General features: G+C 39.6%; 5 protein-coding genes, 1 non-coding gene and 1 pseudogene across 19 annotated transcripts; 5 read left to right on the top strand and 2 right to left on the bottom strand.

Annotated features, from left to right (window-relative positions):
- The first annotated feature begins 22,785 nt into the window (after positions 1–22,785).
- TRNAS-CGA (transfer RNA serine (anticodon CGA)) lies at positions 22,786–22,867 on the top strand. Its single transcript has one exon. It is a non-coding gene; the product is annotated as a tRNA-Ser (tRNA).
- Positions 22,868–24,197: 1,330 nt separating this feature from the next.
- LOC148863380 (UBQ, helicase-c and DEAD-like helicase domain-containing protein) lies at positions 24,198–42,942 on the bottom strand. Of its 8 annotated transcripts, none has more exons than XR_016109736.1 (27): positions 42,784–42,942; positions 41,728–42,462; positions 39,023–39,131; positions 38,815–38,909; positions 37,946–38,110; positions 37,570–37,638; positions 37,361–37,483; positions 37,121–37,270; positions 36,859–36,990; positions 36,685–36,764; positions 36,360–36,454; positions 36,206–36,273; positions 35,547–35,648; positions 35,376–35,446; positions 34,741–34,848; positions 34,470–34,545; positions 30,520–30,659; positions 30,241–30,400; positions 29,971–30,150; positions 29,758–29,874; positions 29,265–29,437; positions 27,193–27,360; positions 26,958–27,070; positions 26,514–26,637; positions 24,622–24,717; positions 24,484–24,546; positions 24,198–24,391 (listed from the first exon to the last, which is right to left on the bottom strand). XR_016109736.1 is itself a non-coding variant. In XM_088977144.1 (27 exons), exons 1-27 carry the CDS (start codon positions 42,940–42,942, stop codon positions 24,347–24,349), a joined length of 3,666 nt encoding a protein of 1,221 aa, XP_088833270.1. In that variant the 3' UTR covers positions 24,198–24,346. The 8 variants fall into 8 exon arrangements, 6 of the variants coding, with proteins under 6 accessions (XP_088833270.1, XP_088833268.1, XP_088833269.1 ...); XM_088977144.1 differs by having other exon boundaries at positions 27,193–27,330; positions 29,265–29,420; positions 30,520–30,656; XM_088977142.1 differs by having other exon boundaries at positions 29,265–29,420; positions 30,520–30,656.
- A 224-nt stretch (positions 42,943–43,166) lies between these two features.
- On the top strand, positions 43,167–48,394 carry LOC148863381 (large ribosomal subunit protein eL8y). The gene is made up of 7 exons (XM_088977147.1): positions 43,167–43,401; positions 44,444–44,491; positions 45,558–45,759; positions 45,883–46,052; positions 46,612–46,740; positions 46,852–46,944; positions 48,069–48,394. The coding sequence occupies exons 1-7, from the start codon at positions 43,399–43,401 to the stop codon at positions 48,198–48,200; spliced, it is 777 nt and encodes a 258-aa protein (XP_088833273.1). The 5' UTR covers positions 43,167–43,398; the 3' UTR covers positions 48,201–48,394.
- A 4,766-nt stretch (positions 48,395–53,160) lies between these two features.
- LOC148863382 (D-aminoacyl-tRNA deacylase-like) lies at positions 53,161–75,101 on the top strand. Of its 4 annotated transcripts, none has more exons than XM_088977148.1 (9): positions 53,161–53,403; positions 53,824–54,004; positions 54,177–54,319; positions 55,141–55,204; positions 70,351–70,403; positions 70,860–70,915; positions 71,603–71,680; positions 72,432–72,620; positions 74,772–75,101. In XM_088977148.1, the coding sequence occupies exons 1-9, from the start codon at positions 53,302–53,304 to the stop codon at positions 74,857–74,859; spliced, it is 954 nt and encodes a 317-aa protein (XP_088833274.1). In that variant the 5' UTR covers positions 53,161–53,301; the 3' UTR covers positions 74,860–75,101. The 4 variants fall into 4 exon arrangements, with proteins under 4 accessions (XP_088833274.1, XP_088833275.1, XP_088833276.1 ...); XM_088977149.1 differs by having other exon boundaries at positions 71,606–71,680; XM_088977150.1 differs by lacking the exon at positions 72,432–72,620.
- A 2,532-nt stretch (positions 75,102–77,633) lies between these two features.
- LOC148863383 (dirigent protein 22 pseudogene) lies at positions 77,634–78,400 on the top strand (annotated as a pseudogene). Its single transcript, XR_016109739.1, has one exon. The product of XR_016109739.1 is annotated as a dirigent protein 22 pseudogene (transcript).
- A 558-nt stretch (positions 78,401–78,958) lies between these two features.
- On the bottom strand, positions 78,959–91,797 carry LOC148863384 (protein MICROTUBULE BINDING PROTEIN 2C-like). 3 transcript variants are annotated; one of them, XM_088977153.1, is made up of 6 exons: positions 91,482–91,797; positions 90,649–90,994; positions 90,393–90,476; positions 88,951–89,307; positions 84,469–84,687; positions 78,959–79,328 (listed from the first exon to the last, which is right to left on the bottom strand). In XM_088977153.1, exons 2-6 carry the CDS (start codon positions 90,850–90,852, stop codon positions 79,107–79,109), a joined length of 1,086 nt encoding a protein of 361 aa, XP_088833279.1. In that variant the 5' UTR covers positions 90,853–90,994; positions 91,482–91,797; the 3' UTR covers positions 78,959–79,106. The 3 variants fall into 3 exon arrangements, with proteins under 3 accessions (XP_088833279.1, XP_088833280.1, XP_088833278.1); XM_088977154.1 differs by lacking the exon at positions 91,482–91,797 and having other exon boundaries at positions 88,951–89,159; positions 89,292–89,307; positions 90,649–91,291; XM_088977152.1 differs by lacking the exon at positions 91,482–91,797 and having other exon boundaries at positions 90,649–91,461.
- A 13,165-nt stretch (positions 91,798–104,962) lies between these two features.
- LOC148863385 (uncharacterized) lies at positions 104,963–108,744 on the top strand. Its single transcript, XM_088980561.1, has 5 exons — positions 104,963–104,979; positions 106,130–106,207; positions 106,528–107,333; positions 107,881–108,299; positions 108,376–108,744. Exons 2-5 carry the CDS (start codon positions 106,150–106,152, stop codon positions 108,482–108,484), a joined length of 1,392 nt encoding a protein of 463 aa, XP_088836687.1. The 5' UTR covers positions 104,963–104,979; positions 106,130–106,149; the 3' UTR covers positions 108,485–108,744.
- The last annotated feature ends 16,934 nt before the right edge of the window (positions 108,745–125,678 follow it).

Consider the following 125,678-nt stretch of genomic DNA (forward strand, 5'->3'; position numbering starts at 1 on the left):
CAGATCAATAATATAGCAGCAGTGGCCGAGTGGTCCTCCACGACCACAACTATGTAATTCCAAGTGAATCATTAGATGGAATCTGGCCTGGTGTTCCCGAATCAACAAGCTAAGACAGAGATTTATTCCTTTCTACGAATTGAAGTTAGTGGTTTAAAAATACTGTTGTTCCAATTTCCAAGCAAAGCAACTTTAATTATTGGTGGGTCTTCATATCCCACCATAAAAAAAAGACTCTCAACAACTTTAATTATTCTGATTTCTGACTACAACACCAAAAGGGCTTTCAGCAGTTCCACCATTAGTGGACAGACCAAGCGCATGGTCAACTTCAGCGCTCCATTTGTTTCTCTGTGTACAAGGTTACTTTTTTCGGCTTCAAATTTTAATTAATTTATTCTCTTGTTTAAGAATGCGTCCAAGTGGTGTGAACCAACGACTATCAATCAACTTCTGCACCAATTTCAAATTCCATAGCTCATGTTAAAATTATCAAAGTCTGACACCAATTGATGAAGTTATTGCACCTAAATAGATAAAAATCCCTATTCAGTGCAAATATGCATTTTAGTTCAGCTTTATTAGTGTTTGATGAGAATCAAATTGTGTATTGACAATAATAGAAAATAAATTTTTTAAAACATGTTTATACCCAAAAAGGTAATTTTATTTATATCTAAAAATAATGTAAACATTTGCATTCAAAGTGATCAATGTTAAAAAGGTATATTTTAATCTATTACAATTAAAAATCGTTAGGCAAAAAAGTAAATTTATCAATGCAAAATTAAACCAACTTTGCATTTCTATGTATCAGAATGCACTCTTCATATTTGTATTTGCACTCTGCATATTTCCCATGTTTATCAAGGATTTCTAAAATTTCACGGAAAAAGAAACTATGAGTCAGATTGGACTGTTAATAGTGAATTTAGTATTTACCATCAAGGTTTTTGAACCACTGTTGACCCGAACGGTCGGACCATTCGGCCTGGGAGCCATCCAGGCAATCAGTTCCATTTCACCTTAACCCGGTTTTGGTCAAAAGCCGTTGAAAAGTCAACAACTTGTTGACCCAAACAGACGAACCATTGACCCATTGATCGGTTCAACGGTTTTGACCACTTTTTATTTTTATTTTTAAATTTATTTATTAGAACGGGCCATCTGTTCGAACTAAACGATCGGGCCATCGACCTAAAAAATCGGTGGCCAAAACAGTTTCATTTCTGAGTCATTTTTCAAAGCGTTGCTTACCACCACAACTTTCTTAAGGCTTTGACATGATGCTAGCTAGTAGTAACATCTATCTGTAATAGGCTATAATAATTTCAGTGTGGTAGCATGTTCGTAGGGGCGAGCATTGTTTGCTTAAAACCGAAAAACTGAACCCAAAAATTTTGATTTTGGTTAGATTGTTCCAGTTTTTTGTTTCTTTGATTCAATTAATTCGATTTTACAAAAGTTTGGTTTTGGTTTTGGTTTTTAGGTTTGGCAATTTGATTAATTGAAAAGACCAAATAAATCAAAATTTATTATTTATACATAATATATATGTATGCATTAATATACATATATATTAACCGAATAATCCAATTAATTGCTCACCCTAATTACTAGAGTATTAAACAAAAGCAATGCAGCCTATCCAAGTTCAAATTGGCTGCCCATGAGCATGCCTCACAAGCTCCCCACAATCCATCCCCTCTGTGAATTGGGAATATCTGGAGAGTGTTATTGATGTATTTTTATAATTTAGTAAATTATTTATAATATGTATATCTATGCATATCTTAATTTTTCTGTGATACATATGCACATCTAAGATATATCTTGATACATCTCTTAAAATTGTCTTTTCGATACACTTAAGGTTTTCAATACTTTGAACCTTGAACTCTACTAATATTCATTCATTTATTTGAAAGCACACATGTAATGGGACACCTGTTACAACTTACAAACTAAATGAAAGTGCAGAAGAAATTCAGGAAAAAAAATTGTAGGAGTCCATCAATGTTCTACTTTAATTCATACCAATGGAGGATCGATTTGATTTCTCTCCACAACCTCGTTGCAGCACTGTAACTTGAACAGATATGACTTCTGAGAGCAAGTTTAAACTTGCCAACCGTGTCTCTACTCTATGTAATTGCCTCCCTTCCCTAAAGAGGAACTTGAAGATCTCAATATTGTCTCATAATGAACACAAGGTAGCTCATCGAACCCAACATAAATAAATAAATAATGATATATTGCTGAAACGTCCCCTGAATTTTCTCCCATTGCTGAAAGCTCCCTAAGTTTGATAATTGCAATCATCTCCCCTTAACTTTTTGACATAGTTGCAAGTAGATTCCCTTTATTAAAATCCTTTAACAAGAGACAGAAAATACCCATACAATTACTATTGAGGCTGGTTTCTACGGTAAAAACAATACAAACTTTATGAACAATAAAAACAAAAAAGAGTTTAAATTTACAATTTTACCTTTGAGTGATTGATATGAAAGGCAAATTTTGAAAATAAATCAATCTGGAAAAGAGATTGAAAGAGCTTGGGGTAAGGATTGATATGAAAAGAAAATTAGGAAAATAGTGATTCTGGTCAAAGTCATAGGTGATGGAGCGCGATCCGGCCGGTCTTAGTTGTCCGCTGCCTTGCTTCCGAACGGGGTAGCAGGGAACCTGAAACGGAGGAGATGGGAAAGCTCCGGGGGGAACCCGGTGTAGAGGCTCCGAAGCTCAAGTTAGAATCTTTCAAAAGCAAAGTAATACCAGATAGCGCAAAGTTTGCATACCTCCATTGTCGGGGGGCAAGGGGCTCTTTTAGCCACTTCGTGTACTCGTCCCGAGGCCCTTGTCAGATCGGGTATGATTACCCTTGCGCTTGTCAACTCCGCCGTCGTCCCTTCTGCTGAGACAGAACCGTCACTGCCTAACCGTCTAACTGGAGATGGCGGCATCAGTGGCGGTGGCAGGTGGCTGTTTAGAGTGCTGCTACCAAACGTCAGATCCCAAGTCAGTCAGGCGTGGCGCCCTCGGGCACGGACTTCCTTGGTGTCAGGCATGGTACGACTTGTTTGGCTTTGGTGCCTAGAAGATTATGCGAAGTGTTGAGCGAGGCGGTCTTGAGCTCGAAGGTATCCCGAACTGTTACAAGGTGGGTCAGTTCGGCGAAGTGTATCCCGAGCTGTTACAAGGTGGGTCAGTTCTGCGAAGTGTATCCCGAGCTGTTACAAGGTGGGTCAGTTCGGCGAAGTGTATCCCGAGCTGTTACAAGGTGGGTCAGTTCGGCGAAATGTACCCCGAGCTGTTTCAAGGTGGGTCAGTTCGGCGAAGTGTATCCCAAGCTGTTACAAGGTGGGTCAGTTCGGCGAAGTCTATCCCGAGCTATTACAAGGTGGGTCAGTTCGGCGAAGTCTATCCCGAGCTGCTACAAGGTGGGTCAGTTCGGCGGTGTGTCCCCTTGTCCCCGCCTAGGCTTGGCCCCTTCTGCCGAGTTGTCGTTTCTGCCACGTGTCACATAATGAAGAGGTCGGGCCAAATCTTCCTTCATCAATTGCCCCCCACTCCTTGCGCCGAGGGTCTTGCCATGGTGTGGGGAGTTTTCGCAAGGTAGCTGGTGGATTTGTCCCGTCCTTCAAACCTTCATTGTACGAGACGCTTTTGCTAAGGTTCTTTCGGTTTTCGAGGAGGCTGGGAACGTGCTTACTCAAGAACGCTGGTGGTTGTGACCGCGTGTTTTAAATTTCAAACCAACTCGCGCCGCTGGGACGTGACAGCGGGTCATTTCAAAAAGGCACGCCACTGCTGTACGTGCGCAGTCGACTGTCAAGGAGACGTGCGGCGCGTCAGTTTCGAAAAGACGCGTGTCGAAGCGATGTCGGTTTCAAAAAGACGCGCTGACGTTTTGCTTTTTTCAGAAAGACGTGCGCCAATCACGTCTCGACCTTAAGGGTTGTGCGGCTGGTAAGAACGTGGGTCGTCGGATCATCTTCGGTCTGCACGGTCGATTCTTGGTTACTGTAGCTATAAATAGTGGGGGACCCCGGTTGTTTGTCACTTTTGCTTTTTGTCTACTGAGCTCGCGTCCAACCTTTCAGCTCAAGTCCAAGTCTTTTCCATCTCGCGTCAAGGCTGTTTATACAGTTCACGGTTCTTTAGTTTTTCTTCAAACTTTCCGATGAGTACTTTCTTGAATTCGTCTTTTCCCCAATGTCTAGCTTTGATAGCTCAGACGACTCTTCGAGTAGGGCCGATGTAGGTTCCACCAACCGATCTGTGTCCCCAGACTGCCTCAGTGATCCTGAGGTAGAGTTTGAGGACTACGGACCAGTAGGTCGGGTCGCTTCGGGCAGTTTGGCGTCTACCTCCCGCCGAGGTCAGATGCTAGACCGGTTTGGCCCTTCAACCATGACGCCTGAGGGGCTTCAATCCATACTTCTGTCTTATAATCTTTCTGGGGGGTACACATATTTTATTCCTTCGGGTAGCTTTCCTTGGGAACACGATCCCGACGAGATCGTGATTTTTCGAGAGCAGCTTGCTGCAGGGTTGCGACTTCCTTTCCATCCCCTTCTCGTCGAAGTCATAAACCACTTCGGTGTCACCATTGGCCAGTTTCATCCGAACTCTATCCGGAACCTGGTGGGGACAATTTCCCGGGAGCAGAACTTTCCCTTAGACTTAGAGATATTCTCCTCTATCTTGATGCTCAAGAGACAGGCGGGTTCTCTTCCTGGGGGGAGACGGGCGTATTACCTTACTCCCCGCCAGGGTTTCAAGCTTCTGCACGATCTTCCTAATAAGGTCCCGGCTTGGAAGCAGGACTACTTCGGCGTGCGAAGTGCACAAGGATGGCCCTTTCAGACCGGGTGGGGTGAGGCCGCTCCCGATTTGGGCGTAACTCTTGATAAAGAGACGGTGAAGGGTCTCCGACAGTGGGCACGGCAAGGCTTAAAGTGCCACCACTACTTAACGGAGGCTAAGCTTTTTGCAGCCGGCCTGAGTTCGGGTAGGTTTCTGGCTATGCGGTTTTTTTTTTTTTTGATGTCGAACTCGTTTCTGTAGGTGTGATGGATGCGGAGAGAACTCGTGGGGGGCGTTTGTTCCAAGGTATGAAGAGGAGGAAGCGGGTCGCCAAGCGAACTCGTAACGAGCTGCCCCTGGATGAGGAGCCCCAAGCCCCAGACCATATGCCAGATGATCTGCCCAGGGAGCCCGAAGTGACTCCACCGGTGCACGAGACTGCCGGGGCGCCTTTCGCTGAAACCACTCATACGGGCGCTCTTGCGTACTCAAGTGCTCCTGCTCACTCCGGGTCTGCTCATACGCGGGCTGGGCCCTCAGGCTCGGGAGATCAAGGGGAGTTTAGGAGCGTGTTGATGCCGAACTACGCTCTTCAGAAGAGTAGGGACGCTACTTTCCCCGAGGAGGTCGCGGCGTGGACCGATCTTCCCCTGAATCAGGTCGCTTGCCGCGTCGTAATGCATGCCATGGTGGTAAGTTAGATTGTCTTCCTTTTTTATTCTGTTGCTTCTGCTGTCATTTTGCTCACTTGTTTCTTTTGGTAGGTGAATTCTTCGATTCATGCCTTGGCGGCCCAAGTGGAGAGGAGCTCGCGACAGGCGCGAGCTGCTGAGGCTGCCGCTCATGCTGCTGAAGAAGCCTTCCGTGCTGCAGAGGCAAATACCCGGGCTGCTGAGGCGGCTGCTTATGTTGCTGAAAAGGCTGCTCGCGTCGCGATGGCCAGACAGGCGAGGTCTCAGCATGATGCCGAGGCCATGGGGGTAGTTGTCAAGCATATGGCGGACTTGAAGTTGGATTTGCAGCATCAAGTCGAGTATCTTCAGGAGGACATTAGGGAGAAAACACAGATTTTTTCCCAAGGCATTGAAGACGCCAAGAAGAAGGCAGTTGAAGACTACATTGCCTCCCTGCGTTTTGACGATCTAATGGTGGACTCTTACAGGGGGGGGTTCAGGTTGAGCCGGTGGATGATCCGGAATACATACCCCGACCTCAATGTAAGTGCCATAACCACTTCGCGTATAACTCAGGAGATGGCCAATGCTGCCGATGGAGAGCCGGACTCTGAAGGAGAGGCAGGGCCCTTGGGTGTTGTTGAAGTGCCTTCCGATGGCGAAGAAGTGGCTCCAGGCATGTAAATTTTTTTTTTTTTGCCAGTGTACTGTTTCTTGCAATGGAGTGTCTTTTTCCCCTTGCTCATCTTCCCCGAGCTGTTTCTTTGCCGGGTTTTTAAATTTTCGTGGCCTTTTATGCCGCGAACTGATTTTTGCCGAGCTGATAATGTGCTGAAGTTCCTCGGCTTGACTTGTGGCACATGGCCTGATTTTGTCCACTTCGCTAGGTGGTTTATAGGTAGTATCGCCTCAAGTTCGCGATGTTCCAAGTTCGGGGTACTCGTTTGCCTTCCAAGGTTTCGAGTTCGTATGCGCCCCCGAGCGCTGTTTTTACTTTATAGGGCCCTTCCCAATTAGGTCCAAGCTTGCCGACGCCGGGTTCGGACACCATAATCTTACGGAGGACCAGGTCGCCGACTCGGAAGCTTCGTTGCTTTACTCTGCTATTGTAGTAGCGAGCTACCTGCTGCTGGTATGCCGCTGTTCGGATGTGCGCGAGGTCCCTTACCTCGTCCAGTAGGTCGAGGTTGGTGCGTAACTCGTCTCCATTTGTCCGATCGTCGTATGTTTCTAATCGCAACGTTGGTATTTCGATTTCCGCCAGGATCACCGCTTCAGTGCCGTAGGTGAGGTTGAAGGGGGTTTCTCCTATGGCTGCTTTTTCGGTCATTCGATGAGCCCATAAGACACTTGGTAGCTCTTCGGCCCACAATCCCTTAGCACGATCCAGACGTGCCTTCAGTCCGCGCAGGATGGCTCTGTTCATCACTTCCGTCTAGCCGTTTGCCTGTGGGTGCGTGACTGACGTGAAATTTTGCCAAATCCCCATGTCCTGGCACCACTCTTGGAACTTGATATCCTCGAACTGTTTGCCGTTGTCAGAGATTAGAACCCGAGGTAATCCGAACCGACATACTATGTTCTTCCAAAAGAAGTTCTGTATGTTTCGGGCCGTAACAGTTGCCAGAGGTTCGACTTCTATCCACTTCGTAAAGTAATCTACTGCAACAACTAAGAATTTTCTTCCGCCTGTTGCTGGTGGGAATGGCCCTAGGAGGTCGATGCCCCATTGTGCAAAGGCCCACGGGCTGGCGAGGTATTTGAGGTCGGAGGCAGGTTGGTGGTGGATGTTAGCGTGCTTTTGACACTCGTCGCATTTTCTGACGAGCTCGATAGCTTCTGCCTTCATCGTTGGCCAGTAGTATCCTTGTCGAAGTGCCTTTTGGGCGAGTGCTCTTCCCCCCAAGTGTCCGCCGCACAGGCCTTCATGAGTGTCACGGAGTACAAACTCAGCTTCGGTAGGTCGCAGGCACCGCAAATAGGGGAGCGTGTACGACCGTCGGTATAACCGTTCGTCTATTATGACATATTTGGCCGCCTGGCGCTGCACCCTCTTGGCCGCATTGCGTTCTGCAGGGAGGGTTCCGTCTATCAGGAAGCTCGTGAGTGGATCGATCCAGCTCGGCTCTGCTTCTAAGATGGGAGCGACCTCCTCTGTCCCCCCGAGAATACTAGGCCTAGGTAAGTCCTCTATGTACACAGTTCTCATATTGTTGTGACTCGTGCTGGCTAACCGGGATAGGGCGTCGGCCTCAGTGTTTTCGGACATCGGGATTTTCCTGATGATGTGTGACCGAAAGTTGAGCAGGGCTTCTTTTACTTTGGCCAAATATGCGATCATGGAGAGATCGCGTGCTTCGTACTCACCGGTAACTTGGTTTACCACGAGCTGAGAATCGCTGCAGATGACCAAGTGTTTTGCCTTAACCTTTCGCGCTAGGTCCAGCCCGGCGATCAGTGCTTCGTACTCTGCCTCGTTGTTGGATGCCGCAAACTCAAAGCGTAGTGCGTACTCTACTTTTGTGCCGCTCGGGCCGCACAAGACTATTCCAGCTCTGCTGCCCTGCCGGTTCGAGGAACCATCCACGTGAATGATCCAGGGCTCCTCATCCCAATTCGCTCTTCGCTTGATCAGGAGAGATGCCACACTGGGTGCTACTTCACGGGGTTTGAACTCTATGGGCTCAGGAGCTCCGGGTTTGCCGCAAATGGGGACCTCGGGCTCGACCTATGGGGCTTCGTGGCTGAAAGTGCACTCAGCGATAAAATCTGCCAAAGCTTGGGCCTTGATAGCGGTTCTCGGTTTGTACTAGAGGTCGTACTCGCTGAGTTCGATGGCCCATTTCGTCAGTCGACCGGAGACTTCAGGTTTGAGTAAAACTTGTCTAAGAGGTTTGTCAGTTAGGACAATGACGGTGTGAGCCTGGAAGTACGGGTGGAGTTTTCGAGCTGCTATTACTAGGGCGTATGCTAGTTTTTTTATCTTCGGGTACCTTGCCTCTGCTCCCTATAAAATTTTACTAACATAATATATGGGTCGTTGGACCCGGTCTGTTTCCTTTATTAGTACCGAACTGACCGCCTCGTCGCTGGCCGAGATGTACAGTTGTAAGACCTCGCCCACCTCGGGCCAGGCTAAGGTTGGCACACTAGCGAGGTAACCTTTTAGTTCGTTGAACGCGAACTGGCAGTCCTGGGTCCACTCAAACCCTTTGCCTTTGACTGCCTTGAAGAAGGGTAGGCAGCGGTCTACTGACTTAGACAAGAAGCGGCTTAGAGTGGCTATGCGGCCGTTTAGCCTCTGAACCTCTTTTACTTTCCGAGGTGGTTTCATATCTAGAATGGCTTTTATTTTGTCAGGGTTCACCTCAATACCGCGTCGATTGACAATGTAGCCTAGGAACTTGCCCGAGGTGATGCCGAAGACACACTTGTTGGGATTCAACTTCATGCTAAACTGACGCAGGATTTGGAAAACAGAATCTAAGTCTTGTATTAACTCTTGTGAAAACTGAGTCTTGACGACCATGTCGTCTACATAGCACTCTATCTTTGTACCAATCAGGGGCCGAAATAGCTTATTTACAAGTCTTTGGAAAGTTGCCCCAGCATTTTTTAGTCCGAAGGGCATGACTTTGTAGCAATACAGGCCGAACTCGGTTATGAAGCTGGTTTTTTCCTCATCGGATGGGTCCATCCTAACTTGGTTGTAGCCCGAGTAGGCGTCCAGGAAGCTTAGCAACTCGTTTCCCGAGGTCGCGTCCACTAGGTGGTCAATTCTGGGAAGGGAGAAGCAATCTTTCGGGCAAGCTCGGTTCAGGTCGGTATAGTCGACGCACATGCGCCACTTGCCGCTTGCCTTTTCTACCAACACCGGGTTGGCCACCCAGCTCGAGTAGTGGACTTCCCTTATGAAGTTTGCTGCGAGGAGCTTCTCAACCTCCTCGTCGACCGCTCTCCAGTGTTCTGGGGCTAAGTTGCGTTTCTTCTGTCTAACGGGTCTGACTACAGGGTCAGTATTAAGTTTGTGAGTTATCAGTCCGGGGCTAATGCCGGGCATGTCGGCCGCTGACCAGGCAAAAATATCTAAATTTTGAAGTAAAAAACTCACCAGTTCGGCTCGTAGGGGGTCTTCGATGGAAGCTTCGATGCTTAGTGTGCGAGCTGGGTCCGTAGCTGAAGTCGGGATTGCGGCTGTTTCCTCCGTGGGCAAAGCTCGCTCCTCACCTTGCTCCGCCGGCCGCTCCAGTTCGAGGTCGTCGGCCGCCTTGGTTTTTCCCTTTAGGGCGGCAACGTAGCACTTGCGGGACTCGAGCTGGTCGCCCCGCGCTACCCCTATACCGAAGTTCGTAGGGAACTTCATGGCCAAATAGTAGGTGGAGACCGCCGCCCGTAGGATATGCGTGATCGGCCGCCCTATTATGGCATTGTATGGGGAGGGGTCGCGACCACCAGGAAATCATGGTTGAGTCTGATCGCACAAGGCCATGTGCCGACTTCCACAGGGACAATTACTTTTCCGAGGGGCCTAACTTCCTCTCCGCTGAAACCTACTAGGGGAGTGTTCGCGGGCTTCAGCTCGCTCCTCTTTAACTGCAGCTGGTCAAATGCTGATTTGAAGACGATGTCTGTTGAGCTGCCCGAATCTACGAGTACGCGCCTGACCTCGAAGTCGCTGATCCTTAGCTTAATGACAAGCGCGTCGTCATGGGGGTAGTGGACTCCTCGCGCGTCGTCCTCCGTGAAAAAGATTGGTTCTTCAGTCTTTGGTCTCTTTGGGGGGTTCCTTTCTTCGAGGGCCGCTTCGCGAACTGAAGTCCGGGCTGCTGCCGAGGTACACCTCGCTACCACCGATCCTCCCACTATTACATGGATGGTTCCCCGAACTGACCTCTCTTCCGGAGGCTGCTTCTGCAACGGTTCGGCAGGTCTGTTGCTAGACTCGGGTGCATCCTTTTCGTGCTCCCCTTGCCGACCTGCTTTATTGTTATTGTTGTGCTGTACAAAGTTTCTCAAGTATCCGTGACAGATGAGTCCCTCTATCTCGTCCCGGAGGTTATTACACTGTTCGGTGCTATGACCATGGTCTCTATGGAAACTACAATACAAATTCTTGTTTCTATCGTTCGGATTTCCCTTCAGGCGAGGTGGCCACTTAACGTACGGAGCGTCTTTGATCGTCATTAAGATCTCTGTCCGCCTCGTGTTTAACGGTGTGTAGTCCATCCGAACTGCTAGGGGGGCCCGGAAGGACTGGTTCGGCTTCGGCTCCCGGGTCGGGTTTTTTTTATTTACCGGGTTGGAGAGCTCGCCTTCTCTCTTTCTTTTCTCGTTCCCGCCTTCGGTTCGTTGGTTGATTTCTTCCTCTGTCCTCATGAACTTATCCGCGAGTTTGAGGAATTCGGCCACGGTCGCGGGCTGGTTGGCCACCATCTGCCATTTGAACTCTTTGTGCGTCACCCCTCTTTTGGCCGCCGCGAGTTGCACTACGGGGTCCAACCGCGGTATTTGCAAGCATGCTTCGTTGAACCGCTTGATGTAGCCCCGAATAGATTCTCCTTCTCTTTGGACCACTCCGAAGATGCTTTCCTCTGTTCTGGGGCACCGTCGGCTAGTGACGAATTGTGTGGTGAAGACTTGCACGAACTGGGCCCAGCACTTTATTGACCCGGGGGCCAGGTTCCTGTACCAAGTGCGGGCTACCCCCCTGAAGGTTGTGGTAAAGGCCACGCACATGCACGATTCGCTAGCCCTGGCGAGGTGCATTTGCGACTGAAAGGCGTCAACGTGGTCGTTGGGGTCGAAGGACCCGTCGTACTTGTCCAGAGGTGGGAGCTTGAAGTCTCTGGGTAAGGGGACCGCCAGGAGTTCCGATGCAAGGGGGAAAGGAACGGAGAGAGCCGGGGTAACCCCTACCTCGTCCGAGTTCGTGGCTTTGCCTGTGAATTCCGACAAGGCGCGGGTGGCGGTTTGGCGACTTCGCCGACGCCTTCGCCGTTGAGTGGGCCTTGTGCTGGCGCTGCTGGCTTCCGTGTTACCGAGCTCGATGGGCCCGGAGTGCTGGTAGTCTGCCACCAGGGCGCTGAATCGGTTTTCGGTGAGCGGGAGCTCGGGCTTGGAGCGTCGGGGTGCCGACCTCGCGGGCGAGGTTCCCGACCCACCCGCGGGTTGCGAGGCGGGGATGACATTTTTCTCTCTTCGGTCTGGGGACGAGGCCTGGCTGTTGGGGTGGTTCTGGGGCCGGGAGGCCTTCGCCTGGCGGGGGCGCCCATCCTGTGGGGAGGCCTTGACCGGCCTCGGAGCGGGGTGGCGAGGTGGAAGTAGTGGTTGGTTCAGTGGCAGTTGGGGGAACTGTTGTTGATAGTGATACTGGGAGATGTTGTGCAGCACTTGGTGCTGGTGAAGCCGGTGTTGCTGGAACTGTTGCATTTGGTCTTGCATTGCCCGCATGCACTGCATCAGGTCCTCCAATCGGTCTTGGCTAGCTACCAGGGGGACGGCAGTTGGTTCTGTGAAGGTTGTCTCAATGGGGAGAGGAAAGGGGACGTTTGTGGTAGGAGGGTTTACAGGTGCCAATGCTTGTGGCGTGTTCAGGATGGGGATCCCATCCACCGAAAGGGGGATGGTGAACTGTCCAACGCACACTACGGGGACCTGAAGTTGCTCCCTGGTGGCGTTTGTCTCCGTGCCACGTCCGGTGTTGCTGGAGGAGGCCATGAGTGTTGGGTTTTTTGAAGAAAAAAGGGGGGTATCGAAGTTTGGAGGGAGGCTTTTTGAAGCGTTTTCCCACAGACAGCGCCAATTGATGGAGCGCGATCCGGCCGGTCTTAACTGTCCGCTGCCTTGCTTCCGAACGGGGTAGCAGGGAACCTGAAACGGAGGAGATGGGAAAGCTCCGGGGGGAACCCGGTGTAGAGGCTCCGAAGCTCAAGTTAAAATCTTTCAAAAGCAAGGTAATACCAGATAGCGCAAAGTTTGCATACCTCCGTTGTCGGGGGGCAGGGGGCTCTTATAGCCACTTCGTGTACTCGTCCCGAGGCCCTTGTCAGATCGGGTATGATTACCCTTGCGCTTGTCAACTCGGCCGTCGTCCCTTCTGCTGAGACAGAACCATCACTGCCTAACCGTCTAACTGGAGATGGCGGCGTCAGTAGCGGTGGCAGGTGGCCGTTTAGAGTGCTGCTACCAAACGTCAGATCCCAAGTCAGTCAGGCGTGGCGCCCTCGGGCACGGACCTCCCTGGTGTCAGGCATGGTACAACTTGTTTGGCTTTGGTGCCTAGAAGATGATGAGAAGTGTTGAGCGAGGCGGTCTTGAGCTCGGAGGTATCCCGAACTGTTACAAGGTGGGTCAGTTCGGCGAAGTGTATCCCGAGCTGTTTCAAGGTGGGTCAGTTCGGCGAAGTGTATCCCGAGCTGTTACAAGGTGGGTCAGTTCGGTGAAGTCTATCCCGAGCTATTACAAGGTGGGTCAGTTCGGCGAAGTCTATCCCGAGCTGTTACAAGGTGGGTCAGTTTGGCGGTGTGTCCCCTTGTCCCCGCCTAGGCTTGACCCCTTCTGCCGAGCTGTCGTTTCTGCCACGTGTCACATAATGAAGAGGTCGGGCCAAATCTTCCTTCATCAATAGGTATTTTGAACATTTTTTAGGCTGATTCTGATCAAAGTCAAACTAAAGGGGTCTAGTTTCATTGCAAGTGTGTCAAAAAGTCCAAGGGAGATGATTGTAATTAGCAAACTTCAAAGGAGGTTTTAGCAATTTAGCCAAAAAATAAAGGCAAAAGCTATTATTATATCAAAAACTGATGCATCAAGACTACTATAACAAATTCAAAAAAATAAGAAAAAACACAGTATTGAAGAGAGACCAAAGAAATGATAGGATTACTTTTATGGCCTTTTTAGAATTCAACCCACCTCAGAATTCATTTATTAATTCCCCAAATGTATTCCTCACCCCCTATAAACAGAATCCCACCCCCACCCCCCTTTACACTAACTTAAACTACACAATGACATTATGAATTTGGGGGTGGACTGAACTCAAATTACCTTTTATTTGTATGCTGCACCATCTACGATATGCATCCCACGTGCACATCTGCATTGGAAACATCTCCTGTATTTGTCAATGGGAGATGTTCCTAATGCACAATTGGAGAATCCGGATCTGTTCTTCGTAGAGCGCTCCTCACACTAGGGTTGTTCACAATTTTTTTTCAAACCAACCAAATCGAGCCAACTTGACCCAAGATGGTTGGTTTTAAGAAATAATCGGTTAGTTTTGGTTTAATAAACAATAAAAATTGATGGATGGGTTTGATTTGCAAGTTATGTATATATAAACCTGCAACTGAACCAAACCAAACTGATACCCATGCTTTAATGAGAACCTACGACGCTCTGAAATTCTTATTTCTGAGTTCTAACCCTTCTAGATATTCAAGGCTATTTCATCAAATGTATCATTAAAACAGTTTTAGTAGTGTCAGTTTTCTGACGAAGTGGAGGAAATCTTCGAGGAGCTTGTCGACCCAATCAGGTCATTGGCGGAGTGAGTCCTGAGTGCGAGGGAGCTGGAGGCGATCGTCGTGGACGCTCTGGAGGCAATTCAAGCCGTGGGAGAGGGGATGGGGATTGGATGATACTCAGGTTCTGAGCTCATTGATGGCGTCCTTGAGCTGGGAGATGAGGGGGTAGTGTGATCGATAGGGGAAACTGGTGGATCTGATGTGGTAGGATTCTCCCGTGGTGATGGTCAGCTAGGATTGGGAGCTGAGAAGGAAAGAGTACGATGCAATCTGCTAACCATATCTTTTTTCTTCTTCTTCTTCTTCTTCTTCTTCTTCTTAGTTGCATTTGTTTGGCCCATCAGGGAGTTTATAAAGGGAGAGGAGAGAGAGAGTGAGGAGAGACGAGATGACGAATAGGCGGCACTGCAGGTCTGATTTTACCGGATTGTTGATAAAGAAAATTAGATGACACTTGAAGGACATTTTTATCTTTTTGCATGCCACTTAGCGACTGGTTAACGCCAGGTACTAGATAGTCACAAAATGAAAGTTCGGATATTAGATTGTCACGTTTTAAAGTTCAGGTACTAAATTGGCACTCGGCCTAAAGTACATAGTCCAAGATACAAACGATAAAGGTATTGAAAAACAAAAGCAACAAATTAAAAGACAAAAGACAAAAGTTGATGGGATACTACTATCAACTTGTTCAAACAGATTTTTAAAAGTAAAGCACGTTTAATATTTAAAAGTAGCCTCAAGTTTAACGCTTAAAAGTAAAACACTTGCGTGTAAAAGTAAAACAGGCTAATTAAACAGTTTGAAAGTTAAATGTAGTCTCTTAAGCTATGTTTGGTTTGAAGGAAAAGGTAGGCCAGGAAAGGAATGGAAAGATGGGAAAACATATACAAGGTTTGTAAAGGTTTCCCTACTTTTTCCTTCCTTTCCCTATTTTATCCTTGAAACCAAACACAGCCTTAGGTTAACTGATTAAAAGGGAAACAAATTTTTAAGTCGGTTTTCCTTTCTTTTCAATTGGTTTCAGTTGATCCATTGATTAACCCGAGAGTATCGATTCAGTTGGTGTAAATGAGTAAAACCAAACCAAATCAACCCATGAACAGCCCTACCTCACACCGAGTTACACATTGGGAACATCACCCATAAATAATATATTATTATTCGTGAAAAATGTTTCCAATACACAGTAGAATGTGGCTGTGAGGTCGGTGTGAGAAATGCTCAGTGAGGAACAGATCCCTATTCACGATTGGGATATGGCTGTGGGGTGCCAATGCAAATTCACCATCTACACCATTTATTAGACAGGAATTCCTCCAAGCTCCACTAATAATAACAATATATAGGAAATTAAATTGCTTTGTACTCCAAGTGGAAGTTGGTGCCAATGCAAATTCACCATTTACACCATTTATTAGACAGGGATTCCTCCAAGTTCCACTAATAATAACAATATATAGTACTCCAAGTGGAAGTTATATATTCACGTTTGGGTTTTGAGAAATTCTAAATCAATTGGATTCACAAACAATGTCTTTTTACCTAAAAATGATATATATTATTGGTCATTTACCTCTACATTTAACAAATTTTCATTTATATAGCTTTAACCTTCTTTTCATTTCAGACATTTATTTATTTATTATACTTTTAAGCTTTTAATAAGAGAATTAAGAGTCTATAGTTCTTTTTTTTCTTTTTTTACAAAAACTTCGAAAATTATGATCAATCATATCTATATTGAGCGTAGGAAATCAAAAATTCCAACTACATGAAATTTCTATTTATCATCAATAGTAAATAAATATAAAACCGGAAGTACTAAAAATGTGAAGGAAGAACAAAAAGTTGATATCCATTTGTAAATAAAAATACAAAACATTTATGTTAATTACTCCTTTACTTGATTGAATATAAAATTAATTTTAGAGTAATATTTAAAATAACACAATTTGATTGATTCTCCTCGTTCCATTTGCATTAGCTTTTTATTTGCCATTTCATTTATTTATTGTTATATGATTTTATTGAATGCCCCACATAGAGTTTGGAGGTGCTCTAACGACTAATATTCATGGTGAGAAGAGATTTTGTTATTTATTAGGGATTTTTAATTATTATTTTAAATAAATGTGTAGAGAATTTCTTTTATAAAGTCCCTAATTATTTATTAGGTTTTCACCTTATTTCTCTCTCAAAAAAAAATCCACTTTATTTCAAAAGAACATGATCAACTAACATAAAATGAGCAATGCGGGTGGAAATGGATGAGAGATCATGGAGTGATGGTGGTGGTGGAGTTGATTTATTGGAGAAAATTAATTGTATAGGACAAATGAGCTGTCTCTTATTTTATTCTTTTATAATGTATAAAATTTTAAGGAAAATGAAAGATAGTTGACCCTTTATATAAATAACCATTGAAAGTGTTTCTCTTAAGATACTATACTCCCTATTCAACAGATTTGTTCAAACCCACAACAAGATTGAGTTAAGATTGCAGCTGAAGTTTGGATATTAAAAATAAATAAATAAATTGCTGAAAAACAAAAAGGTCATGTGTGCATCATTTTCTCCATACATACATAATATGGAATTAAAACTTAAGCTGTTATTTCCACCCCTTTTACAGCAAAAATAAAAATATATTAAATTTTAATTATAAAAGAGTCACAAATATAGCTCAAATGTTTCAGTCAGAAAATTTTCCGCCCATTTTACCTGACACAGCCTGTCAATCTTAAGGTTGCGTTTGGAAACGATGCAAATGGAATGCAAATTTCGGTTCAGGGTAAATTTGCACTCTGGATCACTTTTGCCAATGTTTGGCAACATTACATTTATGCATTGACAAATGGCATATCAATGCATATTTACATTAATAATAAGATGTAAAAATACATCAATAAAAAATAAGTAAATTTGCATTCAAATGGGATTTTGATAAAAAAAAAAAGTATATGCTTTATTAATATTCATGTTTGCATCCATTACAGCTAAAAATCTATTTGATAAGAAGATAAATTGGTCAGTGCAAAACTAACCCAATTTTACAGTTTATATAAACCATTTTATATTCTATATATTTGCATTGTTTCCAAACACAGCCTAATCACTTGTCTATCTATATATAGTTTTACGCACATTTTTTGTCTATATTCTCTGCTAAAACGAGTCATGAGAAATCCTATCAACTGAGCCTCCATCAATTCAATTGCTGGTTGTTCAAACTTTTATATACTTAAAGTATCCCTTCTTCTTATTTAATTTCCCACTTATTCCAGCGTCTCTCTCTCGCTAAGAAATGTTAAATAAACCAGAAAAGGAAAATCAGAAATCAGAAGAATCGTCTAGTGATATCACATTTAAGAAAAGTTAAATAAACCAGAAAAAGAGTTCCATGCCCAACTTTATTCGATTCCCATCATATCATATGATATTCTATTTAACTACCCACTTCTAAGTTCTATCTCACATTTTCCACGTGGCAACGCCATATATTTGAAATTTGACAATCATGGACGCAGGCCGACACTACTTTTAAAAGGGCAAATGATTTGGATAGAAAAGTAAAAACATTTGGGACCGAATAAATTTGGTTCACTATCAAGCTTTTTTTCTTTTTATATAAAAGGAACCACTACTTTTAGAAAAGTAAAAACATTTGGGGTCGAATAGATTTGGTTCACTATCAAGTTTTTTCTTTTTAAATAAATGGAACCAGTATAAATATCATGGGTACATTAGAATCCCCTTTTACAGCTAACTAAAAAACATGCATGTAAATACGTAGGGGGTTGGACTTGTTAATGAATACATTTTTAAGCCTAGCTTGTTTTTGCTAGTTCATGGGTTGGCTTAACCACCTTTCTATTTACATATAATAACTTTACATTAACAAAAACTGATAACAAATCAAATATATGATCATATAGCGCCTAAGTTTTCAAGTGATTTTTTTATCAGTTCTGCTTAATCTTAAAAGTACTTTCTTGGCATCTAATAATAAAAAAATCTTTCTTATAGCCCATGCAAAAACATTTACGCAAGCCTCTTATTATTGCCTAGAACTCAGCTGCTAATGATGATCTTGCCATGCAAGGTTGTCCTTTTGCAAGGAGAAGAGAAGATCCATATGAGAACATTAAGAGCCTAGTAGTGCACTATGTGTGATAGTGTTTCATGATCCATCCACTAAGATGATTGGGAGTGTTGTGTGTAGAAGCTCTTGTAGATCCCATTCTGTATTCAATTGAGAAAGTGATGAGTTTTGTGGCTCAATGGCTTTAGAAATGTAGTAATTACCAGCTTTCCGCAGGATCATTAGAGTGTATGGTTTCCCATTATTAAAAATATTATCATTTCTCAGGTCCCATATGCTTCTGAAAATTGCAAGAATTTTTGTAAGGTAAGTATACTTTAGGGCTTTGTCCTTGATATGACTATTGTAATGTCACCACCATTCCAACAAGTCTTTTTTACCTGAGTTTAGAAAAACCTCCGGCATGAGCCCAACTTGGGCTTGCATCCAAACAACCCTAGCTAGAGGGCATTCCAGGAAGAGATGGTTTTGGGTTTCTGGGGACGACCTGCAAAAAAGTACACCAAGTATCTTCTCTGCTTCTGCAAATCCAGACAGCTGCCTTTTTTGAATTACCTTATGTAGGAATTTCCACATAAAAATCCGACACCTATATGAGCATGGAGTTGCCCAAATTCTAGTCCATCTTGCTATATTTGTCTGAATCAGAGTTGTGGTTGTAATGAGGGAATGATAAGCTGAATTCACTGAGAATTCCCCATTCTTGGAGTTTTCCAAAGAAGATTGTCAAATTGTTGTGAAGGTCTTAGAGGGATATTGAGAATAGCTTCCACACTTCTATCATCAAACAGCTAGTAGAGGTAATCAGCATCCCAAGTAAGATTCTCTGTTATTAAGTCATAGACCTTCATTTGAGAGGGTTCAGTGCTTCCGGCTCTTCTTTTTGGGGTATTAATTTCTAACTAGGGAACCCAAGGGTCCAGAAAGGCTGAGATTGTTTTCCCATCTCCAAGTTTCCAGAAGAAGTGAGATTTCAGCTCATTTTTTTATTTGATAATACTTTTCCACCACCCTAAATCTGAAACTTTTGCTTTCAGGTCGAGAAAGCATTTGCCTTTTACATACTTTGCTTCTAATTGTTGAGCCCAAAGGTTGTCCATGCGATTTAGTAGTCTCCAAACCAACTTCAAAAGAAGAGTTGTGTTCATGAAGGAGAATTTCCTTATCCCTAGACCACCAAGGGCTTTGGGTGAACAAATAATGCTCCACTTTAGGTTGCAGTTTACAACATTGCTTGATCTACCAGACCACCAGAAGTTCTTTTGCAATCTATCAATTTTCTTGCATAGACCAAAGGAAGAGAGTATGTCTGCTTGGTGTACAGGGGATACTTTGGGTAAATGCTTTGATGAGAGTGGTACGGCCAGCTTGAGAGACTTTTGGCTTGCTAGAGTTACATCCTGTGAGAGATGCTTTCAGCAAGATGCTTATGGGTGTTCAAGTCCCTAGATATCTGGTACTGTATTTTTTTATTTTTATTCTTATGGTTCTACTCAGCATCTTTTGATGTATTATGTACATGTTTCTACTAAATATGACTCCTAATTTTGCAAAATTTATATGTTGCCCTGAGATTTGTTCAAATAGTCAGAGGGTGGCTTTGGTGTGGAGGAAAGTTTTTGAATCTGCTTTATAGAAAATGAAGCAGTCGTCTACAAATAATAGATGAGTGATTGGGTCCGCATCCCTTACAAGCTTGATTCCTTAGAGTTTTGTCAAGCTTTTTTCTCTGTGCAACAAAGCTAAGAGAGTTTGCATTCCAATAATGAAGAGGTAGGGTGAAAAAGGATCATCTTGCCTCAGGCCTCTTTTAGTAGTAAATAAGTCAAAAGGTGACCCATTGAGTTTTACTTTGACTAATAGGTTTATGAACGTGATAGTACCTGGGCAACTTGCCTAACAATTACCATCTTTGGAAAGTCCTTTTGGATGGTCTGCTCACAAAACAAAAGTGTTCGTCCTGGTTAAATGAATAGGACCGACTTTGCGTTTTTTGCAAGGTTCAAGAAGAAACACTTCATCACCTTCTCTTTTAGTGCCCATTCCCACAAGTCGTTTGGTTCGGTGCTCATATTGGCATAAACCCATCTACCATTAGTAAGGACCCGATTCACACAATCATCATTAATTGGTTTGTTGGGATGCGTTCAATATTGGGTAAGCAACAAGCATTAACAAACCTAGGCAAATTTGCTTTGATCATCTATCATATACGGGATGCAAGGAACAAGAAAATTTTCAAAAATATTGATCCAAATCCCATACAAGTGGCCAACTTAGCAATAACCCTCCAATTGGAGCATCCGACAAATGAGGGCAGCCCATCACTCCATCAACTACCATCTTCTAGTCATTCGACGTGTTTATTTACTAATGGCTCTTATGATCCAGCTTCAGGTGTTGCAGGATGAGGCTTCATCATCCAACATGACACAGAAGGTTACACCATTGCAAAAGGAGGACCTTCATGGGCACTCTCAAGCTATGACACTAAAATCTGAGTCATGCTAAGTAGAGTACAAACGGCTCTCTCTCGTGGCATTACTTGTCTTTTGGTATATACAGACAATGCAACTTTAGTTGATTTTGCTAGAACTGATCGAGTTGCTCATTGGATTGAACAGTTATAAAGAAGTCATTTAAGATGACTCATTAACTCCTTTAATTATATATATTTCGCACATATAGTAAGGCAACAAAACCAGGCAGCACATACTTTAGCTTACTTATCTTGTAAAGGACTAATCCGAGTTTGTTACAACTTGAGACAATCCCCTCATGTATCTTTCACTATATAAATATATATTTCATTCCCCTTTGGCAAAAAAAAAAAAAAAAAACAATTAACAAAGCAAAGGCTCCAATAAATAATAATTTTACTTGCGACAAAATCCAAAAAAGTTGAGACTCCATCCAGCTATGTTACATGTTCAAGTAGCCTTAGCTGGCACTCACTCCAATGTAGTAGTAGGTTTCTCATAGATAGAATCCAAATACACCACACTCTTGTTATGTGTTTACTTGCTATACCCTAAACAAGACTTATAAATTAAAACTACCCACAAAACACTATGTATAAAAGCGTGGATGCAAAGTAAAAATTTTTATTACAACTTTAATGCTAGCTTTAATGGCTACTAAAATACCCATATTATATATAGTCTATCTTTAGTATGTGCTTAGTTCCGATTATATTTTTTCGTTCAATGTTTGTACTTTATTTACTTGCAAAACTGAGAAAAATAATAATTATAATTGTTTATGACAAATAGGCACCACATCAACATAACTATGAAAAAATGCCTAACCATTGGGGGAAGCTTTAAAAAATAACTTCCCCAAATGGTAAGCATGCACAGAAATTGAATTCACATTTTTCTATTCTCGATGCATACGAAAGAGTATGAGAGGGGAACTATTGAAGTGGTGCCTATGTGGCAGCACTTATTGAATAAACACCCACAGTTTCAAACACCCTCTTAATTGTAAGAGTTGAAAATGTAACTTAAATTATTAATTTTTATACATAAGATATTAACTCTCATTTTCTCTTATTAAATCCTATATTTAAGTTATTTTTTACTAATAAATGCTACTAATTAAATCTATATCAATATTTTTATACAATATAAACCCATATATTTTAATACTAACTCAAAAATGAAAACCATTCTTTATCTAAGTGGCGGCTATGCAATTCAACCATCTAAATCAAATTGACCAACATATGAAGTCATAGTTAAGTAATAATTTTTTTTAAATTGAAATAAATATAAAAAATTACAAAAATATAGAAAAAAGTAAACACATTTATGGTATTTTTATTAATCAAATTAAAAATATATATATGTATAATAAACAAGAATTATTTTTATTGATAATGAAAATGAAATACATAATTTAAAACTAACCAAAAATGAAATTATTTTACTATTTGGCAAAGACCAATAGTTCAACTTTTGGGTCAAATGTGTTAACATTTAATGTCATAAATTAATAATAAAAATTAACAAAACATAAAAAAAACATAAATTTTGCACAAAAAAAAAACATTCAAGCACATGTATAATGTCACATAATTATATAATTATCATATTAAACAAAAAATTGAATAAAATTATGAAACTTTCTTTTGACTAAAATGCTCATTTTTCAATTCAATCCCTATTTAATTGTGAGGTTTAGATTGTTAATTGAACTATTATTTTTCAACTCATTCAATTCCCTCTATTTAAACCTTACATTTTTTTTTTTATAAATGAACAAAAAATACACCAAAAATATAAAACATTACAAAAAGAAGAATTTAGCCAATCAAATAAGCCTATCAATGATACTTGAAACTTTACAACATAATCCGATTATCACATATTTGGATGAAGTGTTTATATAATCATATTTGGACTTTGCAATATTCATCTAACTAATAATAAAAAACAATAAAATAAAAATACATAAAATTTATAAAAAAAATTTAATTTATTATTGCTATCATTATCATTATCTAAAATTATTAGGTGCAAAGTATGTACACGTTTAATAATAATGTGAAAAGTAGGAATGCTAGTCGACACATTCCTTCGGTTGCTCAATTAAATGCTGAAATGTTTTAAAGTTAATATAATAAGTGATTAAATAAATTTATCACACGTCACGTTCAAAGAATGTCGATATGTCCGAGTGGTTAAGGAGACAGACTCGAAATCTGTTGGGCACTGCCTGCGCAGGTTCGAATCCTGCTGTCGACGTTTTATTATTAGGACAATCGCTGAATTATGAAATATATATTCCAATTGAGAACTTACCGTCGTTCGTGGCCCATTAGCTCAGTTGGTTAGAGCGTCGTGTTAATAAGCGAAGGTCGCAGGTTCTAGACTTGCATGGGCTATTTATATTATTCAATACTCATATTGATCGTTTCTTTTCTTCTATTCCTCTATTTTCTCAAGTTTATTTTCTGTTAGAGATATTTTAAAACGTGTTTCATATGGTTAATTGGTTCAGTTGGTTAAAGCGTCGTGTTGATAAACGTCGCTGGTTCATAGACCTGCACGGGCGCTAATTAAGGTCATTCTCTTTTCGACTGATTTTCATCTTCTGTTCCTCTATTTAAAAATAGTTGTTTATTAGATCTATTTTTTAAATAGATTTCGGGTGGCCTATTAGCTCAGTTGGTTGTCGTGCTAATAACGCGAAGGTCGCAGGTTCGAGACCTGCATTGGCCATAAAAAGAGCATATCTGCTTTCAAATTTGGAACAATAAACATATTACAGTTTTTGTTTTTCATCTATTTTTATAATTGCCACATCAGAAAACAAATTGAAACATGTCCTTCAACCATGTTTTGCCTCGAAAAAACAATCTATGTTTTTTAAACTATCAAAATAGTGGTTTCTAGAAAACAAATTCTCTAATTAAGATATTGTATGATCCATGACACGATATCAATCACAAGATAGTTTTTGCCTTCTTGGAACCATCATAATAAGAAATTCAAAAGCACATTTTTAGTTTCGGTTTTGAAAAGAAAATTAACAAATTTTACATTTTTTCTCAAAAAGAATTTATTTTTCGAATCAGATGGTTTTGATTTGTTGTTAGAACTCATAACAAGAATAGATAATGTTCTATATTTGTGTTTTCTAAGAATTTTTTGAAACCAAGGGCAGAGATTTTTTTTTCCTTTAAAAGATACAGTTAACGAGGAAGCAAGGTTCAAAGTATTGAAACACGTGTAACAAAAAATTTGTTCATGATGCCTCATGCGGTGTCCTGTGCTTAGGAATGTAGGAAGAATTTGTGGATAAGCTTAATGTGACCGTTGGAATACTTTAAAAATGAAATAACATCTGTAGCATTTGTATTGAATATGGGTGGATTGAAAAACTGATATAGATCACGGACCGATACTTGCAATATTTTGAACCTTGGGAGGAAGAACACCCGCTTTAGTAGCGTGATAATCAACAAAACAAAACAAAACTGGAAAAGCAGTCGGCTTTAGAAGAGAAATGACAAATAAATGGAGAACGCTAGCAGGCAACATAAGACTACTTAGTACTATTAGACATCACATGTTGGCTTCCAGTATAGAAATAGAAATGCATTGCTCCTACATCGTCTACAAGTATTCCATCGAATAAACAAACAATAAACTAGAGAACTTCATTATACCACATAAGTGAATGCTACCACAACTTTAAAAAAAAAAAAGAAGAAGGCCTATTTAGGATGGTCTTCCAGAGTTCAAGTTCTCAGCTTCTACGACGGCCTGCAAATACAAAACAGCCAAAGATTGAAACATTCAAGAAGGAGCATGGCCTATAGTTTTGGCAACCACCAAACACCAAACATGATGCGAACCTGGAGAATCATAATTGCAGCATTTTTGTCTAGAACTTCGTTGTATTCATGACAAGATAGGCTCTGCAGCATAAAAAGATTGAGAAACAAAGATGACTTGAAGGAAAGATCATTAAGTTAAAATCATTTAAGACTGACTTGAACACAATTGGGACAACCGGCAGCTCCTAAGCACTGGCATGTTGTGAGAAGCTCTAAAGCAGCAGTTAGTAGTTCTCCAAATAGCGGTTGCAACTATTACACAATTATAAAGCTGTTAGGATGCAAGAAGTGCCCAAGGTATAAATAAATAAGTTTCATTTTCTTATTCCTATAGAAATTCAAAAATAAGAAACACAACACCAGTATTATAGCAATCACTAAATGAACAAGGATCTTTTTTCTTGACACTTGGCATTATCTCTACTGTCCATATATTGAGATAGTGCACACACAATTATATTTACATATGTTGCATTTTAGATGATAGGTGTCTTGCCTTAAATTCTATAATAGCTTTAGTTATCTGTTATTTCAGTGCAGATGTGGGGTTGCCTTAAATTCTAGTCTTGGTTATACTACTACAACTTATATCAACATTAACAAAAACTTCCATAACTAAATCACAATTAAACCAAGCCTACCATAGTAATTGACCTACATACTAATATCTAATTGGCACCCCCAACGAATAGATAGGCCCAATTACTCAGTGCGATCAAAGCAAATATATTGGCATAGATAGGACCTCAGTATTTGATGCCAAGACAATTTTAGCAGTTCTTGCTCCACAATTATGGCAACATGTAGTTGCACTCGCATGATTACTCATTCTACCAATTGCAGAAACAAGAAACATACTAGGTTTTGTAACCTGTTTACCCCATGGAAGTTTCCACACAGCCATGAAACCCCATTTAATTTCCTATTAGAGGAATCTGTTATGAGCAAGCATCCCGAAACAGATTAGGAGTTAGACCTAGGAACTCCTTCACTCCTTTTCCCATAAAAGAGTGGCTACTGTGAGCAAGAACCACTAAGAAATGAGTGAATCAGAACAGGAAATGACCAACAACTGGAAATTTCGTAAGGTTGATGTCAAAAACCAAAGCTCTTGAAGATCTTGGAAACTTTATTCAGAGAATGCAGTCAAATTCAGGGAATCAAAGATCAACCCAAAAGAATGTATAAAAGAAATTTGAAGCCCACCTATATATGCAGTGCTCCATTTATCATGTGATTGATGTCACCTCAGGAAAAATCAAGTCAATGCATGTTATAAGGGGTATGATATTTACCCTAGTACCTTCAATGATTGAATATCCAAAAGAATATCTGACTTTCAATGGTAGAATGGAACAGAAGTGTGTAAATGATTATGGCAAGCTGATTTTTTTTAACAGAGAATTACACCAGACTAAAAGTAAAAATAACAAAAACGTACTCTAAAGTTCAAACTGCACTTTGCTCCTAGCCCTGTCCTACCATATTCCCCAAATCCCAACCAAGGGCAGTTAAAGATCTCCATAATTTTTTTCTTTTTGTTGTAAATATCCTTTGGATGACTAACCTCTATCAAGTCAAACAATTCAGTACAATCTATTCAGTATGAACCAAAATGTATACACGGTGGCCTATATGCAGTCAAGGCACACCCCGAAAAAATAAGAAGAGGACAACTGCTCTTGTTCTTCAGCCCCAGAACAACACAGAGAACATGCAAGTTGAAATCCCCCCCCCCTCCCCAAAAAAAAATTGGAAAAAAGATTATTCAGATGGCCAACTTTAGTCAGAAATTAGATTTTGAACCACATTAACAAATAAAAAATAGGAACTGAAGTTGTGAAATAAAACAGTTCCCTAATGAATTTGCATTTTTAAATCCTAAATCTCTGCTTCTATTTGCATGGAGTTCATGTATACAGTATACCGCTTGTAGTCTCAAAATGAAATGAAAAGGGACAAAAAAATGATACCCAGGAAGGACAACTTTAGATTTTGACTGAACATTAATGTTACATCTAAAGCAATCATAACTCTGTGATACTAACCTTCAGTGAAATACCTATGCCTCCAGGGTGCTCATCATATAGCAGAATTCTTTCTGGAAAATAGCGTGTTTCATGGGGATTTGCACACTCTGAAGCCAAGTCTGAAGAATTGCACATTATATACCTATATGCCAAAATAGATCAGATTCATAACTAGCCAATGCCAAAGTAAAAAAAAACATTACCCACAGTTGTCCAGTTATTTGGGATCTTGCGAGGGGTGGACTGGATGCAGTCCAAACCTTTCGCAAAGCCATATACTTGAAAACAAGACAATATGTCTGGAAGTGGAAAAAAGCCCACACACACACACAAAGAATTCCTACAGAAACCGGTTAGACCAACTTCAAAGCTTATCCCACTTCAAACACCAGCATCTATAATCCAACCACAGAGTAAGCATTCTTTAATTTGTAAAGCTGACCTGCAGGTGAATAAACTTACAGAGGCACTACATTAAGGATAGCATGAGAAGCAGCATGGAGGCCAGCACGAAATGAGAAATTCTGAATCTCCACTTCTGTTTTTATTGACTGAGGAACTCGAATCCAAACTGCCTATTTAAATATAAGAAAATCAGAATTAGAAAAGAAAAAGGCATGCTTAAAAAATGCCACAATATGGATATCATAAGATGTAATTCAATCATCATAATTGCCAATCAAGAGATGACCTTGACCTGTGACTCATATGAAAATTTAGGAAGTGAAAGTTCAACTGCATCAAATATTTGGTTGCTTGCTCGCCAAATACGGTAAAAGCCAAACCAAGTAGTAGTTACTTTGCAAGTCTGTGCTTGAGCAGTTGTTCTTGGATGCTGAGTGTCAAAGATCCCCACTGGGTAAGCCTATGAAACAGTATAAATTGAATCTGCTAAGCATTTCTCATTTCTCTATCAGCATAAAAGCATTGTATCAAATTACATGTCAGAGGACCCTATATGCCATTGTACTGTGCACATGGGTTAAAGATGCTCTTATTTCAATGTCATATGATATGATCCCTCTTTTCACAAAGATAGAAAGCTAAAAGGATGAAAAATTACAACATATGGAATGTGTGGCTATAGAAACTAGAAAGAGGATAATTTTCTAGGAAAATCTCTAACATCCTTGGTATTATTGACAAACTTGTGGTGATGACATTTTACTGGGTTATAATGATAGAACAATATATTAAAAAATAATCTATGCTGATATTTTAAGTGAACAGATGAAAATGGTGCTATATCTCCCAGTACTAAACCCACCTTATGTAGTGGAAACTGGGAACCTCGTAAAGTAAAGTAAAATGAAGCATGTTTAATAACTAATGATGATTGTAGTTCCCCAAGAATTGAGAGCTTTTTAATTATCAAAAAAATAATTGAGAGCTTTTTCACAGTATAAATAGAGAGTAATTTATTTTCACCCCAGTCTTAACAAAGACAGATGGGAAAAAAAGGAAAATAAAAAAAAGTTTTAAATCTTTTCCATCTGAGAGATTTTGGTTCAATTGACTCAGGCATCTGACTTATTTAAAAAAAAGGATGACGCAGGCATCTATTGGAGAGATTTTGGCTCTTCTTCATGGATTCAAATAAATATACCCCAATGTTTTAAAACGTGGAGGCGTGACGTGAGGCGTTCCACTACCTGGAAGCGTGAGGCGTAAGCCTCCTTAGGATGAGGAGGAAGGGGAGGAGGAAGAAGAGGAAGGAGGATCTCATTTTTCTTTATTTTTAATAAAAAAACTTTTATATTAAGAAGAATGAAGATGCATAGCACTAGTTGAATGGGGGGGGGGGGGGGGGGGGGGGGTAACACAGGCTTCGCCCCCCAGCCCACTTTCCTTCCCCTTATCTTCTCTTCCCTTCCCTTCCCTTTTCTTTTCTTTCTCTTTCTATTTTTTTCTTCTCTTTCTTTTTTCCCTTCCCTTTTTTTTCTGTCTCTTTATATGAAATGTGCATGAGGCACATGAGGCATACGTCTCTAGAATGCCTCATGAAAAAGGCATATGAGGTGTACACCTCTTGCACCTGAGGCGTATGCCTCAGAGGTATCAACGCCTCTGGCATACGCCTTAGAGTGTTTTAGGGGCACCTCGCCTGGAGGCACGCCTTTCAAAACACTGATATGCCCTATAGGTTTTGGATGCACTGAGGTGGTGAACACTCTCACATTGGCTTCTAACAATTATAAACAGTTTTCTTCTTCAATCAAGACTTTGCTTCAAGAGAATCTAACAACAGTCTATGGGAAAAGACTAAACTACTAACTTCATTTAGGTAACACTTTCCAGTTTTGCATCCAACTAAAAGGTGATAGTCAGAAGCCACACTACCTTCATTTGTCTTATGTAGTTTGATTGATTTTTCAACTGCCATATTAGTTATTGCTACTTTTATCTATTACAATTTAACAAGCCTTTCTGAAAATGATAACCTTTAGTTTGAAACTTCTCCATAACTATCATCCTAAAAAATAGATTTGTACAGGGTTTTCACTAAGAACTAGCAATGAGCATAACATTAAACTGATCACTACAGAAAAAGGTAGAAGTTTGTAACTTCAAATATAAACAAATTGTACAACCAACAGCACAAACCTTTGAAATAAATATATGATAAGAAAGCTCATTAAAAGAAATCTAGAAAGTGGTTATAATGAAACATGTAGAAAATGTCTTTAACAAAAATAAGCATGCTAGTCATAAAGATACAGGCATACAGCGTGAGAATAGGACAAATAAAGGGTGAAGAAACAGACATACAATATCCCCACCAATGACATGAATATCTGTATAATCGCGTGTCTTGGTGTAATACTTCAAGTCCGCTTCATGACATAAAGCAATCTTTGCTGATAAATCTAAGACCTTTACTAGATAGGTTTTCCCTTGATGCATATAAACAGCACCTTCATAAACCTGGATGACCAAATAATCTGTCAATTTGACAAAGTCAATAAATATCACATATGAGATAATTACAATAAAGGATTAAAATGTCAGTACAACAACAACAATAATAACAATAAAGGATTAAAATGTTAGTAAATTGATGAAAACAGGTGAAAATCTTCAGAACTCAAGAATGGATGAAAAACAGCAAAATGGCATTTATAAAGTCAACCAGTGATGAGAAAAAAAATACTATAGGAACCATGTAATATCAACTAATCATGCATAGGTCTGACCACCAATGCACCCAAATAACAACTGAAGCCAGATCAGGAACTTGGAAAACCAATAACAAGCATAATACCTGATAGAAGGCCTTGCTTTCCTCAATCTCTTCAAGGACTCCATTCCTTTTACTGTCTATTACTTTGTATCTCTCAGTCTCTATTGCTCGAATACTAATTGCATGAGAAGGTTTTTTCTGATGAAACAAGAGAAACAGAAAGGAACAGAAAAGGAAATACATAACTTGTAATAAGCACAAAATTAGTAATTTCACATAAACAAGATAAAATACCTCCTGTCCAATGTAGCTCCATATTTTGGCAGGAAGATCACGAGATGGATCACAACTAAGAAATCCTTTCTCTGTAAGGGCCATGATTGCACCATGTAGACCAGAACCAAAATATTTTTCATCATAAAGCAAGCTCAATGGGTGTTCAAGAGCAGCGCAGAGAAGATGTTGCTCAAGCACCTACAAGACTAAGGAGTTGGCATTTATTTTGCACACCAAAAAAACTAACAAAAAGATGCTAAGTGCTAGGAATTAAGCCAACTAACAAACTTGTTGGTTATGAGCATCAACATGACAACTCTCAATCGGACTACCAAAGAGCCTTTGTGGAAATTTCATGAAATATTGATCAAGAGGTCCTTCAAATGCCACATATACTGCAAGTGATTCTTTTCCTCTTCTCCCAGATCTCCCAGCCTGTTGCCACAAGCTTAACATAGAAAAGACAGCTCCCAGTAAATTAAAAATGGAGAAAAAGGAAAAAAAGAACTTCAAGCCTAGTTTTTACCACTTACAAATAAATCAAACAGAAAATTCCAATCTCCTTACCTGGCAACACTACCAGGAAAACCCAGATGAAGAGTTACATCAATGTGTCCAACATCAATACCCAATTCAAGAGCATTTGTTGCAGCAACTCCACAAAGTTTTCCATTGAAAAACTCACTCTCTATTCTCCGCCTATCCTGCTTCATCATTCAGAATATCAAAGATTAACTATATACCAGTAATTATTTTACCAGATTAGTGGTAAATTTTTTAATTGATAATCAGTGATAAAGTTTTGGAATAGCATAAAATGAGCTTCAGATTTCAGGATATAGATAACATCTGATTAAACACATATTACAAGCACAAAACTGTCCTTTAAATAACATAGATAAATATAAAATAGTTAAAAAACAGGCATATCTGTGTTGTTAGGCTTCTTTTCTTTTCCAAAGAGTGCAACTTGGGTTGTGCCCCCATTTCAGACCTTGGGTTTTTTTTTTTTTTGTGTATGTGTGGTGGGCGGGGGGGTGTAAGAATTTCAGGCCTTAGAATTAGGTTTAGGTTCACGTAAAAAGTAGGCATATCTGTGTTGATGAACTACACCATGTTCTAAGATATACGTGGTTAGGTCCTTCTCAAAGTACTCTTTGGCATTATCTGATCTAAAAACCTTAGTTCTCACTCCAAATTGCGTGAGAACCATCTGGTGGAATTGTCGTACTAAGTTAGGAACCTCATCACGTGATCTCAGCAAATATATCCAAGAATATCGTGTATAATCATCCACAAACAAGAGAAAGTAACGGAATCCTCCCATGAAAGGGATTTGATATAGCCCCCATACATCAGTGTGAACAATATTAAAAGCACAAGTACTTCTTTTATTACTTGGTTTAAAAGGTGTCTACAATGCTTTCCTAACTGACAACTCTCACACTCCAAAGTAGATAATTGAACAAACTCAAACAACTTTGGGAAAAGACATTTCAAAAAATTAAAAGAAAAATGTCCAAGCAATCGTGCCAAAGCATAATCTAGTTTACTGACTCTGACCCACTACTACCGTTGTTGCTAACATGATGGCCCTGATGTCTCGGAATCTCATCCAAAAGGTAAACTCCATTCACCTCACGACCACTCCCAATCATCTTCTTTGACTCCAGATACTGCAAAACACAATTACTAGGAAGAAAGGTCATAGAACAATTCAATTTTTTTGTCAAAGAACTAGTAGATAGTAGGTTGGTATGAAGTCTAGGGACATGTAAAACAGAGGATAGAGTTATATCATTGGTCACTCTAACTGTCCCCTTCCCAACAATGGGCATATGTCAACCATCTGTTGTAGAGACTCTATCTCTACTCGAGCACAACTGATAGGAACTGAAAATGGTAGGGGCATTAGTCATATGCTCAGATGCTCCTGAGTCTATAATCCAGGGAAGTCCCTCCTTACCTGAAGTGGATGCAAGATTCACAGTTGCATATGAACTACATGTATGTGCAAAGGAAGTGGTGTAGTTGGTTATTGCATTTTTCTGTCCATCTAGAAGGCTAGAGCTGGGTGAATCTTTCTTACTCATAAGTTGTCCAAACCTCTCCAATTCTGTTCTCACTGCTGCTACTGCAATGGATTCCCAATCAATTTGGGAGAGAGGGGCTGAAGAGTCTCCTGTAGTGGCTACATTTGCATTTCCCTTGTTTCTTATCCGAGCAGGCATAAGATTTGGATGAAGCTTCCAACAAGTGTCCCTGGTATGCTTAGGCCTCTTGCAATAATCACACACCAAGTCCTTCTTATCTTCCCTTCTAATCTCACCACTCCCCCTGTCTCCATTTGGCTTAGGTTTTGTTGTACCAACCATAGCCAACTAGTCAATCCCAGGCTGTCTCAGCATTACATTCCTCCTACTCTCCTCTCCAAAATAAAAGCATAGGCCTGAAAGAGTGTCACACCCTCCCTAGAAAGAATATGCTGCCTAACAACGTCAAATTCAGGGTTCAGCCTTGCCAAGAACTCAAAAACCCTATTCATCTCTGCCAGTTTGTGATAAGTTGTTGCATCATTTACACTTTCCCATACCACAATTTCTAAGTGATTTATTTCCTGCCATAGGGTTTTCAGCATAGAGAAATACACAACAAGAGGTTTTTCTCCTTGTTTCATACTTGTCACCTGATTTCTTAATTGATAGGCTCTTGCTTCATTTTGCTTCTGAGAGTAGGTTTCAGTCACTCCATCCCAAATCTCCTTAGCAGTATTAGCCCATAGGAAATTTTTTGCAATATGAGGTAACATAGAATGACACAGCCAAGACATTACCATGTAATTCTCTTGCACCCATCGGGAAGAGTCTGTATCAGGTTTCTTCTCCTCCCCAGTGAGATACCCTAATTTTCCACGGGCACCAATAGCCATCTTAGCTGATTGTGCCCACTCCAAATAATTTGTACCATCAAGTTTTACTGTAGTAATAATCCCAGACCCAAAAATATCACTACTACCTCCAACACCCAGTCCCACAGTACCAATAGATTTCATCTCGGTATTCCAACTCTCCATTTTACTTCAAACAGTTCAACAATAAGAAAAAAATATATTGGAAACCTTTAAAAAATAATTTAATACCACACACACAGAAATTAACCCTTTCGGAAGAAGAAAACCCTAGCTGGAGGGAAATCTCTCTCCTCCCCACGCCTCCCAATAGAGAGAAGTGAATCGATCACTCCGGGAGGCCTAGAAAATTTCAAAAACCAAGCCCTCTTCAGAAAAATCAAAAGAAAACTAACAATACCTAGGCGCCCAAGATCATATCAAAAACAAAGAGTCCAACTTTTTTGGGACTCTTCCCCGTACTCCAGTTCTTCCTGATTTTGATGCCGAACAGTAGATCACCTTCCTGATGTCTAGATCCCACCAAAAACTCCAACAATTGAGCAATCTAGGGCTGCATTCTTCCTGATGTCTAGATCCCACCAAAAACTCTAAGAATTGAGCAATCTAGGGCCGCATTATTCCTGATGTCTAGATCCCACCAAAAACTCCAAGAATTGAGCAATCTAGGGCTGCATTCTCATGCAGCCCTATACAAGGATGCTTCTATAGCAGATCGATCAGCCCTTTACTACTTCATCCGGTCGGCTAATCTAGGGCTGCATGAGAATGCTTCAAGAAACCCTAGTCGATGCTCCGATACCAAGTAGAAATCTGCTGAATTAAAAAATATGAAAGAAAGTAGTTTCTTGAAGAGAGAAGGAGGAGAGGAGAAGAAGAGAAGTTGAAAGAAAAGAGAGCAATGATCTAGCCGCCCCCTTCACTTATTATTTATACTAAAATAATAGAACAGTACAAAGACAACTATGCCCTTATAGGGCGACAAAACATAAAACAACATATATAACACTCAAAAAACATAATAAAATTTGGACTCACATAACTACTGTGGTCCCCACCTCCTATCTAACGACTAACATAAAACATCTGCTCAGAAAAACATCATAAAACTAATTAATCTTCAACACTTACAACTGTGAAAATATAAACAACAAATTTATGTAATCTAATGTGCAAAGTTGTTTCACTTACCATATGATGTGAGTTTGTCACTTATTATGACCATTACTTGAAGTTCATCATAAAATCGTCTAGCCCTAATCTGACAGAGGCCAAGTTGTGTTAAGTTAAAAGTATATTAGAGCCGGTAGTTAGGTGAAGAACATCGCATAGATTCCCAATGTTGGGCCAAGCTGGAACTAAACAACTCCCAAGGAGGCTGAAACCCAGGTCAAGTTCTGAAAAAGAGCTTAGGTCCAATGGCATGTAATATATCAGAGCAAGTGATTCTCCTACATGTAAGATCCATAATGAAGGATAAAACCCGCCACTCTCAAGTCTCAACACATCCATATCAAGCATAGGAATTCCTGAGCATCAATCATATGGCACCTGATCCTATAATGAAAGCGGTAACAGTGGCAGGATACAATAACAAAAAAGAACCAACCTGAGCAATATATCCAGCACGGTAAGCACATATAGAGTCAACCAAGTGAGGTACAGTCTCTTGAAGAATCTCACGCCTATCACAAATTCACAATTGTTGAGAAATAATAAATCTATTTTGTAATCTTATATTTAACAGAAACTAAAAGTAAAAATGTCAAGACACTTTCGAAAAAACTAAAGGGGAAAAAGAAGAGTGCAATGGAGACATATTAAAGACAAGATATTTCCCTACATAGGAGTTGATGGTACATGAGATTGATATGACATACGTATAGCATAGAACAATTTCAGTGAGCTTGCGTGTTTTGCAAAAAGCAATGCAACGAAGTCCATGTTGAACCATTTCTGCAAAAAGGCAAGAGAGCTCCAAAATCGGACTGCAAAATGAAAAAAAAAAAAAAAAGACATTCTTTTCAATATATAATTCAAAACATAAACAAATCAATGATCCATCATGTAAAAAAAAAATGTTTGGCATCATGTTCTTTCTTCTATATTTCTATAGAAGTGTATTTGTATGGTCTAACTGCAACATGATTTATAAACGGATATCCACTTGCATGAAAAGACAAGACCTTCATCAAGTATTCCATTAAAATATAGATATTTTCCATGCTTATGTTGTACTACTTGATTGATTTCAGCAATAAAAATGTCTTATAAAAATGATGCAGAAAAATAAAGATTGAAAGAAGAAGCTATAGCAAGAAGAAACTACCCCAAGTCATGGGGCTAGAAGGATATATCTGTCATACATCAGTAATATCATATAGAAAAATGTGTTCTAAATGTCAGAGTGTCAGACATCAGTAATATCATATAGAAAAATGTAAGGGCAAGATCTCTCACTATTTAGCATGGTCACAAGCATAAAGAAAAATGGTGATAAGAGAAGATTATCTACCTTGAGCGTCTAGCAATGATTTCTGAATCAGCATGTTTGTTTTCGTTCATTCTATCCTGAGTTTTTGACACCTGTGATTTAGAAGTGTTTGCAAGTAAATTAGAATAAGATGAAGTTTCCATCAGAAATTTTGAATACAGAACCGAATTATTAACTAGGGAAGGCACCAACAGTCTTGAAATGTAAAGGGGGATTCCATAAGATAAAGAGCTTCGGACCACAAGGACTTCCATCATTATGAATCAGCTCTAATGTTGACAGGCTTGCAAGTTCCTGAAATGGTTGAAAACTTATAAGCAATTGATTAATACTATTCTAATTGCACACAGTATAAATTTAATAATACTATTTTAGTTGCATACAATAGAGCCAAAGCAACCCAACATGACCACAAGAAATGCCTAAACATCATAATGCATCTACAATCAGGGCTACACAATAGAGATGTCACAGAAGTTTGTATCTTTTTTTTTCTAATAAACATAAGAAGCAAAGTTTCAGTCATGTACAGAAAATGCAAGAAGTTAATAAGATGGTCAACTATCCATTCCTTTACGAAAACTATTAATCTGCAATTTACATCATTGCAAATGCTTATGCTGCTTCAGTTTCATGATGCATATTCCAAAAATAAGGAAACCCTTTGCATCTTCCTCATTAGAGTACTCTAATCCTTAATTGTGCCTATTACATGCTTACAGCCAAGGCAAACAGCATGACATCAAACTGAAAAGGTTCATCACTTTGTCTGAATCCAGTGATTTATTAGGAAAACAACACAAGACAGAAAACCGAAAACAAGGATCTATCCATTTTTCTTCCAGTCATACCATAGCATGCTCACGGGGGTTTGCTGAAGTTGCTGTAGAAAATACAAAGGAAGGATCACTACCATATACTGCAGGAAGCAAACAGTGCATCAGCTATGACTAAAAAGTTAAGGAAGATCAATATTATCCACAAACCATATAGCAACAATATTACCATGGCAACAGAGACGGCGAAGCCTCCTAAGTATAAGAGCAGTATGGCATCCAAAAGAACCCTTATAAGCATGAGCCTCATCAATGATGACAAACCTGATTTGAAACATATATAGAAGAAACTTTGCAGTAAAAACTTTGGACTAAATAAATCTAGTAGCCCAAATCCTGCAATTTTAAAAATGTTAAGATTGCTAATCTAAATGCTGAGAATACTCTCAGTGGGCTACAGTCTCATCCAGAATGAACAGCATAAGATATTCAAAGCAAAAAAAAAAAAAAAAGTCAAAACCAATAGGACATAATTATTGTTTATGCAAAACTACCTAAGGTTTGACAAAATCCGTTGAAATTGCCCATGGAATGGCAAGATTGACATGTGTAGCATATCCGGATTTGTGATTAACTGCATATGCCCAGACAATAATATCAACATAAACTGGGTTAAGTATCCAGATAATGGCACAACTATCCTGAAGCAACCAAACTTACAAAACTACCAGTCTAGCACTATCACGTAGCCACATTCTATCTTCTTGAGAAGTGTCACCATCATATACACCAATATTTATGCTGAAATTTGATCTCTCTGTCATTGCTAATAAAGCTCTCAACTGATCTTGAGCTAAGGCCTACAAGTATTAGATTATCATGTATTCTGGAATCTAGAACTAGAAAGGCAAATCTCAGCTAAAGCACCATGAGAAAAGCAAAATCACCCATGCTCTTTAATACAAAGAAAGAAATTTTCTACCCATTGACCTTTGTTGGAAATAAATATATAGCACATGAACATAAATTCTGGGACAATGCTTCTAGCACTGGCAGGTTGTAGCAAAGAGATTTCCCACTAGATGTCATTGTTGCCACCACAACATTCTTACCAGAAAGAGAAGCCTGTATTGACTCTGCCTGCAAATACCAATAAAACGCTAGAGAACCAAAGCAATATGTGGCTTCAAGCCTTGAACAAAGTGCTGCAATATAGACCATATAAAATACCTGATGACAGTATAATCTAGATATCCCAACTTGTTTAAGCAAGGATCTTGTGTTCCCTGAGACGCTCTCTGGAATTTCCACATGAACAGCCATTCTTGCACCAATTTCTTCAACATGCACAATCTACAAGAAACAAACTTTCTCTGTAGTATTCAAGTTACCTTTATATCATTCTATAAACTACATAAATAGAAAAGCACCAAAGAAACCTGTCCTTGAGACCCAATGCCCTTTCTTAGATGCTCCACCATTTCTACTGGTAGCAGTACACTTGTTTCCTGTTGACTCAGCATATTATTATAATGAAATAAAATGGATTTCCTCCAAATAGAATTCTGAATCACAAAATAAAAACATAGAAAATTCCGAATTAAATAATTTAAAAATGTTTTGATATGTTCAATCACATCATTAATGATTTTAATTTCAAGGATTGACTAACCAAAATCAAATAAACAAATTTACTAAGCAAGGGCTATATACAAGATTATTGACTCTTGCTCTCAGTTTAGTGTTTTGATAAACAGACTAGCAAAAGGAGCACACCAACCACTAAAAGAGTGAAAATGAAGAATGAAAACATACATAACATCGTGTTTGCACTGATTGAGAACTTGAGGTGATAGAGCAACATCTCCTTGTGTTCTTTGCTTCACTGCCTTTTGAAACATAACCACTATCCTTTATAGATATTAATAGATCTTCCAGTGAGAACAGTGGATTTACCATGTTTCTAGACATGGACTTACCCTGCAGGGTAAAAGCAAGTTCCATTGTTCAAGTTAGGCCCAGATAAGCTGCCCAACACTTAGACTAAAGAAATTGAAGATTTTGCAAATTTCCCTATGAAATTTAGAAAATTTGGCCAAAGTGATGAATCCTAAAAGATTAGGAAAAATATAGTACTCGAAAATGAAACTACAAAAAGAAAGTGTACAAAAGAAGTAAAGGTGCACAACCAATAAAAGAAGAAGTCCAATTACACAAGGATGACTATAGAACTACAAAAGAAAAAAGAAAAGTGTACAAGAGAAGATTAAAAAGATTAAATAGGCAATAAAACATGACAAACCAATAACAACTTCTATACTTAACCAAAAAAAACAAATCTTATAAAAAAATCATTTCATTTAAGGCACCCTGAGGCTTGAGTTCATCTCTAGGTTGAGCAGAACCTTGAAGTAATCCCTACACTGTGTAGTGTCTATAAGGCTATAAATATAATAGTACTGCTCAAGATAAAGGAATTTTTGTATAGTGCTGATTCAATGCTTACTTAATTGATTCAGGCCTTCTTTTTGTTTTTGAGGCCTGTTGTACATCCTTCCCTTATTTGAGTACAAGTTATCTTTCTTCAAAAAAATATAAAATTTTGCATGTCATAAACCTTTAACAAAACAAACTCTACAAGGAGTTAGGAGTATCTAAGAAGAGCTTCATATGAAGAGAAATACCACTAAAGAGTCAACTGCTGCCCGTAGGTTTCTCTTGAAGACACCTTCCCGTTTCTTTATCTTGTTCATAATTGCTGATATAGATACTTGCTTAGCTGGAACAAGAAACATGAACGTGAAGACTAATCCAAAGCCAAAAAGAATTCCATTCAGATGATTATGTCCTTGAAGCTGCAAAAAGGAGACAAAAACAAGAATTCAAATGTACCAGCTTTAGGATGGTCAGGTTGATCAGCCAGCTCTGCTGAAGACCTGACAATAACAATGGCATCATCCATTTGTGCAGCCCCAGTTGCTTGAATGCCAAGTCTTACTACCTAAGAAAAAACAGCATATATAAAAATGTCCTTGAACCTGGTGAGGACAAAAGAGCTACCTTTATCTCAATGCAGGAAGTAACCCTAGGATCCGGAAAATTGTACAAAATGGTGAAATAATAAACATAAATCTATTTGTTAAGTTTAACATGACAAGAGGGGGATGGGAAAAAGATGCAGTTAAGGTGAACCTTTCAACACTCCCTAAATAAAACCACAAAAATCATAGAGAACAGTGCGTATAAGCTTAGTGATTATACTTTTCTTTGTCATGGTTATCTAGAATAAGAATTGAGCCTCCCAGATTATACATCATCCATCAAAACAATTTAAAAGCAGAAAAAGGATAGGCACTCTAACACACTTCCAGGACATCAGAGGAACAATGGCAGACAGGTAGAAAAAACATGAACTGCAGTCAGCAAAGAAGGCTACCTGGAAAATTTATCAAAAAAGGACAAAACACTACAGAAATAACTTCTGGTTTCCATTGTAAGCCTGAGGGAAAGCTAGGAAACCACAGACTTGATAAGAAAATCCCTTTTTTGATCATTTACAGGGTAAAAAATTGTACTCAGTATATAAAAAAGATATAATACTACTCTCACAAAAGAGTAGAGACAAATAAAACCAGAAAAGAGCAAGGAGTGACCAATATTACTTCTTATCAATTACACATTGATGTCACTTTCCATCCCTGACACATACCCATTCTCAGTTATTTTATAATCCCAAATTTTTGCAAATAGATCCCAACTATTTAGGATCAGTTACATGTGTTCCAGACATTATGCTCTATTGAATGCCATGTTTTCTGTCAAATTGAAAGTCCTTAGTAGGAATGCAAACAGATCGGACCAGATACGAATCAGGGTATATTTGAATCCGATCCGGCATTGTTCATGTTGGATCCAATCCAATAGGATCTGATAGGACTCGATTTGAATTTGAATCCTATCGGTAAGTCAGATCTTCGAATATGATCCAATCCGACTTGTTTTCTTTAAAAATTAATAAATTATTAAAAGAAAATTAAAGTATATTAATTTAAATAAAGTAAAAACAAAAAATACAAGTATTCTTTTAATTATTTTCATCATATGTATACATGTTTTTTTATAAAAAAATAAATAAATATAACAAATTTATAAAAATATATTTATAAATAAATAAATAGCATATATATGTATTATATATATTTATTTATATTTTATAAATATATAATATACATCGGATTAAATCTTCTCAGATCGGATAGGGTGATCCAAATCCAATCTGATTTTCTAATTGGATCCTATTATCTGATCTGAAGATCTGAACAGGGGTGATCCAAATTCAACCGAATAGGATCGGATCATTACTGATCCATTTGCACCCCTAGTCCTTAGATCATTCTCTACCTCTTATATGCCTCAAGAATGAGAAAAGTCCAATAAGGAATTACATGAAAAAATTGGAAGGATCCTTGGTGTTAAGAGAACAAACACATCATCCACAGCTTCCTGACCCTTAATACAGCTTACAGAATGATTTGAACCATGCCATACCCCCACATGTAATCCCCTTGTCGATCATTCCCTGCCTCTCCCACTGCCATAATAAGGCTCTTATGATCAAACAAGTGAGACAGAGAAGCTCGTTTTGCTTTATCTATGCAAGATAAACTGAAAAGTGATAACCAATATGCAGAACCAGCAGTCCACCATTGCCCCTGCTTGGAAACATGGAGCCTATTTTAAATTTCTTTAGTAGTTTGTGTTTAGTGGATTAATGGACTATTATTTGCAAAGTTCTTAGATGACTAATAAGTTATTTACTCTCCTAACTCATCTATGCATTCATCTTGTAAGTGATTTATTATTAAAGAAGAAATTATTCACCAATCTTTTCGTTGAGAGCTTAAGTAAGCCTAAACCTCAAAGTGGGCATCATTCATTTCTTCTTTTTTCTTTTCCGTTCAAAAAGAAGTGTGTAACAGGGAAGCTGTTGGATTTATTCTCAACTGATGGCTCCAGTGGAATAGCAGACATGCCTTGCCCATAGAAATCAATCGAGTTCAGATAATAGAGACTGATTGTTTCAGAAATTTAACATGGACACTGTCATGTGGTGGATTTGAGAAAAAATCAAATACCTGAAGGGAACAAATAATCCTTTGAAACTGTAAGGAGTGCACTCTTTTACTCATTAGTTCATGAGATTCACATCCAAGGAATTTATTGGTGCTGTTCAATGGTCATATGAGAAATCTAGTGGAGATCCTTCTTTCATCCCCCTGGACCCTCATGCTACAGGGGGAGGTGAAGTTGTAGGCTTGTAGCCCCAAAGGAGATGCCAGACTACAAGAACTCCAATGCATCTAGATTTTATAGGGATTAACCTTGTGCCACGGAGACTCTTGAAAATTGGGAAAAAAATACATACATGCACATTGGCCTTAAAACAAATAAATAGATAGCAAAAATGGTTGATGTGGAATAATCATGAAAATTGTGAAAAACATGTAAAGTGATATCTTAAGTAAAAATGCAATCTCGATTATGAAACTGAGGTATTCTATTGGCAGAATAGGAATTTCTTCAATCCACTCAACTACCTTTGGACAAAGAACTGAAACATGTTCCATGTCCGAGATACCAACATCAAGCCCATATCTCCTCATCTGCTCCAGTGCTTCCTTTAAACAATCCCAAGTAGTAAATTTCTGCTGCATTTCCAGGAACCCGGAGAAAATGTTCAAGAAAGCAAAAGCTTTCAATATGATCTTCAACCATGACGGACAATGGCACAACTTCTTTTTATCCTTCTCTGCAAAACCAACTTCTCTGAATAACAAGCAGCTTCCCAATTGTGGATCAGACAAGCAATCCACCGACTCCAAAACCTGAAGAAACCTCCCACAACCATGTTCATCAAGGACATTCGTATTAGTTGAGCAAAGAATGTTCTTAAGGTCATCAGGAAGTCTTTCCCGTTGATCACCATCCAACACTCTCATGCGTTTGGCTTTTGAAGTGCGGGCATCAGAGCTTTCACCAAACAACGTATCACTTCCTTGAGCATTTCTACCATATGGCGTTAAATCGGGTTGAATTTCACTTGGCGGATTCTTTGACAAGGATGACAGATCGCGCATCATATCTGACCATGCCAAATCTGCAAATGATGAGGTTGTGCTCTGACTAGGAACCTTTGGTGGCTCTGTGCCCTGCTGAGGGAGTATGTGTTGTGTCTGACGCCGGTCCTTCTTATTAAAAGGAACAAGAACGACGAATTCACTTTGCCCAACGGAATAGCTATTTATCCGACTCCCCAAACTCATTTTAGCTCCCTGGAATGATAAATGTAGAAATTGAAAGACGAGATGATGATATAAAAGTAACAAAAGTAGACATTATCGGAAAACAATATGTTACCATGTAACAGTGAAAGACACGTTTGGGATATGTTAGGTAAATCTTACAGTTTGACTGAAAAACAAGGAAAAGTACTTTTCAAGAATCGCCAGCTACGAATAAATATTTTTGGATCAATGCCGCAGAAGGAGAACAGTTACAGGGAAATCAGTGCGAGAATCCAGAGAGAGAGAGAGGAAGAGAGAGATAAACGGATAGCATGTTATATATAAATTTTCAATATAAGAACATAAAACCTTGAAAAAAAGGTGAAAATTCGGAGAGTTTTTAGCGGGAGCGAAAGAGTCTTTCAGCATAAGTTTTAATTCTTCAATAGTGCTGTTCGAGGAAATCGAAATGGTTGTAGATTCGCCCGCTAGGCTTCGGACTTGGATTTTTCTCTCGCTCATTTCCATCTCTTCTCGAATTCTTGAGCAGTTGGAGTTTGCAGTGGACGAAGATTATAGTTACTCTATCATCCCATGCTTGAGCTGAGGCCTGAGAGTAAATATTTTCCACCGGAGCAATGTCACGTTGTTTCATTCAAGCTTCCGGCTTCCTTGTCCTGGTTCGCGCCTTCGCGGGAATTCTGTTTGCGCGTCAAAACCCTAGTTCAAATCCCATGAGCGAAAAAAGAAAAAAAAAAACATCACACGTGTAACGAGGAGACCTACACTTCAACATGTGCCACTGTGCCGATGTTAATTTCCCCCTCTGTGTGGGGCCCTTATCAAATCATCGCCACCATTAGGGTTTTGGGTTTTTGCCGCAGCGCTTAAAAACCTAGTTAAGTTCAGGGGTCGTTCTTCCTTTGCGGTCTAGGGGGAAGTCAGGGATTTGATCGGTTTCCTTCTCCGACGAAGCACTGAAAAATGGTACGCAAATGGCATCTCTATTCCCTTTACGTTCTATGCTTTGCTTCTCCTGCTAAAATTTATGTGTATTGTAGAAGTCTTGTCTGTATTTTTTTTCGGCCTCATTTGTTGCGACTGTAATCGGAAGATGCATCATTTAGTTTCTCTTTGCTTCAAAGAAAAAGAAATGCTTGGTATTGGTAACACTTCCACGATACTTGAATCACTTCAAAATACAAGGATGCTTCTATGTTTTCTGTATTTCTCCAGATCTTATAGTTACCAAAATCGCGAATTACGACAATGTCAATTGTTAGAGTCGATAGGTTCATAACAGTGTTCTTTATTTTCATGCATAATTCTTTCACCGGTTATTTTGTGTGCCTTATTCAGTTCGAAATAGTTCTTCAATAGTCTCGAATTGCAAATAAAGCAGCATAAATTTGACTTCTCAGAGAGCAAGATTTTGGTGGCCGCATCGATGGGACTAAAGCTAAAAAGGATGTGAAGATTTATACGTTCATTTAGCGATTTGCCTTTTGTTTTCTTTTCCTTGACATGGAAAAACCTCTGACTATGGAGGCCCGTTTGTCTGCAACATCGTGCTCCTTCCAAAGAGTTCCTAGACTCAGCGTTTCCAATTTGAATTTGTGAACGTGTGAGAATATGCTAAGCACCGATTTATTTTGAAGTCTTTCGTATTTGTTCTTACCGAATGGTGTATAAAGAAGTGGTTTATCATGAAAACTTGTAGTTGTGGTATCAGCAACTTCTCATTGAACATCAGATACAAGGAACTAATAACGTGACCTATGCAGTAAGGATATTTGCTTTGCATCATCATAACCATATGATGGATTGATATTGTTCGTGGATGATTCCAGTAGCATGATAATATACACTTTGTCAGGCAAATTTTTATCGAGTGGTTGACAGGATTGTCCCTGTGATACATACATGTTTGATTTGATATAAGGACCCAGCGGCCTTCTAAAAATTTTTCATTATGTCCATGGCATTGGAAAACAGTTCACTCTTGCTAATTTATTTTAATTTTCTCCAGGCGCCTAAAAGAGGTGGAAAGGCCCATGTACCAGCCAAGAAGAAGCCAGTAAGTTGCAGAGTCTGTTTTATTATTAAGTGTGGGTACAACATTTTTAGGTATATTTGAAATCCATGGTGGGGGTGGGCATCATTTGGATTATGCATTCAATTTCCTCTTTGATTCCATGGTTTATTGGTTTTCAAATACAACAACCGATATTTTACCAATTTGTCAGCTAATAATCCAAAGCGAGACTACATTGCAGTGTTGCATGGACACGGGCACAAAAATCAGAATCTGACTTCTGACAAGGAGTCTAACTTGGCAAGATGAAAAACAAGGAAAAGCAAACATGTTTGCAAACAAGTACAAATTAAAGTACTCCACACTTTGCTTTTTAACATTATAAACCTATAAAAAAGTTTTTAAAAAATATCTTTGTTAATCAATAACATTTTGTGGGAGAAATGGAATTCAATGTGTTTATTAACTTACGGGGTGCAATTGAGCCGAGTTGAGTTGAGTATTAGGCTACTCGAGCTCAACACAAGTGAATATTTGCAAACTACTTGAGCTCGGCTCGACTCAAGCCAATTATAAATAAATTAATATTATAAATGTTATAAATAAAAATATATTATGAAATCCAATTATAATTTAGTTAATGTTAAAAATAAATTAATATTTACTTATATTATAAATAAAATATATTAAAAGTAATATTTTATTATATGATCAATTAGGCTCATGAGCCTCTTGAGCGAAGTATTGCAAAGCTTGAACTCTACACAAGTCAAAGCTCAAATCAAACTCAGTTATCTTTGAATCGAGTGTGAGTATTTAGCAAGCCAAGCTCGAGTAGTTCACCTCACAAGTAGCTCAGCTCATTTATACCCCTATATTAACCATTCACTATGTCAAATAAGCAACAATAGAAGGAAAGATGTCACATAGAAGTGTCCCTCATGAATACATGGAGTGTTGGGAGTCCATGCAACACTGCTACAGAATCAAGCTTGCATATTTAATGCATATCATTCTTTCGACTAGTGTGTCATTCTATGTCGGGTTTTGAATGAACTTAGCATTTTCAATAACAATTCCAATTGAAGAGAACCCTTACATATTACAGGAAAAGGTGGTTAACCCATTGTTTGAGAAGCGCCCAAAGCAATTTGGGATAGGTGGTGCATTGCCTCCAAAGAAGGATCTGCATAGGTTTGTAAAATGGCCAAAAGTTGTACGTATTCAAAGACAAAGGAGGATTCTGAAGCAGCGTTTGAAGGTTCCACCTGCTTTAAACCAATTTACGAAGACACTTGACAAGAATCTAGGTACTTTGTTGTGTTTTCATTCTCTTATTTCTGATCTTTTATTTATGTTGGTTATGGTTGAGCCAGCATGCACTGTTCCCACTACAGCTTTATATGATCTTTGTTTGACACTTTATGGTGCAGCAACAAATCTTTTCAAGTTGCTGCTCAAATATAGACCAGAGGACAAGGCTGCTAAGAAGGAAAGGCTTCTTAAAAGGGCACAAGCTGAAGCTGAGGGGAAGACGGTTGAGGCAAAGAAGCCCATTGTTGTCAAATATGGTCTCAATCACATCACCTATCTGATTGAGCAGGTATGCCTGTACTACTACTTTGGTAGGCTTATGGATGTATGGATTTTTCCCCTTTTTTTTCAATATCTAGACATCCTTGCTGGTATTGTTTTGAAGTCCATAATTGAGGGGGGGAAATGCAATGGATTTGAAGTATCTGGTGTGAGTAAATTGATTTCAGTGGGTAATTGTCTATTATTTAATTTTTTATTTATTAATCAAGCATGCATTTAGAATCACTAGCTCAGACAGTGTAATGCTTTTTATACTTTTTTGGATACTCCCTTACTTTTTTATATTAATACAATACTTATAAAAAAGGCATTACCAGCTCAAATGTTTAAGCATGAACTCATTTGTTCCTTGTGGCTTTTTATGCATGTTCATTCTTCTTGGGGAGGCCTACGCCTCCTTGTGTTCAGGAAGTTTATGCCTCTTATTTTCTGAACTACGTCCCATGCCTCTAGGTAGCGGAACGCCTCGCGTCATGCTTCCGTGTTTTAAAACATTGGTCTTAACTGTTGCATAATCACATCAAAAATAAGGGATTTAGTTTGTTTTTTCTTCTTAATCCATGCAGAACAAGGCCCAGTTAGTTGTTATTGCTCATGATGTCGACCCTATCGAGCTTGTTGTTTGGTTGCCTGCCTTGTGCCGGAAAATGGAGATTCCTTATGCTATTGTGAAGGGAAAATCACGTCTTGGAGCAGTATGTTTATTTTTCAGTGCTATTTAGTTACACAGAATTACCATTCCTTCTGTGTGATTGTATTATGAGACAACATAATAATTGGACCTTTCTCTTGTTCATTTTGATCAGATTGTCCACAAGAAAACTGCCACTGCTTTATGCTTAACATCTGTGAAGAATGAAGATAAGTTGGAGTTCAGCAAGATTGTGGAGGCAATAAAGGTAAAAGAGAGAAAAGTTGTTGTCAAAAAATGGCATTGGACTTTTTCCTGGTGGGAAGTGTTACTTTTGGATTATGGTTCTTTAATTTTGGCAATCTGGATCAATATTCTAAAATCAAAATCTCAGATATGTCAACTGTATTTCTTATGGACAATTTTGGAAGGTTTCATCAAAATTTCAGGATTATGTCCATGGTTTTTGCTAGGAATTTTAAATTATAAATACTATAAACTAAGGGTCCATTTGGTTTGCTTGAACAGGGGTTTGGAATCAGAACAACAATGGTCCAATTCCAACTATTTGGTTGGGTGGAATCGGAATCCCATTCCCCCATTCCTGGTGGAATGGCATTCCCCCATTTGGAATGAGAATTCATTCACAGCTGATTCCAATTCCCATCTAAACCAAACAGGTGGGAGGAATAAACCATTCCGATTCTTATTCTGATTGTGAAGCAAATGGACCCTAAAACAATATTATAAATTAACAAGTTTTTTTTTCAAAAACAACATCTGAATCTGAAATTTCAAAAAACAGCAATGCTAGTATGACCAGGCCTTGTAAGCATGGGTTTTCATGCAAATATCAGGGCGTCTGGATTTCATGGCTTGTCTTTTTTCATTAAATTACAAGATCCACTGTTCTTTTTCTGATTTTTCTAGGTCACAGATAGAGTAATAGCTCAACACATTGTTTTTCTTAGGAAACAGTTTTTTCCAATAAGAAAAAGTTGAAATTTCGTTTTTTTTTTCTATAGAGAAATACTTTTTAAGTAAATATGATGCCTTGCCAAACCTTTAAATATATCACCCCACCGGAACCGAGTTGGGATCTGCTCCCAACAAAATCCATTCCAGCACTCTACAACATGATCTGGCAGCGCACATCTCACCATGAAACTAGGACCCACCATAAGATTGAGATGCAACATGTTTGAGATGTATGGTGTCAAATCATGGTGGAATGTATTTTGTTGGGAGCAGATCCGGACTCTCAGAAAACCCAGAAGGAAAGGACTTTGTAAATGTGTCTGAAATCTGAATGACTGTCTAGGATTTTCAGTAGTCTATAATTTCATTTGAAGGTGCACATTTTAACTGCTTGAAAGTGATTGAAAAATTCAGGCCAACTTTAATGACAAGTTTGATGAGCAACGCAAGAAATGGGGAGGTGGCATCATGGGTTCCAAGTCTCAGGCAAAGACTAAAGCTAAGGAGAAGCTCCTGGCAAAGGAAGCAGCACAAAGGATGTCATAAGCCTTCCTCGGGGCCGATTGTAGCAGGAAGAAAACATTGGCAATCTTATTTGTACTTCACTTTCGAATTTTATTTTGGTTGTGGAATTTTGCATTGTTTTTTTGCAGCCATGTTGTTACCTAAACCTAATTTATATTCTGACTTTAGCTGTAGAAAGGAGAAATTTAGTACTAGTGTTGTAGCCCGCTGTTAAACTGTTTTTTTCCTTCATTGTGGTTATTTCATATTTGTTGCCCCGTAAGAAGATAAGAGGTAAATCTCTAGAAACGTTGGACAGGTGAAGCTGAAATTTCATGCATGAACCTATCGATGAGATCGAATTTTCATTTATGAATGGTGATCGAATCTCCCAAGTATCAAATCCGTAAGGTTTAGAACTAGGATTACTTTGGATCTCGATTACAACTTTTATTTACTATAATAAAAGACCACCATTTTTTCCTTTTTCTGTAATAGTCACATGTCACTCAATCTAAGAGAGGTTGATACATGGGATATATTCATTCATGGTGTAGAAATTGTATAGTTTATTAAAAAAAATAATCAATAGTTTACTTTTCATGGGTCTTCATCGGTTCATGTTTTACAAGGTGTATTTGTTATTGGTTTCTGATTTTATTCCAGATTGTAGTTTTAGATTTTTTTTCTAAAATGGATAGATACGAGGGATAGTTCTTGAAAGTTGAAACCCCACCAAAGACGAGGGGGATTGAAATTCTAAGTTCAAAATATATACGCTGGTAATAGTATAACAGGCAGTATCGATGGTTTTTTCTTCTTTTTTTAGTTTTTTTTTTAATCTGGTTCAGAGGTGTTGGTTTAAAAGTCCATCCACCCTCTGAACCGGTCGAGACCCCGAAACACCTCTTTGGCATATCTTCCGATACAATACGTATCAGCCGATAATACTTTAAACCTTGTAAAATTCTCTAAGGAAGATGCTGTGTCCTTTGGTACAAAAAAATTGTTGTACCATACTATTAGCAATCTGCAACATTAATTACATCAGCCTGTTTTTTTCCATTTCAAAATTAAAGTATTTTTTTTAAATTGTGCAGCGGATTGCAATTGATCTGGTAGAGAAAATTTCCTATACCAAGGGTACAGAGGATGTGATTTCGATGTACCTAATTCTTTGTTATGGTTGAAAGGGAAAGTTATTTAAACTCCACAAAAGACAAAGAGGAAGTGAAGTTCTCTAACGAAGGAACAAGTAGGGATTTTGATAAGAAGGCTCAATCTGACCAAACCGATCAATCCGGACCGACCCAATCCGAATCGGTTGGGTTTTCATTTGCATCGGTCGGTTTCGGGTTGTAAAAATTCATAAATCGATGGTTCGGGTTAGTTTTGGTTTTCTTGTGTGAAAACCGAAACCGAACCGACTTAGTTCCCACTTAACTAAAAACTGAAATATCTGAAAATATATATTCCAATGTCTATATCTAAAAAATATATATTATGGAATATGTCAGATATATATTTCCAGAAAATATATATTTCAATATATTTGTATGTATATTTTTGTTTATATATATTTCTTAAATACATATTTCAGTTTTAAATATATTTCCTGGAAACTAGGTGGCCATGGGGGGCATGGATGAACTTAGAGCTGAAACCGACCCAAACTAATCCAACCCGACTCAAATAACCCAACCAAGTTGGGTCAGTTGAAAAAACTTCAGTAAACTAACCCAACCCGACCTGTGAACAGCCCTACGAACAAGGAAAATGTACTTCATATTTTGTCATGGTCGAAAGTATTGTGTAGTATGGGTTTTCAGTGCCACCAAAACGCCATTTGCTAATAAAGCATTATTTATTGGGAATTGGAGGATTATTTTAGAACCCCTCCAATGTATCTATTTACAAAATATTGGACTAAAAAAATTAAGAAAAAGAAAAAGACTCTTGCCTTTTGGAAATTCATTATACGCTATTCATTGATAATTTGAACCATGTTACTTGATTCAAACCTTGACATGTGTATGGTTATGTCAAGACTAGCAAGAGCAAGAAAGGTTTCATTATTATGAAGCTTGATATGATAAAGTGGAATGAGATTTCTTGAAAATGGTTATAATCAAAATCGGCTTTAGGAATAAATGCATTGATCAATAATGAACCTGGTAGATCTTTACCTTTTAGGGGGTGTTCTTTTTTTGGATTTTGAGATGGGGGAAAGTTGGTCAATGGGATTTTGGTTCCCATTGATCAAGAATCCTATGTTCTTTTTTCAGATTTATGTGGGGACCAGGGAAAGTTTATTTTCCTATGTACCACTTACTCGGGTAAGTGATACCCATCTCCTAGGTGGGTAAATAACTTTCCCACCTAGGGGGAAAGTTGTCAATACTTGAAATGGGACAAAAATGCCCCTTTTAATAATGAAGATTTATGGTTGAAATGGGCATTACCTTATTTACATGAGAAATAAAAAAAACATGGGTAAATGCATTTACCCGGGTAAGTGTTTCACAGGAAAAACTTACCCAGGTAACTGCATTAACCCAGGTAAGTAACTTACTGAAAAGCAAACAGGGCCTTAAGATAGGTTCAAGGTAGGGAGACCCTGACTTACCTCTTTCTTCTATGCTCTGAAGCTGAGACCCTCAAAGACTATGCACATGCCTCTTATCAATGGCTGAATTTTTCCAAATCTGAAATCCTTTTTAGTTCTAAATTGCATCTTAGACCAAGGAAAATCACAATTTTTGCTCAAAGTGTTAAATCTTTCCAAGTGTCTAGGTCTTTCAACTGAATGAGTAGAACCAAGTCAGATGTCTATAAAAACTTATCAAATAGGGTATCAAACAAAACAAGCTCTTGGTATGATATATTTTTATCTCAAACTAGGAAAAAAACCCTAATTAAACCTGTTATTACTGTCATTTCTTCTTATGCTTTGTCTTGTTTTCTTATCCTAAAGTTTGTGACATTCTAGTCAAAGAGTAAAGAAAGTTTTAGTGAGGGGAAAAGTTCTAGTGATCATAACAAAATTCATTGGTTGAGTTGGGAGCAACAAATTAGCAAAAACGAAGTGGATAGAGGCTTAGGTATCAAAGATCCTCATTTATTCAACTTAGCTCTTCTTTCTAAAAATACAGGATCTCCTCCCCTCAAAACTTTGCAAGCACCCTAAAAGTATTGGCATCTATAGACATATTGGGAACATCTCCCCATGAAGTTAACACATGTACAGCAGATATTCCCAATGTGTGGGCGGGTACTAGTGTTCAAGGTGCATGCAGAGTTTTGTGGGAGAGAAATCCAGACCCCTTTCTAAATTGGCTTGGAGGTTTGTTGCAAAAGAGAAAAATCTTTGATCTGAAGGCAGCCAAGCCAACTATTGTAAAGAGGGCTTTTGGAGTGGGCAAATCATCATTGTACTAGGCAGGAAGGTTTCCTATTTGGGATGATCCCCGGATTCCTCCTTTGGAAGGGACAAAAATTCATGGTTCCAACCACAAAACCGTTAACTTATAGGGGAATTCATAGATCATAAGATTTAGTTTAATCTCTTTATTGAACACATTGCTTCAAGTTCCAAGTATATCAATTAGCAATGGGACTTGGAATGATAAACTCATTTAGAAGTCGGATGGACATAGGGAATTTTCAATCAAATCAGCTTATTTTATTACAAAGAACTCTTTATCCCAAGAAAGTTTGTTTCCAAGTAGGCTGATTGTTATAAAGTTTAAACGGAGCCTGCTCTTGTCCCTTCCCATCGGACCAAAAAATTAAAACCTTTATTTGGAAATTAATCCAAAAAGCCATGTGCTAACCTAGATAAAACAAAGGCTATTCCCAAGTGGTAGACGCCCTCCTTGCACCAAAAGTACTGAGGCCCTCGTTTGGTTCACGGGAATAGGGGTTGGAATCGGAATCGGAATGGGTTATTTCGGTTCCAACTGTTTGATTGGGTGGAATCCGAATCTAGGATCGGGCTTGGAAACTTGTGGGCATGCACACTCAAGCCCAGGACCAGGCTTGAACAAAAAACCTAAGCCCAAGCCTTGAATTTGTGAATTAAGTTGGGCTTAGGTTGGTTGGGCCCAAGATTGATTTGAAAATTTGTGAGTCTAATGTGAGCTCGGGTTGGGCTAAACTATTAGGCCAAAACTTAGGCTAAAATTTTGTAAGGCCAAGCCGGGCCTTTTCATCTAAATTTCTTTAGCATCCCAATAGAATGTATTTTTTAAGTTACTTATTTTCATTTAAATGTATTTTTAAGACTTTACTAATTGTTTTAAAGTTATTAATTGTAATTATAAAAACATTTATTTTAAAATTTTAGTAATTAGTGTAATTTAACTATTTAATTTGATTAATTAAATTAATAATTAATTATTTTACTTCATTTACCCAAATAACTAACTTTAAATCTACTGTTCTTGTATTCTTATTAGCCCTTACAATATAGGGGCACCTCACTAGTGTAAATGAAAATGAGAATTGACATATAGAGGAGTTACTTATCCCTAAAACTGGCTGAGGTGTATTTTGTTTCAAAGTTATATCACATGTTTATATTTGGATTGACATATAGAGGAGGACAATTTGTAATTGTATCATTATTGAGAGCTATAGGAAGGCCTAAACTGACCTCACTATGAAAAGCCTACACTAATTGACCACTCAACTACTTGGTCATCCATAGAGGGATGAGGGAAGTTTGGTTACAAAGTAATATTGCTTCCTTGTTGGTTTTATATGGTTCTTTTTGTTTGTTTTTGTTTTAACTTTGGACTTTAGGTAAGGCTGGTGTGTTGGATAGATTGGGTTGGGTCGAGTCAGATTTTGGTTAAATCCATCCATTTTATAAATGGGTCATATGTTGGTTAATAAGTTAAATTGATATGTAACGTAAAGTAGAAGGATAACGCATCAACGATGCTGTGGTGTACTGGTTACCACGTTAGTCTTACACACTAAAGGTCCCCAGTTCGATCGTGGGCTGCATCATTCTTTTCTTTTGTATGTCTGAAATATTTTCCATTTATTTATTTATCTTTTAAACAAATCCCAACTGAACTCGCTCGAGTGTACATTTGGGCCGCCCGCTTCCAAACTGTTACAAGGAGAGAGAGGAAAGATGGTGACACTGGTGGTAGCTACTACCATCGATCCCGCCTCCATTGGCCCTGCCTCTGCGCTCTTAGCCATGCCCGGCTGGCACCCTGGTCCTTTCCTTCAGGTTTGCTCTCCAACCCCTTCACGCCCAAAAGAAAACTTTTGCATATATATTTTTTACTTCTTAATTCACGTCTCTCTTCTATATATTATTTACAGCTAGCCAGTCACAACCTAAACTGAACACCCATTCGCACTTCTTCAAGAAATTACAACAACTGTTTTTTCCCTCCCAATCCACAATTAAATCAAGTTGATAAAATTTCCCTCTATTCTGCTCTTTCTTGAACAGGTTATTGGTAGAAAATACTTGCATTTCTTATGATTCTAACAACTGGCACTTTAATTAATTAATTAAGATTAAGTGACACCTTTTGTTTTTAACCATTAAGTGTAAGTGATAATTCATCTTATGGCGGGTTCGTTAGGAATGATCAAAGGGCCATTGTTCACAAAATTTCTTTGATTAAATGGATTGGATTAGGATATACCAAGCTTCGTCAATGGAGAAGTGAGACTGTTAAAGCATGACAACAGCATTGTCGCAGAGGATCACCTTGATAAGCGTTGGGAGGAGGCCACCAATGAGGTTGTCGATGAGATCATATTTCTGAGCAAGCATACAGCTGTTTCAAATCGACCTGCCCTCACTGTTCATCCTATTGGTATCATTTTTACTTATCTTAATTTATAAAATGCTAGTGGAACAGTTTCCAGTTTGGTTTATTATAGTCTTATAATTTAATTCCGTTGTAGTTAAACGACAAAAGAATTTGAGGGTTTTCTTATTAATGTTAATGGTGTTCTTAGGGCTGTTATTTTGTCCATTCCTTTTAGGTATACCACATTTAAGAGAAGATGATGTTCCTCCTCAAGGTGGAAAGCCTGGATGGGCTGCACCTCCTAGTCCTCGGATAGGGCCATGGTTGAGGCTTCTAAAGAAAATTGCTGAGTCTCATAATTTAATTCCTGAGTTTGAGGTATCTTTCTGCTCCTATTAATTGGTCTTTTACTAGGCAAGCCTCATCTGTTCCGAGGCTCATTTTGTTGGGTACACCTCATCAAAACCTAGGTGCACCACACCTGGCTTGTAGCTATGTTGATGAGCTAACCTTGAATTTGATATCGAATAGATAGTTGTAGGTTGTACCGATTATGTTTATCGCTTAAACAGTTTTAGTGTATGTAGGACTTGAATACAAGGCTACAACCTTTGTGCTAATAGCATGATTCTATAAGATTATAACCAATTGAACTAAAAGGTTTTTTGAAATAGTTTATTTCTTTCATAAATTATCTTTTCATATTCTTGTATATTTCCTTTTGTCTTTCCCACAAGTGGCACCTTAATTCAGGAACATTCTTCACCTTGTGCCTTGCATCCCAAGCTCTAGTAACCCCTTGTGCTTCTAACTTATAAAATGTTGCTATTAATATTAGGGTTTTATGGTTTGGAGTTCGGGGGTTGAAGATATATATATATATATATATGCCACAATGACAGAATATACACTTCTTTTTTATTTGTGTGTGTATAGCCTTGTGCCCCAATACAAAGTTGGGTTTATAACTACTATGGACCAGAGTAGCAAATGTATGTTGTCCAAAGCATGGCTTACCTGATATGTTGTAGAATTCCTCTCATATGGAGATACAGAATCAATGATAAAATTTTCTTGTATGATAATGTGGTGTGTGAAATTGGCTCACAAAATAAATTACCCTTGTTTGGTTAATTTCATCACTTATTTGTTCTTAATAAGTAAATTGTGGGTTTTTTCTTTACTTTCCTCTCATGTAGGTCACTTTGGAGGGCACCCATCATGGCCCTGTGACCAATTCACCAACCATGTTTCTGGAGATTGGTAAATTTCTGCCCATTAACCCTATTAGCTCAATTAATTATTTGGTAACTATCACTTCAATATTTGCATGATTAAGGGGGTGTTCTACAACATGTTTTTTCTTAGAAGAGGTAAAAGAAAGAAAAAAAGATCCATGTACAACCTGATCTATACAGTGGGAAAATACAAAAAACATTAGACCACTATCCCATTTGTGATTACAAAAAGGTTTGCATACTGAAGGAGAGAACTAAGGGGAACACTATCTCTGGATAGGTGTGCCAAATGACCAGGATAACAGTTTCCCAACTATTTTCTGCCATACTTCCTCCTCTTGACAGCCTTCGTTTCAAAAGAGCCTTGAGTTTCTTTCCTTCCATATCGACCAGAACACTGCTTCTGGGACCAATTGCCATAGAATTTTCCCTTTCTTACTCAGACCATGGGTCCACCAGCCTTTTACGATGTGAATGTTTTTCTTTTTATTTGTTTTTCAAATTGTCACATCAACAAAAAACAAAAAAAATGTTCTTGAACTGTGTTTTTGTTCGGCCAAATCCAAGGTACGCTAGTAACCGACTCGAGGATGGGGAGGGAGTCGATGAGGACTGGGTAGCATTTTGTTTGGAGGAAGTCAAAAGTGATGAAGATTCTGAAGATAAGTCCAGCCTGGGCAGTGTTGGGGATGAATTTTCGTCTGAGGAAGAGCTTGAGGCAACTCTAAATCTGGAGTTGCTATTTACAGGAGAAGTAGAAGCTAAAAATCGAAGCAATACTCTATCTCGGCCTGACAGAGAGACAGTCAACAGAGTGGAGCACAGTCAAACTCTTGGAGTTGGAAACCCACGCTCACATTCAGAAGGACCATTACCAAATATTTCTGTTAACCAGGAGGTGTGTAAGCATTTTCCTATGACCTCTCAGCGGCAAGACGGGTACAATAGAGAGGGATAAACAAAAGGGTGAAAGAAGGACTCACTATTTAACACAAGAGATGGGAAGGCACTCTTTTCAGAATCAAGCCAAGGAGATAGGCGAACCCCACTCTCCAAAACAGGGCACGATAGACCAAACTAATACCCCCTGCACTCCCCTTCCAAACCAGTAAACTCCAAGTAACCATGTCCTTTCAGGTTTTGCTACTAATGAGTGTTCTATGTATGTTGTGCCAAATTCAGGTCCCATTCTAGAGATTGTAGCCTGTGTTGAAGAAGAAGAGGGAAGAGAGAGTAGTGAAGTTAGGGAGAGGAAGGAGAGTGGGGAGGGGATGCAGGAGGAAGCAAAGAGAAATAAAAGAATTTGGGAGATTCTGGAGAGGTTGTTGGATGAAATTGAGGAGAATTATTTACAGAAGGAAGGGGCAGAAGGGATAAACACTGAAAAAGCTAGGGAGGATGAAGGAAGTTTGGGGAGAAAAAGGCATGGAGTGAATAAGAAACCCGACAAAGGAGAACTGAGTAGTGAAGACTCTGTGGCAGCATTTGTAGGGAAGCTTGGCTGTAAATTGAAAGATCCGAATGATTGTTTTTGATAAATAACAAAAACCATTATTAATAGGTATTAGTAGAGAAGGATACAAGAGGAGGGGTAAAAACTCTTAACCCTCCCAATAAGTACAATTCAGTTTACAATAATGCCCTGAAAAAATTGACTCTTCCCACCCCCTTGTTTGGCCAATGAATCTGCCAAGGAATTAGCACCAGTGTTTTAAAAGGTGTGGGAGGCGTATGCCTGGAGGCACACCTCCCAGGTCAGGTGCTCCCAAAACACCCTGAGGCATATGACAGAGGCGCTGACACCTCTGAGGCGTATGACAGAGGCGCTGACACCTCTGAGGCGTACGCCTCAGGTGCAAGAGGCATATGCCTCTTGCGCTTTTTTCATGAGGCGTGCTAGAGGCATACACCTCATGCACCTCATGCACATCTTATATAAAAAGACAGAAAAAAAAAAGAAAAAAGAAAAAAAGGAAAGGAAAGGAAAGGAAAAGAAAGGGAAGGGAAAGAAAAAGAAAGAGAGAAATAAAAAGAGAAAAGGAAAGAAAAGAAAAGGAAAGGGAAGTGAAGAAAAGATAAGGGGAAAGAAAGTGGTTTGCCCCCTGCCCCTTCGGCTGGGGGGCTTTGCACCCCAGACCCCCCCCCCCCCCCCCCGCTTCGCTCACTCGCCTCTGCTTCGACAAGACCCCCCATTTCAACTAATTTTATGCATCTTTATTCTTCTTAATATAAAAGATTTTTATTAAAAATAAACAAAAAATGAGATCCCCCCTCTTAAGGAGGCTTACACCTCTTGCATTCTGAATAGACATGTTCATGGGCCGGGTAGCACGACGGCCCGCACCCCGGTCTGGCTTGGTCATGTAATTAGGCCCGTGGGCCTGACCTCGGGCCTAACACAGTAAGCCCGACTGTGTTTTGGGCTGGGCTCGGTATTTGTCAAAAAAACCCGACCCGACCCGACTCAGTATTATATATTTTATAAAATATATAATATGTATTTTATATATTATATAAAATATATAAATAATATAATATTTATTAATATATATATTTTTATTCTTTTCTTTATAATTTCAATCTCTCTCTCTATTCATCCGCTTCAGCAGTAATAATAGTAATAGTATAGGCTAAATTTTGGGCTCGGGCCCAGGCTCGGGCTTCGGGCTTTTTATGAGAGCCGGGCTCGGACCTTAGAAAAATCTGTTAATACAGAGTAAAAACCCGGCCCAAGCCCGGCCCGGCCCATGAACAGGTCTAGTTCTGAACTACGCCTCACGCCTCGCGTCACACCTTCGCGTTTTAAAACCTTGATTAGCACTCGTCTTAGTCCATTGAACTTGACTTCCAGGTTTTGAATGATCTGTCTAACTTTCTTTTTCTCATTTAGAAACTTCCACAAACTAGAATCGTCCTTCATCAACCAATTGATAGCCAACTTAGAATCACCTTCCACCATCAGTTTTCTGATATTTAACTCTTGGGCTCTTTTTAACCCTTCCAAAACAGCCAATATTTCAGCTCTAAGAGAATTCTCCCATCCAATAGAACCAGAATACAAAGCAATAATTCGACCTTCTCCATCCCTGAAAACTCCCCCTATACCCGACGGACCTGGATTTCCTTTGCTATTATCATCAAGATTTAGTTTAGTGAACCCTGAAGCTGGAGGAGACCAAACTGGGTTAGCTGAAATCTTCCTTGGAGCTGACCAAGCCACTTCTTTCCACTTCCTGACGATGTCTCCTTCTGAATAGTTTTCAAAGAGCTGCAAAGTCTTAGCCCAATGGACCACCCTTATAGAGATTAATTCAATGATGACACCCTTATTTCTTTCTTTCCCATGAAAGGTCCTTTGATTCATTTCCTCCCAGACTGTCCAACATACAGCTGCTCTTACACATCTCCACAGAATTTTCCCTCTCTTCTATTAGCCCCCTAACAGAAGTAGAATGGAATAGGCTTTGTACATTTGGGGGGGGGGGTCCACCTGCAACCAAAAAGAGAGAAAAACCAACACCAGATCTCTGAAACAAATGGGCAGGAAACCAGTAAATGATGACAAGACTCACCATTCTTCTTACAAAGGATTCACCAGTGCGGGGATAAACACCAATTTGGCCTTTTTCTTTGAAGTAAGTCTAAATGTAGTAGAAAAGGTGAAAGGAAGTAAAGGTAAAAAAGAGGAAGCTGAGTGAGGTTGAAAGACTAATGAGGGATGTGGAAGGAGTTAAAAGTTTTGATATTAAAGGGGAGAAAAGGAAAGGAAACAAGTAAAGTCAATAGAGGTTAGGGGTAAATAAGTAGAGAAAATGAAAATAATCAGCTAGAATGTTAGGGGTCTGGGAAGTGCTAGAAAAAGAGCAGTCGTTAAAGAGGCAATCAAGAAGATAAATCCGGATGTGGTAGTGTTGCAGGAGACCAAGAGGGCAGACTTTGATATCAGGTGGGCAAGGAACATTTGGAGAGTCGGGGGAATCAGTTGGGCTACGGCTTCTTCCTAGGGGGCAGCAGGGGGTATGGTGACAATGTGGAAGAATGATGTCCTCATAGGGTTGGAGGAATTGATAGGACAATTTACAGTTTCAGTTAAGTTTAAGCAAGTGGAGGATGGATTTGAGTGGGTTTTAACAAATGTGTATGGCCCAAATGGTTATAGAGAGAAGGGGGAACTATGGGAAGAATTGGGTGATATTAGGGGACTGTGGGAGGGACCTTGGTGTATAGGAGGGGATTTTAATGTAATCAGATTCTTGGAAGAGAGAAATAATCCTAGGTAGAGGGTGACCACTAGCATGAGGAAATTTAACCAGTTTGTGGATGCCTTTGAGATTAAAGAGATCCCATTGTCACATAGCAGATTTACATGGTCCAACCTCCAAATGAATCCTATTTGCTCTAAGCTGGATAGATTTCTTTTCTCAAATGATTGGGAAGAGCATTGGGGAAGCTTGACATCTAGGGCCCTTCCGAGGGTGACCTCTAATCATTGGCCTATTGTGATCTGTAAGGAAGAATTAAGAAATGCAGGGCCTGCTCCATTTAGGTTTGAAAACATGTGGCTAGGTCACCCGAGGTTTATTAGGAAAGTCAAAGAATGGTGGGTCGAGAGCAATCCTGCAGTTGAGTGGAGTGGAATGAGATTCCACAAGAAGCTCCAATATTTGAAAAATAGAATTAAGGATGGGAACATCCTAGAATTTGGGAGGCTGGAGGAAAGGAAACAATTTGTGACTACACAAATTGAAGAGCTGGACTTGAAGGAAGAGAGGGGATGTCTTACAGAAGAGGATAAGGAGCTTAGATGGAGATTGCAGAAATAGTTAAAGGATTATCTATTCAAGGAGGAAATAAGCTGGAAAAAATCAAGATGTAAGTGGTTGAAAGAGGGAGATAGGAATACAAAATTTTTTCATGTCGTGGCAAATGGAAGAAGGAGAAAGAGCTTCATCTTAAGTCTGGAAATTGAAGGAGTAACATTATCTAATCAAAATGAGATTGCATGAACTTTTGTTGAACATTTTAGATCTATCTTTAGAAGACCCATAAATAATAGAGTGTGGATTGAGGGACTAGTTGGGCCATCCTTCAGCTTAGAGGATAGGGAGTGGTTGGAGAGGAGATTTGACTTGGAAGAGGTGAAGGAGGTAGTTTTCTCTATGGATAGGTTAAAGGCACCAGGCCCAGATGGCTTTACAATGGCTTTTTATTAGGATTGCTAGGAGATACTGAAAGAGGATTTATTGATGGTGTTTGATGAATTCTATAACAGAGGAGTGATCAACCCAAGCTTGAACTCCACTTTCATAGCCTTGGTTCCCAAGAGAAAAGACGCAAACCACCTGAGGGGCTTTAGACCAATCAGTCTTGTAAATGGTTTATACAAAATCATAGCAAAGGTGTTGTCTCCAAGGATTAGGAAGGTGCTCCCTACCATTGTAGCAAATAATCTAGGAGCTTTTGTAAGGGGAAGGAAAATAACATATCAAATTCTTATAGTAAATGAAAGTGTGGAGGATTTCAAGAGATCAAAGAAAAAGGGGGTGGTTTGCAAATTGTATCTGGAAAAGGCTTATGATCTAGTTCATTGGTCCTTCCTATTGGAGGTGATGATTAACTTTGGGTTTGGAGATAGATGGTGCAGTTGGGTGATGGGTTGTATTCGGACTTGTCATTACTCTATTTTGGTGAATGGGACAGTGGAGGATTTTTTTTTCCGGCATTGAGAGGAATCAAACAAGGAGACCCTCTTTCTCCTTTTCTATTTACCCTGGTTACAGAAGTGTTGGGGAGGCTAATCTCTAGAGCAGATTCTAGGAATCTAATTAGGGGGTGGAGAGTTAGGAGGGAGAATGTACCACTTACTCACCTGTAGTTTGTAGATGATACAATTATGTTTTGTGAAGGTGGAGATATTGATTGGATTAGGAATTTGAAACTCACTATACAACTTTTTTAGCAAATGTCAAATCTTATAGTGAATTTCGAGAAAAGTTGTATAGTGGGGGTTAATTTGGGGGAAGGGGAGATACTAGAGTGTGCTGATATTTCGGAGTGTACAATGTCCAACTAGCCCTTAAATTACCTTGGCACCTTTGGGAGATAATCCATAGAAAGGGGGCTTTTGGACCCCAGTAGTGGAGAGATTTCAAAAGAGAGTTGCCTCGTGGAAGAAAAATTATCTTTCTCTTGGAGAGATAATTACCCTAATAAGGTCTACTTTAGCTAACTTGCTTGTTTACTTGTGCATCTTTCTTTAGAGCCATAACACAACCTACTGTTCCTATTGGCTTGTCTTTCCTTGTTAAAGATGTGTGGTGTAAACCTATTCCTCTGAAGGAGGGAAGTTTCTGTTGGGAGGCTTTTCTGGAAAGAGTTAATACAGGAGATTTGCTTCAAAGAAAAAGACCCAATAGATGTTTGTCTCCTCATTGGTGTGTCCTCTGCAAAGCTGCTGGTGAATCTGGGTTTCACTTACTAATTTCTTGTCAATTTGCAAATTTTATTTGGGAATGGTTTACCTCTTTGTTTGGGTGCAGGTGGAACTCTCCAACAAATGTGCAAAGCTTGTTTAATTCCTGTCCTCCTAACCAGCCAACAAAAAGGGCAAAAGACCCAATAGATGTTTGTCTCCTCATTGGTGTGCCCTCTGCAAAGCTGCTGGTGAATCTGGGTTTCACTTACTAATTTCTTGTCAATTTGCAAATTTTATTTGGGAATGGTTTACCTCTTTGTTTGGGTGCAGGTGGAACTCTCCAACAAATGTGCAAAGCTTGTTTAATTCCTGTCCTCCTAACCAGCCAACAAAAAGGGCAAAGATAATGTGGAGATGTGTTGGTCTATCTGGGAAGAAAGGAACTTAAGGATCTTCTCAGAGAAGGAGAGAACTGTGGAAGCAGTGATAGAAGTGATTCATGTAAGGGTAACTCATTGGCTGAAGACTTTGGACCTATTTGCAGAAATTTCAGTAGATGATCTGCTTAGGAATTGGAAGGAGATTGCAGATTCAGTTTCAGTTAGGAAGGTTTCAAGCTCTTACTGGATGCCCCCCCCCCCCCTCTTGGTTTTGCCAAACTGAATTTTGACGGCAGCAACATGGGCAATCCAGGGCCCTCCAGTATTGGGGGAGTCATGAGGGATGAAAAGGGGAATGTGATAGCCATGTTTTCTGGGCCAATTGGAATAGGAAACTCTTTGAAGGCTGAGATTTTAGCAGCTTTGGAAGGGATTCAAAGGGCTAGGGACTTGCACATAAACAGGCTGATCATACTTCATAGAAGGAGACTCTGAGACTGTAATCAACTGGTTAAAAGAAGACAACTCAAGATATGGAGCTACAGCAATGAAAAGAGGAAATTTAAATGGTTGACCAAAGATATGGAAGTTCAATGCACATGGATAAAGAGAAGTGCAAATTCTTTTGTAGATGGCTTAGCTAGACAAGGGGTGGATAGGAGCTCTGTTTTTTGGGCTCAGCTGTAATTGTTTTTGTTTTTTGGGTGTCTAGTGACAGTTTTGGGGAGTTAAGCTATTTTAGCTCCGTTTCTATGTATTTTCAATCTTTAACCAATTAATGAAATCTCTGTTATTGATTAAAAAAAGAAATTATATAATTTATGGAACATGATATTGAATAGCTAGATGAAAGCATTTCTTTAAAATAAAAAATCAAGAATATGTTTTTTGGTTATAGCTTTGAAAACAACAGAAAAAAACACATATATAACCAAGAACATGTTTTCTGCAATTTTGTTTTAAGAACCAATTTGTTTTTAAACCAGCTCTTTCTTTTGGAATTTGCAACAAGAAAAACAATTCACACAGGAGAACAACCCCCAAGTCTTTTTGTTTCTTTTTCTTTTTTTTTTTTGATAGGAAACGGTAACTTTCATTAGATAAAACCATAAGAAACAACTGTCACCTTCCAAAGTAAAAGGTGACCCCTGAATAACAAAAATCTTACAACACTGCACACAACAAAAACTCCAGATTCACCCCTTGTTTTGCTAGGTTGTCAGCTAAAGCATTTGCTGGCCTCCTAGACCAATACACTTTTGCATCCAGCTCCCTTGTGAGGCTCAATAATTCCCTTGGCTGTTGTCTAAGGGACCATGTTCCCAAGTCTTTTTGTTTCTTCATTTGATAGATGATAAATTATCTCCAGGAATTTGCATATTTTTGGCTTGTAGCATTAATGGGCATGATTATAATGGGTCCAAAGCAATCCTATAATGTCTTTCTTGGAAGTTCATCTTGATATTCTTGTACATCTTGTTATTCATTAACATGGTTTTATATCTTGGAAATTTATGCTAGTCAAATAATTTTAGTGTTATATCTATGGGTTATTTACTAGTTATGCTTTCAGAGTTCTACTAATTTGTTTGTGGAGTACCCCTTTTTGGGGTGTGCTTACTTCAAGTGTTGGGTAGGTGCAGAGGGTATTATTTATTTATTTATTTATCTGATCAATAACACAATTCATTATATAATATCAATAAAAATTACAAAGAGGAAGACAAACTTTCTTTTCTTCCAAATACAGTTTGAGCCCCATGAACGGAAAAAAGAGAAAGAGAAAGGGAAAAGAAAAATAAAATTACAATTATGCCCAAAACATTGACTCCCTCCCCACCCGCTAACCCATCAGCAAAAGAATTAGCTGATCTTTTTACCCAAATGATTTTAACTTCCATTCCTCAAACCAGCCATCTAAATTTCCTCCTTACATTACTGTAATGCCATAAACCACTATTGTCTTTATTCATCCATCCTACCACCACCTCCAAATCCCCCTCAATTATGAGTTTGTTGATATTCATCTCCCTAGCTTTCTGTATTCTTTCCATAACTACATGGATCTTGGCTCTAAGAGAGTCACTCCAATTGGGCCTGAAAACATGGCTAAAATAACCCCATTCTCATCCCTGAAAACACCCCCAATCCCTGATTGTCTAGGATTCCCTCTGCAACTCCCATCAAGGTTTAGTTTTATGAAACTTGCAGGTGGTGGGTGGGGGGGGGGGGTCCAAGACACACTCATCACTGTTTTGGTCTGGGAACAATTAGCAATCTGATGAGTTACCGCTCACCTTGGAAGCCCCTTCGAGGGTAGCTTAACCTCCTAAAACAGAAGATGGGGGCAAGAGAGGGGAAAGGTAGGAAGAAAATGACTTAGAGAGAGATGGAAGGGATATTCATTCACGCCACTTATTACATGATTAGGGCCTTATATAGCTGGCCTACATGTATGCAATCATGGAGAGAGTATCTTTTGGTGTCAATGTAACTAACTCTATGAGGCTTTGAGTGTAACTAACTCCAGGAGGCTTTGTCATGTGTCACGCTAGCCTCTCTGTCTTCTAGTGAAATGTTGTTCGGTGGTGGCCTGCTCCACTCCTATAGTTGGGTTCGGAGGGAGTGTTTGGGTCCCAACAATTTCTCCCCCCTTAGCATTGACCTTGCCCTCAAGGTCTAGGTTTGGAAACCTCTCGTTCAGCCTCAAATAAGGTTCCCAAGTGGCATCATCTGGAGGAAGCCCAACCCATTCTACCTTGGCTTCTGGCACAACTTGACCACTCGTCGAACCCAACGGAAATCCGCAATTCTGATAGGCTCTGTGTCAATGTCCTCTTCTTCAGTGAATTGGGGTAAGTTCGGTGAGACAGGTGTATGATTTCCCACCGCCTTTTTAAGAAGTGAGATGTGAAACACTGGATGAAGCTTTGAGGTTGCAGGGAGGTCCAATTGATAAGCAACAAGGCCCACTCTCTCCAGAACCTTATAAGGCCCATAATACCTGGGTGTTAGCTTGTGCCAAGCCCGTCTTACTACCGAGATTTGGCGGTAAGGTTGGAGCTTAAGGTAAACGAAGTCACCCATCTGATATTCTAATGGGCGGTGGTGAGTGTCATAGCGGGCCTTCATTCGCTGTTGGGCTTTTGTCAAGTTGGACTTAAGTAATCTAAGAATCTCGTCTCTCACAAGTAGACGGGTATCTACTTCTGCCACCTTGGATGACCCATATTCATAAGGTAATATGGGAGGAGGTTCTCTACCATTTAGAGCTTTGAAGGGTGTCATTCCAGCAGCCGACCAATAAGTCGAATTGTACCAGTATTCTACTCACGGAAGCTAGTGAGCCCACTGTCTAGGCTTTTCCCCTATAAAACATCTAAGGTAGGCTTTCAAGCAACGATTAAGAACTTCAGTCTGCCCATCAGTCTACGGGTGATAACTCGTGGAGGGGTGCAATTGGGTTCCTTGCAACCGAAAATATTCCTTCCAGAATGAACTCAGGAAAGCAGGGTCCCGATTTGAGACAATGGATCTTGGGGTTCCATGCAGCTTGGCGACGTCCCGGATGAAGATGTAAGCCACCATTGTTGCGGTTTAAGGGTGAGATAATGCAGGGAAATGGTTGTACTTGGTGAGACGGTCAACCACTACCATGATAACCTCCTTTCCTGCTGAACGAGGAAGACCTGTGATGAAGTCCATGGAAAGGTCTTCCCACACTTGATCTAGAATCTTGAGGGGTTGTAGAAGGCCAGCGGGAGACTGTGATGAGTATTTCTGTTGTTGGGAGGTTTGGCATTCGGATACATAGTGCAATACATCCTTACGCATTCCTACCCAATGATAGTGGTTGTTGAGCCTCTTTAGGGTCCATAGTACCCCTGAGTGCCCTCCCAAGGTGGAGTCATGAAACAACCTTAGCAGTTCAGCTTTGTGGGCCGAATTCTGGGCGACAACAAACCAACCCCTAAAGAAAAGATCAGGCCCCACAACTTGGTAACCAACAACTTGTGAAGGGTCTCGCCTTCACTTATCTCTAATGACCTGCAACTGCGGATCAGACTTGGCTTCTTGCCGTATAGCTTCAAACAAAGGGAAGCTGGGCTGAGAGCAGGTCAGATGGGCTAACTCTTCTACTCGTGACAAGGCATCGACTACTTTGTTTGCGGGCCCCGACTTATATTCTATGAGGTAGTCAAAGCCCATCAGTTTACTAAGCCATTTTTGCTGCTTTGAGGTGTGCACCCTTTGCTCTGCTATGTACTTCAAACTTCGTTGGTCTGTCTTAATAACAAATTGGCATCCCAAGGTATGCACGCCACTTTCACACTGCCATTACCACAACCATCATTTCTTTGACATAAGTGGACTGACTTTGGTGAGCTGCTAAGAGAGCCTTGCTGAAATAAGCAATGGGCTGCCCCTTCTGCATCAAGACGGTCCCTACTCCTACACCCACGCATTACATTCTATTTCAAAGGGCTGAGAGAAGTCTGGAAGAGTGAGGACTGGAGGGCTAGAAACTGTTGTCTTCAAGTCTTCAAAATCCCATTGGGCTTTATCAGTCCAACTAAAGGAATCCTTCTTTAATAGACGCGTTAGAGGGGTGGCCATAAGCCCATACCCCTTAATGAAGCGCCTATAATATCCGGTAAGCCCAAGAAATCCCCACATAGCCTTTACAGTAGTGGGCTTGGGCCACTTCTGGATGGCGTCTACCTTTTCTAGGTCTGCCATGGCCCGACCTACTGCAACCACATGGCCGAAGTATTGAATTTGTCCTTGTCCAAAGGGACACTGTCATTTTGGCATGTAACTGGTGTCCCCTTAGAGTTGTGAGGGTGAGTTTCAAATGTTCCATATGTGTGTCCCAATCCCTGTTGTACACCAGAATATCATCGAAAAACACCAGAATAAATCACCTTGGGAATGGCCTGAATATGTCATTCATGAGGGCCTGAAAGGTGGAGGGGGTGTTGGTGAGTCCAAAAGACATAACCAAAAACTCATAATGGCCATCGTGGGTCCTAAAGGCCATCTTGTGGATGTCAGCCTGGTGGACCCAAATCTAATGATACTCGGACCATAGGTCTAATTTGGAGAACACTCGTGCCTCTCCTAACTCATCTAGTAGTTCATCAATGAGGGGTATAGGAAACTTGTCTTTCACGGTAATCTGATTCAAGGCCCGGTAATCTACGCAAAAGCGCCAACCACCATCCTTCTAATTCACTAAGAGTACAGGAAATGAAAAAGGGCTGGTGTTGGTCTGTATATGCCCCTTTTCCAATAGTTTTCTCACTGCCTTCTCAATTTCCAACTTCTGAAAGTAAGGGTATCTATATGGCCTCACATTGGCCGGTTTAGAACCGGGTAAGAGAGGTATCTGATGATCATGAGCCCGGGGTGGAGGTAATTGGTTCGGCTCCTTGAATACATCGCCAAACTAATCGAGTATCGATCGTAAGGCCTCGTGTTGGGCTTCTGTGGGATGAACATAGCCGTGGTTGTTCAGAATTGGGACTATGGGCCGAATGCTTAAGTGCATAAATATGGGTTGGCCAGCATCCTTGGAGGCCCGTATCATGGAGGCTAAAGTGTCACCTTGTGGACTAAGGGGCCGCACCCCTTGTAAATGACAAGTCTGGCCATCCTGGTGAAAATCCATTGTCATTTTGGGTGAATCACATAGAGCAGGGCCTAGGCCAAGCAACCAATGAATCCCCAAAATAATATCAGCCCCCGAGAAATCCAATGGGTGGAGATCCACCAGAAAATTATGGCCTTGTATGAGGATTTTTTTCCTTCTTACATACACCATTACACGACATCTAACTCCCATTAGCCACATGGATTGAAAAGAGAGGAGTGGGTTGTATGGCCATACCTAGTTGCTTAGCCAAACGACAAGTGATGAAATTCAGGGTAGAGTCACTATCAATCAAAATCATCACTGTCCGGCCCACCAATCTTCCTTCTACGCGCATGGACTGAAGAGAGGTGAGGCCCATGAGGGCGTGTAAGGAGATCTCGGCCCCGTCAGGTTTTGGTCCGTCTGGAATCAGTCCACAATCATTTAAGTGCTCTGGGTCTATCTCTTCCGGCTCTTCCTCTGTCTGTAGGAGAAACACCCGCTGGACCCGGCATTTATTGCCCGGTCCAAACTTATCATCATAGTTATAACAAAGGCCTTTCTCGTGTCGGGCTTGCATCTCAGCCCATGAGAGACATTTGAAGGGCATAGTGGGCCGGGCAATATGGGCTTCTGATGATCCCCAGCCAGTTTCATGGGCTGCTGATCGACCCGTGGAGGAGTCCTCAAATTCGGGTAGGTCGGTTTGCTAGCTCTACGAAGGTCGTCGATTCTTTCTTCTTGCAGGCGAGCCAATCCCACCGCAGCCATGACAGTCGCCGGACGGAGAGCCCTCACCTCTAGACGAATATCTTCCCTGAGACCTCCCACAAAACATCCTACTAAGGCTTTCTCCGACTAGCCGTGTACCTTGGTCGCCATCCGCTCGAACTCGAGCTGGTACTCTGCTACTGTTTTAGTCTGCTTTAACTGAGTGATAAGCTTGTCGTAGTCCACGAATGCCATCGGCCCAAAGTGGATGCACAAAGCTTCGGTGAACTCCACCCAAGTTACCTGGGTATGATTCTGGCGATACCACTGGATCCATAGAATCACGTCTCCTTCTAGATGAATGGAGGCGATGGAGACACGCTGGTGTGCAGGAGTTTCGTGCTATTCGAAATATCTTTTTGCTCGGAAGATCCAAGGAATGGGATCTCCACCGGAATAGTCGGGAAAGTTGATCTTAGTGACTTTTTCGATGGGGTAATACCTTGTTCTTTGGCTACTGGAAGCAAAGGCTTCCGCTCCTGCTGGGTGACTGGTCTCGCTGGACTGTTGCTGAGAGGCGAAGCTGGAGACGACCACTTTGAGTTCCTTGAGTTCGTTCAACACCTAGTGGAATCCAATCTCAAGCTGGTCGACCCTATCATCCACCGTAGTGGAACGTGTCTGTGGCACTGTGAAGCCTGGGATTTGGATAGCCTCGCTCTAATACCAATCTGATGAGTTACCGCTCACCTCGGAAGCCCCTTCGAGGGTGGCTTAACCTTCTGAAATAGAAGATGGGGGGAAGAGAGGGGAAAGGTAGGAAGAAAATGACTCAAAGAGAGATGGAAGGGATATTCATTCACGCCACTTATTACATGATCAGGGCCTTATATAGCTGGCCTACATGTATGCAATCATGGAGAGAGTATCTTCTAGTGGCAGTGTAACTAACTCTGGGAGGCTCTGCTGCGTGTCATGCTAGCCTCTCTGTCTTCTAGTGAAATGCTGTTCGGTGGTGGCCTGCTCCACTCCTATAGTTGGGTTCGGAGGGAGTGTTTGGGTCCCAACACAATCTCACCCCACTTCCTTAACATGTCATCCATTGTATAATTTTCATCCACTGTACGACCCTTACAAGGATCAGAGCCCTCAGTTCTTCAGCACCTCTCTCTACTTAAGAGAATATCCTGGATTTTCTTTCTTCCCATAAGGACCAGCATACCGCATCCCTCAGTCCTCTCCACATAGTCCTTCCCCTTTTCATATGCTACCTGAAAAAAGAAGGGGAAAACAGATTTTGCAAATTTTATTGGTTATCAATGTGTATTTGTTTATGACATGTAGACAGGGATTTGGTTGTCCCCATGATCACTCTAAGGATTTTCTGTTTTCTCCCAATTAAAAAAAAAAAAAAGATCAGAAGGAATGATGGGTGTGGGAGTGGGCACTGAAGACTAAAATAAATGAAAAAAAAATAAAGAAAAAGAAAACAAGGGATGTCTTGGTTGTGAATTTCTTGGTCTACACCCTCATGTGGAAAAAACTTTTTCACTGGAAATTGAAGGAAGGAATCTATCTATGACAGTTGGACTAACATTTTTTAATGTGGGAACATGTTTGGAAGGTAGATTAAGATAGTCATGAACCATAAGTTGTGTGGGAGGATTTGGGTGGAGATCTTACTTTGTATACATGAGTGAGTAGATCATCTGACAGATGAAACAGGTTGCTGAATCTGCCTTTGTTCCTCTTGAAAAAATTCCCTACCCATATGCAGGTTAAACTCTAGGGTTTGTTATTTAGGCATACTGTGGTACTTGGAATTTTAAAAAGCGTATTGGGAGATGAATTTGGTTAAGCCTAGCATAGAACATTGCATTGACTAGTGATGGTAGATCTGGCTTACTTCATTTCAGTATGATGGTACTGAACTTTATTCTGTTTGAACCTATCAGTTTTGATTTATCATATATAAACTTCTGTAGAAACCTTTTACCTTATGTCTGGTTGGTTTCTTTTGGTTGTTACAGGTAGTACAGCAGAATACTGGAAGAGACAAGATGCTGCACAAGCCATTGCATTAGTTGGGTTCCTTTCATAACGCCAAGTATTTTGAGTGTTGATGTGTGGTGTTTAACTAAATTTCTTTTCTCTGTCTTTGGGGAACTATTGGATTTCTCTGTCATAACAATATGAGCATTTGTTTAGATGTTTCCATCTATGTTCTTAACAGGGACAAAAATTGGCATAAACTGTGTACTTGCCCATACTAAAACTGTGTGTGTTTATCATTATTTGTGTCTGTGTGTTTTACTGTTTTCACTCCACATCCCCTTTTGTAAAGAGAGAGAGAGAAGCAAGGATAATTTCAAAGAGGAGAGAAGGAAAAGAAATTGTGAATGATATCAACTTTTCTTGCTTCTGTAGTTTTGTTTACTTGACTGATAATTTTATATAAAAACAAACCCATAAGAAGCTGCTGTATTTTTCGAAGTTCTAATCATTTTGTTAACAAACTTTTTGTTGGTGGTGCTTGAAGCTAGTATGGGAAGGACTTGGGCTTGGGGGATGTGGCGCTGTAGGAAATTGGAACAGGTATGCTAAATATAACCAAGTTTTTCAGTGGAACTTTTTAAGAGGCTTTTTCTGAATAAATTATTTAATGTCTGAGAAGATGTTTGATTTTATTCCTTTATCATTGAAGTACAACTCGATTATTTTAGATATGATATTTGAAATTGCTCCTGTTTCAAGGAAAACTCAAAGAAGATTTTCTGAAACCATACAATTTTTTTTTTCCCAGAAGAACATATACCTACATTCTGCTTGGGTGGTGCTGGGTGGCAGTGGTCCAGATTCTAATAATCAGGATATTTAATGTCTGGGATAGAATTTGAGACAAAAATGCACACTTTCATTTCTTTTCAGTTTTTCCTGCCTGTCTAAACATGTAGATACCTATAAGCTCTTTTTTTTTCTTTCTTTCTTTTTTTAATTATGTTGGTCTAGACAAACAAATGTTTAAGGTAAAATGTTACCATACAGTTTGGCCAACATGATTATAAGCTTCTAAAATCAAATAGTAGAACTATATGACAAGCCTCAATTGTCAGGCTATCCCATGTCCCTGTCAAGCAAATAGTTTCTATACTAGCTTCCTTTAGGTAAAGTTTAAATTTGTTATCTAAATTCTAATTTACCCCTCCCCACCCTATTTTTATTCCTTGTGTGCACGGGGGAAGTTCATACTTTAAATACTTGAGTACTTATTTTCTAATGAAGCAGGAGTAGTGACAGAAATAAAGTGCTTCTGGGAATAGGTGGTGGACATTATGCACCTAGACATATGGATGTTGTTCTGTAAGTTCTTATTCTGTTACACTTTTTCTTCTCTCCATAGTTTTTCTTGAAAATCTGATTTCTGTGCCAACTGTACCTAAAACCATTTTATTGGTCTCTAGAAGTTACTTGTGATCGGCGTGAATGTGATTGGGTACAAGTTACAACAATTGTTTTTTTTTTTTTGATAGATTACAGCAATTATTAGTTTGATATTGGGTCCTATACTTCTGAACTCGGACACATAAGTTTTCTTTTATATTAGCATATACAAGAGGAGCAATGTTTTTTTGCATTTTATTTGAATGCTAATATTTCCTCCTTAGTTTATAAACCCTTTTCTTGGGGAAAAATAAGGACAACCTTAGGAATTTGAAGTAGGAAAGATCGGTTTAATAGTATAATGTTATAGGGATTTCCATGTAACACATTATTACAAAAACCTGCCTTATTTATAGATAAAAAAATGATAGCTGTAGAGCTACATGTATCTCCAGCCTCTAGTTTTTTATTTCTTTTTTTAATTTTTTGAAACCCTTTATCTAGTTTCTTGTTTGTTTTATTTGATATTCTCTCTCATCTAGATTGCCTTCTTTGCCTAGGAACCAATCCAAACAGGTTTTTTGATCCTATCATAACAAGGAGCTTAGAGACCAAACCAGGCCTTTTTGCCTAGCACATATCTGTGCTTGTGCATGCCATGTACTCCTTTTGGGTGAGTGTGTTCCTTTCATTCTTCTGCTAATAAAGGTTCTTTTGCAAATATTTTCAGAAAAGATGGTGTTTGGGTGGGCCACCTTCTTTCTGGATATTCCTTGCCAATGGAAGATCCGGGCCAATCAAAAGTAGACACAAATGTGAAAGACATTGGTGGAACGTGGAAGCAGTCAATTAGAGTAGCATTTGAAGCCACCCAATCAGCTTTTCCAGGTGGAGAAGTTCTTGCACATCTGGATCACAAGTAAGTTATCAAGGAATAAGGATTTGACAAATGAAGGTTGATTATTTTATCATAATCAGCCCAAAAATATCTTAATGGCATATTCATTCCAATAATGTACAGTCAGTGCACAATCGTTCCCATGTGACTAAGGTCCCCAAGTCAAGGGTGCAGATACAATTATATAGTTGTTAGAAGTTCAATTCAAGATGCATAAATTCCTGACTAGAGATTGGGGCAAAGGATATATGGAATTAAGATAAAATAATGGAAAGGGAAGATATCAGTAAAGAAGCTGTCCATTCTGTATCTTTTGTTTTTTTGGTAATAAGTTGTCCATTCTGTATCTGGTACCCATAAAAGTAGCATATCCATAGCTACATGCTTTCAGTTGTCTTGCCTGAAATTCTTCAGGCATCATATTTTAGTGCTTGACTTGGTTATTTTTGGTAAGTTGGACCTTACTTGGTTGCCTTTAATGTGTAATGTTACACAGTAAAATGGTCAGCTTTTGTTCCTTTGCTGTTTGCTTGGAAGAAGAAAAAAAATGTGCAAAATCTTTCTCCTTCTCACCTTATGTTATGAACAGAATAAAAATGAACTTAAGGCTGCTGTTACTATGCTTTTAATGTTGGTCAGAGGTGTCCTAGAAGCTCTTGGAATTGTGAAGGAGTAACTGTTCTGATGGGTGTACAACCAGATAGAAAAATGTGATGATGGGTGAAAATTGCTGGAAAGAATAGTATATTCTCTGAAATTTGCACATACATTGTTTCAGGTCAATGTTGCAGATGACAAATCTAAGGGACAATATTGCTGCTCTAGCTGCATAGAACCTAGAGGAATGCTAGCCACGCAGGTTGGTCAAAACCATATTTGAATATGGTGCTTTTCTTGAAGACCAGGGATCCCATGCATCATGTGGGACTCGGTCTGTTATAAGTTTTTCTTTCAAACACTGGGTCCCTCATGAAGCATGAGATTTATGGCGATCTAGATACCACGTTTAAAGATGGTTTAACCAACCATTATCACATTGGGGAGGAAAGGAATCAACGGACCTTTCATGGGAAAGAAAGAAATAAGGGTGTAATCATTGAACTGATTTCTATAAGGGTGATCCATTGGGTTAAAACTTTGCAAAGTTTTGAAAATTATTCAGGAGACATCATCAGGAAGTGAAAAGAAGTGGCTTGGTCAGCTCCAAGAAAGAATGTATCCCACCCAATTTGGTCCCCTCCAGTTTCAGGTTTCACTAAACTAAACTTTGGTGGTAGTAGTGAAGGAAATCCAGGTCTGTCGGATATAGGGGGAGCCTTCAGGGATGATGAAGGTCGGATTATTGCATTGTATTCTGGTTCTATTGGATGGAGGGACTCTCTTAGAGCTGAAATATTGGCTGTCTTGGAAGGGTTAAAAAGAGCTCAAGAGTTAAATATCAGAAAATTGATAGTGGAAGGTGACTCTAAGTTGGCTATAAATTGGTTGATGAAGGATACTTCTAGTCCGTGGAAGTTTCTGAACGAAAAAAAGAAAGTTAGACATCTCATCCAAAATATGGAAGTCAAGTTTCAATGGTTAAAGAGGTGTGCCAACTCCTTGGCAGATTCATTGGCCAAACAAGGGGTGGGAATAGTTAATTTCTTCTGGGCAACATTGTAATCTGAATTGCTTTCTTGGGAGGGCTAAGAATTTTTACCCCTCCTTTTGTACCTTTTCTATTATTATCTTTTAATAAAAGTCTCTGTTATTTATCAAAAAAAAAAAAAAACATTATCACATGGGAGCCTAAATGCATTTGAAAAGTAATGCTAACTGAATTGTTTCGTTGTTAATTGGCTATTAAACTTCTAATTTTTTGCATTTTATTGGATTATGTTTCAATGTTCATTTAGGGTCAAAGAGCATATTATGTATACCAATTATAACTGCATGTAGCTATTTAGTTACACACATGTGCACATTCAGACACAGGGAGTGGTTCATGGATGTTCACATGTGCATCATTTTATAGAACCACTTGGTCCTCAGATTCATGTCTGACAGTCTGAATTTGTTTTTAGCTTTTTTCTTTTTCTTTTTTTTAATCTGTTTGGTAGTAGCTTGGACTACCTGAATTTCATACACGGAAGCAAGTCAGTAACCAGGCTTTTGTTTTAATTTTTATTGCAGGAGTTTTAAGGGCTGGCAGAAAAGTGCTATTATGGGTTTCCTTGCTGAACAGAATATTCGTGTTGGCAAACCAGAAGAATTCTTCTGATTATCTTTTGAGCGTTACTGATGATTGACTGCTGCTTATCATATTCTGCTATTTAATTATTTTGGGGTGGATGGAGGTGAAATGCACTTATCCAAGTTAATTGCAGTTATAATTTTTTACTTCGTAAAATATTTTTTAGTCTTGTAGGAGGGCACACTGCCTATGTTATAGTTTTCTTTCCAGAGAGATTCTTATGTACCAAATTTTGAGTTGCAGAGAAATCTACACATTAAATTTCATTATTTCTAGAATAAACCAACCCAAAATAAGCGATTCATTACTTGTGAAACCCATGCAACAACAAGGACGAACAGAGCAGTTCCAAATTGTCTCTGAAGAAATGGTTTTTCCATGATATGTTGGATGTGGTTGGACCAACCAAACCAGACTTGTAGCAGATGTGTGCAGGTGCAGCCAAGTTCTTACTAATGCAGTCGGAGTCGACTATATGGGATTGTTGTTTCTTCCCGAGCCAGAGCCTGTAGCAATAGGATTATAGGAATATTTTCAATTGAATTTCAGGCCTCTTTTAAGGTTTAGCAATGACTGGCCAATCTGTACACCCAATCACACAGCCATTTCTATTTTCAAGAAACAAGAAACAAACTACTATTTACAGGATGAGGCTGGATGGTGGCTAACGTCTTGTTTGTCCCACCTAGATATCTCCTATTCCAAAATTGCTAATCAGATCTCAGATGTTTATTAATCCCACCGTCTATTCTTGAAGAATGAAAGAGGAAACGGAGAAACAAGCACTATGAGTTAGTTCAACTTCTAGCATAGATTTCAAAGCTCTTACACTTTAGCTCTTGATTCAAAGCTTGCCACTTGTGCAGATTAGGTGAGAGGCTCAACTTCTCTGAAATTTCTCGCTAATGGAGGAGAAAAAGAAGCTTCTGATAGATGTTGAAGGTTGTGCTTGTGTGCTTGCGCATGATATTAGAAAAGAAAGTCATCTATTCAGTTTTATTTTCAAGTTAAGCCAAACATATGGAAAATTATCCTAAGGGTCCGTTTGCTTTGTGGGATTGGGGTCTGGAATTGGAAATGGATTCTAACTGTTTGGTTGGGTGAAATTGAAATCCCAATACTATTTCTGGTGGGATGGCATTCCTCCCCCACCCACCTAGAATCCATTCAACCAATTCTGGTTCCAGTCTGAATCAAACAGTTGAGGGGATTAGACCATTCTGATTCCGATTCTGATTATAAATCAAATGGATCCTAAATTCTTAATCAAGTATCATATTTTATTTTACATGCAAACAAACAAAACTTGATGCTAAAAATTCTCAGGGTCCGTTTGATTTGTAGTCAGAATCAGAATCAAAATCTTTTGGAATCAGATTTGGTTCAGACAGGAATTGAGATTTCATTCTCGAGAGAGTCAGGGAATGGCCATTCCTCAAATGGGGGAATGCCATCCCAACAGGTATGGGAATGGGATTCCGGTTCTGCCCAATCAAAAAATTGGAATTGAAATAACCTATTCCAATTCCGATTTCATACCCCTATTCCTGCAAACCAAACGGGACCTCAGTGTTGTAATGGCCTACCTGGCATTTGCAGCAATTTCTGATTTTTATTATTCAATTTTGTGGTTCCTACTTCCTAAGCCAGCATTCCTCGTCAATAAGGGTGGCTATTCAGTATGGGGGAAGCTTCTCCAACTTTCCCTTCTATGGTTCTCTTGTTCTCTACACAGCCTAATTTTCTAACATCTCAAATCATATTGCCTCTCATAGGAAATTGGAAACATACCACCGAGGCTTTTCAGTCTCGCCCCCTAACCCTGAACGTATTGTCAGACCCAGATAGGATCAAATGTAAAATAGGTTCACTGGGTTACTGGTTTTATGCGTTAATCTTAAAATTCGGTTTTAACTGAAAAATGAAATAAGAAATTTCAGTTTTGATTATTTCAGTTTTCCATTTTAAAGTTTAATTTTTCTTTTTTATTTATTCAGTTTGATTTTTAATCGAATAAACCGATTGCTCACTCATCGGTATTTGTTGTTCTCCAATCCCTAAAAGTTTTTCTTAAAAGACCAGATTAATGGTACCACTGTCCTAGATGATCCGAATCTGATCCTGACACTACTAGCATTGATACTTCTTAAATTGAACCGTAACCCGCTGGATCCCGGTCTTGGACTCTTCATCTGACCCATTACTACACCAACCATAAATTTAACTTGCAATCACAACCCGACCCAGTGCCCATTTGGGAGGACTTTTGGGAAGTGGCTTCTGATGTTCTAAGCTGGGCCCTATACGTGAAGTTTCTCTATTCTGAGATTTGCAGCCGCGTATTGACAATATTTTCATATTTATATATTTTTATTTATAGGGAGATATTCCGAATGCACAGCTGAAAGGGGCTATGAAAGACGGTGTGAAGACGATGTTGTGAGGATCAAATCCGAATTCTACAGACCACAACTCTGTCATCACTCACCTTTGACACAGAAGCCGGTACCAAACGGGCTTCCAAATTGATTGGGTTCCCGACCTCTTGGGAAGGTTCAGTGGTGACTCGTTAGTCATGCCTCTGGCTCATGCCACATGCATGGAAAATACGTTCCATTCGTATTTGACAAATGACAGACAACAAGCAAATTCAAGTCTTCGACTCTGAGCTCTGGTAAGTCTTTCTTGAACTTGAAGCAAGGGGTACGTGTAGTGTAACGGGAGGTAGTCTTCCTATTGAGAGAGTCATTGTAGGAAGGCCTAGGTCAAAGTTTTACTTTATATATAAACCATCCATCTACAAGCCTGGATGATCATCCCAAGTTCCAACCCCAACAGAGGGAAGCTCTAAACTCTAAGTCCCACCCAACGACATGGCAAAGAGCTGCAGCACTTCGCCCACTTCAACAAATCTTGTGTTGCTTATTTTGGTTGCAGCTCTACGGCCCCTCAGCACCACTACTGAAGCCTTGAAACCCAGGATCACAAACATTCAATTCTACATGCACGACATCGTTGGAGGCCCCAACCCAACTGCCGTTCAGGTGGCCGGCCGGCTATCCAATATCACGAGCTCTGACCCAATTGCATCCTCGTTTGGGTCAATTTTCGTGATGGACAATCCACTCACAGCCACACCCGATATAAATTCAACCCTCATGGGGCGTGCTCAGGGGCTCTATGCCATGTCTTCGCAACAGAACGAGTTCAGCCTTCTGATGACTCTCACCTATGCATTTGTCAGCGGACCATACAATGGTAGTTCCTTCAGCGTGGTGGGTCGGAACCCGGTCGTGAATGAAGTAAGAGAGATGCCAATCGTCGGAGGCACAGGAATTTTTCGGCTTGCACGCGGGTATTGCTTGGCAAAGACGCACTCAATGGCGGGATTTGATGCAGTAATCGGATATAATGCGACTCTGATACATTAATTAATGGAGCTCCTATGTTTGTATCTACATGATTAGCATTCACAAACTTCACATTTTCAAATTCGATGTTGGATGATCCCCTGGCCTTGTATGAGATTTTCTATTATTATGAATAAATAAAGAGTTCGTTTTCATCACCCATGGAGTAATTTAGATGGTTCCCATCTCTCTCTCTCTAAATCGGAAAACAGCAATATAGTACTGTTGCCTTACCTGTGTAAGTTAAAACTTCAAAGTCTTTGACAGGAGTGGAAGTCTTGTGAGTTGTGAAGATGCCAAATCAAATGACCCACATCTTGGGAAGAACAAGGTCTGGTTTATCGGTCTTTACGTTGTTTGTAGATTGATCAAAAGCTTGAAATGTTCGGTCTGTCTAGCAAAACAAGTATTTCCATCCAACAATAGTTTGTTCTCTCCATATTTTATCAAACGTTTTATCTTGGAGTAAGGAAATACAGTTGAAACAAAGTTTGTCCGGTTTTCTATGTTTGAACAATTAAGACTGATAACACTTGACTGCGCATGACCGCTGACACTGGATTATCAGTTCCTTCTAAACCCAGTCTTTTCGAACGGATCTCAGATAAGAGAGACCTTGCAAAAGTTTAAGCCTAGAAGCTCCTATACTTAATTGCCTCTTAATATGACCCAACGGATGAGGGACACCAGATATGGTTCATGGCTAGAGGACCAAATATACTAATTGTTCTCTTTGAATTCTGGCAATAAAAGACATTAACGAGACAAGAAAGTTCATTGTTGGATAAACAATTTTGAACAACGTGACAGTAATTGTCAGTCTGTCACACGATATCCATCTCCATGGTATCATATCTAAATGGTCTACAGGACATGCACTTCAGGAGCTCTGCACAGATCAAAGCTCTTACTTGCGTCAACATTCGGATCATTGGTTTTGAATATAAAAGATTGAAGATATAACCTTGCTTTTGCTGCAATAGCAATAGATTCCTCGTCTTGTTTTTCTTTTGCAGCAGAGATAGCTGCAATGTATGCCTCCCTCGCTTCCTCCATTTTCTCCATGTCCATGTCATCCATATTATCCTGTTCATACCAAAGTAAATATATCAGTCAATAATTAAATATCATCACATTGAAGACATGTACAAGCTGGCTTTGATTGATTCTTTTATCTCTTTAACTACGCAATGGTAACTTGGGCTCCCTGGATTGAAGACATGTACAATCTTGGGATTCTCACAGCCTAAAACCTAGAGTTTTGCTGTGAGCCACGTGGCCCAAGACTCTAAATCTAACACCCCCCCCCCCTCCTCAAGTTGGTGCACAAGAAAGGACTGAGACGCTCAACTTGGACAAGAGTGCGTGAAATAGCAATTAATGTTTAATCTGCTCATGGAAAACGGGATTGGCGGCAATGTGTATAGCTGCTTTACTGTCACAGTGCAATTGCATTGGAGATGATAGCTGAACAGTGAGATCAGCTAGAAGACAACGGAGCCAGACTAATTCAGCTGTAACAGATGCCATTGCGTGGTACTCAACTTCAGCAGAGGAGCGGGAGACTGTTGGCTGTTTTTTTGTCTTCCATGAGATGGGCGAGGTGTTAGACAGTCTTGTATGCCCTTAGCTTCAATCGATTTGATGTACTTTTGTTATTTAGTGGAAATAAATTAAAGTGCATGTTTGATTCATGTTGTTTGGTATAATTCTGTGTAAGACCCTAAAACTGGACACTTATAGAAACTTGTGTTAGTTTTAAATGTTCACAGCCATTGGATAAGTCTGGGGAGATTTATTCTGCCAAGGCTGATACTGGTGTGCCACCAAGTGTTGGGATGGCTTGTTTCGGCCATCAGGGTAAGACCCAAGGCACATGCAGTATGGGATTGCTTGAACCCTTGAACCAGACCAGATTTCTAGTATTGCCCTAGACCTTGGAGACAGATGGGCAAAACTATAAAGTTACACCTGACCCCTAGACTCGATTATGACACATCACTAGGTGTTGGATCGGGCTGTCTTTGATGTGTCAATCAGTGAGATCCTTAGTGGGGGTCAAAACCTGGACATGTTGGGGCAGTCTGAGAATTCATCTGAGTGGTCATAGTGACAGGATCAGCCCCTTTGTCGGACAATGGTAATGATCGGTAATGCACTCTCTCTGATGGAAACCAAACTACCGGCAGTTGATTTCAATCGTTAGAATTTTGTTTTGCAAAATAATATATATATATATATATATATATATATATATATATGTATATGTACGGTTCAAAAGATTTTCAAAAGGTTTTAATTCCCGGGATCCATGTGAGTATAGAGTGTGGCACTGTTCCTTGCAGCCGAGAGAGGTCTTCTCTTGTCGGGCAGTGCTTGATCATTAAGGGCTGAGAGGTTAAGTGTAAGACCATTTAGGATAATACCTGATGGGCTAATCTTGCACCTGCCCACAGTCCCTGAGTTTTTATAAGATGGCTTGGCCCAGGGACCACTTAATGTAAGTGTTGGGCCCATAAGGTCCATGTGATGGGCTCAAGGGGTCACTGAGTCTTTCAGTGAATTCGGCTGGGCCTTGTAATAAAGGCTGGGCCGAACCCATGTGGTTGGTGTGTAGATCAATGCTTGGGTCCCACGCCATACAAAGAAGCCCAACTGGGCAGCAGGTTGGAAACTAGTTAAACACTGAATACTTAATAGGCCAAAAGCCCATTCGAACTAGGCTGATATGATCACCAGTTCATAGGGCGAATCTGAGATTAGTGTTAGTAAAAGGATTGGGTCTTTGACCTTATCCACTCTAAGAGACCAAATTCAAATTAGATTTGAATCTGGTAACCTCTTCATAAGATCAGGAGTTAACTAACTTAATCTGCAGATAGGATTAAGATTAACCTCTATCCAAATACTGATTTGGATTGGGATAACTCCCAAAATATTGGGAGGTTTCTTAATCAAGAAGAAAGAGGAGAAAACCCGAGCAAAAATATCAGATTTCGAACTAGGGGGTTTGAGCAAGAAAGAAACACATCCTGCAATCTGAGATTTGATCTCTCACAAACTCCAGAGAGAATAGACAATTTTGCCATCTTAGTCCCTGGACTTCTCTTCCTTCAGGCGCCGCCACTACCTGTTGGAAGATTGGATCTTTGCAGCAACAGGAAGTCAAGAAAGCAGTTCTTGACAATAGTCTTGCAAGAAATACACTAGGATTCGGCGTTCAAGGTTTCCAGAGGATTCTTGTGAAGAATCCAGTGTGTAGGACGCACCCTGCTGGTTCCGTTCCATCCATAGCTGTGTCATCTTCAGTGGGAGCGGATCTTGGTTACTTCTTTGGGCGTGAACACCAACTTTGGGAGATATTATTTCTCCGGATCAGGTATAATCCTTTCTGTTTTCTTTTGGTTCAGATCTGGTTTGTTTATGGTTCAAGTAGGATCCTTGAATAATGTATTCTAAATTTAGGGAATATGATTCCTAGTTGGAAGAAGGTAGGAAATTTTTTTGAAATTCGCCCCCCCCCCCATTCCGCACCTTTCTTGGCGTCCATTAGATGGATCCTACCATTCTTTCACGAGGAACCCAGCAAGGTGATGTACCCAGTAGGGGATCATCTAGTTATCAGGCAACTGGCCCAATCTGAGTCATTATAGCCATGAAAAACAGTATCAGTGTGAGCTGAAAGGAAGATGCCATGCTTCTGAGTTCCTTTAAGGTATTTGACCACCCGAAGTGCAGCATCAAGATGTTCTTGGTGGGGCTGATGCATATGCTGACTTAGGGTATTAACGGCAAAAGATATGTCAGGCCTAGTGACAGTGAGGTATACTAGTTGTCCAACTAGGCACTGGAAGCATGATGGATTATCCAGAATGGGACTGGAAGTGTCATTAAAATGACGTTGAACTTCCATAGGAGTGGATGATGGCTTGCAATCTTGGAGACCAGCATCAAGTAAGATGTCCAAGATGTATTTATGTTGACTAATAAATATGCATCATGAGATTGGTCAATCTCCAAGCCCAAAAAATACTTGGGAGGCCCGAGATCTTTGATGTGGAACTTGTCATTGATGAATTGTTTGAGCTGTGAAATACGAGAAGGATCATTGCCAGCAAGTAGAAGACCATCAACATAAACCAGGGTTGTGACAAAGGAGTCACCATTTGTGGATGTAAAGAGGGAGTAATCACTAATCACTGTGAGATTGTTGGAAGCCCATTGAAAGAAGAGCCTGTTGAAATTTCTCAAACCACATGTGAGAGGCTTGTTTGAACCCATAAAGGGATTTCTGGAGTTTGCAAACTCTATTATCATCATCTTTGGCAAAGCCTTGAGAGATGGCCATATACACTTCCTCATGGAGATCTCCATGTAAGAATGCATTATTAACATCGAATTGATGAAGTTCCCATTTTTAATGGCAGCTACAGCAAATAGACATCGAACAGTTGATAATTTTGCAACTAGCACAAAGGTATCATGATAGTCCAAACCTTCAACTTGGGTGTATCCTTTGGCTACCAAACAAGCTTTGAACCGATCAACTGAACCATCGACTTTGTATTTTATTTTGTACACCCACTTGGATCCAATGGCTCGTTTTCCGGGTGGTAAGCCATATTGGGTTAAAAGATCAGTTTCCTTCTTTGTATGCTCTTTCTTATTTGAAAAATGAGCCAATCTCGTCTTTCACCACCCCGTCCTCTTCCACTTCTGGGATTTGGTGGAACTTGGGTCTAAGAAGGGATTTGAGGGACTCAAACTTCAACAGTATTTCGAGCCTTATTGCACTTCTTGATAACGTTGTCTTAGACCCCACTAGGGCGGATTCTAGAATTTGGACACCTACCCCCAATGGAATCTTTTCTTGTGCTTCTTTCTTCAAAGTCTTAAGTCAGCCCACCAGTCATACTTTCCCCCCTTTCCCTATTGATGAGGTTTGGTGCAGAGCAATACCTCCTAGGGTTGGTAGTTTTTGTTGGGAAGCCTATCTAGAAAGAATCAACACTAGTGATCTACTCCAAAAGAAGAAACCCTATTCTTGTTTGTCACCTCAGTGGTGTGTTTTTTGTAATGCGGATGGGGAGACTGGTTTTCACCTACTGGTGTCTTGCCATTTTGCGAGGTCAATTTGGGATTGGGCTTTCTCCTTATTTAGATGTAGCTAGAATCCTCCGTCAGACTTGCAGGGCCTTTTTTCCCCTTCTTTTTTCAGGTGGCGGATAAAAAGGGGAAGAACTATGTGGAGAGGACTAAGGGTTGCAGTATGTTGGACACTTTGGGAAGAAAGAAACTCCAAGATATTATAAGAAACTGAGAGATGAGCAGCAGATCTGAGGGCTATCATACATATTAGGGCAGTACAGTGGCTGAAATCTTTGGAGCTATTCACAGATTACAATGTGGATGACATGTTGAGGAAGTGGGGTGAAATTGCAAATTGCACACAGACCAAGTCAGTTATGAGTGGCTTGGACCCCTCCACCTGGTGGATTCTTGAAATTAAACTTTGATGGGTGTAGTAGGGGAAATCTTAGACAATCTGAGATTGGGGGTGTTTTTAGGGATGAAAATGGGGTCATTTCTACCATTTTCTCAGGCCCAATTGGAGTGGGTGACTCCCTTAGAGCTGAGATCTTTGCAGTTATGGAAAGAGTCCGAAAAGCTAAGGAGTTGAACATCAGGAAACTCATAATTGAAGGGGATTCAGAGGTGGTGATTAAAGATCACAATGGCTTATGGAAGTACAACAATGAGATGAGGAAATTCAAGTGGCTGGTGCGGGAGATGGAAGTTAAGACATGTTGGGTTAAAAGATCGACTAATTCCCTAGCTGACGGTTTAGCTAAACAAGGGGCAGAAAGGGATTCACTGTTTTGGGCTAAGCTGTAACTTTAGTGTTTTTTTTCGTTTTTTTTCCTTTTCTTGAGGTTCTTTGTTGCTCTTGGAAGATAAGTGTGTTTGTCTTCCTCTTGTAAATCTTCTATTGATGATTTAATGAAAGTGTTATTCATCAAAAAAAAAACTTTACACAGAACCTCGAACACAAGGATGTAAGTCATTTTCTCTTATACTCTATGAAAAGGTAACCTTTGTTGTAAGACACACCATTTATCTTGCCTGGCATATTCACTTGGAAAACTCTTGTGAGCACTGAACATGTTACCTAAGATCAAAAGTATGTAAACCTACTACATTATTATAAAGAAGCAGCCAAGCTTACTATATGTGGAAGTGGATCCAAATGATATGGAGTGACATCATAATCCTCAGCATATGCAGTGAAATCATTCTTTGTCAAGCCTTCAAGTGACAACACAAGTGATGAAATCCCTCCTTGCATGGAGTCCAGCTCATTTTGGAGCTTATCAACTTTGCTATTAGATGTCATTGCCTCCCATTGTAACTTCTCAAGGGCTGCTTGCTTATCTGCAAGCATAATCTGTGGAAGAGAAAGATATTAACGAGTAATGGCGTAAGGTAATTTGCACAGATAATCATGCATGCATGCATTTATGCAACTATGCACTCACATATATAAACCAACCAAAAAATATTTGGTGTTGGCACTTGGTACTGCTTAATGTTGTGGCATAAAAAGCTGAAATTGGAAATAAGAATGCAACATTTATGCGTATGTCATAAAAGCATACCTAATCCAATGTACAGTTGGCACTGAATTTGGGTCACAACAAAGGACTGATAGCACCCAAGGTTCAGAGAACTGACCCAGAGGCTGAACCGTTTTCCCCTCCAGGTTGTGGGTGAGCTGAACCAGTCAACCTGTGACACATCATCCTATAGATATATAATATAGCATAATATATAATATATGTAACATGCATAATTATATAATGTTATACATAATAATATTAAATTATATATATATTCAAAATATAAAACTATATTTTGCATAATTATGGCCAGTTTTTCTAACCTCAGTTTTTAGAGCCAAACCAAACTGCCAGGTGGATGACAGTGGTCAGTGGACTGGTTCACAGCTTTTTTGTCAGACTAGCCGATCCAGTCTGGCTCTCTGAACACTGATAGCATCATGTGTTGTGTAAATATGCCGATTGTTCATCAAATGTTGAGAAGATTAATTCATGAAGTATCCAGAACATTCCATTGTGTTTCAAAAGTTTAACATCCTTGAATACACAACTATGTTTGAGAGGAAGGAGATTGCAGGAGATGAATGACAAGCAAATTCCATTATTTTTTCTACCCCTCCATGACTTCAGAATATATGCAGTAGGTTACCATGCTATTCATCTTATTTTAGAACCTGGAATAGATTAATGGGAATAACTGAAAAAGGAATATTATTTTTTGGTAATAAATGAAAAGGAAATATTTATCGAGTAATAAGAAGAGTACAAGAATGTGACAAGAAACCACCCAACGAAAGAAGCAACAAAGATCCAAAAGCATCCACCCACCTCTAAGACCAAAGGACACAGACACCCCAATACTAACAAAAAAACAAAGCATCTAAAACTAAAATGCCAACAAATTTGAAGACACAACCCTCCAGCTTATACCAAATTGCCAAAAAACCAACCTACAAAACCCTCCACACCCATCAAATGACAAGACCTTCCTCCCAAATGACTAGTGCACAGCTATAATACCCAAATATTCAGCACCTCCTGCGCCTTCGCCAGTTCCTTCTTTACTTCTCTTAAAAGCACTCTTGTTTTCTTCACCTTTTTAATAGGCCCCATCCCAAATAAGCCCCCCTTCAATCTAGCAAGAACTTTTGACATCTGGACAGTTTGTTGACTCCTCTGTCTTCTGAATCTTCTTACCACATCAGGGATTGCTCTGTTGCCAACTAACCATCCTTGTTGACATCATTCCCTGTAACTTCAGGAGGTTTTGCTCCATCTTGATCATCTTCTTTCCTTGCAGCAGAGCTCATCACCTCAGGATCCAAATTATCTTTCTCTCTTTCCATTAGAGGCATAGGATGCCAATTCCTTAAATTTTGTCCTTGCAAATTCCTCCCCTTGGATGCCTCTGATAAAGAACAAACCCAAAGATTTACTCACCTCCATTTCTATTTTCACTACTATTTCCAGGTCAACTGTTTTCCCAAGGGCATGTGTTTTATCCATTACAACTTCATCTTCATTTCTAAACTCTTCATCATCTATTACTAGCTTCATTCTTTATTTCTTTTTTTCTCTCATACATTTTTGCACCTATCACCCTGCACCCATTATTTTCAGTCTCCTGTTCACCTTCCAGTTTGTCCACCTTCGTCTCCTTTCTTGCTTCTTCTTTCTCTACAAAACTACCATCTCCTTCATTATCCAGATCCATCTTTGATATGCCTTCACAAACCCTTACCTCTTCTTCACCTTCAACAAGATTTTCCTCCGCTGGATCTTTGGGACTGCTAGACCTTCGGGCTCTAAATTTGTCCTGTACGTAACACATCTTTCCATTTGAGCTGATAAAAAAAAAACACACCTTTCCATTTGAGCTGATAAAAAAATACACATCTTTCCATTTGAATTTTTTTACTGTTCTCAATATTGAGGAGTTTCATCACAACTAACCTCTTTTTCATCTTCCTCAATAACCATTGACTTGATCTCACCTCCTTTTTCATTCTCTTGCAAATTTTCTTTTGGACCAACAGCTTCAGCTTATCCCTTCACACTTGTCTCTTCAAGTTCTAATCTCTTCTCACCATGTCTTTGAGGACTTCAACCAGATAAAATGTTCCTTTGTTTATCTTCCTTATACCTGGAAATAAATTTCATAATGCACTAGACATAATCCCCCTCACATTACAATCTTCAGGTCTTTCTTTTCTCTTTTCCTTCTCTCCCAGTCATTTTGGATTAGATCTCGCCCTAGCTGCAACTCCCTAACCACCAACTGGGCCCAAGTCCTGTCAAAGTTTACCCACTCCTACCACCATTACAACTTCAAACGCAAAATAGGCCCAACTCTATTTAAACGCTCACCCAACCCACCACGATGTACAAAAGTATATGGCCCACATTGCTTCCCCCATTTCTCCAGACCAAGAACATTACTCTGCCTACTTTTAAAGTCAAAAACAGTTTTCACCCTGTCCTCCTTACCTGCTGAAATCATAACTTTGCCCTTTCATCACCCTGACCTTTCATCTTCATCCCTAACCTCCCACCCTCCTTGCCGAAACTCCACATGTTCATCTTCCTCACCCCCCAACGTCCTCTTCTGACCTTCGCTCAGATCAAACTTATTTTTCTTTTATTATCCCTCTCGAAAATGAAACAACAAAGATTGGATATGTTCCTTGAGGCACTATTCTCAATTAGAATTGCTTCCTTGCATAAAGTTGATTCTTATCAAGTGCAAATCTTCAACTTCAATCAATATTTTCACGTACCTTGCCTGAATCTAGAGCCTATTGCAAAAATCATGCCTCCGAAATTTTCCCACAGCGTGGCCAATCAATCTGAAAGTTTGGGTACTCCGAAAATGCAATGGAATCCCCACCACACGTATCCAAACTAATGTTGTCTCCTGTGAAGGCTTCAGTTGCCCAACCATCAGTATCCATCTATCAATTCTTAACTCTGGATATCTCAAATGCCTCTTCTCTGCCTATCCAAAACTCTCACTACTCCTTTTATCTTGAAGCTAAACAAAAGTAATCCTGCACTTAACCTTCTTCCTGTGAGAAGCCAAAATGAAACCACTCTGTGTGCACCCATCTCTGAATGTCAACAATATCTGGATCTGAGTGAAAAAAGTAATCCTGCATTTAACCTTCTTTCCGACAACTTCCCAATCCCGTTAACCACCACTTCGGCCAACACCATCACCTCCTTTTTTTGTTCCATTATCATGACAAATGAAGAATTACCTCTTAAGTCATTATCATAGAATTATGCTAGAACTCTAATAAGCTAATTGTAAATCATCCAATCTTTGCAACACACATTTCACTATGACTCCAATAGGTGTGAAATATATGCCTAGATGTTTGAACACACCAAACCCCTGATTTACCAGTTTTCTTCAATCATCAACAGATCAGAATAGTTTCATCATGAAGGAAACAAATCAATAGAAAATTTTTCTCCCTGCAAGGAGAAAAGGAAAAACCATTTCTGGCTTACCCACCCAACATGCAAACAAAGCCCAACTGTCTACTTTCTACCCTAGTATGGTAGACCCACAATACAATCCCTCCCTATCAACTTCCCTTTTGCCAACATGTTAGCCATATTAGTCACCCTCTTTTACCAGTTAATACAATGTACGATAGAAATTTTCATGTAGTATATGGTAGTAATTATGCAATTAGGTTTACACAATGCATAATAGAAATTTCCATGTGGTATATGGTAGTAATTATGCAGTTATGTAGCCTAGAGGATCACTTTGGTAGATCTGCATGCACTGAATGTTGATTTATAACTCCTATGCATGTCAGAAAGTTGCATGATAAGGGCTGGAGCTTTTTCCAGTCCTCCTAATGCAAACTTTCACCTGACCAACAATAACTACAAGTATGAATCCTCTCATTTCCACAGAATAACAATATATAATATATAATATAACTAGTGGTGGGGGAAAGAGAAATAACTGGTGGTTGTACTTTATACATAGAAAAACATATAACCGCTATGAGACAATGAAGCAATGAGCTAGGTACATGATAAATAGACAACTTAAGAAATACAAAGAAACATACCTTTGCATCATAGAGCTGAGAATGAGTAGTTCTGATTAAGGAGTCTTTCTCTGAGGTCTGGCATCTCAGTTCTTCAAGTTTTGCTTGGACTTCAGCTATTTGATTCTTTGAATTCTCTGCCAATTTCAGGAGCTCGTCTTTTTCTGATAATTTCTTCTCTAGATCTTGCACTTGTTTCCGCAAGATATTCAGCTCTTCCCTTTCCTTTTCTGCTACCATTGCCCTCGATGAGAAAATTGAGAGTTCATCAGAACAGACATCTTGGCTAGCAGTTTTGCTTTGAACTTTATCACTAATTTCCCTTGTTTTTTTGGTTGGAATAGATTGAGCTGCTTTCCTACCTTTTGGATCACCAATCTGAAATAGGTTAATAATCAAGATTAGGATATTCTATTAGTGAAAACTGAAGCCACACCTGACATTTATGCAGAAAATATCTAAATGTCAGGTTAATTGAACTCCATTAACAGCAGATTTGATTTAGATTAGACGCAAAGCAATATGGAAGTTCCAAAAGGGAAGGATAATGTTCAAAATTCATTTACTTGTCAGTGTCAAGTCTTTAGCCTTTGGGTTCATGTAATATAAGTCATTGCCTAACTAGGAACAACATGAGTTTCAAAACCAGGCTACACTCATTATTTCTATTGAACAAAACAAAATTGTCTAATCTGGTGAACTCTTTTCCTTGATCATAAATCATAAATTCATAAAACTTTTTTCCTCGTGCGGTAAACCCATACCCAGAAATCCAAATCACCTAAAAAGGAGGATAGTATAAAAGACAATAAATTGATAAGCATCCGGCAGATGCCAGAGTTAAAATGGGTTGCTTCAGACTGAAATTGTAGAGTACCCATTGCGGTCTAGAGAGACCAATTCGCAATTCAATACATAACAACCATAAACCAACATCAATGGTACACATTTCTAATAGCATCACCAAACAACATAAGACCTGCTAACTACTGAAACAAAACATAAGCTCAAGCTTCCCACATTTTCCTAAGAAAAAGGTTCGAAATTTACAGTTCCATTGGGTCAATTTAACATTTAAGTCAAATTCCAAACGAAATTGTAGAGTACCCATTGCGGTCTAGAGAGACCAATTCGCAATTCAATACATAACAACCATAAACCAACATCAATGGTCCACATTTCTAATAGCATCACCAAACAACCCAGAGTTAAAATGGGTTGCTTCAGACTGAAATTGTAGAGTACCCATTGCGGTCTAGAGAGACCAATTCGCAATTCAATACATAACAACCATAAACCAACATCAATGGTCCACATTTCTAATAGCATCACCAAACAACATAAGACCTGCTAACTACTGAAACAAAACATAAGCTCAAGTTTCCCTCAGAAAAAAGTTCGAAATTTACAGTTCCATTGGGTCAATTTAACATTTAAGTCAAATTCCAAACGAAAAGTCTCACCTTTTTAGGGTGAGGTTCTTTTGAAGGCGTCTTAGTGTAGACTATCGACGCACGACGTGTGAACGAAGCGTTCGCCCTCCGATCCTGGGCAATGAAAAAACAAAAACAATACATTAAAGAAAAGGAAAGTTCACCAAAAGAGAGAACAGATTAAATTAAGATTATTTCCCAAAAATAGTACACAAGGAAAAAAAAAGGATAAATTTTTGAAATGTACATGAAGAACCGCTTGGAAGTATCAAGGTAATGAGCTTACCATGAGAGATTCCACAAGCGGGACCATCTCGACGAGGTTCTTAAAGAGTACCCTGTCCACATTGCTATTGCTTCCGTTTCCGTTAGCGAGGGAGGAGTTAACTCGTTGAGATAGAAGAGGAGATGAGTGATCTTCTCCCGACAGCCATGATTTTGAGTCTCCAAATCTTTCCTGCAAGTCGACGAAATGCTGCTGCTCAAACATTGGCTATGGAGATCGATTAGTTGGTGGAAGCCCTTAAAAAGATCGATACTCTCTCTGATCTCTATGTCAGGAATACACTACATAGAGAGAAATTGCAGAGACTTCACGGATATCATGGTCCTAGTTCCCACTCCAATCCGTCCTTACAGTCACGGAGATCAGCAGAAAGATTACTCAAAAAACTCAAAAGGGAAGTGGAAGCGATGTAAATGTCCATAACCCAGAAAAAGAAACAACAGCACTACCTATTACATTATATAATAAACACTTAGGGTCCATTAGTATTTCGTCATTACATTATATAATGTCAAAAATATTCTTCTTGTGTTGTTTTTTTTGAGATCATTCTACGGAATAAAATCATTACAAGAAAATATTATCACTAGAAATTTTGAATATATTATTTTATGTTCATGTGAGAATATCACCGTGGGGAGACATTAAATTACATGAAAATCATTTCAAAAATAAATGAAAAGGGTATTTTTTGACATTATATAATATTTAACTGACAAAATATTGATGGATGGACCTAAATTTCTATTTTTGAGAATTCAAGATATTCAAGTGTTGCAATTGAAAATTTAGAATACCTATCCCAAAGTGTAGGATACTTATCTACAACTTACCCAATTTTAAAGCTAATTGCAAATTTGCAATAAGGAACATAATCCAACGAGCCAAATTGAGAGTCTATTGATTCTCGAACCAGGTAGTAATATACCTCCGCTTATAAAAAAAAAAGTAATATACCTCCACTTTGCTTAAAATTTTCATACCAATTAAAGTAAATTTAAGCTTTTAGTTAGGCTTCAAATTTCAATTTCCTATAATAGGAGTTTAGAATCGGAATTGAAATAGTGGTTGGATGGAATGGGATTGCAATTTCTGGTCATTGCAGAATGGCATTGTTCTATTTGAGGTAATGGTCATTCTGGCCTCCCCTCCTTGGGAATGAGAATCTCATTCCAGTTAGGGATGGTAATAAAGAGGGCTTTACCCGACCCATCTCCCAATCCGTGTCTGCCCCAAAATCTATAGTGGATTGGATTTTGAGAATCTAAACCCTTTCCTTACATGAAAATGCAAAATCCTCCCTGACCTCAAGAGTAAGGCAAGTCGGGTTTAGAACCTGCATATAATTTCTTATTATCTTTTATTATATATAAACAATAAACAAATAAAATAATACAAATAAATAACAAAATTTTCAATTATTTGATTAAGACATATAAAATCATATAAATTATTAATTATCCTTTACATAAAATTCTAAATATTATTAAATTCAATACCTAATACATAAAGTTTATATACTTTTATTCTAAACCCTAATCTCCCCTCACGCAATAAGACGCAATAGGAGTGGATGCCCATTAAAATGTGTCACCCCTTCATGGGAATTATGGCATACTTTATGGAATTCAATTCTAGTTCCGATTTCAAGGAATTTCGACTTTGATTCACAAGACAAACAGACCCTCAGTGTTTTTGCCAACGAGATTTGGCTGTAAATGGTTTGACTCATCGTTCAGAAGGAAAGCAACACAATGAACCTTGATATGACTAATGGATAACCCAGCCCAACATTGACTGGGCCTCATAACTTACCACATGTCCACAATGGAGATTTAATGCTGGGAAATAAATTTTCTTTAAGACATTGTTGTAGCTGTGCTATTTGTTGCATTATTTTCATGGTTTGGAAAAGGAATGTTCACACGATAGCTCATCATCAGAAAATAAGGCATGTGGCCATGCACTGATGGTTTTTCTGACATGTGAGCCATGTACTGATGATGGTTGAGGACCCTCTCTTGGGATGGATCCATCCATTCAATGATCTGTCCTGATCCTCGAAATAAACGACAAATGGCAATTTTTGAGGGCCCCATACAGAAAGACCTTTCCTGTGTTCTAGAAGCAAAATGGTGATGGGCTGGACTCGTAGCTGCACTTCATGTCCGGTGGCCTGGTTCGGCCCTGATTATGTTCCCATCTTCGGCTATAAGGTAGAATGGAGAAAAGCACCCCATAAGTCATTAAATTCGACTTAAGAGACCAAGCTTGCTTAGCTAATCGGATGCAAAGAAAATGGATGAGAACTTGAGATTCTTCACCCAGTTAAAGATGGTCTGAATGCGACCCATTTATAATTGGATCGAATAATGGATATAGCACTATCCAAGCAAATATGATCCAACTCGTGTAATTACGGGAAATTGGTATAACACAGATAGAGCAGATGCACGTGAGCCTGCAGTTCCAAGGATTTGATCTTACACTCCCTATTTAGAGAGGTGCCAACTGCCAAGTGACAATCTCAACAAAATAAAATAATCTATCCTACTGGAAAGACATGATAATAAAAGAGCCTTGACCAAATTAAACCCCTGTGAATTTTTATAAAAATAACTTTAATTGATTATCATCGTTATGAATTTAATTTTTATGATACTAGTTACAAATTTTCTCGATATCATAATTGAACTCCTTTGACAAATTATTTCTACTAGTGAGTCATTTCAACTCACTTTATCATATATGACATAAAAAGCTAGAAACTATTTTTAGTTTAATTTATTAATAATATATAGTATTTTGATTATTATTTTTTATTTATTAATACTATTTTATATCAAATTTCAATATGAATATGCCATAAAACAAATGGATAAGCTTCAAATTAAATTCAAATATTAACGAATCAAATTTGGATGTGGGCCTTTTCAATCCAATCCAATCTGGTTGGAACCCTAAAGTGAAGCCATCATTATTCTTTCATGGGTTTGGTGTGTGTCCAGTTGGATTAGATGAATGTAATGGTTCATCGGTGGGTTATGAAATCAATGATGAGGTTCCAAACCATTAATAAATTTATGAGCCCCACTGTGAAAGATGTGGGTCCTATGTATTTTATTACTGGTGTAGAACCTTATTATCATTGGTTCCACAGCCCGTTGAATAACCATTGCATTCAGCTAATCCTTGCTTGAGTTCTTGAGAATTGAGGCAAGCCGTCCTTTACTATTATTTCCTTAATTTGCCCATAAATACCAATTTTTCAACTCTTCTACACAGCCACAACATAAGATGCACTTTATTGAACTGTGGAGACCAACTCCTTGGGGACCCCAAACGGTGAATTGGGATCTGCTCCTTATATATAGAGCACTCCTCACACCAATACAACCTCACAGCCACATCCCATTGTATATTAGAAACATTTTCCATAAATAACAATATAGAAATATGGGAAATGTTTCCGATGTACGGCTGAAACATGCTGAAGTCGGTGTGAGAAACACTCTGTGAGGAATAGATCCGAACTCCCAAATAGTTTGACAAACTCGATTGAATTGTATTGTATCTTTCATTCAGCAACACATTTATAATTAATTCATTAGGCTCAGTTTGGAAAAAATACAAACACAAATATGTATAATGTTAATAGATACAAAATAATATAAAAACATAAAGTTTTGCATTTTAGATATTTGTATTTATACTCCTTTCAAACTGAGCCTTAACTCCTCACTTGCTCTTTCAAATACTCAAATTTGAAAGTCACAGAAATCCAAAATAGAGGTGTTGAATGTTAGTATTGAATATTATGTATATTAATTTATATATTGGTATTACTGTTAGCTAATGTGATATATATCATTTATTGACATGTAGCAAGGAAACTGAGCTAAGCAGCTTTCTTAGCTAGCTGTAAGCTCTAATTTCCATGACCTCAAGTACAATTCCTAGCCCTTTTAACTAATAAAGCATGCTTTATCTTGGTGATTTCTAATCAATTTATATGTTAATTAAATATTATAAACACAAAATTTTTATTTTAGTTTCTATTTCCTTTTAATGACGGTGAACAATGAGATTTAGGATCCATTCAGTTCATGGAAATAGGGGTTTGGAATCGTTATTAGAACCGAAATAGGCCATGCCGATTCTAAATGTTTAATTGGGTAGAATCTGAATTTCATTTATATTTTTGATGGAATGGCATTCCCCCATTTGAGAGAATGGTCATTTCCTCCTCTTCCCATAGGAATGAAATCTCATTCCAGCTTATTTCAATTTTCAATTTGATTTCTGTCTGAATCAAACAGACTATAAGAATAATTGACCATTTCGATTCTGATTCCAACTGTGAACCAAAGGACCCTTTGATTTTAATTTTTAAAAATTTACCATAAAAACCATTAAATGCCAAAAAAATAAATTAAAATGGCATATATTAAAATAATAAAAAATCATATAATTTTTTAGGTGGGATCTTCGGGTATAGACATCAAACTCCCATACCAATGACCCAGTGATTGATAACTTGTGATGGTTAATTAGCACCCCTCCAACTCCAATATAAGAGGCATGGGTGGGGATCATGCGATCATTTATGACCCGGCCCAAATCCACACCAAGCCCGCACATAATGCAGGCTGGGCCCTAGTCAAGCAAACCCTAGGCTTGGACAGACTGACAAGGCCCAAAAGTTACATTTATCTTATAATTCCTTACCATATATATAGTATAATACATTAATGGATTGGACTATGATATAGAAAAGATATGATATCCGAAAATTTTATGATGAATCAAGTGGAATTATAAACATAGTAGTCAATTAGGTGTTATTTATCAAAATTTATAAGTGGGTTTTGATTGATCAAAACTCTTTCCATACCATATTTTCTCGGCATCATAGATTTTCCCTATATTAATATATAGACAGTACATCTTTATATAGTTTTTTGTATTTTGTATTTTTTATTTTATTTTAAACCCATAATTTTATTAAGCAATACAGGCAAACCTGGATGCTCGGCCTAGCCTAGGCAGACCTAAAGATTATTCCATACATTGTCAAAACCCAGCCTATGGTCATCCTTATATCCAACTTGTGGAACTACAGGCTCTCCCCAGTCTGACCAATGGATCCCATGTGCACACCTGATCCTCTAGAATGCAAAAGATGCTAAATTTTAAATTTTTTTCTTTTTTATTTTACCTCTTTTTACCAAATCTGGTCTTGATTCCAGAGCAAACTCCATTTAACCATAAATTAAGGGCCCCATTTGGTTCACAGGAAGAGGAATCTGTAATTGGAATCGGAATGGCCTTTGGTTGGGTGGAATGGAAGTTCCCCCGAATGACCATTCCCTCCCCTCTCTTAGGAATGAGATATATTCCAACTGATTCTAATTCCGATTTTGATTTTCATTTGAATCAAACAGACTATGAAAATAGATCCTCAAGTTCTAAATTTCTAATTCCAAGATATTTCTGTTCTGATTCTAACCAAGAACCAAATGAACCCTTACTTTCACCCCTTTCACAAAGTAGGTACATTTGCTTTGTCATGACGAATGTTAAAAGTTAAAACCACCCTCATCAACTCATCCAACATATAGAAATTGTCAAACAAACAAAGAGGCATGGTGTAAATTTATAATAAGAGCGAAAGGAGTATTCTTTGTTTATTATAAAGTACAGTCGATACTAAATAATTATGGAAGTGACATTATAGGATAGACCCAAGTTATAGACAGTAGCCAACTTTGATGGGTCATAATCATCTTGCTCCTAATGTTTGAAAGAGAGGCAGCAATGAATAATGAGTGTGGAAACTAAAGTATTATATTTATCATAAGAAGGACATGTAAGAGGACAGGATTTCAAAGTGATTTCCCCCCATCACTAGATTTAAGTTACCAGGCCCCGAAAGTGAAGCCTCCTACTACACTATAGCCGGGGCCCGGGATTCGCTGCCAACAAAGTGCATCAGGAAAATTTCCACGAGGGATCTGTCTTATTTTATATCGATCGCCTTCCTACTTATAATAATGGACCAGATTACCATAGTCCATAGACTCCATACCTTCAGAAAAGAGAATCAATTGGCTGATCATTCGGCCGGCAGATCACATCCACATAGAGGATTCCTATCTCTAAATGGGACTCACCCTTCAGACATCGTATATCTTTTTTCTTTTTTTCTGCAAAGGGGAGGAAGGTAGTATATCAATTTGGTTGAAGGAGCAGATCGGATATAATTGCTAAATGAGCTTATTAGGGGATTCACCCAGGTCCACTGCCACTGCCTTTATATATTGGGAATTGGGATATTGTTTATTTATTTATAGTTAGAGTGACACAAATGCCCACAAACCACGAACTCAGATTCAGTACTCACATTGTCACAGTTACTTGTATCGAAAATATTTCTATATTTATATGTTTTTATTTATGGAGAAATAACCATGGTAGAATTCTGAAATTGCAGCCTCCTATAGTCTATTAATAGCCCCTCTATAAACTGCACTCTGTTTGTAGATTTGACAATTAATCTACGGTCAGGATTCATCCCACCCATACGGTGGGGTTAAAAATTCTGAGATAGGCTGAATAGTCATTTTCCCTAATTTTAATATACAGCTAAAAATGGTTATGAATACGGTGCAAGTACCCTTTATGAAGACTGAATCCAATCTCATAATCCACCCAGCGAGTGGGAGTAGAGAATTGGGATCACCTGCCAACAAATGATATTCCAATACTCTCTGAACGTTATCTGACGCAATACATCTCGCCATCAAACTAAGACCCACCATGTATGAGATGTGTGGTGCCTGATCATGTGGTAGGGTGATGGAATGTATTTTCCGGATTCAGCTGAAGTAGGCAAATGGTATTATGCGCAAGCCGGTCACAGGCCAAGGGAACAGTCATTAAAGGCAATGTGTTCAAATCCAGACCATAGATTAGACGAGAAAGCTGCATCATTCCTGGTTTTCTGGGTTTATCCAATAGTTTAAGCGTTCTGATAGTTCACATCTACGCCTCATAAGGAGGCACCCCACAATGTCCCACAGCACATCCCTGTTGTGTATTGGAAATATGATGATGTCATCATCGGGAGATGTTTTCAATACATGTGCTATGGAACCTTGTGGGACGCAGATTTGAATCCTTCTGATAGCCAAAACCACAAACTGGGAAAGTGTTTACCTGTTTGTGCTCTTTGATTTTGCTAGTTCAACCGCCTAGTTTGATCCAATTTACAGAACATTGGTTGGCTGATGGTTTAACCACCTGCTGTTCTACTTCCACATATTTGAATCTTTAGGATGTCAAATGACCACGACCATCCGCACTCGGGCATTCAAATCAAACCTCATAAATACAAATTACTTAAAGATTCCAACTTCCAGATCATTCAATAGCCACCACCTGGGGGCATTCACTGAATCCAGCAACTCTCTTATACAAAGCCCCTAGCATCTTCTAATATAAATATATCAATAATGCGGAAGTACAAAGTTCAAATCTAGTGAATCAAGAAGCAACTCTCTTATTTAATTTTTCAATTTCCAACTTCCCTTCTTTTTTATGGAAGACTCCAAGCTAGACCATCTGGTCGGTGGGTCGGTGGTAGTTAATTCAACTATAAACCACGAATTCATGTTTTTTATTCGTGTATTCTCTCGCGCATCAGAGTCCAACCCAATCCATCTATAGAAGCAAAAAAAGTCCAAGTCCAAATCCATCCCAAACAGCTCAATGCCACTCAATTTTGTCTCCTTGACTTCAAACGAACCATAGGATTAGATATGAAATTCTCAAACTAATGTGTGTTGATATTCCACTCCAGGTGTTCTTCGATTGTACATCGGTACGCGGGGTTTATAATTCCTTCTTTCTCACTATAAACCCAGAACAACTTTAAGCCCCAAAAATATGAACTGTGGATACGTCCACATTGGCTGACACTTGACAGGATTGCTTCATTTAAGGTTCAGCTGTTCGAAATTTCAAATAAATCTACAGTTTATGTCGCAGCTTTATTAAGGCACGAAGTGCACAAGAGATTTGCCTTATCAATGTGTTGAGGGGAGTCGGGACATTTGGCATCTCAGTCAGAGGAGTTAAGAGTTAGGCTTGTCTAGTTGTTGTGCCCTATTCGAGGAGGGTTTGACGAATGACAATTTAGCGTCGTAATTTTTAAATCAATCATGTCAACCAGTTTGCATCCAGACTGTTGATTTCTAATTTTTCAACTTCAAAAGTGAAAACAAAAGCTGCTTTTTGTAAATTGACTCAAACATGTCGCTGTAAACTGCTTGACATTTAACTAAGTCAATTACCAACATCTGTTGCAGAGTCCACCACTCCAAAAGTAAACATCTCTTCTGATTCACAGGCGGGATAAGGAAATGAGATGGACCCGGGTCCGGTTGGGAAGAATCTCTACATTGGACCAACCCAGTTTCTAAGGGAGTTGAGAGGTCCACCGGTAATCGGGGTACACAAAGACCCAGAGACTGAAGTTAGTCAATGTTTGGAAGAGAACAAAAAAGGTGGCCACTGGCCAGAGAGAGAACAAATAGCTTTTACAGTTAAAAAGAGTTCTTTTAGTTTTGACTTCCAACTTTCTTCTGTAGCTACAAGAAAGAAAAAAAATCAATAAACGCTGTTTCAACTTTCAAGTAAACCTTGAAACATGGATTATGGTTAAGGGAAACAGAAAAGAATTAAAATCAAATGAAAAGTTATTTTACAAATATAGTACAGGATTTTGAGCTTAGAGCTTGGGTATGCTGTTTTATCCGTTTATCGATTTCTATGCCACACACTGGGTCCTCAAAAAAAAGAAGGAAAAAAGCTGGGCCCTTTTGAGACAAATGTATGTGGGTTGCCTCTGGATCATAAATGTGTATGTTTTCTTGTACAAAATTCTATGTAATTTCTTGTTTGCGGTGGAAAAATTGTATTAGGGTTTCGTTTTCCTCTCTGTTTTCCCGCTCTCTCTTCCACAGTTCCACTGTTTTCTCCTCCTTTGAAATTCTCAGCCCCATTTCTCTCCTGACGTCCTCTCTTAGTCTCTCCCAGTCGCATCTCAAAACGTGTCACTTATATTGAGATTAGTATTTATACTTTCAGGGGTATTCTTCAATGCGAATTACCTTTAAACAAAAACGCAAAAATGCTTTTGGTTATAGTACTTTTTTTTTCCTAGAAACTTGTTTTTAGGCTCAGTTTGAAAAGAGTATAAATATAAAAATGTACACTGGAAAAACATGCCTTCTGTATTTTTAAACCTTGTTTTGCACTGTAATCAAACTGAACCTTGTAATCAGTAGTTTCAAACCTTATATATTTGTTCTGCACATATTTGTATTTGTTTTCTTCTCAAATTGAGTCTAAATGGCTAAATCTATAGTTTAAAGAACATGTTTTCATCTGAATATCTAATATCATGTTTCCATAAATCATAAAATTTCTAATATATATATATATATGTTTTTAAAGTCATTCTTTGAAGTCATGTATCAGTTTTTTTTTAAACAAAATCAACTTTTTTTCAAAAAATAAAAACACAAATTAAGAAGTTTTTTTTTTTTTACTTTTTTTGCTAAGTGGCAATTTAAAAAAAAAATCGTGACTTAAATCCCTTTACTTATTTATGCAATTATTGGATTTTAAGTCTCCAATATAATCCCACGGATTTAGAAGTGAACATTTTGAATTCCATGGATTTGTTTTTATTTGGTAATAGAATTCCATGGAATCGAGGGAAGAAGCAAAATTCCGTGTACATTTGTGAGCCAACGACAGCACACTTTTCTCAGGGAGTCACGGATGTTCATTGTACATGGCCAATCAGCTCCTTGGATTAATGAAGGAGTAAACAAATGGGCTACCACTTTGCCACTTTGGAGGAAGAAAAATAACAAGCGAACGATCTTACTTATCATCCACGTCTGGATAAATTATTAGCAGCTTCCGAATGCTACATTAACTGATGAGTGTCTGAAATTTTACAAGGAAAAAGCTTTCAAAACTCAAAAGTGGTTCATTTTTTTTTCCTTCTGATAGCAAATTTGATTTGTTCTTTCTGAAAAAAAAAAAGGAAAACTGAAGAAAATGGAAACAAATGTAAGAAACTAACTAAACCCAAAAATTGACTATACAACCAACACGAAGTCCTTCCACAGCGTGGTTTTTTCTTCAGTGGTAGGTGCACCTAAACCGGAAAGATATGATATTAGAAAATTTTATAACCAATCAACCGGGTATCATAAAAGTAAGAATTAATCAAGTGGAGTTTAATCAAAATTTATAGGTGGTTATAATTGGTCAAAGCCTTTTTCGGTATTATGTCTTTTCTGTATCATAGATTTTCAAAATTTTTCAAAATCAAGGGTTCATTTGATTCATAATTTTCCTTCACTTGTTTGGTTTGGATGAGAATCGGAATTAGAATAATCATTAATAATTAATTAGAAGGATTCTCATCCCCAAAAAAGAGGAAAAGAATGACCATTTTCTCTCGTATAGGATAATGTCGTTCCACCAGAAATGAGATTTTACACTTGAAATTAGAATGAACCATTCCTATTTCAATTTTAAACTTGTATTGACTCAGGATTGGACCACCCTTGTTTGTCCGGATTAGCCACGCGCAGCTTCGGTTCCTTTGTCCACATCAATTTTAGGCAACACGATTTATTAAAGTGCTTATCAAGTAATGTCAACCATCGAAACTTGGTTCAAGGATAGAAGGCAACGAGGAAGACACAACGAGCCTTTTTGGGCCTCTAATTATAATGCCATATACATCAATCCTGGAAATTGCTAGGATAAAAAAATATGGCAAATCCGGACCAAATTTGGCCAATCCCTGCCCGTTGTAACCGACTATTACAATTGCTTCAATTAATATCCAGAGGGGGACCCTATTAGCATTAGGTAGCTGAAGCAACGAAATACAACTATGAGATTTAAAAAAAAAAAAACAACACTCGAATTAAGATTCGGTCGTTAGGTAGTATCCACGGTTTTTGAGTGAACTCCCTAACCACTTCAACCCCACTGTACTCGCCAAGCCAACGTGTAGATTGTAGACGATGAGGAGGAGTGGGAGTTGGGGCCTATCTACTTTTGGCCATTTTCTCGTGAAGTTGGGTTTAGGGATATTTTTAAAAAAGAATAAACTAATATCTTCTTGCTTATACGTGAAGTTGAGTTAAACCGTTGGCCTACTGACTACGGGTCCCAGAATTTTAAATGCTAAGGCTGTGGGAAGGGGACCCCTACCCTACCTAATTATCGTCGTCCGGAATAACTCACACTCACACCGCATTCTTGGTAATTATTCTCTCAGGTTAAGCTGCCGAGGATCTTTGTTGACCCAATCCAATACAATGATGGTCCTCAAACGGGAAAAATGGTATTATGCAAGGATTAAAATGTCCATTGCGCTGCCTAAAATTTCCCCATTGCAAATGCATTATTGCTTTATTATAATTAATCACAATATTGCATACTTGCCTTGGCCTCACGTCCAGACCACCATCTCAGATGGGCAAATGCCACTCGACTAGTGTCAATGGTCATTCATGGATCATGGTTTCAAACCTGACCCAGCAACGAGTTGGGAGCCCTAAACGTAAACTGCACCTTTATAGCTTTATGTCTCGACTTGGCGAGTGGTCTTGCACTACTGTTTGCCCTACTCCCAGTAGACATTTTTCCCTGTTCAACGGGACCCAGAACCGAAATGTCGGGCCGAAAACACTCAGCTGGGATCCTGAGTCATGAACGAGGCACCGGGATGTCTGCTCCATGGGTTTAATCCGGGTCATCAATTTTGGTTCTGGTGACAATAACGTATTGGACCCGAAACCCGTCTACATATTCTGATTCTTCTGACTACGGCACCTGCACTCTTAACAAGTCACAAACTTTATCAACAAAAAAACCCATCGAAGTCAAATGCTGATGAAAAAGTGAAATAGAGAACATCGTGTAACGGTGGGATACTCATAACTTAGTACTTCCCTTTCTATATGGTAATGGGTTATTGGTGGGCCCAAAGTGATTGATCATGGTCAAAGTGCTAGATGGAGTGATGGACCAAGCTTCAACTATAAGGTGGAGTTGGAGGTGGAGGTGGACCTAAAACACTAAACTACCTGGACTACATCGGATTTGCTCATATCTTCCCAACCAATTATGATGGAGAGACGTTGGCCTTCCAATACAACAATCAGACGGGCCAAAACTGTGAACACGCATTTTATGGCCCACACTCCATTTCCCCACCTTTAAGCTCCAAACTTACGTCACTGACATGCAGTACAGAGGAGTCTGCATCCGATCGCCACGTGAAAATCAGGGAGATGTAAGATTATTTTACGAAAAAATCCGATGCAGAATTCTGAATTCCAGCCCCCCCTTATTACTAGCCCTCTCCCCATGTAAACTACATCGGGTCTATTAGTGAATTTAACATCAATTCACGGTCAATATGCATTCCCCTCTACTTTGGGGCTATAAAATCCTGCTCTGGGCTGATTGATCATTCTCATTTTTCTTTTTTAGATTAAAAAAAAGAAAAAGGTAGAAAATGGAGCGAAGCGGATGAAATTCCACAAAAGATTAATATGAGAGAGAGAGAGAGTAATAAAGTAATAAACTGGTAATGGCCAACTGGCCAACCCCAATTATTTCGTCATGATGAGAGCGAGGGATGCCAGCCATTAGCAAATACGAGAGCTTGCTAATGCTCGATCCACGTCCACCGAAACTTTTTCTCAGACTTTTCCCCGTCTGTTTTCCGTCGAGTGATTAACGAGTTTGCCGGTAACCTTATTCGAACTTCGACCGTTGTTCACTTCTTACCAGCGGCAAGTCAAATTCCAGTTTTATCATCGTCTGATTTTTTGGCTGTATTCAGATATCCGGCGAAAAACCGTTTCTGGTTTTAACGATATTACCATTTCGGTTTAAGCGCCTTGACGCGGCTGTATGTGAACCGTGAAGAAGCTTCGAAGGATTTAAAATAGGTGATGTAGGACGGGAAGGAGAAAGTCCTACAGACTACTACAGAGTCTCTGAAATCGAGGAGCTAGTTAGAGATCCGATACGAATCATAAAATCTCCGACCTAAATTTCGTGGTCTTTTTTGTTTCTATTTTTTTAAGAGAGAAAGTGAGGGGAAGAAGGGAAAAATCTCATATTAGCGAAGCACCACCTTTGTCACCAAAATCTATATACTGTAAAACGTATCCGAAGCTCAAACACAAATCTACTTGTTTGTCGATCGGATTGTTATGGGTCCTGAGTAATGAAGCGATCTAGCGCAAAAGCAGAGCTCCTATGCGGTGTGCACTGCATTGAAGTCGCCGGAAAGTAGACGGAAGCTGGTTTGTGGAGCAGACGGACCGGGGGGAAGAAGAATATAGGATAAAGAGGTGAAATCTTATCTCCGGTAGCAGACAGAAATAGAAAGTTTGCAGATCAGTACAGGAAATGAGGAAGAGATGCTAAACTAAACATTCGTAGGGAAGACCAGTAAATGTTGGCAAAGAGACGTTTTGGTTATTTATTTTCTGTCGCGATATTTAATGCCAAAACCTGCCCTTTTATTAGGACCTTCTGGACCTAGACGAACTGCTCGTAAAAATAATAAATACTTTGAGCTGTTTGACTTTATAGTCTCTTAGGGTTAGATTAAAACTCTCTCTCTCTCTCTCTCTCTGTGAATAGCCGGCTGGTGTGTATTTTTTTGGTATTCTTGCATTAATTCGATGGTGATGCCTCTTCTTTTGGAAAAGGAGATAAAGTGTTTTGCGATACCTTTCTCCTTATAGTTTTTGAAATAAAATTTGGCTTTGGTTTTTCTTTGATCGGCTTGTTTGATCTTCTCGGCGTGAATCGAGACTGTATTTGATCTGAGAAGTTGGTTGTGTCTTCTCTATCTAATTTGTTCTGTCTTCTGTGTCTCACTACTATCAATTTTTCTTCTGCAAAGAAGGTAATGGTTTAACTGTTCTGAAGCGATAAGAGATAATCGGAAAAAGTACTGTTTTTTCGACTGATCAAAAGGTACGCTCTTTCCCCCCTTTTTTTGTTTTCTCTTCAGTTCATTATTTTGTTGTTTCTGATGATCGTGAAAGTTTCTTTTGGATCTAATTCAGATCCTTCAGCTTTGGTCGTTTTGGATTTTTTTAGTAGTCTCGACGAAATTTGAGAGGACCCCATTTCCAAATTTTACGTGAGGCGGTGTGGGTAGAAACCTGGAACCATAGACTTTGAATTGGTTTGATCTAACCAGAGGTAGCTGACTTGAGGACTGAGGAGAATAATTGTATTGGGAGATCCTGTTTGATTCTGAATTCTTAGTTGAATTATTGATTGTTGAAGGTTCCAAGCGTTTTACAAATTTACGCATTTTAGGTTTAAAGAATTACAGAAACTTCAGGGTATTATTTAACCAGAGGGATTTGTACATAGATTAGTGATCGTTTATGTGATTAATGCTTTAACTACCTGTAGTTTGAACTAAAAATCATTACCGGCCACTATGATCCCAATGACGAGACATTAAACACTCTTCCTTTTATAGATTCTTTTTTGCTCCAGAGACTGTTTCTGTTGGGTGGTCTTCCAATGTCCGTGCATTACTGTTCCGAGTTTAATATGGTTTTCTTTCCTCTTTCTTGTTGCTTTCTTTGTTTTACCCGAGTACTTTTTACTTTTCGGGTTTGTCCTTGACTTTTTGTTGATTAAAAATTAACCGATGTTATTTTATTTTATTAGCTACTATTTGGGTGGTTGTATTTGAACTGAAATCCTGGATTGAACCAACGGAGATATTTGATTTTACCCTCTGTTACAAGTCATGGGTTTGCCGTTGTATCAGAATACTGCTTTAATTTTGTTTGAGTTATTCATTCCAGAACTTTAAGCAACATTATTTATTTCATCTTTTATATTTTAAAATTGAGTTCAGCAGTTGTATTTGACTTGAAACTTAGGATTGAGCTCACAAGGCTATTGGTAATATTCCGTGTTGTAAATCTTAATTTCTTTTTTATGAGAAATCATGTGTTGGTGTTTCTTTCTTCCCCTGTTCTCTTTTCCTTGGTTGAGAGCATTATCCATGTTTTTATTGAAACTATTCTAATTGTCTGTTCAGAAATGATATTAATTTCTGATAACAATATTGAGTTGTTTTTACCCAATTTAATCAGTTCTTGGATTTGCATTTAATTCCACCTCATGAGTTTTACCCATAGTTTCCTTGAATTGATATTGCTTCATCATGATTGTGTTATTTACTTCTTGGTTTAATGGAAGTTCTGATTCATAAGAACCTGAAGAAAAAATTGCTCTCTCTTATTTAATCATTTACTCCTCTGATGATTAAAATTGTTAAGTGGAGGAAATATGAAATTGGTTACTGATTAACTGATTATCTTACCAGGTTATCTGTTGGAGCAGTGTATGATTGCTCAAAATGCTGAGGGAAACAGCAGCTTTTTGACTTTCTTCCCCAACATATGTAAGCCATGAAACTTGGTAATCCTCTTACCTTGCCTTCATGAGTTGTGAAAGACTCTAGTCATGCAATTTTAACAATAATGATAACAATGAGGATGATGATCATGAAAGATTTTCCTTCTTATTTTACCTAAGCCGATACTTCAATAAAAATCTTTTTATACCATGCAAATTGTAATTGGCTGGTCTCTGGATCTCTCTTGTATGGAGGAGTACTAGTCACCTCATGACTGGAGTGCTTGACTGCAAATCACAAAGCAGTCCTCTACCTTAAAGTTGATTGCATTACCTTTGGTACTGAAGGTTTAAATGTAACTGCAGATAGTAAGCCCTTTTTTGGCCATTCAAATCCAGCTCTTAAGCCTGACCCCCAATATTTTGATGATGCTGTGGAGGCTAGACAATGGAAAATGAATAACAAGATTGTGAAGGAAGACAAACGCAGAATCTCATCTGAATTGAAATGCCAAAACTGTGAGGTGGGCACAGTTCCATTACCAATGGAGAAGCACACTGGAGAGTCTCTCAGGAATGTAAAGGGGTTGCATGATTTTGTGCGCACGGATAACTTAATAAATGGCAAAGAGAATGAGACTGGAGATTCAGCTCCTATGTATGTCCTTCCTTCTGGTGAAACTAAACTGTCTGAGAAAGTAACTGATTTTTATACTGATAAGGTTGTAATGGAGTGTGAACTGACAGACCTGACTGTTGGTTTCAAAGAGGATCCTTATCGTGTTGTCAAGGACATCTGCATTGATGAGGGAGTGCCTTCCCTGGACAAGATTTTGACAGAAAATGATGAGGTGGATTACAAGTCCTGCTTCCCACACACTGGCTTGGATGTAAATAGTGATTTGACCAAAGAAAAAGACTCAGTATTACCTAGTTTAAATGAGATGAAATCTTTGGTAGAAAGTTATTGCAATAAAGATATTCTGAACCAATGTAATTCCGAAGTTTTACATCAGAAAGATGAATATGTGGATGCAGAAGATAAGACTGCACATAACAGCACGGATGAGGTTATCCCTGGAAGTGTGCCTCTGGGAAAGTTGGATACAGAAGACTCCTACATCAAGCCATCAAATTTTGGCAGCAATAAAGATCAACAACAATCGAATCAGGTATTACTATTGGTCATTATGCTTGCATTATAAAATTTTCATGGTTGGATTTGTTATTTTGTTAAATTGTAAATATTTTTAAGAGGCCTTTGCTTTGTTTTTGTCAGCTCAGAATGGTGGTAATGTAACATTTTTCCAAGGAATACTTTGTTTAGTCTAGGATTTGAGGCCAAAACATATACTAGTTGTGCAGATTCCTTTTTTTGGGAGGTTGGGAAATGAGGGAGGGACAGATGGTGGGAGGGTATTTCACATCTTCTGATCTAATAAAAAATCCGAGTACCCTTGTTTGGACTCTGCAATTTGAAGAGATTAGAGCATGGATTGATCGGACGATACATTTAATTGTAGCTTCAAACCATCCATGGTGGGTGAAATCTCAGACCGTATTTCTATCTGACATTCTATTAGACATTTTCAGGATGGAACTCTTACACGTACATCATCTTGCTAGAAATTGCTGTCTGAATTCCCAGCATATTTTATGGAAATAAATCCTCTTTTACCTTTATTTTCTTGACTTATTTCTAATGAGCTTATATCACAGGATTCAAGTAAAGAAGCTCCTGCAGAAAAATATGGAATATCATCCCCTACGGAGGAGTCTGATGACAGCAACCCTGCCAACAAAGTTCCTTTCAATAATAAGGTGGAGAATGGAAGTACCATCATGAGTTTTCACCCTTCAAAACCAACTACTAGAGAGGAGACCTCAACAAAAGCAGACTCTCCGCAACCCCTTCACATTTTACTTAGCATGTCCAGGCTTGAGGACGGAACCGTAGATAGCCTAACAGGTTCAAGCGGAAGTCTTTGTATTCAACATGGTCATGGAGAATCGAGTTTCTCTGCAGCGGGTCCCATGTCAGGATCCATAACTTACTCAGGACCAGTACCATATTCGGGTAGCATTTCTCTTCGGTCAGATAGCAGCACAACCAGCACCCGTTCTTTCGCATTCCCCATGTAAGTCTCTTACACACAACACACACAAACACAAAAACACCTACAGGTCAGTCTGAATTGGCTATTGCATTTACAGATTGCATTCGGAGTGGAATAGTAGCCCAGTAAAAATGGCTAAAGCAAATCGGAGAAATTTCCACAAACATCGAGGTTGGAGGATGAATCTTCTCTGCTGTAGATTCTGAGTCTGACTGCTACAGGTTGCCAACGTTGGTTAGGCTTAGCTATACATCATCAAAATATTATATTTTCAGTATGGCATATCTCATAAATATTTCTCCTAGCCCATGGTTGGTGCGTGTTCTGCGGTGGGTCCAAAGTGGCATGCTTTGGGTCATTAGTTTGTGGAATGCAAGTTGAGATGTAAGCAAATTATTAATGTTACTGCTTGTATAATCATCATCTATACCCTGAAATTAAATTTTCATCCAGAAATCTTCAATTACAGGCTTACAGCATGATAACGATATGCCCAATTATTATCAGGACTTATAGTTTGATATAATACACAATCGTCCAAGTCCAAAGAAGAGATCTTTAGGCTGTTTTTGTTTTGATATAAAGTTGAGGGAAAGTTGTCAAATAACATCAATTTTTAGATGCTTCATTCCTAATTATAGCGTAGTGCAGTTAAAGTGAAATAATTTAGGGCCTGTCTAGTTAAAACTGGACCATTCCAATTCCAAACTGTTTGGTTGGCTAGAATCAAAATCCCATTCCCATTTAAGGGAATGGCCATTTCCTAACCTCTCCCTTGAAAATGAAATACCGTTCCAACTGATTTCAATTCCTATTCCGATTCCAATTCTTGGTATGAATCAAATGGACCGTTAAACTTTCATGCATGATCAATAATTGATTTCCGTATTATAGGAGCCAGTAGAGCCAGCGGTGCAAGTACTGACTGGGCTTTTGAAACTGCAAGAAAAGTGGCAATGGGTCGTTATAGTCACACGGAGGAGCAATCAGTATTTGGTTTCCTAGCTGACAGGTGAGGGAATGGAAGCGGGCTTGTCGAGTTAGCAGTTGTGATGGTTTTGAACTCGTGTGGAGTGGAGTGTGGACATTGGCCAAGTTCGAATATAGTCAGAGTGTTAGTTGATAGCTCTGAAGTAGCCAACCAAACCAAATAATTCGCATGGGTTAGAATTCATGAACAATGCATGATAACCATGCTCCGTCAGGGTTGCTTGCAATTAGGTGCCCGTTTGGGAGGGCTGAAGCCTGAAGCGTACACAAGGTTCTAAGTATCGATACAGGCATCGATGTTTTTTTTTTGTGTTTTTTTTTTTATTTTTTTGAATCTGGTTCAGAGGGGTCAGTTTAAGGCCCGACTACCCTCTGTACCATGGTCTGACCCAAAACACCCCCTGTAGGGGCATATCGGGAAGGTCACTATATGATATGGGCCGATACATAACAATATTTTGAACCTTGAGCACACAGCTTCAGGCTTTACTACTGAAGGTATATTGTGGTAATCAACTTGGGTCCCGTCCATTCTTCCTACTGGGCCATATGGGCCCAGGATTGAAGGTATATTTGGGGTAATCAACTTGGGTCCCGTCCATCCTTCCTACCTACTGGGCCTTAAATTCAGCTGATCTTCTTGCTGGGCCTACGTGGCCTCAACATCACCAGATTCATGAATGCTAGCCAGGAAACAGCACTGTGAGGTTGAGCCCACAGTGTAAACTTCCTCAAGGCTGATATGGGCAATGCTCTTAAGGCCTTAAGGGTACAACTTGAATACCTAATTTGAAGGTTTTCCGCCTCATCGTGCCCACGCCCTTTCAAATTGAAGACATGTTTAACTCAAGCCTGTCCAAGTTACACCCCTAGCTACAACCTTCAAAATTGAAGAAATGAAGGTAGATACAACCTTCAAACTTTGTTATTAAACTAGCGGATGGGACCTGTGCTTACTTTAAATTGATATCTTATCTATATACAACTACTCTAAGTGTGTGGTATATTCTATGAAAAAATATGAAATTTTGATAAATAACACCTAATTGGATACCCCATTTATGATTCCATTTGACTGGTCAGAAGTTTTTCAGATATCATATCTTTTCCGTATCATAGTCGAACCCCTCTTTATAACATATTTTGTAACAAGTTTGTTATTTAATATAATGCATGACCTCTTGCCAAAGGTTAAAAGTATTGACACGTATCAGCCTATATCGGTCAATACGTATCATATCGAGAGCACCCCTATAGAGGGTGTATCGGGGTTATGACCGGTTCAAGGGGTGGAGGAGCCTTAAATCCGCCCCCTGAACCGGTTTTGAAAAAAAATTAAAAAAAAAAGATTGATACTGCTTGATACGCCCCTATCGACGTATCGGGCATATCGATATTTAGAACCTTGCTCTTGCCCTTTAAAGGTCAACAATGCTTTCCAAGCAAAGCTACGTTGTAACATTGATCAACAAATTTGAATACCTGTTGAGGAATTCAAGATTTCAGGGACTAGTGGAAAATTAGGTGAAAAAAAATTAATGCTATTAATTATTCTAGGTTGAGATTTCATTTTTCTTGTTTTTCGCTTTACTAGTAAGTGTGAACTTGCTTTACACGTGGTAAATCTAGATGATGATAATTGTAGGAATGATGTATCTAAAATTTTTTATAGGCATGTATTTTTTTAATATTTTTTGTTTTTACTATTAATCAAATGCAGACTGCAAAATTTGGATATGATTACATAAGCACCTCGTATCAAGGTTCAAAATATCGATACATATCGGCTCGTATTAGACGATATGTATCATATCAAGAGCTTCCCAATACGCCCCTATAGAGTGTGTATCGAGGTTTTGACTAGTTCAAGGGGTGGACGAACCTTAAACTGGCCCCTCTGAATTGGATTTGAAAAAAAAACTAAAAAAACTATCGATATTGCACGATATGCCTCTACTGGCATATTGAGTGTATCGATATTTTGAACATTGCCTCATATTGGGCTACAAAGTTTTGGGTATCATTGGTAGGCCTACCTATTTGGCTGAACTCTTCTTTTTGTAATGTTTTATCTTCTTAAAAATGTAAGACTTAAAGAGGGGAAATTGAATGAGGTGAAAAGTGTAGTTCAAACTACATTTTAAACCTCACAATTAAATAGGGATTAAATTCAAAAATGGGTATTTTAGTTAAAAGACAGTTCCACAATTTTATTCATATTTTTAATAGTAGTGTAAATATGAAGTTATAGATGTGTTCAAATTTTTCTATAATTTTTTATTTCAATGTGTTTAAAAATAATATTGTTATTTACACTTTTTGTTTAATATGTTAAATATATGATAATACTTGTGCCCAAATATTTTTTGTAAAATTTATGTATTTTTTTATTTTTGTTTGTTTTTTATATTTTATTAATTTTTATTATTTAATTATGACATTCAAGGTTTACATATTTGACCCAAAAGTCGAATTATTGATCTCTACCAAATAGGAAAATAATTTCATTTTTTGCTAGTTTTAGAGTATGTATTTCATTTTCATCATCAATAAAAATAACTCTTGCTTATTACACTTGTTTTTTCATTTGATTAATAAAAAATATCACAAATGTGCCTATTTTCTATATTTTTATAATTGTTTATATTTATTTTTATTTAAAAATTTTATTATCTAACTATGACTTCACTGGTTGGCCAATTTGATTTGGATAGTTGAATTGCTTAGTCATCACTTGGATGAAGAATGATTTTGTTTTGAGTAACTTTTAAAATAATGGGTTTATGTTTTTAAAAGTATTGGACATAGATCTAATTAATAGCATTTATTAGTAAAAAAATAATATGAGATTTAATAACAAATAATGAGAGTTAACACCTTAAATACAAGAGTTAATGAGAGGAGATTAAATGAGGTGAAAAGCATTAATTGAAATTACATTTTCAACCTTCACAATTAGAGATGGACTAAATAACAAACGAGGGCATTTTAGTAAAAAAAATCCACACCCTCATTCATGCTTTTTATAATAGTATAGATACTTATCTTATATTTTGAACCTTTTTAAATATTTCACCCCATTCCACAAAATGTTAATTTTTGTTATTCTACCACTTTCCAACAACAAACACTCTAAGGTTGTGTTTGGAAACGTTGCAAATGGAGTGTAAATACCGGTTCAGGGTGAATTTGCAATCTGGTTCACTTTATGCATTGACAAATGATAGAAAACACATTTTTCAATACATATTTACATTGATAATATGATGTAAAAGTACATCAATAAAAAAGAAGTAATTCAAGTGGGCTTTTGATAAAAAAAGGCATATGCTTTATTCAAATTTGTGTGTATATCCATTAGCTAAAAGTATATTTGGTAAGAAGGTAAATTTGTCAGTGCAAAACTAACCCAACTTTACAATTTATATGAAACGTTTTACACTCTACATATTTGCATTCACACTTATTGGCATTGTTTCCAAATGCAGCCTAATGAAAAAAACCAACCATGGCCTCTCATTATAATAAGGGTTCCACTACCATATGATATCTGAAAAAATTCTGATCAGTCAATTGGAATCATAAATGGGGTAGCCAATTAGGTGTTATTTATCGAAATTCATGAGTGGGTTTTGATTGGTCAAAACTCTTCCCATACCATATCTTTTCTGCATCATAGACTTTCCCTATAAAGAATTAATTAAAAATTTAATCATTTTGAACGAAAATGAAATTGCAACAACTAAAAATCGGTTAAGGTAAAGGTAGGATATCTAAATTCAATTCAACCCAAGCCAATTAAGAATTTGCTCTCGTCATGAAATGGATTAATTGCAAGGTTAGTGGTCTTCATAAAAATTGCAGCTAATTCCAGATCATCTGTGGTACCAAATTAGTATCGCTTCGCCCAACCATAAGAAAAAGCTAAAAAGAAGCATCTTGTTGACTTGTAGCAGAATACAAGGTCAACAGGTGACAAATTAGGTGCTTATACCAGAGGCATTGTGCCCCCGATTACAGAGCCATTATCTCAAAATATCTCTCCTATGCAATGAAACAATACAATTGTAAAGTTTAATCATCATTTTCATCGGCTTCCCCATTTTCATCATCAAAGTGATCGTAATTGCTCAAATCATGGGCATCTAGATGTTGTAATTGTTTAATCACATCTCTTGCATCAGAAGAAAGAGCATTCCTCCTTGCTGCTTTAAGCATGTCCACTTTCTGTGCACGGCAATCCTTTCCTTTCTATCACTTTCAGGACCAATGCCTTTTGCAGCAGAAGTAGATTGAACCATTCTTCTAACCTCCATGCAATGCAGCTGGCCAATGATGATCTACTGCGACACTTCTGTAGAAAACCAAAAGCTTTTTTGTATACATCCAGGGGTGGGGTAACAAGGTCGGAGTGGAATTTATCAAAACATTCCTGAGCAGTCTTTCCAGGCACCTGAAATAATTTGTTATCATATGACACTCATAGTAATCGTGGATTGAGCAAGATGTCAATGTCCAATACTTACTTTGAAAGTTTATAATACCTATCTGTAAAAAAAATGTTTAAATTATTTATGTGCCATTTGAGATTAAGTAACGGCCATCTTCCCTACCGTCAATAAACATAATGCCTTCTAAATGCCCCACCAGAACCCCAACCGGACGTCCATTTGCAATAAAGCAACGCCTGTCCCACACCTGATGGTGTAATAAACTTTATCTCAGTTCTTTCACCAAATAAGCACAGAGCCAGAAATTAGCTAATAGAATTACTTTAATCTCTTTTACATCAATATATATACAAGAGCTGTAGATGTTTGGTGATGAGAGAGACAAAAATAATCAAAGATAAAGTCCACAGCGGAATTCCATATGGAAGTTGTTAGGACGATGATATGAAGAATAAATGCTCCAGATGAACAAAAATAAAAGCATCGAATAACCATCACCCTTGACAAACCACCATCCTATTAAAAATGAACTCAGAAACAAATTGACATTGAATACACCCACGAAGAACATAGGCATGCCCCTATATGTTTTGCCCAAACAACCAAAAGCTATGAACCCCTATACCAACTCAGGGAAATAATTCCACAACAAAATTACCTTACAAAGGTTGTCATCACTCCCAGAATATATGATATGGTCACTTTCATCCGCAAAGCAGACTGTATTTACATCAGACTACAAAAGGAAAAGAAAATACAATCAGTATCTTTGAAATCTAAACACCTATATCCTGTTTAAGGAAGATAATCAGTAAACCTAAGCCAAAAAAATTCCATCTGTTGCAGAGAGAAGTTCCTTCAAGGAAAAAAGAGAAATTTCATACAACTTTATGGAACAGGCCTTACACTGGAAAAAGTTTGGGAGTTATGTAAGGTTTTTCTTTTGATAAGATAACTAATATATTGTATTATACAGCAAAAAGAAGGTTGTACATGCATTATAGATAATTTTACCTTCCCTCAAAAAAAACATCTCCTTTGTGAGCTGTTATCATATAAAGACCATCCCAACCACAGTCCCAGTTAAACCATCTTCTATTAATGCTCCATCTGATTACATCTGCCAAGTCACCTTATATGGTCAACGAAGATGGATGAAGTCTCTTTGCAATACAAATTTTGGTAAGGAGAGATCTCACCTCAACTTCTGTTGAGGCTTGAGGCAGCAGCTGAGGGTAGAGACCATTTATTTTGAAGCAGCAGGTAGTAGAATGGTTACAGGCTTACAGCCAATAGAAACCAATAAGTGGAGCTTTGGGCAGTTACCAAAGGCTCCCTAATAAGCCATCAGTGTAAATCTATTAGCCATAGTTATTGTATCAGATACCCAAATAACTGTTGCAGATGTTTTAGGAATGTGCACATATGTTTTTATTCAATTATTTTATAATTTGACCATATTATTTAATTATGTCATGGGTACTTTCTTTTTTATCTAATTCCAACTTTTATTTGATGCCTGAAATTTGAAGAGCTTTCTTAAATCAGATTTGTGTGAACAGACCTATAAGCTAGTACTATGGGTGTTTTCCACCCATAAGTGGAACAGGAATTTCCATCAAGCTTTTTTTTTTTTTGGTTGATGGAAGCACCATCAAGTTCAAAAGAAAACAGAATTGATCTTGGAAGTGGAATAGCTTGCACAACTTTAATTTAAAAAAAAAAAGAAGAAAAAACCTTGACCAAGTTATACCTTGGAAAACACAAAAATAGAACAATATTAATACAGTGTCATGGATAGTTGGAAGCTTCTTTTATACTGTAACATAAGAGGAAAACCAATAGTTAATAAGTTAGTGGGTAGACTGTGTGGAACAAAAGGTAAAAAAGTGAAAAAACAAAACATGAAAGAATTTCCAAATTTCGTTTTTGAACTGTGTTAGAAATACCCTAGTCACAAATTTGTTCTAGTTACTTCTTATGATAGTTGGATTCAAAAACATAAGGTTTGAATAGATGGAGAAATGTGGTTATTTATCAATAGAGGGTTGTTTGTTTGCTCACAGAAAGCATGCATTCTCTTTTGACCTTTTTTAGCACCGGTTCATACTTTCCCCCATTGAGACAAATTCCAAACCCCTAAACAAAGGCACTAGTGTGTGTGGGTTTGCCACATGGCACCCTATCTTTGCCACGTGCCAGATTCATTGAATATCTAGAGTATTAATTCTCTAAACAATCTGAATGCAAGCACATACTAATAGATTGGGTTTAGACTAAAGGAAGAAAGAAAACAAATGTTTAACTGATAAAAAATGCCTCTTGGGTTTAGAAAATATGTCAAAAATAGAAGGAATGGAAATCAATCTAGCACTAATATTAGAGATCCTTAGGATGGTGGTTAATAGTTCACACCTTGACAGAAATCTAGGTAAGTCCACATTTGAGATCAGGTGGACCATAGGTGGGCTTCTTTTGATCAAACTTCTTTCATCTCTTCTATTAGGTTGTGTTTAAGTTTCCCAACCTTTCCCTTTCTTTCTCTGCCTTTTCTTTCAAATAAAACACAGCATTAAGGTTTGCTTTATTTTTAAAATGATAAATAGATAAAGTGAACCACGAGTGGGCCTTTTTTCCATTTCCAAATTTTGCGTTTAACCTGCCCCCTTCTCTTCCTTTCCCTACATTTTCTTTGAAATCCATCCACTTCACATATCACAATAGGTAAAAACAAATATTCAATTATAATTAAGAATAGTGCTTCTAAAAACTTTACCAAATATAAAAAAACAACAAATACCACTTCACATATCACAATACCTATAATATAAAGAGACAAATTGTAGAAAAATAATTTGAGGGAATTGGGCTTACAGCACAGAGGGAAACTGATCTGCTTCCAGCATGTGTACAACTTGCCCCATTTTTGGCCACTTGTTAGCATCTAGACCAATGCAACGAAGACAAACCAACATTATCATCTTCAGTGCTCTCGGTGAGGGCTGAACTTCAATCAAAGGGTCTATCACTTCTTCTGCACGATGACTTGCTACCCTTCCTTTAAACCCATTCAACCAAGTTCACCCGCAAATGCAATTCATATGCATACAAATTTAGGTAACATATGTCATGAGCACAACGGATAAAAAAAAAGGAAAAAGCTTTTATTCCCTCTCCGGCAGATCTAGAATAATCAACTGGGGAGACAAAACTGAGAAAAATGTGACCAGATATTAATATAAACATTTCTGCAGTTTATTAATAAGTTATAATTTGCAAACTTAAAGCAGTACAACAAAATTTTGCATAAAAAAACTGATTCTCCATCAAGAGTCTTCAGTGAGAAGGCTCCACGACTTTTCAATTTATTCAATGTAACTCAGTCTATTGCTGGTGCAAGTAGGGCTGCCAATGGATTAGATGATAATATGGATCCAACCCAATTAAACCAAACATATATCTTAATGAGCAGATTCACTGAAACCTCAGTTCAATCTGATTATGCATATATCTAATTAACAAAAATCCAATCAGTAAAATTAGCTCGAGTAGTGCTGTGTCTACAAACTCTCGTGGAGTATTAATTTTAATTGAATTTTTAAAGGTTAAAAGATCAAAGTCTGATTTTGGTCAAATCCATAAAATGGAAATATGCAACTTGATGGAATCCAGAATTTGCAGTATGAGATCTTGATGAGCGCAGATTTGGCCTCCAGTGAAATAGTGACACGTGGCACCTCGTGACAACTAGGTAAACACCCATCCGACAAACTTACGAAGTTGGTGACCCACCCGGGCACCAGTCTGGCCGGCCTGGCGTGACCTGCGCGAACTGCTCGCGGCCTGCGCGAGCTGCGTGCGGCCTGCGCGACTGGGCCGACCTAGACAAGCCTAGCGCATGATCCGGCCCAGGCGCCGACCTGGCCGCCTGACACAAGTGCCAACCTGACGACCTCGAGGAGCTCACCACCGTACCCCGGTTCTGACAGGATGCGACGAGTCTTACCGTTTGGAGGCTTTTCACCCACCTATCTCGCGAGGACTCCGGTATATAAAGACCTCACCCCCCAAAGGGGAGGGGGATGAAAAAAGGGAAGTAACCCCTGCTCTCTAGCTCTCTCATATTATCTTCAAAGCTGTCTACAATAAGAGTGCTAACTTAAGCGTCAGAGAGCCCCCGCTGGGAAAATACCCCCGGGACCTCTGATTCAGTTCTCACAGGTCCTTCAGCTCCCACCGCCTACAAAGAGGAGGAAAATATGGAGTTCTCGGAGGTCCCTCAGCTCTTGCCACCTACAAAGATGAGGAAAAGATGGAGTTCTCGCAGGTCCCTCAGCTCCCGCCACCTACAAAGAGGAGGAAAAGATGAAGTTCTCGCAGGTCCCTCAGCTCCCGCTGCCTACAAAGGAAAGAATACCACCTCATGCTGAGGGCAGTCGGATTGCGCCGCACCAGGGAGCTCCAGCATTCTCTAAGTCACCGGCCGCCTAGTAGGCAGTTCGCCACCGAGCAGTTCACCACCAGGCAGTTCGCCACCAAGCAGTTCGCCACCAGACAGTTTGCCACCAGGCAGTTCGCCACCAGACAGTTCGCCACCGGGTAGTTCGCCACCAGGCAGTTCGCCCCCAGGCAGTTCGCCAGTAGGCAATTCACCACCAAGTAGCTCATCACTAAGGCACGCCACCACCGGGTCAAATAACGAGGTACTTAGCCAAAAAATTTTACATCACAAAACATTGGTACGTGGCTGAAAACGGTTACATCAATTGGCGTCGTCTGTGGGAAAACGCTACAAAAAGCTAAGTCCTCATCCTACAAAAGCTAAGTTCTCATCTTGCCAAAGCTAAGTCCTCACTTTTTAGAAATTGAAGCTATCGCTTTATAGTTTACATTTTTTATGAACTCAGAGACTATGCAGGGAGCTAACGGACTAAGTAGCTCTACCAACCTTACTTTCAATTCAGATAATGCCACATCAGTCCTCTCCGCAAGGTCCCCCCTACAAAGATGAGCTCTTTGTGGCTTCCACGGGAGTTGGCGACCAACTGACTACATAGGCGCCCTTACCGGACGAGCCTTCCAAGGCTCCCGTGTGAGCTGGCAACCTAAAGTTAGTAGTGCTGCCCCCGAAGGTCGAGCCCTTAGTAGCTTCTTGTAGGAGTAGGTGACCGGCATTACGAAGCTGATGCAGGCCAAGCCTACGGGCCACATTACTACCTAAGACCTGGTCGCCTCTCCGGCACAGGCAAAGTCAAAAAAGAATAGACCACTAGTCACTCCAAAGCCTATGGGCCACATTACTACTTAAGACCCGGTCGCCTCTCCGGCACGGGTAAAGTTAGAAAAGAGTAGACCACCGGTCACTCCCAAAGCCTACGAGCCACATTACTACTTGAGACCCGGTCGCCTCTCCGGCACGGGCAAAGTTAGAAAAGAGTAGACCACTGGTCACTCCCAAAGCCTACGGGCCACATTACTACTAAAGACCCAATCACCTCTCCGGCACGGGCAAAAGTCAAAGAAGAGTAGACTACGAGTCGCTCCCAAAGCCTACGGGCCACACTAGTAATTGGATCAGCACTTACTAGCTCATCGACTTACGGGCCAAAAGAAATCAACTCGCTTCGCTGAGTTACTATCAGCTCGGGAGTGGGGGGGCTATTTATGAGGGCAGATTTGGCCCTCTAGTGAAATTGTGACACGTGGCACCTCGTGACAACTAGGAAAACACCCAGCCAACAAACTTACGAAGTTGGTGACCCACCCGGGCACCAATCTGGCCGGCCTGGCGTGACCTGCGCACGGCATACGCGACCTGCACGGCACGCACGAAGCCTGCACGAACTGCCCGCGGCACGTGCGACCTGCGCACGACCTACGCGAGCTGCGTGCGGCCTGCGCGACCTGACCGACCTGGACTAGCCTAGCGCATGATCCAGCCCAGCCGCCAACCTGGCCGCCTGACACAAGCGCCAGCCTGACGACCTCGAGGAGTTCACCACCGTACCCCGGTTCTGACAGGATGCGACGAGTCTTACCGTTTGGAGGCTTTTCACCCACCTGACCCGCGAGGACTCCGGTATATAAAGACCTCACCCCCCAAAGGGGAGGGGGATGAAAAAGGGAAGTAACCCCTGCTCTCTAGCTCTCTCATATTATCTTCAAAGCTCTCTACAATAAGAGTGCTAACTTAAGCGTCAGAGAGCCCCCGTCGGGAAAATACCCCCGGGACCTCTGATTCAGTTCTCACAGGTCGTTCAGCTCCCACCGCCTACAAAGAGGAGGAAAAGATGGAGTTCTCGGAGGTCCCTCAGCTCCTGCCACCTACAAAGAGGAGGAAAAGATGGAGTTCTCGCAGGTCCCTCAGCTCCCGCCACCTACAAAGAGGAGGAAAAGATGAAGTTCTCGCAGGTCCCTCAGCTCCCGCTGCCTACAAAGGAAAGAAGACCACCTCATGCTGAGGGCAGTCAGATTGCGCCGCACCAGGGAGCTCCAGCATTCTCTAAGTCACCGGCCACCTAGTAGGCAGTTCGCCACCGAACAGTTTTCCACCAGGCAGTTCGCTACCAGGCAATTCGCCACCAAGCAGTTCGCCACCGAGCAGCTCGCCACCGGGCAGTTCTCCACCAGGCAGTTCTCCACCAAGCAGTTCGCCACCAGGCAGTTCACCACTAAGCAGTTCGCCACCAGGTAGTTCGCCACCAAGCAGTTCGCCACCAAGCAATTCACCACCAGACAGTTCGCCACCAGGGAGCTCGCCACCAGGCAGTTTGCCACCAGACATTTCACCACCGAGCAGTTCGCCACCAAGCAGTTCGCCCCTAGGCAGTTCTCCACCAAGCAGTTCGCCAGTAGGCAGTTCACCACCAAGTAGCTCATCACTAAGGCACGCCACCACCAGGTCAAATAACGAGGTACTTAGCCAAAAAATTTTACATCACAAAACATTGGTACGTAGCCAAAAATGGTTACATCATATCAGTTTGAATGTGGATATGTTTGTTACATTCAAAAACGTTCTGACCATGAATACCCAAGATGGATTTGTAAACAAACAAATACAAAAACTAAACACATTAATCCACACCGTGATCTCTTAAGAAGAATTTTATACAATGTGGAAAAATGTCCTACAATTAAAAATTCAGAAAATGGCCAGATTTGCACACACTCTGTCATTAACAACACGGTCAAGATCAAACATGTACCAGCGACCTCCGCCACAAACGGAAGCCAAACAACATAGAGTCGATAATATCGACTTATAGTTTTTTATAAAGAAGTAATAAAAATATATATGAAATAAATGCAAATAATAAAAAATGCATTGCTCTCAACAGAAGAAAAAAATATAATAGGTCGGGCCAAATCACCCTTCATCAGGGGGCAACCTCAATTTCCATCAGTGTGCATTGGTCAGTTCACCATACCGCTTACTGTGGCTGGGGTCCCAACACTGACCGTGCCACAAAATGCTACATAGGTGAACGCCCCGCTCCCTCCAGTGGTGGGCGCAACCTTCTAGAACCGCCTGTGGTTCCCCCCGGAATCGGGCAACCCCAGTTCAACGACCTGGTACACTACGTACAGGCCATTCAGGTCCAAATGCAGCAGGTCTAGCAATTCCAGCAATACCAGCAGCATGTGTTCTACTAGTACTACCAGCAGCAGTTCCCTTCACTGCCGCAAAGCCAACAACCTGTTCCACCCAGGCACCCAGCAACTCAGCAGAACCGACCTCGTGTGCAAAACATCTCTCGATCTCCCCACCGAGGCGAGGAGACTTCCCAGGCCCCACTTCATCTCAAGAGCCAAGTCTCACCTCGTGTCAGGAGAGACGGACAAATCACCTTGCCTGCTTCACAAGGCAACATCGAAAACAGGTCCGGGGACACTCAGCCCAACAGGGCCATTCTTCATTGGTGTTCGCATGAAGAAGGCAGATCGCTCGCAGGTAACCGGTTCAGGTTACCTACTCCAGGCAAGGTCCTTCCATCCACGACAGCCAGCCCCAAGATCCCACAATGAACCAGGAGCTACCTTACGGCAGAACAGTACCAGATCATACCGAGGTTAGCAGTACCAATGCAGAGCCCGTGAAGAAGTAACAACGAAGGCGTCGCAAGGCATGCCAAACTTCAGTTCAGAATAGCCAGCTTGCAAGACCGAACCAACAGGAACATGTGAAAGGTAAAGAGGAGGCGAGCTCGGTAGCCACAAAGACCGCTCCTCTGCTCTTCGGGTCGTCCCCTTTGTCTTTCGAGCTCTTGGCGACCCTGATGCCCAAGGACTTCAAGATGCCTCCCCTAGATAAGTATGATGGGTCCTTTGATCATAATGATCACGTGGACTCCTTCTAGTCCCAGATGCACCTAGCTGGGGTTGACAAGTCTTGCATGTGCATAGCTTTCTCCACCACATTCAAAGGAGTAGCTCGCACATGGTATCGGAACCTCACGTCAGGGTCAATCAAGAGTTAGACGCAGTTCATGGAGTTATTCACCTCACACTTCATCACCAACAAGAAGTGTCTGAGGTCCCAAGAGAGTCTCCTTACTGTAGTTCAAAGAAAAGGGTAGTCCATCAGAAGCTACATCAAGCACTTCAATGACACTTGCCTGTAGATCCCCAACCTAGACCTAGCGGTGAGACTCACGGTGGCAAAAAAGGGCATAACCATAGGGAATTCAAGTGGCACGTGGTGGTCAACAAGCCGAAAGACATCACAGAATTCCTCAAGCTCGCCGATCAGTTCATCGGAACCGAGGAAGAGATGAACCCAAAGACCGACAGTCCAGCTGAGAAAAGAAAAAGAGACTATGAAATACCGGTAACAACAGTCGTAAGAGAAGAAAGAGCAAGTCTCCGAGCAGGGAAGGAAATAAACCTGGGAGTCGATTTCCTTCGCGATCTCACAAGTCAGGTCAGCGCTCCAGAACCCCACCTGTTGAAAGGATGAGCTACACACCCCTCAACGCTAAGCGAGGTGAAATCCTGATGGCCATCAAAGGCTCCTCCTTTGTGAAGTGGCCACCTAGGTTGGGGGGAGATCCTGCAACCATAAACCACAATGTCTACTATCACTTTCACAGAGACCATGAGCACAGTATGGAGAACTGTAGAAACCTCTACGACGAGATAGAAGAGCTCATCCGTCGTGGGTATTTGAAGAACTTCATACAGCGAGAAGGAAGAAGCCAACTAGACTGGTAGGGGGACCAAAGAAAGAATGCCCCCGAGTCTAACAGTAGATAGAGCGAGCAGCCGCCATGGCAATTGCCCGAGGAAAGGCCGATCCACAGGGTAATCAATATGATTATTGGTGGGTTCATCATCGAGGGGTGCACTTCAGCAACAGGTTGAACTTCAGTCCGTGAATTAGAAAGTGAGGAGCAGAACCCGCTGAAGCGACCTACAATTGAAGAGCCGATTTATTTCACGGAGGATGGTGTGCACGGGATCCAGTATCCTCACAACGATGCCCTGGTGATAAAGCTAAGGCTCAACAACTTCGAAGTTAAGCGCGTCCTAGTGAACTCAGGTAGCTCGGCTGATATACTGTTCAAAGACGTCTTCAACAAGCTACAATTCTAGGAAAGTGACCTAAATCCAACAGATACACCCCTGGTAGGCTTCAGCGGCAAGGAGGTCAAACCCTTAGGGCGAGTTTCAGTACCAATGGAGGTCGGCACGTGGCCGAATATAGCGAAGTTCGAGCACACGTTTTTGGTAGTCACAACCCCATCTCCTTACAATGCCATAGTAGGTCGGCCCATTACGCACGCCCTATGTGCGATAGTATCCACTTACTACTTGGCAATGAAGTTCCCTACGGACTATGGAGTAGGTGTTGTGCGAAGAGATCAGCTCGAATATCGCAAATTCTACGTAGCTGCCCTCAAGGGGAAAGTCAACCTAGCGACTGACATCGAGCTCGAGCGACCTACGGAGTATGCCGAGGAGCGAGCTACACCGACAGAGGAGACGGTTCACATTCCGGTCTCGAGCGATGACCCAGCTAAGACCCTCCAGATTGGTGCTTCGATCGAGGGGCCACTTCGCTCTCAATTGGTAGGTCTTTTACTTCAAAATTTAGATATCTTTGCTTGGTCTGCAGTAGAAATGCTCAGAATAAACTCTAAAATTTTAACTCACAAGTTAAACACCGATCCCTTAGTCAAGTCGATTAGATAGAAAAAGCGCAACCTTGCCCCGGAACACTGGAGGATAGTCGATGAAGAGGCCAGGAAGCTCTTAGCGGTAGACTTCATCAGGGAAGTCCATTACCCGAGCTGGGTAGCTAATCCAGTTTTGGTAATAAAGGCCAACGGTAAATGGTGCATGTGTGTCGAATATACCGACCTGAATAGAGCCTACCCAAAAGACTGTTTCTCGCTGCCCAAGATTGACCGCCTAGTGGACGCGACCTCAAGAAATGAGTTGCTGAGCTTTTTGGGTGCATACTCTAGTTACAACCAGATCAGAATGGACCCCGCCGATGATGAAAAGATGGCATTTATAACTGAACTCGAATTGTACTGCCATAAGGTTATGCCCTTCGGACTAAAAAATGCAGGGGCAACTTTTCAAAGACTTGTAAACATGAATTTTGAACCGTTAATCGGCAATAAAGTTGAGTGTTATGTAGATGGCATGGTCGTTAAGACCCAATTTCAAAATTGTTATTAAACGATTTGCAAAGGGTTTTTAAAAATTTGCGAAAGTATAATATGAAATTATATCCCAACAAGTGTGTCTTCGGGGTCACCTCGGGTAAATTCTTGGGCTGCATAGTCAACTGACGTGGCATCGAAGCCAACCCGAAAAAAATAAAGGTCATCTTAGATATGAGACCACCCTACAAACTAAAAGAGGTTTAAAAGTTGAATGGTCGGATAGCTGCTCTGAGCCGTTTTATGTCTAAATCGGTATATCGCTGCCTACCTTTTTTCAAGGCTATAAAAAAGAGTAAAGATACTTAGCTAGTACAGTGATTCTGACCCGACTCTAGGAAGGGGATATTTTAAAGTTGTACCTCTCCGCGAGTGACGAGGTGGTCAGCTCAGTACTGATCAAAGAGGTAGATCGGGTCCACGACCCATCTATTATGTTAGCAAGGTTTTGTAGGATGCTGAAACAAGGTATCCAGAGATTGAGAAACTGGCATACACGCTAGTCATAGCAGCTCGCAAGCTTCGTCCGTACTTCCAAGCCCACACCATCGTCGTCCTCACCAACAAGCCTCTAAGACAGATCCTGCTCAAACCTGAAGTGTCCGGCAGATTGACGAAGTGGGCTATCGAACTCAGCGAGTACGACATCCGGTACAAACCTCGAACAATTAAAGCCCAAGCCTTGGTCAATTCGTGGCAGAATGCACGTTTAGTATCGCAACTCCCAACCTGGCCGAGCTCGAGCACACGGTGGAAGCTTCAACCAGTGTGACACCAATCCCGGTTAGAGCATGTCCGACCGGGGACGAGGAGACTTGGATCCTCCACGTTGACGGCTCGTCCAACCAACAAGGAAGCGATGTAGGAATAATTTTGTACGGTCCAAGTGGGGTAAAGTTGGAATACGCACTCCGGTTTGGGTTTGCAGCATCGAACAACGAAGCAGAGTACGAAGCATTAGTCGCTGGGCTCACTCTAAAAAAGAAAGTGAAGGCTAAGCATCTTGTCATATGCAGCGATTCCCAGCTCGTGGTCAACCAAGTCAGTGGCAAATATGAAGCCCCCGACCCCACCATGGTAGCTTATTTGGCCAAAGTCAAAGAGATACTATGAGGCTTCATCAAGCAAATCCCGAGATTCGAGAACCTTGAGGCCGACGCCTTGTCTCGGTTAGCAGCACAAGCAGCAACACCATGCGAACCGTGTATATAGAGGACTTACCTCGGCCTAGCATTCTCGAAAGGGTAGGAGAGATCACTCCAGTAGCACAAGCATAGCCAAGTTGG

The sequence above is a fragment of the Nelumbo lutea genome, chromosome 3, assembly GCF_056320005.1.
Source record: "Nelumbo lutea isolate HS-2025 chromosome 3, American lotus-T2T, whole genome shotgun sequence".
In the NCBI taxonomy this organism is placed as follows: domain Eukaryota; kingdom Viridiplantae; phylum Streptophyta; class Magnoliopsida; order Proteales; family Nelumbonaceae; genus Nelumbo; species Nelumbo lutea.

What these genes read in the sequence shown, in the direction of transcription:
- LOC148863385 (XM_088980561.1), top strand. Translation starts at nt 106,150, where the DNA reads ATGATTGCTCAAAATGCTGAGGGAAACAGCAGCTTTTTGACTTTCTTC. An exon ending in GACTTTCTTCCCCAACATAT is followed by an intron (nt 106,208 to 106,527) that starts GTAAGCCATGAA and finishes ATGTAACTGCAG; the next exon opens with ATAGTAAGCCCTTTTTTGGC. An exon ending in ATCAACAACAATCGAATCAG is followed by an intron (nt 107,334 to 107,880) that starts GTATTACTATTG and finishes CTTATATCACAG; the next exon opens with GATTCAAGTAAAGAAGCTCC.
- LOC148863384 (XM_088977153.1), bottom strand. Translation starts at nt 90,852, where the DNA reads ATGTTTGAGCAGCAGCATTTCGTCGACTTGCAGGAAAGATTTGGAGAC. An exon ending in CGCTTGTGGAATCTCTCATG is followed by an intron (nt 90,477 to 90,648) that starts GTAAGCTCATTA and finishes TTCATTGCCCAG; the next exon opens with GATCGGAGGGCGAACGCTTC. An exon ending in TGGATCCACTTCCACATATA is followed by an intron (nt 79,329 to 84,468) that starts GTAAGCTTGGCT and finishes TGGTATGAACAG; the next exon opens with GATAATATGGATGACATGGA.
- LOC148863380 (XM_088977141.1), bottom strand. Translation starts at nt 42,942, where the DNA reads ATGGAAATGAGCGAGAGAAAAATCCAAGTCCGAAGCCTAGCGGGCGAA. An exon ending in TTTCAGTTCTTTGTCCAAAG is followed by an intron (nt 39,132 to 41,727) that starts GTAGTTGAGTGG and finishes GTTTTTTCTTAG; the next exon opens with GTAGTAAGACTTGGCATTCA. An exon ending in CAGTGCAAACACGATGTTAT is followed by an intron (nt 37,639 to 37,945) that starts GTATGTTTTCAT and finishes CTGAGTCAACAG; the next exon opens with GAAACAAGTGTACTGCTACC.
- LOC148863381 (XM_088977147.1), top strand. An exon ending in TACCAGCCAAGAAGAAGCCA is followed by an intron (nt 44,492 to 45,557) that starts GTAAGTTGCAGA and finishes TACATATTACAG; the next exon opens with GAAAAGGTGGTTAACCCATT. An exon ending in GAAAATCACGTCTTGGAGCA is followed by an intron (nt 46,741 to 46,851) that starts GTATGTTTATTT and finishes CATTTTGATCAG; the next exon opens with ATTGTCCACAAGAAAACTGC.
- LOC148863382 (XM_088977148.1), top strand. Translation starts at nt 53,302, where the DNA reads ATGGTGACACTGGTGGTAGCTACTACCATCGATCCCGCCTCCATTGGC. An exon ending in ATTTAATTCCTGAGTTTGAG is followed by an intron (nt 54,320 to 55,140) that starts GTATCTTTCTGC and finishes CCTCTCATGTAG; the next exon opens with GTCACTTTGGAGGGCACCCA. An exon ending in AACCATGTTTCTGGAGATTG is followed by an intron (nt 55,205 to 70,350) that starts GTAAATTTCTGC and finishes TGGTTGTTACAG; the next exon opens with GTAGTACAGCAGAATACTGG.